The following is a 121,169-nucleotide window of genomic DNA, read 5'->3' on the forward strand; positions in this document are numbered from 1 at the left end:
CAAGACAAAATTTTATCACCTGATTAGCCATAATTTGAGAATAAACAAGTCATAATTGTATTGCATAAATGGTATACTAAATGCATTATTTTTAATTAATCTTTAATAAACTTACACAAACCTTTTTAAGAATATAAGTGTGACATGTAACACATTGTATTATATGCATTTCCTAGGCATGGGCACGCACCATGTTACAGAAGATATTACAACATGTAGCACGTATAGCAAGTAAGGTTCACATACGAATGCACAACACCTAACACATAAAAATGTGTTTTGTTATTATCATTATTTGTAACATGTTATTTTTATAAGACCACCAACGTTCATGAATAGACTCATGTATGTGATCACGCAACATCACGTGACATGCATATGCGTTTCCTAACGGAGTTACCAAAGATAACAGAGTTAACCTAAAAATTCTGGGCGTCACAATATACATAAAAGAATATTTATCTTAACTGAAATAATTCGAAACATTTACCGTTCATAACAGGCTTACTTATTCATTATCATACACGGCTAAAAGCCAAAACTATTATTCATTTTATTTGATTGTATTATGAATGCACACCTCCTCAAAACGTGCGGTAAAAAGGTGATCTGCAACTCACCTTGTAAATAAACTTCTTAATAATAGAGTGGTTACTTTCGGACTTAACACTTGAATAAATGTGCAAGGTTCATACGTAAACTATCAGCTTCAAACTATTGGATAACTTCAACTAATCGTTCCCTTAAGGGTTATCGCTCCTCCTTAGGTCTTGCTAACCTAAGTTATCGTATATTCCAAATTGTCCTATTAAGTGAGTTATAACTTGGTCAAGTTTTCTCTTGCTATAGTAATCGCCAAGCATAGTCCTCACTTACTGAGTTGTCGTGTAACCAATTTATCCCATGATCAAGTTATCGTTTACGAAATTTGGGGTAACTTACACTAGGAGCCAACTTCTTTTTGCGAGAACTATCGTAGGCAATAACTACGTTCTATGCCATATGTTTTTAACCAAAAACTATTTTAAGCAATTGCTACCTAGGCGATAACTAGGAACAAGAACAAACAAGGCGAGAAATACCCCAAGAGATAACCAAAAGTCGCGATCACTATAAGGCGATAACTTAGAAGCACATGGGAACTTACCAGCAGCGATACAACTCTATATATGATTCAATTGGCTTCCTTGAGCATTCTATCCTTGAAATGAATCATGATTCTTTATTAACAAACCTTTAAAGTCCCCTACAAATCTGATCACAAATCCGCAAATCCAGTCACAAGTACTCCATCTTTAATGCAAAAACTTACTAAAACTGAATTTTGTGATGCAGATCTGTGATGTTTGAGCTTGATTCAACAAGTTTCCACTAGTGAATACTCCCCAAATAGAGTTTTAATCTGATTGCCAATGAGTTGTAACATGAAAGATGAGATCTTGAAGTGTGCTCGGTTTCTCTCTCTACAAGCATACGCACACAAATACACACGCACTATATATATATATATATATATATATATATATATATATATATAACATGGCGAAGAAGGAATTGCGAATTAGAGTGATGACTAGATCCTTTGGATTCTATCAGTTTTCCCTTATTTTCATAATAGCACCGCTGACTTAAAAATAATCCATAACATTAAACAAGTTTATTTTCTTAAAAATTTGGGATTTTAAAAGTCTACACTCCTTACAAGTGATTTCATCCTTGAAACCTACTATAGATCAAATAAAAACATATAACACCTTTTCATTTCCTCTTCTAATGCAGTTTGTGAGACCTTCTTATGCTTCCATAAGAGATTAACTTAACCAATGACTTTCCAACGTAACTGTTTCTCTTTTCAGTAGATGATAGCCATGGATTCTTTGGCATAATTCAAATTTTTATCCACTTCAATGTCCTACAAAAGTTTAAAGGACGCATCGTTAGCAAGACATTCCAAAGATGTGATACACGAAAGGTAGGTTGAGTCCCACTTTAACTCATCAGGTAGGTCTACTAGTCGTTAAGCCACATATCCTACTGGTGTCAATATATTAAATGCTCTAATAAACTTTAAAACTTAACTTACCTCATTTGCTAAACCTAATGATTCCTTTCCTTGGTGACATCTTCAGCATAACTTTATCACCCACATTAAACTCAATTAGCCTATGTCACTTGTCGGCGCAATACTTTTGTCTATGTTGAGAAGCTTTCATACAATCTTTGACCTTATCAAACTTTTTTGGCATGTTCTAAAAACTTCTAGATCCCCAATTCTTCTACCCTATTTCGCCCCCGAAAAAAAGGAGTCCTATAACGTCTCCATGGAGCATTTCATAAGCTAGCTTTCTAATGCTCGTGTGATAGTTGTTGTGAGAGAACTCTTCTATATTTAATGAGTGCGTTTAAGTTCTATAAAATTACAAATATTGTTCTTTATGTTTGTAGAAAATTTCGTTGTTTGTCTTTATCTTCAAAATTTATATGTTGTCATTTACATTTCTAAATCCAACATTGTTTGTCCTTTGGCCTTAACTAAGTTAGTTCATCAAGTTAAGTCAGGTCGTACGCTTTGCACATAAGGGCCAATTAATCATTTTATCTATTTTTTTTAAATTACTTAAAAATATTTAATGACTTAAATTAACATTTTAATAGCACATGTCATGTATTAGTACTGTTAGGTTCTAGGTCTTAATCTAAACTAATGAACACAATTCACAATCAATGAAACAGTACGCAGCTGATCTAATTCTTTGTATGAATTAGTATCACTTTAATTAAAATCGTATTTGAACTATCATTCAATTAGTATATGAAATAAACAAGTTATGCAACGGAATTCATTTGAGCTAATTAACAGGTTTCATATGAAAGAACAATTATATATTAACTATAATCGAATGATTACAATATATTGCTCCCCCTCAACTTTAGCTTATCATTCACTCTGATTTTCTAGCACAAGAGTACACTGATAAGGTGAGTATTGTGATGTGAAAAGTGTTAATGAAGAAGAGACTTCTTCTTCATTATATAACAGTGATAAACTATTGATGAGCTAAAAGGTGATTTAACTAACTTACTTAACTTAACAAAACTAACGAAAAAACTTAACGAACTAACGGAGCTCTTGAATATGATGAAGAGGAACCACCTGGGTTAGGTATCCTAATGATGATCAACGAGCCTTGGATATTTATCGAACATGTATAACCGGGTTCTAAAAATAGGTAAACTAAGGGACGAAGGGCAACTAGATCTCCGGGTAGGTCTCACTAATGAACCTCTAAGCAATTTTAGAAAATACTTAACAAGTATCGGTGAGAGTTTAACGTATCCTAATGACAAACCTCCGGGTAGGTCTCAATGTCACCATTTCCTCAAAGACCCGTACTCATAACATATCTAGGGAAAAAGGGATAATTAAATTTAAATCATTTACTACTCGACTTACAATTCAACCTAGCCCAATAAAGACAAGCCGATCAATGTCTCGCAACGGTCAACCTAAACTGACTAAGCAAAAGGACAAATCGACTCTAATTATTCAAGGTAGACTAGAAAGAGGTGGACTATCGGGTTAGACAAACTTAATCAAATAAACCCTATGTTTAGCTAGACCACAAAACAACCGAAAACACTTAGTAAACGGTAAAACATGCAACCCAAAACGGACACAAAACTAATTCATGCAAGATGAGATCACACGGGGTTTAATATAAGACCAAAATATTATCATACAAAGTAGCATATCACGGAATTAAATAATAAAAGTCAGAACTTTATATTAAAAAAACTCAACACATGTTCATTAAATAAACCAAAAACTCGTCAAACAATCATAATTCAACCGTAACCTTGGTGGTTCTAACAAGTTTAGCCAATCATAGTCATAAAAACAAGAATAAAAGTCTTATTAATAGAGTTCATCATTTAAAGTGTAAAGCTTAAATTAATGTCAAAGAACATGAAAGACAAACTAAATAATGTTGCAACCTAAAGCTTGAACTCTTCTCTTCTTGTCGAACTCTTTCAAACAACCCTCAAAAGAAAAAAAACTTCCTTGTGCTTGATCTCTTGCGGCTGTCCTCCTTGCGGCCTTAGGGTTTTTTTCTTTCAGAATTGTAGGCACCACATAATAATAAATCTCGTATCCTTTTAATAGCCCATTCATTAATTACTTCTTTTTTTAGAAATCCCCAACCGATTTCGCATATTATTATTATTATTATTATTATTATTATTATTATTATTATTATTATTATATTTTTACTTCTTGAATGAACAATATTCCTAGTGGACTGTAAAGATTTTGTTCATGGGCTTGTGATTTAATGGCTAATCAAATTATGGCCTGCTCACAATTTATTCTCACTTCGATTTAGTATTTCCTTTAATGTGCATATCTCAAAGAAACCAAACAAATATATTAAATCATTATTAATTACATTAAAAGTTAATTTCAATGTCATGTTGTTATTTTTCTCTTTTTATACGTATACAATTTCAAAACCATCATTAATGACAATTAACCAGTATTAATTTTATTCTCCACTTGAACTCTTAATGTTTTAAATTTATCAAGCAAAGTGAAATAAAATACTTCATTTAGCCCGCCATCACTTGAAACCCTTAAACTTTAAATATAAAATATGAATGACTAAAATTTATTAAAAACAACCCCAAAGCTACTCAAAAGTGTAGAAAATATTTATATGAAAATATAAATATTTAAGACCACATTAAATGTCCCCACACTTAAAACATTTTTCGTCCATGAAAACTAAATCTACACAGGATCATAACCAAGTAAAAACAACTCTCGGATTATGAATTATTTTTATTATTATTTTAAAAGTAGCAGAACAAATAACTATGAACCCAGAAATTTTTGTCCGCTTATCAGCTTTCATTAGTAAGCCAGATCAGGCCGATTGTCGGTATTGCGATGCACTTAAACCCATGCCCCTAATACTTACCGAGACAGATAAGGTATGAAAACTATATTAGTTTGTATGACTAAGTGGAACCCACACTTAGAAGCCTTGTTGGCACACACCATGATTCATTATGTTTTTACCAAACTGAGCCACTCCAACTTGACTTAAACCTATTGCCACATGATCAAAATATTTTTGACATATACAACCTACGAACTCAAATTTGGTCCTTGAGTCCCCTCGTAGTGGCGATTCCTCTATTTCAAATTCACACATTTACTCAAATATCAAGATTGACCAACAATAGTTTCCTTCATGGTGGTTTTATTTGACTTTTTTTTTCGCACACCTTTTTTTTTTAAATTTTGACTATTGACAAGACTTCATTTTTTTTAAATTCCAACTTGTTGGACAATATTACAGACTGCATCCGGGCTAGGGTCGGCGCCACCATGCAACAAAGGGCCGAGCAATTCTGTCTTTTGTAAGCATCAACATTCAAGTCTGCGCCACCTCACAACAGACTACGGAGCTTCGCAGGAATATATACGTATAATAAGATTACGTATATAAGTATGTATACGAAAATTAGGTTTTTATATATTTTGTGACCATGTGACATGAGGCTTGAGTATGACCCGACCTTTCACCCCAGTCCTGTTACGGGCTTAGTTAAACAAGCAGAACCCTAAGATGTATCCCACTAAAGTCAGGCAATTTTAAAAGGTTCAATTAATTTAACAGCCAAACCGCCCTTTCATTTTCAAAAGCTGAGCATACCGACACACCGAATACTGAGTCTAAACCGTTCAGTTACAGTACCTTACGTGTGGGCCTATCAACACTGCTTTGATTATATATATATATATATATATATATATATATATATATATATATATATATATATCTATAAAACACCAAGAAGTTGTCAAATCACTCAGTAATAATATTATTTCCTGTTTAATAAAGAATTTCAAAACTTCTTTTTTATTTTTACTTTTTATATTTTTAATTTTTTTCCTACAACTAAGTAAAATAAACTCCCACCCCCACACTTGAAAGAAAACATCGTCCTCGATGAGAACAAGAAAAAGAAATAAAAGTAAAACTATTCTAGAAATTAAAAATACGAATGAAAAGAACTAATACTCCCCTGAAAAATAGCTGTGTCTTCTAATCTTGTAATCCTTGGGAGCAAGTTCCATAACGTCATTAGAGCTATCATACAAATAAATACCATCTGTACTAAACCACACTTGCTCGCATATAGCAACGTACCAAACAAAAAGAAAATATAAGAATAAACATATTTTTGTATTTTTTTCATTTTATGATTTTTATTTTATTTTTTTAATTTATAGAATACCCCTAAAATCGACCGACTCGAATGAAGATTGAGTACGAACGGTCGCTAATAGAGAGAAATCCTTAACAGGAAATAAAATAAACGAAATAACTACAAAACTCTAACTCTAGCTGCCCCCCGAGAGCACTGAGTCGAGGTACATCTCCGCATCTTCGGCTTCCATCGATTTCTCACATATATAATGCTTAAGATGATGATCATTTACCTTGAAACTTCCAGTAGAATCTTCTATCTCCACCGTACCATACAGGAATACGTCCTTGACCACGAATGATCCAACCCATCAGGACCTAAGCTTTCTCGGTAAAAATTTTAACCAGGAGTTACAAAGAAGTACGATGTCCCCAGACTTGATTTTTTTGTCACCTTGAAGCTTTCGGTCATGCAACTCCTTAGTCCTCTGTTTGTATTTATACGAATGCGCGTATGCATGATCAAGAAGCTCTTCCAACTCATGTAACTGATGAAAACGATGATCCCCTTCGGTCGTATGGTCGAGGTTAATTGTCGGAAGTGCCCACGAAGCACGATGCTCTAACTCGACAGGAAGATGACTGGATTTCCTATAAATCATCCGAAACAGTGTAGAACCAGTCAGAGTTTTATACGCTGGATGGTAAGCCCATAGAGCGTCATCTAGCTTGTTGGACCAATCCTTTCGGCCTAGCCCAACCGTCTTCTCAAGAATGTGTTTAACGCCCTGGTTACTCACTTCCACATGCACATTAGTCTGTGGGTGGTAGGAAGTCGCAAGCCGATGGGTGACCCCATAGAGTTGCAACGCCTTCTCCATCTGCACATTGCAGAAATGAATACCTCTTTCACTGATCAAGGATTTCGGGACACCAAACCGAGAGAAAAGAACCTTAATAAATCACATTACAACCCTGGCATCATTCGTGAACAGCCATGAGTATGTACTTGTTCCCACGAGATGACGGGAATGGGCCCATGAAATCAATACCCAAAATATCAAAGACCTCGCAAACCTGAATAAAATTTTGGCGCATCTCATTCGGGGATGAGATATTACCGATACGCTGACAACGATCACAAACTCTAATGAGTGTATATAAAATCCAGCGTCAAATACCTTCTTTGTGGTGAGGCTCGCACCGTGATGCCCTCTTGCCGGTCCGTCATGACAATGGCTTAAAATCTGCCATCCCTCTTTAGCATCCACACATCTCCTAACAAGCTCATCGGCACCGATACGAAACAAATACGGATCATCCCAGATGTAGAACTTAACGTCAGCAAAGAACTTCTTCTTTTGCTGGTGAGACATCTTTTCCAAGACGGACAAGTCGACAAGAAATTTCACAATGTTGGCGAACTAAGGGTAACCGGCATCCTGTGCCTTAATGAACATCAAGCAGTCAGTAGGAAAACTATCATCGAGCTCAACACATTCATCTGCAACTTCGGCTCTCTCCAGGCATGACAATGATCGGCCGCCACATTCTCGGCCCCTTTTTATCACAGATCTCTATATTAAACTCTTGTAGCAACAGAATCCAATGGATAAGATCAGGCTTAGCATCCTACTTGCTAAAGAGATATCGAATAGCAGCATGATCAGTGTAAACAATGGTCTTGGATAGAAAAAGATATGACCTAAACTTATCAAATGCGAACACGGCGGCTAATAGCTCATTCTTAGTGGTGGTGTAGTTCTCCTGAGCATCGTTTAAGGTCCGGCTCGTATAGTTGATCAGATGGAAGTGTCTCTCCTTCTGCTGTCCAAGAACAGCACCAACTGCATAATCGCTCACGTCACACATTAACTCGAATAGTAACGTCCAGCCGGGAGCAACCATGATCGGGGCATTAACGAGTTTGTCTTTAAAAGATCAAATGCCTAGATACACTGCTCAGAAAAAACAAATGGAGCATCTTTCTCAAGAAGCTTGGTCATGGGTCTCGCGATTTTGGAGAAATCTTTAATGAGACGGCGGTAGAATCCGACGTGACCCAAAAAGCTTTGATTAGATCTCCCAGAAGTATGTGGGGGAGTTTAGAGATTGTTTCGATTTTGGCTCGATCTACCTCAATTCCCGCACTAGAGATTCGATGCCCCAAGACAATTCCCTCGCGCACCATGAAATGACACTTCTCCTAGTTACGGACTAGGTTGGTTTCAATGCAAAGAGACATCATCCTTTCAAGATTGGAGAGACAATGATCAAAGGAACTCCCAAATACCGAAAAGTCATCCATGAAAATCTCCATGGAGTGCTCAGTCATGTCATGAAAGATAGCCACCATGCATCTCTAAAATGTGGCTGGAGCATTGCAAAGTCCAAAGGGCATACGTTTATAGGTTAGCGTGCCCTAAGGACAAGTGAATGTGATCTTCTCCTGATCATCGGGAGCGACCGGGATATGAAAATACCCAAAGAAACCATCAAGGAACCAGTAGTACTGCTGACCTGCCAAACGCTCCAGCATCTGGTCAATGAAGGGTAAAGGAAAACGGTCTTTCCTAGTGGCATCATTTAGTCTGCGATAGTCGATGCAGACTCTCCAACCAATCACAGTTCGAGTGGGAATGCGCTCGTTCCTCTCATTGGTTATGACAGTCATGCCACCTTTTTTAGGAACCACTTGAACTGGACTAACCCAAGCGCTATCAGAAATGGGAAAGATGATCCCTACATTATGGAGTTTAATAATCTTTCTTCACCACCTCTTGCATATTTGATTTAGCTTTCTCTAAGGCTAAACAACGGTTTTGAAATCATCCATGAGGATTTTATGAGTGCAGAATGAGGGGTTTATACCTTTGATGTCGATAATCTTCCAAGCAATGACCTCCTTGTGTGCCCTGGGCACCTTCAACAACTTTATCTTCTCGCCCTCTGTCAGTGTAGAAGCAATAATCACTGGAAACTTCTTCTCTTCATCCAGAAATGCGCACTCCAAATGAGTGGGTAGACCTTTAAGTTCTAAGGAAGAAGGAGGACTCTCAACAGAAGGTCAGTCCTTCGGATCAACTTGCACGATCTTAGTTGATATGTCAGAATCAAGGGAGGTCGACTCGGCGTCAGCATTAGAGGGATGTTCAGTCATGGTGATTGTCTCCACCTCTGGAATCTTCCTATCTAGAATCTCTGTGTCTGAGGCGGACCTTACGCAGATGTCACTGAAAAACTCCCCCCATGAGTCATGATCGTATCAATGAAGTATAGAGAGTCATCAGCCAATTTGGGATGCTTAAGTAACCGTCGAACGTCAAACATGACATTCTCATCCCCGACTCAGAGAATTAGTTTACCATCGCGGACGTCGATCAAAGTTTGTGCAGTGGCAAAAAATGGTCTTCCTAGAATGAGCCGAATGCTATCATCCTCGTTCATATCAAGAATAACGAAGTCCATTGGGAAAAAGAGCTTACCAAAGAGAATTAGCATATTTTCGACAACCCCACGTAGTATTTTACGGAATGATCTAGAAGCTGAATGCTCATCCTAGTTGGCCTTTGTTCGCCCAGACCCAGCTTATGGTATAAGATTGATAGTAGCCCCAAGGTCGGCCAACGCATGACTAACCGTATCATCGCCTAAGATGCAAGGTATCGTGAAACTCCCAGGATTGGCCGTATTTTCAAGCAATTTCTTGAGAATATCCTTAAGGAACTTGGCATATTTTGGCATTTGAGTCAGTGCCTCAAGGAACGGAACGTTTAGATGAAGCTGCTTAAGAAGTTCTAAGAATGTTGAGTCCTGCTCCTCATCTTTCTCCATCTGAAGTCTCTCGAGAAATGGCAGTTTAGGTTTATAAACTCTTAGTGGTGGTTTAGATTGTTTCTCGGCCTGTGTTGTACTCCATCTGAATCTCCTCGTCTACCTGCTCCTCTTTGTCAAGTGCATGCTCCTCGACGACTCCTTCTGTAGTCACTTCCTGAATCACAGGGCTCGTCACGTGTCTTTGCACCACTCCTAGTCATTACAGCTTTGGCGAATCCTCGTGGATCTGTTTATGTGTTGCTCGGCAGATTACCTGGCGCTCTCTCTGACAACTGAATGCGATCTCTCCAATGTGTCTCTCAAGGTTACCTAAAGTCGCTGTTTGTTTTTTCAACAACGCATCATGCTCTGTCATTTGTCGCTCGGCTACGCTCATCTTGCCACAGAATCTCCGCCATCATCTCTTCCAACGAAGATTTCTTCTCATCACTATCACCTTGCTCGACATTCCCCTGGCCTGACCTGCTCTATGCGAATAGGTTTTCTCTATGCTACTGCTGCTGATAACCACCGGTTTGGCCTCAAAGAATATTATTTTGATTTCTCCAGCCGATGTTTTCGCCGAAAGCGGGGTTTTGATATCGAAAGGCGTTGTTTGACGAGGTCAACCGCCTCTTGATTTTCATTAAGGGTTACTAGACAATCTATGGTATTGTGGCCGCTTCTACACATCTCAGACTTTGCAACACTCTTCACCATAAGATCATTCACCATTTTCTTTAGTGAGTCAACTTGAGCTTGGAGTGAGGTGTTTGAATCCACTTCATACAATCCTTTGGCTGCAGTAGTTGTTGCTCTGGTCTCTCACCCTTCATAGCTCGCGACAAGTTCCTTGAACCGATCAAAGCACTCGGTAGGAAGCTTGTTATTCAGCAGATTTCCATCGACGTTGCATCGCCCCATTATAGAATTTCTCTACAAGCATCCATGTCGCTAGGCCATGATGAGGACAACTAAGAAGCAGGTCCTTGAATTTCTCCCAAGCTTCACAAAAAGATTCATCCGACCTTATTCAAGATATCTTGTCTTTAGAAACTCTTGTTGATATACTCTTCCTGCTTCTTCATCAGACATTATCATGGCTGTTCTGCCTAGGATTTTGTTACATATTGTTCTCTATGAGAGATAAAGTCATCAACATTCTTTGGCTTAAATATTTTGGTAGGATTAGATGGTGGTGAATCTTCTTCTTTAGACAGAATCAGTTTTTCCTTTTGAAACTACTGCCAGAAGCCTTTGATTGACTGGGCTTTGACTTCAAGGTATCAACTACTTTTTGAATAGTAGTTGGTTCTAGTGTTACCATGGGTGCATCGCATCAACAGTCTCTGAAACTATTGTCAGTTCTTGTGGAGCACCACTAGTTTGTGCAACAGCAACATCAGCAGTTTTTGAAGCTACTTGTCTTGAATCAGTTGTTGGGTGTACAACTGCTTGATCATTAGCAGTTTGGTGAACCACTGGTATTTCTTTATTTCGTCAGTAGTTTGGGTAACTACTGGTCTTCATTTTGATTTTCCACCCTTTGAATTTGATTTTATTCTTTTTGACCTTGAGGAAGTAGTTTCATCAGGCTTCTCTCTCATTTGCCTGACTAAAGCTTTTTCTTTGGCCTCTCTCTATCTTTCCTTAACATCTCCTTTAATTTAACAGCCTTTTCTATGGCTTTGTTTGCTGATTCAGCAGGTTTCTTTTTGACTTATTTTCTTGAGACATCAAGAAGATTCTCCCCTTTTTTGGCATCAGTAGCAGCTTGAGCTTACTTTGGAAACCATGGTGCATGGGGGGGGGGGAATTCCTATGATTTCTGCTAGCTGATTTCTCTGATCCATCATTTGCTTTCTTAGTTCATTTTCAAGAGTGTTGAGTGAGTTTCTAAGCATGGTGATATCAGTGGTGACTTTTGATTGAAATATTTGGAATTGTGAGGAAATGAAGGATTTTAGCTTAGTAGTTTCTTGGTTAGAGGTGGTTATACCCTCTTAAGTGCTAGAGCTTTGAGTTGCTAGTGGCTTTTGAGTGACTAATTGTTGAATGCAGTTTTGGAATTCACTCCGGATGGAGGCCAACAATTGGGTATTATCATGGTGTTGTTGGACTTGAAGTTGAGCCATGTTTGAGATGAGCTTTTTGAGCTCCATGTAGGACGGCTGCCATGCTGATGTATACAACAATTAGGATCTCTAGATGTTACAGCTTGTATCTCAAAGTGCGGAATCCATTGAGAGTGAACAAAACAAGTAAACATTAAGCATCTTCTTCATTGATAACTTCAAAGATTACAAGATATGACTTTGTAGCAACTTTCTCTCTTTACTCTCTTACTCTAACATTCACCAAAAGTCTACCTAATAACGCATAAGTCCTCTATTATAGGACACATGAACAAGCTCATCAAGTCTGTATATGATATACGGAACATATCATATACGCCGCATATGATATGCGTTGACTTGAAGACTTACGCGTTGACTACTAAACATAAACTATACATTTGACATTTCAGTTCTACACAATCATATCTTATACATCAAAGACCCTAGCAATAGACGTTATGCACTAACAGACTCCCCCCTAGATGTTGCTAGGTCTTCGATCTTCAATCTTCAGTCTTTCTTCAAAAACTCTTCATTAACACATCATACACTATTCATGGATACCTGGTGTAGTCTTGACAGCACCTCTTTTTCATGAACTCCTACATTGTAATCTTGGAGGCACTCGGGTTACTAGTATCCATATAAGAAGGATATGATCAGATTATCACTTGTATCTGATCCATGATAATTTCATTCAATATATTATTTTGAAAAACATGATTTTTGAAAGTAACGACATATGAAAGTTTGATATTTGAAAGTAATGACTTTAACTCTCAATTATTTTCAACAGACTCTCATCTTCTTCATCCATCATCATTCTATAACCTACAAACACCAAAGTAAATTGTTATATGTAAGTAATCCTTGGATATAAAAGATACTACAGATAAGTTCATCCAAATACAAAACCAATTCATCAACATACTCAATATTCAAATCAGATTACCTGATTAGTATCAACAAGTAGATATGAAAACTTCAAACAAATGTTTAGGTTATGTTTTAATGATTTCCGAATGTACCAATTTATAACCAAAAGTAGTAATAATATCTTTCCACTGTATACTTCTGTGTACCTCGTGAACAGCCTGCAATTCTTGTCTCAGTATTTATGACACATTTGTCATTTTGTCAAACGGATAAGAATCTTATCATTCACGACGGATATGAAATCATATACGGCGTAAATCATTTTACATATACGGCGCATAACTTATGCGCGTATAAGTATCATACTTATACGTTGCATAAGTATGACCTATTTGGATTTCATGACTTGTTCTCACTGATGCAATGTCACAAGTACAAATTAATGTCCTTGTACATTAAAACAAAAACTTAAAAAGCTTATTTGTGAAAATCTACTGTTTACCAAGTTCAAATTAATGACCTTGCTCGAAACAGATAAACATTTTCATCTTTTTGATTTTGATTTGATAAACATAACAAGATTTGTTGTCCAATGAAAACATCCCAGAGAAATAGTTCACCCGCACATCAAGAGTCGAAAAACTAAATCAGAGAAAAAAAGTCTTTTTGGATTTTTCAATTTAGAAACAAATAACAAATGAAATAAAGAAATGAAATTACATATTTTTGTGAGTTTGAGCAGGGAATCATATTGACCAAATTGCCCTTCCATTACAGTTTTATTTTTAGCGTTTATTATGACTGGTGTTAAGTCAGTCATTGGTATTGTTGTCCACCGAAACCTTCCAAAACAAATGATTCAGGAATTTCTGTGATACATTTAATTTGATTCAATTAAGCACGAGTCTTATGTGGACCCCACCCATCAGACATAATTTGTATATCTTTATACAGTGAACTTTCACATGTATACTTTTTTTCACTTGCTTAAAATTGATTAGCTGTGACTCATGCAAAAATAACAAAACAAAACAACTCAGAACGTTAAAATTTTCCCTTAAGATCGGTATTAGTACACGCAGATAAGGTTCCACTTTAACAAAATAAAAAAATAAAATATGTACAGGCCTTAACCCCCAGTTCCATACATGACTTTCACACGTTTGTGCTTATAGTATACGCGAAGGAGATCCAAGGCTTGTACGAAACACCAAGAAAATAAAGCAGAATACTCAAATCTTAACCCTCAGGTTGGATAATCTTATTCCGTAGGAGAGGATCCAAGATTTGGATAAAAATAAAGAAAAAAATAAGTTGAATTTCTTTGCAAAATGAAAAGAAAAATAAATTGAATATTCTTCAAAAATGAAAGCATGCACACACAGCAATCTTTAAACTTTTTATTTTCTTTAAACCAGATACTAACTAAGCTTCAAGATGTTAATCCACTAGATTCGACTGTATTTAGGTTTATATCACTTACTTTCCCTTACTTGTTTGTTTTAAAGGCCTACTAATGCACCAATACATTTAAGCACTTAGCCTTTTACGCCTACTTTTTACTGGATTTGGGACCAGATGATCAATGTACTATCATTTCCCTTTTTGCTTCAAAAAAACTCATTTTCTGAGGAGCAATATTTTTTAACGTTTTTGGCTTTTTCAAATTTTTTCGATGTTTTTGGTTTAAATTTTTCCGATGTTTTGGTTTTTCATGAAATTTCTCCCCCTAAAATAAAAAACTATACAAAAAGTATTTACAAAAGAAAATTTGACTCTGATGTTGGGATTCAAAAGGTATCCAAAACATTTGTTATCTCGGTAACCCTTTTATCAACACCGCCCAAAACTTTTAAACCATTACTTTTTAATAAGTATTGAAATCTTGACTTATCAAAAGCTTTGGTGAAAAGATCTGCTTTTTGTTCATCGGTGTGAATTTTGTCTACAGTAATCAACTTATTTTCATAGAAATCACGAATGAAGTGATACCATATCTTAATATGCTTAGTTCTAGAGTGGTTTACCGGATTCTTAGTAATGGAAATAGCTGCATTATTATCTACGAAAATAGGGGTAGTAAGAAAATTCAAACCGTAGTCCCGCATCTGTTGTTGTATCCAAAGAACCTAAGAGCAGCAACTGGAAGCAGCTACATACTCAGCTTCACAAGTAGACAACGAAACCGTGGTTTGTTTCTTGCATTGCTAGGTGACAAGACGCTTGTCGAAGAACTGACACCCTGCCGTTGTAGATTTGGCATTTAACTTACAGCTTCCATAATCTGAATCGGAATATGCTTTCAACACAAACTCATCATCTTTAGGATGCCAGAGACCGACCCCTAGACATCCCTTGAGATAACGTAGAATTCTTTTAACAATCATGAGATGTGAGACCTTTGAATTCGATTAATATCGGGTGCACAAACACATAGCATACATGATGTCTGGCCGAGAAGCAGTAAGATACATTAATGAGCCTATCATGGATCAGTATAACGTTTGGTCAACCTTCTCCCTGTTGGGATCAGGACCAATACCATGATTCAATGGTAGAGGAGTACTGATAGCCGATGTATCATTCATGTTGAACTTCGCCAATACGTCATTTACATACATGGTCTGATGGATGAAGATACCATCTGACAACTGTTCTACTTGAAGTCCAGGAAAAAATTTCATCTCCCCCATTGCACTCATTTCAAATTTCTTCATTACTTCTTCAAACTGCTTGCACAGAGCATCGTTTGTCGACCCAAAGATGATATCATCGACATATATCTGCACGATCAGTAGATGTCCATCAACAAATTAGTGAAGATTGTATAGTCGACGGTTCCTCTGATAAACCTGTTGTCCAAAAGATGTTGGGACAACATCTCATACCAAGCTCTCGGGGCCTGATGGAGACCATAAAGAGCTTTATCAAGTAGATACACTTTGTCTTTGTGGATCAGATCGACAAACCCCGGTGGCTGCCCCACATAGACTTCTTCACTTATTTTTCCGTTAAGGAATGCAGACTTGACATCTAACTGGTAAACTTTGAAACCCTTCCAAGAAGTAAAAGCTAGAAAGATCCGAATTGCCTCTAGCGTTGCGACCGGTGCATACATTTCGTTGTAGTCGATACCTTCCCTCTGGTTAAAACCCAATACAACAAGTCTTGCTTTGTTTCTAACAATGATTCCATTCTCATCTCGTTTACACTTAAACACCCATTTGGTGTTGATCTGTTTCTTATCTTCAGGCAAATCAACCAATTTCCAGACCCGAGCTTCTCAAATTGCAATAGTTCCTCTTGCATAGCATTGACCCAGCTTTCCTCGGTCAGGGCTTCCTTGTACGTTTTAGGCTCGATCTGCGAAATAAAACACTTGAATGAGAATTGATTTTGTAAAGGAATTACCTTTGAGTAGAAACACTGGAGATTTTGATCGATTTGACGTCTCGTTTGAACTCCAGTATTCAAATCTCCTATGATATTATCTTCAGGATGATAGGATAAAGTTCTTGGCACCACTTCTGTAGAAACTGACACTTCAGATTGAAGATTATTCACATTCTCTTCAGTAGAAATAGATGAAGAAATAGCTTCGATAATCTCCTCATGAGATTCACTATTATCATCAAAAACAGAAGTAGTCTCTGGCATGTCATCAGATTGAACATGATCAAGTACCTCTTGAGAAACAGACACAGGAACTTCAGGTGTTGGTACACAATCTTCTGATAACTGTGGATTATATAACATCAATAAAAATTCATCAGAAAGAATTTCCTCAAGGAGTTTGAAACTCCCCCACATGCTTTCATAATCAAATAGCCTAGAATTCCCTGGTCGTTGAACAGTAGGAGTATATTTTTGACAATCAACATTTTGGACTTGAACAATTTTGTGGAGGCTAAGAATGTATACACGTCTTAGAGGACTAGCATACCCCACAAAGAAACCTTCAACAACTTTGGGACCAAACTTCCCACTTGGTTCAAGAACAGTGCACGTTGATCCAAATGGTTCAAGCCACTTCAAATTAGGTTTTCAACGATTAAGTAGCTCAAAACACGTATTGCCAAATTTCTTGACTGTAAGCACCCGGTTAAGTGTATAAAAAGCTGCAGCTACTGCTTCTGACCAAAAATTAATGGGTAATTTTGAATCTGAAAGCATAGTTCGAGCTGTTTCAATCAATGTACGATTCTTTCGTTCAGCGACCCCATTCTGTTGTGGAGTGTACGGTGCACTGAATTCATGAAGAATTCCCCGGTCATTACAGTACTCAAGCATTTTGTTGTTCTTGAACTCCGTCCCATTGTCATTTCTTATTCGACGGATCGGTAGATTATACAACGTCTCCAATTTCTTGAATAAAATCATGAGGGAATCATATGTTTCATCCTTTGATTCCAAAAACATTACCCACGAAAATCTCTAATAATCATCAGTAACCACAAGACAATAAAGTTCTCCTGTGATACTTTTGACATTCACCGGACCAAAGAGATCCATATGTAGACGTTCGAAAGGTAAATTGATGGAGTTAATGAGTTTCTTCGGATATGATTTCTTGGTCTGTTTTTCTTTCTTACAGTCCAAACACTCTTCATTCAACTGAAAATTTCTCACATTCACTCCTTCAACCAAGTTCTTATGAATCAGATGATTCATCTTCCTCACACTGATATGTCCCATTCTTCGATGCCATGAAACTGATTCTCGTTCTGATGCCCTAGAAATAAAGCATTGAGCAGATCCCGAAGATGTTGATGCGGTACTCATATTCATGACATATAGATCATTCTCACGAGGAGCACGCATAAGAATCCATTCTTCAGGTATTCTGAAACCCGGTTTCATAATTAAACATTCTTGATCATTGAAATGGGTAGAGAAAGTTTTATCACAAATTTGTGATATACTCAGCAAATTATTCTCCATCTCTGAAATGTAGTTAACATTCTCAAAAGTAACTTTTCCATTCGTCAATATACCTTCCCCAACAATTTAACCTCCTTGGTTTCTTGCAAAACCGACACCATGAATAGATTTTACATCTTTGAGAAGATGAAGAGTACCCGTCATGTTCCTAGAGGCTCCACTATCCATTATCCAACGAGAATCCTGAGATCTTGGAAGCCCCTGCACATATAGTAAACAGTTTTAGTGAAACAAGGAAACCCAAGCCTTTTTGGTCTTAGGTTGTTTGAATTTTTTGTATAAAAACCTAATATCATCAATATCTGAATCACAAAATAACAAGTCCTCACTAGTTACTTGTGAACCAGATTCAGTTTTTATTTTCTCAACAACCTCTGGTGGTTTAACAATAGTTTTAGCCACCTAATTTTGACCTATGGCTTGCTTCTTGTTGTAAAAAGATGTTTGAGTTTTTTTTGAAACCTTTAACTTTGAGACATCTACTTTAACACCCTTTTCATCATTAGTTTTAACAAGCTCATCATGTTTCAAAATATTTACATTTTCAAGAACTATCACCGGTTTCTTTTCACTCACATAACCTAGACCAGGTTTCTTGGTAATAGTATTTTGAGATGGAGCATGATCATTCTTAAATCAATTGGGACAAGCATATAAAACATGCCCAATTTCATTACAGCAAAAACAACGTCTCCGGTCAACAAACTTGTTAACCTGAGATGTCATTTCAGATTGTTCACGCTCTACCTTTTGTTGATAAAACACACGGTTAGATTGATTTCTAAAAATTGCTTCTTTTTCAGATTCCGAGGTCTTACCATGCACAAACACAATTTTATTAATTGGTTGACCTGATGAGATTGCTTTGAATAAAAACTGGTTTTAGCAAATCTCTTCAGATCAACATGATTTTCCTTTTCAACAACTTTTTCTTCAGTTAACACTGATTCTGCAACTTTGATTCCGATTGTCCTCTCACAATCAGAACTAGGAGTATCCAACTTTTCAGTTTCAACAAACTCATCATTATCAGACACATTTTTATCATGCAATGGAGTTTCAATTTCCACATTCAGTGCCTTTTTCAACCCCTTAGGTTTGTTTGGAAGATAAGCATTCCACATAGGTGGAGGCACAACATGATAATCACCACATGATGGTATATTCTTGTTCATGTCATCCTTAATTTTAGTTCCAGGCATAATGTGATCAAGAACATAAGATGAAGCAGCGTAACTCACTAATGTCAAGTTTACTCTTTCTGTGTCAATCTTGAGTGTTTGCAACTCAAGTTTGAGAGCTGCATTCTCATCAATGTGTCTGTTAATGGCAATTTGTTTATCTTCCACAGTATGTTTTAACATTGAAATTGTCTTTTGATTTTGTTGAATACTTGCCCACAGATTCTTTTCACATTTTCGCAATTTTATATAAGCCTCATTAACCCTCTTAAGATCTAACAAAACTTGATCACAATGTTTTTTCAACTCTTTAATTTCAAGAGTTTTAAACTCACACTCATTACATGGTAATTCGCACTTTTCACAAACATTTGAGTTTAGAGTTACCTGATGTGCCATGAGTGCCTATTCTGTTGGAGAACATTCTTCACTTGAAGTTTCAGAATCTTCATCTGTAACCACACTTTCAACAAACTCCTCTTTTAACTCAACTGATCCCTTCTTATCATCTGATCTTTTGACTTCTGAAATCACCTCGTCTTCTTCATCTCCAAAGTCAATCTTTCCATGAGGTACTTCTTCACCGTTAAACCAACCTACAAAACTTTCTATGATATCAGGTGGAAATAATGAAATCAAATAGTTAGAAGGAACTCATGAATTTTATCATATGTTCGCGGAAGTTTGTCAGATCAATCTTTTCACATTCATCATTCTTATTCATACTCTTTTCTTTTTCAACACAAACATTCCCTTTGTACTCAACCACTTTAATCACAGTCTCAACATTATCAATAACCTTTTCATCCACCATTTCTGCCACATTTGCTTGGAGCACCAAGTTCCAATCGAAACCCTCGTCCATCTGAGCTGTAGAAGCTTTTTGTTGTGAAGTTGATGTTTCTGTCGGTTTCTTGCTTTTTGATGATTCTGCCTCAGTTAGATGATAAATTGCCTGTTTGTAGTAATCCCTACCAAAGGGATTTGCAGTATTATCATCCACACTTCTGTTTGTACACTCCCTCTTGAAGTGTCCTTTTTCCTTGCACCTAAAGCATCTCACCTTAGATTTATCAAAACCCAACTTTGATGTTGATCCATCTAGCACATTTCTACCAGTTATCTCCTTGAACCTTTGAGCCCTTCTAATCACACTTGCCATGCACCACCGTATATCAATCATTTCCATTTCTACTGGATCAATCTGGTCGTAGTCTTCTTTTGTCATATTATAATTTCCAATACATCCTGCAACCAGACAGTCGTATGATTCTAAAACTGATCCAAGGAATGCCATATGTTCCTTTACAGTGTCAATGGTCAAGTTTCCTGTATTCTTCAGATTTACAGCAATGTTGCACTGTACAATATCAGGATCTTGTGTGATAGAAGCTTGAGATACTGGAATAGTTCCTGGAATCGTTCCAGAATAACTACTACTGAAATGTGGAGTATCCTTAACATTGGAAACACAAGCTTGTCCAGTTGACTCAGCACAAAAAGCTGTAGGAATTTTAGGATTTAAAGAAGCAACAGATTGTGAACCTTTGAAATACAACTCAACATCTTGTGAAACTGCTGTTGATTTCATCTTCTGCTTTTTCCTAAGCTCTAATTCATGTGCCTCAAGCTTTTCAATAAATCTAGCAAGGTTTAATCGGGCATATGCAACAGGATTTGACTGTTGGATCATTATGAAAGTGCCCCATTCTTCAAGAAGTGTGTTAGCCAGCTTATCAATGTACTCATAATCAGGCTTGTCAATGCCTAATCTTTTCATTTCATTTACCAAGTGGCAATATCTCTCAACCAATTGTGCAAAAGTTTCCCCTTTAACTTGAGTAATGTTGGGCCTAGTTATTTGGTTTGTACTTAGTTTGTTTGTTTTGTTTGGGCTGTGTATGTAAACCGAGATCTATTTGGATCTCGGTGGGCTTTTGGTTAGTATTGGGCTTGAGTGGTTAGTTCCCTATATATATAAATGTCTTTGTATAGGGTTAGGGGTTGTTCGTTCACTTGTGTTTTGGTCGTCTAGTATCATAGACGAGTATTGTATTAATAGTGCTTAAGCACCCGACGTTAATATTAACGTGTGTTTTGAAGCAAATTCTTGGTACTATGTTTGTGTTCTTGAATCATCCAGTGTTGGAATTCCGCACCAACACCTAGATTATTGATATCATAATTGTAGTGATCCAGATTCGGGACTTACAATTGGTATCAGAGCCTTAGACCTATTCAGGCTCGTTATTGTGATATCAAGGATTCAAGATTTTGATCTTTGGTGGTTGTGATTGATTTTCCGGTAATACTCTCGTCGGAGAAGGAAAAAGTTTTTTTTTTAAGTTGAAGATTGACCTAATCTTGATTAAAATTTAAATCCCATAGATTTCGGGATTTAATTTGTTACCAAAATTATCTGGTAAAAGCATCTTTGGGTTTCCTGGAAGTTCTCGGATAATTTTCATTGTTTTGGGCCAGCATTTGGTCGTTCTCGGTGAAATTTGTTAGTTCTCGGCCAAATCTGCCTTTTCTCAACCAAGTTTGTCAGTTCTCGGCTACATCCAAGAGTTCTCGGTTGACTAAGAGTGTTCTCTGTTGACTAAGAGTGTTCTCTGTTGACTTCCTAGCTCTCGGTCAATATTGTTCTCGGTATCTTTTCTCGGCTGCCATTAGTTCTTGGTCAATTTTTATTTGGACCTGACACTTGGACTAGGACTATAAAACTTCCTGGACTTAACTTAATCTTAAATTAAAATAAAATGGAACAGTTAACCAACAGCAATGTGTCATCAAATGCTATACTTCATCAAGAACCGGATTCCATAATGGGGACAGCAACTCGTGTACCTCGTCTATTGTAGACCATGAGGGGTTCAGTGACTGGAAATTTTGATTCGAGAAGTATGTTAAAATGAAAGAAGTTAAGATCTGGAGAAGCATTGTTAGAGGACCCCAAATCATCACGTATCAACGTGAGAATTCAACTGAGGTTGTTGTGAAGCCGGTTGCACAGTATGATGATGATGATTTTGCCAAAGTTGAAGAGGATGAAAAGGCCCTATCAACTTCAACCATGGCACATTCACCTGAGATTGCCCTTGGTTTTAGAGAACTTCAATCTGCTAAGGAACTATGGGAGGCATTAATCGAGGTGTATGAGGGAAACGAAGATATGAAAAGAAGTCGCCAAGACTTTCTGTGACAAAAGTTCAACATGTTTAACCATGTTCTGGGGGAGTCATTGGAAACTCAACTCCAAAGGTTTTAGCGACTGAAATGAGATCTGCGAGTATTTATCTAGCAACTTCAGAGATAAACAACAAACTGGTAAACTCATTGCCAAAGAGTTAGGATATGAATGTTGTTGTTATCAAGAAGACTAAAGATCTCAACAGAATGTCTATCTCTGAGATGATGGCTACTATCAAGGCATGTGATATGGACGGCAAGCAACGTGAAATAAACCATGCGAATTCTTACAGTGCAGCTAGTTAAAACGTTGCCTCCAACAATGCTCTTATTTCTCAAGATAGTTTCTCTATGTTCAAGGCCACTCAACAACCTCCAACCCAAGGAAACTTTCAGATGTTTAAGTCCACTCAAGGCCAGTCTTCCTCTACTCCGCCTCAACAAGCTCCAATTTTCTTCACCAAGTCTGCACAACCTTCATCTGTTGGCGCTGCTTAAGGTCAGAACTCAAGCCAGCTTCCCTCCATTCCGAAAGAGAATAAGGAGAACATAGCTCTAATGGCAGGGTTCATGAACTGCTATAATGCATTTCTAGCTGGAGACTTGGTTCAACCAGTTGTGGCTGCTGAACTCGATCAGATTCACCCTGATGATGTTGAGGAAATGGATATTGCTTGGCAAATCGCCATGGCAGTGTTTCGTGCCGAGAAATTCACTAAAAGGACTGGTAGAAACAATTGGAACATGCCTAATAATCAAAAGGTGGGTTTTAACAAGAAAACTCTGAGATGCTATAACTGTAACGAGTCGGGTCATTTTGCTCGTGAATGTACTAACCCAGCGAAGGAAGGAAACACAGAAAAGGCGCTGGTTCTAGTGGGTAATGCTAGGGGAGATGTTGGTGAGAGTTCGGGAAATGGTGAAAGGGGATTGATTGCTCAATAGTTCTCTTGGGAGGATCAGATGGCTGCTCTCAACATTGAAAATAAGACCGCAAATTTTGCAAATGTTGAAGACATTGAAGAGGAAAACGCTGCTAAGGAGCAAGTCAAGGAACTTCAATTCGCATTCATGGCGTTCACTCCCTCCAGCTCATCTGAGGTAAGCTTTCAACCATGTTCTCTAGATTGTGTTGATAAAATCAACTTATATAAACTTCATAATGATAACTTGATCAGAGACATGGAAAGAGTATATTTTTTTCTTTCTTTTATTTAATTTTTAGTTAAAACCACTATACCAAAGTGAAAGGGTGGTTAGTTAAAGATCACTGACACGAACGTGACGCTTTAGCATACACCATATGTTAAAATTACTACATATAAACTATGATGTTACTGCCACATTGTTTTTGTGTTATTTTATGCCAGCTACACGAGTGCTTTCTCTGCCAAACGAACTAATAGAGCCGGCTAAGGAGGTTGAGGAGGGCGACGAACACAGATCCATTCTCCCAATACGCCCATAATTATAATATATATAACTTGTTTTAAAACATCAGTGTACAAAATGACTCATTGTTGTAAGAGAAAGAATAGCAGTATATAGAATCAAAGATCATGAGTTCAATTCCCATTGGTGTTTTTTTTTGTTTTTATAGAAAAACTTTCTTTTGTGTTTTATATGAGTCATTTTAGTAACTTATTATTATTATTATATTATTATTGCTACTTTGGTCTGTATTGAGCTTTGAAATGCAACCATATTAGTAAAATTGTCAAATTATTTATCATATAATTTAAAACATGATTGCAGAGCCCCTATTTTACGCTCGTCATGAGCATCGAAATGTTAAGGGATTCTCGGATACGGCCCAACGAGTGCGATCTGATATGTCAACCTACAATTAGGTGTTTTTGAATTTGATAATTTCTAAAGTTGATAAATACTTTGTATGAAATTGGTTAACTTGACTATGTTGAGTTTTTTAGAATTTTCTGGAAACGGAATTTGACTCAATATGTATCTCACTTATAAGATAAAATTTTAGATTCCTCCATATGTATTTTTATTTTCGCTATCGCTCTACTTCAAATATGTTATCTTTGACTATGTACACGTATGTGTTTGCTAGCAGATTGTGTCAATTATGGATCTGTGAACATCAACAGGGAAGAATCAAGGGTTTATCTTATAAATGGACAATGCGACTAGATCCTTCGATGGCCAGGAAATCATACAAATCAAAGAACCCGTGTTGAGTAATAATGGGCCTGGTATAAGTCTATCTGCAGTTTCAGATGGATCATCGTTAAATGCAGCTTATAACGCGCCAGATGTTCGCGATGAAATAACAAGGAAGTTAGGCGAAGAGCCCTCACTCGTACCTGATCAAACCACACAAAGTAGGATTCCCATATTTCGAGGGTAGAGATTCAAATTTTAAGCCTGGTTATGTTATAACTATTTCAACAAAACTTTTGATTAAAACTTGATTATGCGATATTATTTTTTAGGCTTGTTGAGCGCGTTCGAACGAACAGTTCGTGGGTCGTCTGATGATATCGGATGGCTACAAACTGCTCCAGAGATGCCTCCCGTTGAAGATGGGACAGACCGTTTTAGTAATATTCTTGAAATTATCAGGTACCCAGAGATCATTTCTCAAACAAAATTGATTGAACGTTGAACAATTGAAGCTATAAATAGTGTATTTTTTTAGAGATTTCTCAATTTGATAGATACTACTAAAATTTTTGAAAATTAGAAACTATTAAATAAATTGTGAAATTAATGAAATAAATAAGCACGTAAATTAAGACAGTTGCGATTTATATTTTCTAGACCAAAAGAAAATAAATAAACATAGCTAAAATTTAGGGTATATTTGGTTGGAGGTAATGGAATAAAGAGGGAAAAAATTGAGAGAAAGAATCGAATGAACAAGTGAATGAAATGGATCATTACTATTCATTTGTCTTGTTTGGTTAACTTATGGGAAGAAAATGAATTACTACTTTATATTGTTTGGTATCAAAAAAAAATTTGTAGGAATGAAATATTTTCTTTTTACAAAAAAAAAATGCAATGGCGATGATGATGGTGGTAGCTCATGTGACGAAAATGATGGTGACGGTGGCGACGGTGGCGGTAGGGAGGTGGTTGTGGTGATGGGGGTGGCGGTGGTATCATTGGTAGTGACGGCGATGGTAGGGCGGCGGCAACGGTGGTGACGGTCAGGTGGTGGTGGTGGCGGCGGTGGTGGCGGAGGTTGTAGCAATGGTAGTGGTGGTTGTAGCAATGGTAATGGTGGTAGTCGATATTAGGTGGTGGTGGTGGTGTTGAGAAAGTAGGGTGAAGGAAGAATGGAATGAAAAAAAAAAGAAGGGGGTGAGAAGAAATGGTTTAGATGGAATGTGATTCCATTTATAATGGATGATTCCATTCCATTGAGCAACCAAACACCACTTTTTTCATTCTCACGTAATGAATCATTCCATTCCTCCTATCATTTCTGCATACCAAATGCTACCTTAGAGAAAATTTTCGATGATAACATTGGAGTCCTAATTGATGAAATTTGGGTTTGTAAACTCACTAACATCTTTTAGTCCGTCGAGTATCACTCGATAACTTCACTCGTAACACAAGTTAGGAAACTTTCAAAAATGAAAATTTTCTATCACGTTTTTCCCTTTGAACAACTTTTTCTCTTAGGTAGCATTACCTAAAGGGCTAACAATATATTGACCACATTGTAATCGCTATACTAGGCACGATGTTCACATGCTGCCAAATTCAATGGTTTATCTCTTGGTTCCTGGTAATAATATACATATACCTTGTAAATGTCAAGTTATTTTATAAAATGAGAAGAACGAAGAGAATTTGCAACAAAAAAAAACTCACAAAAAATATAAAAAATTTAATAAAAAAAAATCATAACTTAAAATTTAAAATAAAAACGAAAAAAATCAAAAAATTTCCTCAAATGATCCTTGTTCTAAAAAAAATGTTGAGAAAAAAAAATCATTGTGTTTTTGTTTTATTTTCACCATTGATTGTGTCATTTTTCATTGACATTATATCTTTTTTTCTTAATATATTGTGTTATTGTATTACTCAACATTGTGTTATATTTTGCTCCGCATTGTGCTATATTTTGCGATTTATTGTGTCTTTTTTTATCATTATGGTTTTTGTTTGTTTTCGTCATTGTGTCTTTTTCTGTTTATTTTTTTTTTTAATTTGAGCAAGGATGATGCGGGAAATATTTTAGTTTTTTTTAATGTTTTGAGTTATGATTTTTTAATTATTTTTCTGAATTTTTGAAGGGATCTTCTTGTGTCACAAATCCTTCTCTTCTGTTATGAGTTTAACTTTTTCCTACCTAGTAAATATCCTATTTTGACCGGTTATAATTAATCATCTTGGCTTCTTATCGTTATCTATTATGTTATGCTATGGTGGAAATGGAGGTCTCTTTAGCAACCACGGACCACTTTATTTTACTAGCACGAAGGCCACTTTTTTGAAAATGGGATTGACATGTCAGATTGCAAAGATTCATGGTGAGGTAACATTACTATTATTTTTATTCTTATTAGCGCTTACTGTTTGAGTAGAATAGTTATAGGCCGGCTTGGTTCATTTGCAAACCCATTTTGTGAGTTCATTTTATTATTTGGTTTTTATATTAATGCCTTAATACGATTAAAATGATAAACAATAATAATAATGATTTAAATCTTTGAATAATGAAAGTTGTATGTATTATAATGAAATCTGAGTAACTTCAAACCCGTTCGTCTATTCAACTTATTCATTTATTAGCTAAATATATTGATTAGATAACAATTATTACACTTGTGTATATGGCTTGGCGAAATTCTCGGTTTCAGTCCATTATTATTATTTTTTGTCTACCATATCATCTCAGTCCATGATGTTAGCTATAATTAATTCTATTGTTAACTTGTTTTGCATGATCAAAATACCCAAACTATTAAAACTGACAAAAAATTAAATCAGAATCATAAAATACCAATTATTTGATAAAGGAAAGTAGATTGTAAAACTAATATAATACCTTCGGGATTGGGGTTTGGTTTTGTTAAAATGGAAATTTGTGATTCGGTGGAAAGAGGATAGTACTATGACAGAAGGAGGCGGTCAACATATTTCAAGGATACAACATGGATTAAAATGATCTAAAAAAGAAAAAGAAACCGAAACCTAGAATTTCGTCAAACTTGTGAGACGAAAACACAAACTCAAGTCGGCATCTATAAGTAAATATATTGAAAGTTTATTGTCCTTAATTTATTTGTTACTTCTTTTGAAGTTACGTCATTAACATCAAATGTTTTAGGCATCAGTTGAAAGGAATGCTAGAGAAATAAAGGAGTACATTGAAGAGTTCCATTGGGGTTCCAAGAAGCGTGTTTTCTTACTTGGTCATACTAAAGGAGGAATAGATGCAGCAGCTGCATTATCAATGTATTGGCCCGATTTAAGAGACAAAGTTGCTGGTCTCGCTTTAGCCCAGAGCCCCTATGGAGGTAGTCCTATTGCTTCGGATATTTTGCGTGACGGGCAAATTGGGGATTATTTTAACATCCGCAAACTTATGGAAATCTTGATCGGTAAAGTGATAAAGGTACATTGTTTTTTGTTTTTCTGTTTCATATGTTGCTTTCTTTACTTCTTCTAGTTTAGTTGCATTTTATGTTTTTCTTTGTGCTCCTCTGCATTATCTACATGCTTGTTTGGTTCTAGTTTGTATATACTGTATAATTGTGTATAGTGGCGGATCCAGGATTTTTCTCCTGTTGATTCACCTTTTTTGGTGTTCAGATTTTGCACAACCAAACGTTAAATTTTTCGGGCTGATCGGGTTAAAGAATATTTTATAATACAATATCACAATGAAACAACACGCTAATTTAAATAAAATACGTAATAAAACTACAAGGTCATTAAAAATGGGAAAAAAACAAAAATAATTACAATCAATGGGTTGTGGAGGCGTGAAAGTAACCGGATGCGAAAACGTATTTTTTTAGCTATTTGAAACCCTAACTAATAACATATCTTAGATAGACTTGAACTTGACACCTTTCAAAATTAAGACGATTTTAGGGAGAATGAGTTTACCATTGCACTCCCGTGAACCCGCAGTGCACCCGTATTGAATATGCTTTTGATTGTGTATACAACTCATTCCTCAAACCTTATTAGAATGTGGCTTCTTTACCTCTAGGTTTCTACATACACATATACATATACATGTACATGTACATATACCATATACATATACATATACATACTCATATATATAAATGCCTATCAAAAAATCCAATGTGTCACTCTCTGGTTGCTCCCCACCCCTCTCAAACCACTAGATTGCTTGATTTGTGATTTGAGGCTTCTCATACGTTTGACATGAATTCGTGGGTATGGTCTCACCAAACCCGGATAGTACTTAAATGGTTTATAACATCTCATTTATTTGTGAAACCATTTCATCATCAAACAATAATTTTTGCGGTTCATGGATCTCAAAAAGCCCAAACCCGGATAGTCCTTAAATGGGTTATAGCATCTCATTTATTTGTGAAACCCTTTCATCATCAAACAATAATATTTGCGGTTCATGGAACTCACCAGACCCGGATAGCAACCCTTAAACGGGTTATAACATCTCATTTATTTGTAAAATAACTTCTTAACCATCAAACAATAATCCTTACGGGACATGAGTCTCATCAAATCAAGATAGCCCCTAAACGGGCTATAACATCTCATTTATTTGTGAAACCCTTTCATAATCAAACCCTAATTTAATTTCCGTCCTTTACATGTTTTCCGTTGTTGGTCTATCATCTCCATCACCGGTTAATTTTCGATTGCCACCCGCCAACATCAACCTCCCTTCTCATGCATCAACCACCACTGTCACTTATATCAACCCCACTTTATCATAAAACAAATATTTGTTTTCATGTTTGTTTATTTTAAAAATCAACATGCTCATGTTTGTTCGCTAAAAAACTAAAAAACCTACACATCTCAATTGAAAGAGCTCAAATGTTAGTACATATAATGAACGTAACAAACTAATATATATATATATATATATAGGGCAGAGTTATAAATAGAAGTTAACATTTCCTAAAAAGCGTAAGAAGTAATCTGGTGCGTTATATTTAGTGATCTGATGGTCTAAATGAAAAGTGTGTTTTGTAGGCAGTGTGTTTTATTTTAATATTTGTTTTATAACACTCCAATGGCATAATCATCCAGCTGTGTAGGCCGTGTGTTATATTATAGATGTAAACACTATCAATCTATGATTATCATATTTTTATCCAAAATTAAAACATAACACCAAGAATATCATAATATATATTACAGTGTGTTTTAAAACACAACACCTAATTTTAATCCAAATTTAGAACAATACATCAAGAACACCAAGAACAAATCCAAATTTAGAACAATTAATCAAAAACACCAAGAACAGAAACACACTAATAACAGAAACACACTATAAACACAAAGAACTAAAACAACTTGTTTACCATCTTGAACATCATAGGTGTGTTTTAACCAGTACTGATAATCACAACAATAATCAAACCATAAATCCCTAACACTCAGGCCATAAACACCGGCATAATCAACTTCATCATCAAAAACGAAAACCTAAACCTAATTAACCAATTGGTGGCGTCGGCTGGCTAAACGACAGATGAACGTCGGTGACTAGTAGGGTGTAGATCTGAACGGCAAAATGACAGCTGAAAGGCGGTTGTACGGTGGTGGCTGGTGGAAGTGGCTAAACGGCGGTTTGCGGTGGGGCGGCGGTGGGCTTAAGGCAGGGAGATTACCATCGGTGGGGCGGCGTTGAGGAGGTGGTAGGCTTGCGGTTGCAGATCTTAGCCATTGGGGGGCGGTGGATTATAAGCGGCCGTGGGATAACCAGTGCCCCGTGGGATGACCTGCGGTCATCGCGTGCAGTGGCGAAACTCTTACTGGTCGCCGGAAAATTTAACAAGTTCAGACATAGTCGCCGGAAAAGTTAACGTGCAGTGGTGAGCCGTCGTCCATGGTCGCCGGAATCTACTCGGCGTGGAGCCGTCTCCCAATGGCGGATTACTGTTTATGGTTGTTTTGGGGAAATGATTAGATAAAATATCTTTGTAGATATGAATATATTGGGGGTAGTAGTGGTGATGGAGAAAGAGATCTTGTGACCAAGAAAGAAAGATGATTAAGTTTATATAAATTATGATGTGTAAATTACATTAATACCAAAAATAATAAAAAAAATGTATGGACGAACCTTTGTGTGTTTTATCTAATCTAATGGTCCTTTCTACACCTACTAGGAAATGTTAACTTTTTATTCTAACCTTGTTATATATATATATATAGAGTTGGGTTAATTTAAAAACCTTCTTGAGTTTAAAAAACCCTGGAAACTCTTTATTGACCATTGATGGTTTCAGTGAATGGTTGAGATTACACCCTACATAAGAGGTTTAGAAGAATCCTATTACATGTTATTATATTAGTTTTTAGTACAAACGAGGACAAAATAGGAATTTTAAGTATTTATTTTCTCTCACCCCAGGTACAATACATGCAGACATGCAAACATCCATCATTGTGTCTAATCAATTAATAATAAATAATAATTACAAAAGTATAACTCAAGTTTATAGTCTTATATTTTAATATTAAAAATTTCTGTTTTTTAATCTACAAATCTCACACTTTTTTTATTTTGTCTCAGGCTACTTATGAGATGTATAATATCTTAATTCAAAAAAATATATATATTTAATTTCTATAAGATTGTCCTACTTAGTACTTAATTATTAAAAAAAATGAGCTGTACAAACTAGTTATTTAAATTATCACAAGATATTGAGTTATTTGTTGAAATATGCATTTGAGTTGGTGTTAAAAAGAATAATTAAAAAAGGTTACTTGTATAAATTACATATAAATTTGCACTTTTAAATTACATAATATATATAAGTTACTTAAAAAGGTTACAAATGTTACTCATATAAATTACATAATATATAAAATATTTATATAAATTTGCATTTGTAGAATAAAAGGTTACAGATGCTACTTATATAAGTTACATATTATATAAATTTACATTTGTAAAATAAATGTTACAAAAGTCTATATAAATTACATGTTATACAAATTACTTGTATAAATTTCATTTGTAAAATAAAAGTTAAAAAATGTTACTTATATAATTTACAAAATGTTACTTATACAAATTACATGTTACAACTTTATATTTATAAAATAAAGGTTACAAATTACTTGTATAAATTACATATTATATAAATTACTTATATAAATTTACATTTGTAAAATAAAGGTTACAAATGTTAATTGTATAAATTACATATTATATTAATTACTTATATAAATAAAACACGAGCGTTGTGACGGCGATTCAACACTAATTAGATTGTTATCGGTTAGGTTCTTCACGGTTCTGAAACTAAACTCAAGAATAATTTCATCAAATTAACATACTTAACAAAACCTACCTAAAAAAAGTCTATGCTTTTCCAAATGTTGGTCCTATAAATGTAAAAAATGTATAATTTAGATTGTTGGTATATGAGTTATCGTTCTAATAATAAAATAACTAAAGTATTTTATTTTCCAACAAAATGCCAAATGTTTTTAAAGTGCTATTAAGTTCTCCTCTAAGCTGCCGTTTATTTATTAACACATTTTAATTTGTAATAAGTCATAAATTTATTAAGTTAAACATACATAATTGTGTTTGCTTTAGACTGAGGGGTGTGGGGCTTCAACGGGGCGCGAGCGGAGGCGCTAACACCACACCACCAGGGCGCTAGCGGGGGCGCTAACGGGGCGCTAACGCGAAAAACAATGCAGGCGTGAGCCGGTTAGCGGGAGAAGAGAGAGGGCTGCACAACTTTTGATGGTTTTTTAACCGTTGGGAGCCGAACAAACAAAAAAAAAAAATATTTTTCCTATATAATTATACCCCATTTCACCCATTTTTATACCAAAACTTCAAACCTTCACCCAAAATCAATTCATCCTCTCAACTTTTTTTAAAAAAAAATGGCTGGAAATTGGTTCACAAACCTTGATTCAGATTATCTTGACGATGATTTATGGTCGTCACCGCACCAACCGATGTTTTATTCGGAGCCGCAAGAATCATCCGGCTTTCAACCATCCAACACACAACCGTCTCCTAACTTTGTTGTTCCGGAGACACAAGAATCACACGGTGAAGCTACGGGACCAAAAAGACGCGTCCACCGGAAAAAACAAGTTGCAACGGACGGGTCGGGACCGGCTTCGACTCCGAGAACGAAACGGAAAGCCACTCAGTGGTCATCGGATGAGAAGGAAGCCTTGTGTCGGGCTTGGATAGTCATTTCTGAGGATCGGCGTTGCGGTAATTGTTTTAACCTTTTTAAAAATGATTTTTAATAAAAAGGTTAAATAAAAAAGTTAAATGGAAATCTAATTTATTTAGTCATTTTGCAGCCGACTACCAAAAGAGCAAGATTTTTTGGACAAAGGTTAGGGAGACGTTCTACATGCTCATTGGGAGTACAGAGCGGAACGCCGATATGATTTCGGGTCGGTGGTCCGAAATCAGAAAATTTGTCGGCTTGTTTACTAATCTTTTCAACAGGAACAGCGGTCGTATGAGACCAAGTGGCAGTGATGATTTGACGGTTTACAATTTCACGGTCGAAGATTGGAAGCAGGAGTGTTTGCGGAGGTATGGGATGGTGAAGACGTGGGACGATTTAAAGTTGTGGGAGAGGTTGAAAAGGTGTTCCAAGTGGGTTGAGCTGGTTGCGCCGGACTTTGATGCGGAAGTAAGGTCGAAACGGACTAAAACTAGTTCGTCTGGAGCGTATAGCACTTCAACCGGGTCGGATTGCCGCGTTGGATTCGACCTAAACATTGCGGAGGAGGAAACGTCTTCACCGCCGAGGAGATGGCCATTGGGAAGGGACGCCAAGAAGAAAAAACCGGCTGAGGGGGAAGCCGTAAACATCGTCAATCTTGTTGAATCCCTCAATAAATTCAACAAAACCATGGAGGTGGTCTCTTATGACAAAAAGGAAAAAAGTCGAATGTGAGATTTGGACTTTCTTACTAGAGACTTTAGTAACATAAATCCGGTCGATCAAATGCTAATGGAAAATCAAAAGGAACGTATCCGAAACAGGTTGATCGAAGAAGACCAAGCCGAAGAATAAGAAGAATGTTTTTTTTAGTACTTTAATTTTAATTTTATTTTTAGATATTAATGTGATTTTTTATTAATGTGTGTTTTTTTTAATAATTTATGAGTTTTTTTTAATAATACGTTGTTTGAATATATTTATAAAAAAATAAAAAAAAAAATTCGCTGGAGCCCCTGCTGGAGCCCCTCCACACCAGGGCCAGAGACTCCAACGGGGGCTCCAACACCCCCCTTATCCAGTTTCTCTCTCTGCCACACGTCATAATATTATTGGTTGGAGCCCCCATTAAAGCCCCCCACACCACTCAGCCTTAATTTTTTAACTTGAGAATAAGTGGCAATAATAATTAGTAAAACATTATATTAAAAGAACTTGGCATTGGGTATTGGAGACAGATTAGGCGGCAAACAGGTTATGAATTATTAAGGGTTTTAGTTTTCTTTGGTTTGAAACTAAATATTAGAATAATCAATAAAGACAAAAGAGAAGACAAAAGAATAGGTTACCTGACATTATTTGTAAGAAAGGAAAGAATGAAAATTGTTAAATGACCTAAATAACTTTCAAGAAAAAAAGAAAGGGTTGATGTAGTATGAAGACGTGGACACTTATTAACCACTTGATGGGTTTCTAAGGTTTTTTGAAGTCATGGGTTTTCATTATATACATGGCCTATATATATATATGTGTGTTAAATCAAAACAAAAGCATGTTAAAAGAAAATAAAACGAATTATTACAAAAAATAGCGAAATGATTAAAAATAAAAACCTAAATAAACCCCTGTAACACAGATGACTCAAACTAGTATGTATGTAGAAAGTGGTTAAAATAAAAATACATAGTTTTCTAGGAAAATTAGGAAAGACATAAAAATTTGAAGTTAGGAAACTATGTTATGTGAGCCAATATATGGAATTATGTAGCCTAAATCATATATCTTAGAAAACTATTTGGTATTTTGGAAACTACTAATATCAACTACTAGATCCTAGATCCAAAGGCCTAGATCTATTTTTCATAGAAAACTATCTTTCTTACTTTAACCCACCCATATATATATATAAACAAAACCTTTAAAAGCTTTCTGGTTACTCCCTAAATACTCTCAAGCTACCAAATTGGTTTATTTGTAAATGAAGACTTCTTATGCATTTGACCCGAATTCACGGGTATGGGTTTCACCAAAAACATAAATAGCTCTTAAACGGGTTATAACATCTCATTTAATTAAAAATTAATCTTACCAAATATTTGATATGAAAATCCTATAAAATAAGGGTATACTAAAAATTAATAAATTGATTTTTTTTAAAAAAAGATCTTATTTATAACTAAGAAACAATTTTATGGTAAAAAAAATAAGCGGGTCGTGGGTCACAAAATCCAGATAGCTTTTAAACGAGTTATAATATATCAATTATTTATGAAATCTTTTCATCATCAAATTCTTAGTATATTATTAAATTTTTTACTATAAAGAAAAATAAAATCAAAAACATAAATATTAAAAAACGAAAAATGTAAAACAACCCACGTAATACGAGGGGTTAAAACCTAGTGTGTGTGTGTGTGATTGAGCTCATGTGAGAACCATTTGAAAATTTAGGGATTTAAGAACCATTTTAGACCACTCCAAAAACCCCGCAAAAAAATAAAAAATAAAATAAAATAAAATAAAAATTATATAACAAAAAAAAACACAAAATAAAAAAAGTATGAAAACCAAAACGTTTATCTTGCATCCTAGTTAAAAAAACAAATAAAAGGTTCTTGGTTTAGCGTTTGGGTTCTTTTAACATGCATACATATTTATATTAGCATTCAATCTACAGTTACATCATGTACACACATATATACATTATCATTTTCTCATAATTGCACATATATGTACATCATACTAATGTATGTTATCATTTTCTTCTCCATTTTGCATAACTTGTTAATTTATATTCATACATAAATTATCATTTTTCACACCTACTCACATAATTTGTTACTTTTATTAATTTATACACATATGTATTACTTATTTTTCAATATTAAACACATATGTACACACATTTTATTCTTTATACACATACATACATTATCATTCTCTTCACAATTTACATAATTTATTAATTTGTATACATACATAATCATTTCTGTGTACAATCACATAATTTTGTTACTTTTTTTTCATTTGTATATATACGTATAATACTTTTTTTTCAATTCTAAACAAATATATATATATAACAAATTATGTAAATTGAGAGGAAATAATAATGTACATATATGTACAATTAAGATAAACGATAATGTGCATATTATGAACTAGGAGATTAAATGATAACATACATATATGTATATGCTTATAATAACTTTTGATTAAAATAATTAAGAAGGGCTAAGCAAAATGAAAAAACAACTTTTATATAAGAATGAGTTGATACTATACTTGCTTTTCTCTCTCCAATTTCAATTCTAAAATACAAATTTTCATATGGAAAAGTGAAGAAACACTAAGTGACCTAGGGCAGATTACGGATAATCTGTGGATTAAGTAATGTTTCCCACGAGGATGAGGTCCAGCAGAGAAGGTTGTTCTTCAGATGACCTGCAAAACAGACACCGTAAGCTCGTCACTGAGAAGGGGGGGGGGGTTCCTCCTTGTGACCACCCTTCGGCGTGAGAATCAGACTAGATTGCTCTGAATATAAGTGTATATTAAGAGATTGCTAGATAAGATAAGATAATGAGATATCAGATGATGTCCTTACCATTCCAAGGTGTTGGAGTATTTATAGCCGAAGGTAGGTTTCCTAGAAGGTGCAGCCGGCTGAATAGTATTCCTGTTCTACCAACAGTGGGCTACGCACAAGCCATGTTGGTTGGTGGATAGGCTGCGGTCGACAGTGACAAGGTCGGCTGTATACTGTTCCTTTACTGCCGGCTATGCACTGTTCCACCAACTGTAGGCTGCGCACGTCCCACAGTAAGGGTTGGTGAGTAGGCAGCGGCTAATAGTGACAAACAGTACTAGAGGGTGCACCTCCTCGTACTGTTGTCGGTGAGCTGTCACCCTGTGATTGGTTCATGGGTGTCTCTGGTCAGATCGTCTGTTTTGCCCATACCATGGTAGGTATAGTACAAAAGATCTTCCAGAAGCATACGGACTGGCTCATTTGGGCGGGAGTATTCCCGCCTTGCTCATTCCTTCAGGTGACTACTGAAGTAGCAAGAGTTAGTGCCTTGTGCGTGTAGCCTTGCTATCAGTGCGGGTAGCCTTCCCTGATGGCTTGTATCCGCAACTGCGGAAACAAGCGGGGTACTTCACCATTGGGAGGCTTTCCCTGCGGGTACAGCTGGCGTACTGCGCGTAAGGTGTAAGGCCCCGTTACCGGTAACCCTACTTTCGTGTTGGATTTACTCATAAACACAGTTCTAAATATCAGAGTTAATTAAAAACTTTACGCGGAATATAAAACTTTCATAAAACATTACATATCGATTCATAACCATGTCTTAAAACATTCCTCTTGTCTTTCAAAATCAAAACATAACTTATAAAACATATCAGATCTTCAGATGCCAGGCTTTAGTCTTCTGCCATGTGTCCTCCACTCAAGCCAGCTGTCTCAACCTACTCACCTGCGTGCATACTAAAAGTCAGCTACGCTGAGTGAGTTCTAGTTAATCATACAATACCATACAATACCTTATTACATACATACGTACTTAACCTCATAACTTTCTTTCATACACACATAAGTACTCATACCTTCATTCTTACTTACATACTTTCTTTCTTACTTACATACTTTCTTTACATCATAATCATACGTTTTAAAGAGCCTTTCGCCCTATAACCTCACAGATATTATAAGGGTCTGGTCCCTAACATCACAGATATTATAAGGGTCTGGTCCCTAACATCACAGATATTATAAGGGTCTGGTCCCTAACATCACAGATATTATGAGGGTCTGGTCCCTAACATCACAGATATTATTAGGGTCTGGTCCCTAACCTCACAGATATTATTAGGGTCTGGTCCCTAACATCACAGATATTATTAGGGTCTGGTCCCTTGTTTTCGAATATTAGTAGGGTTCGATTCCCTCTTCGTTACCATACAACCATACATCATACCTCGAGTATTATTAGGGCTCGGTACCCTTTTCGTAACCATACAACCATACAACCGTCATTTCCTTCTTTTATTAACTTTATTACGTTCATACACATAAACATACATATCATACTTGCCATATTTATAACGTTACAACCTGACAGTACGTGCAATATCCGAAGATCGTTCACGAACCATCAAGCAATCATTCATACATGTCACATATATCACATATGGCTTTATAACGTTACAACCTGACAGTACGTGCAATATCCGAAGATCGTTCACGAACCATCAAGCAATCATTCATACATATCACATATATCACATATGGCATACACTTATCACTTAGGATAAATGTATTAACAACACATCAAGTATGCACACAGCCCCGAAAATATAACAAGGAATGGGGCTAGAAACTCACCTGGATCCTGTTACGCTCGCCGTTGATCGTAATTCCTTTCTTTAACTGGGCTCGGCTAACTGTATAATATTTACACATATCAATTAACTACTACTTCTCGTTGTATTTCTATCTATATATGACCCACAACGAACGGGGGTCCGGGGGCAGCGCCCCTGGCAGCGGGGTTCTAGGGGCGGCAGCCCCTAGCGGGGTCCAAGGGGCAGAGCCCCTGGCTGGGGTTAAGCTGCCAGGTCAGCTTGGAAAAATTTTATTTTCGATAACTGCCTTAACACATTTTCCATTAGGTTTTTAATTTATTTTATAAACGAACTTCACTTTAGGCGAAGTTAAACCTTAGGCGAACTTGGCTTCAGGCGAAGTTAAACCTTAGGCGAACTTGGCTTCAGGCGAAGTTAAACCTTAGGCGAACTTGGCTTTTAGGCGAAGTTAAACCTTAGGCGAACTTGGCTTCAGGCGAAGTTAAACCTTAGGCGAACTTGGCTTCAGGCGAAGTTAAACCTTAGGCGAACTTGGCTTTTAGGCGAAGTTAAACCTTAGGCGAACTTGGCTTTTAGGCGAAGTTAAACCTCAGGCGAACTTGGCTTTTAGGCGAAGTTACCATTTAGGCGAAGTTGCCATCAGGCGAACTTGGCTGCAGGCGAACTTATCAGGTGAACTTGGCTTGCAGGCGAAGTTCATCAGGCGAACTTAGCTTGCAGGCGAAGTTCATCGCTTGAAGGCGAAGTTGCCCAGATGAAGGCGAAGTTGTCGCGCTGCAGATCTGTTTGCCCATATCTCCTTCGTTTCTTAGCCAAATAACTCGATTTTGGTACCCACGGAATCGTATGATCGGCGCCTACAAATCCCAACCATCAAATCGGCCTAAAATCGACGTTTTAGGGGTCCGATTTGGGCAGTTGTGTTTCGGGTCCGATTAACCCGTCAAATCCTAACCATTTTCAGTAATATTAGCTTTGCGGGATTAGTTCTTACCTTTCCAACTCAGATCTACCAGCACAATCTCGGGTCTCGACTTCGGATCTCGGTCGGTTATGTGTGTGTTTTTGAGTGTGTAAAAGAGAAAGATGGAAATAAAATGATATCTTGGGCTTGGGATGGGTATTTATATCTCTCAAGCCCACGGGCCCAAGGCCCATTCTCATTTAACCCATCTTACGTAATCTAAGCCCATGACCCGTTCCTTACTCGACATTAAATAACTAAAACGTGAAATCACTAAACATAACTTTCTTTTATTTAACATTATAAAAATTTTAGGATGTTACATAAGGTCTTCTCTGAGCATGGTGGGTCCTGCGGAAGCAGTTGGTCGTTGCGCAGACGTCCCTGTTCAAGGTGAGTCTTGCGGGTCCAACTGGGCTCTGCTGGGACCTACCTCTTCAAGTCCTCCCAGTCCAGTGTTCTTCTCATGAATTATTAATAAGTGAGGTGAACTTTTGGACTAGCAAGGGGTTTTGAAAAGGGTTTTTAGTTTTAAGGTTTTCCGTGGGGATTCTTCCCGCGGTTTTCCTAATGTCACGCAGAAATTCCCGACTTTTCTGCTTGATCTTTGGGTATGAAGCGGGTAGGTCTGTAACCTCCTCGCAAGTCAGGAGCGTTGAGTCCCACTTGTGTGGATTCTCCATGGGGTTTTGGTAGTTTTCAACATAGTGATCAATTATGTTAAAACCACCAATTCCATCTTGGAGTTTCAAACAATATAGTTCTCGACGTTCCCGCCATGCGGGGATGTTATTCCCGTTTCCGCAAGCATGGCCCAGAAGATCCTTCCTGGTTTGAATTCCCTGCGGAGTGCTAAGTATGTGAAGGGTTTTGCCTTGACACTGTACCCGTACTCGTCTTACGGTTACTTTACTTCCAAGGTATTCCTGGCGTCAATTCCCTGCGGGTGCTAAGTATGTGAAGGGTTTTGCCTTAACACTTTACTCGCACCTGTCTTATAGTTACTTGGTTGCCAAGGTAAGGGGTATTTTCCCGCTTTTGAATCTTTTTGAAATTTTGAAATTCGAAGAGTTGGTGAAAGGATAAGAACAGTCCAAACTATTGAAACGTCATCCGACGGTTTCTTCTGACAGTGTCAGGACGTGCAGGAAGTTATGGCGACGTGACAGTATATGGTCATTCCAGGCGCTTTTTCAGGCGCGTAGGCGCGAATTTTCGGGCGCGTGGCCGCGAAATTACTGGCACGCGTCCTTTCAACAACTGTTGCTAGCTTGCTTTTTGCCACGTGTCATAGTTTCATTACACCTGCGATTTCTCTCTCTTCCGCATTAAATTCACCGCATTAATTGCGATTAGTATATAAAGGGGGAGAGGGTCCTTTGTAATCCACACTTTCACTTCTCTTCATCTTCAAAACGATTTCCGGCGAATACTCACTTTTTCAGTCGAGCATTCTCTTGAAATCGTTCTCTTTTTCATATCTGCAAGATGTCTTCTGCTTACGATCTTGAGGGTACAGCCCAGGAGGCTGGGGTGCACGCCGAGCACCCGTCATCCACGTCCGACAAGGATGACAAGAGTACTGCTGGCGAGTGCCAGTGTGCTCTGCCTGTCGATCTATATCAGTACATCGTCAGGAAGTTCATGCTTGAGTCTCTCGAGCCTAAGTTTCCTGAACCTCATCAGACGGTGTATGATGCCCCCAGAGGCAAGATCGGGGTATATGCCGCATTCTTTGTCTATGTGAATCTTAGGTTCCCATTGACAAAGTTTGTGTACCGTGTCCTAGAGAGGCACGGTGTACACCTGACCGAGGTGCACCCGATGGCGATCGCGAAGATTCGCCACTTCGAGTGGGTGTGCCGGATTCTGGGCATTGAGCCCTTCGTCGACCGCCTGATGACCTTCTACTCTTGGAGGTGCATCCAGGGGTGGTATACTCTGATAACCCGTATAAAGGGTTTGAAGATTTGCGCAACCGAGCGCAGTCTTCGTTCGTGGAAGCGGGAGTTCTTTTTTATCTCCGCTCGCGCCATCCCCCTTGCCATGAAGTTCAAGAATGGGCAAGCACTCCCCAGCCTTCACGCCTCCAACTATCAGGAGGCGGAATGGTTCTCGAAGATATCCCGAGTCCAATCTCCGGTTTACCGCTTTGCGGAGTCCGGGATGGTGATGCTCGGGATGAGCCGGGTATGGAAGGATGCGGATGCGCAAAAGATCCCGATCGTCCTCGAATACGGTTTGAACTCTGTTCCTTACGGTACGGTCTGTCTTCTTTGTTTATATTTGTTTGTCTTCTAACTGTTTTCTTTTATTTCAGAGGGGAACGACTTGCAGTCGCTCCTGTATCCGCGGGAGGCTGATAGTCCCGCTCGGATGGGTACTCGTGCTCTAGATGAGAACGAGTTGCCCATCCTTGCTCAGACGGCGGATCGCTTCATGGAGGTCTACCCGCCAGGCCACGAGATCTTGAGCGCCAGGCGGCCAGGTAAGGCGTTATTCAACCCTCGACCCCTCAATGTTGAAACCTCTGCTGGAATTCCTCTAATCCTGTGTTCTGATGAGGAATCCGCAGATGGTCCTTCGTTGGTGCGGAAGAAGAAGGCTGCCGGCGGGAAGGGGAAGGCGAAGGTGGCCTCCACTGCCGATCCGGTGCCTCGGTCTGACTCAGAGACCGAGAGCGAGGAAGTGGCGGGGAACCCCGGTGGTGATAAGACCACTGCTCCGGAGGCTGCGACTGTCACCTCCGGAGAGCTCAGGATGACGACGGTGAGCGGCGCAAAGAGGCCGGCTCCATCGGGTTCGTCCCCGCCTGTCCGCACTTTTAGGCTCAAGAAAACCCGTAAGTACAAACTTCCTTTATTTTTAACTTCATAGCTTTCCATCATTAATACTTATTTTCCTTGTGCAGGCGTGGATGCTACCGCATTCCAGGGTGGAGCGGGGAGGAGTACCTCCCCGCCCATGACGGTAGGCTTGGTCAGCCTACCTGAGGCGACGACCCAGGCGGCTGCGCCTACGCCTGCTTCCGCTGGTTCAGTTGCTCACTCCGTTGAGCCAACTGTTCCAGCTGTGATGACATCACCGCCGGCCGTCAGTGCCATATTTACCGCATCTTTCACTGAGCCGGCGGTTACTTTTGCTGCGGACTCCGCAGCGGCGACCGCGGCGGCCTTCACCATGCCTCCTCCGTCATCGGCAACGACGGCCGATCCTTCAGGTATGCATGGGGCTTCTCGCCAACCTCTGCCTCCTTCCCATCTACCTGACCTCTTGGACGGATTTCCCTTGGGTTCAGGTGATGGGTTTGGCGGCTATCGGCCTGTTATTGACCCTACAGGTGCGTAGAGTTCTTTTGGCCTATTTTTTTTTTATATATCATCTTTTCCTAACTGCTTTTTGTTTTTTGCAGTGTCGGATTCCAATGAAGTGTATGTTCCACGATGGAACATCCGCCGAGGAACAACCCTTCGCACACCTGTGAAGTGCGTGGAGTGGGCTCGTCACGCAGCTCCCAGTGGTGCGTTGGGGGAAGCCATGGCTAGCTACCAGGAGGGTAGGCTAACCAATGAGCTTCGGGTTCTCCTGGCCCGGATGCAGCCGCGCGTCGAGCTGCTTTGTCATGAAAACGACAAGTTAAAAGCAGCTCGCATTCAAGAAGTAGCTTAGGCGCGGGCTGTCCGGGAGGAGAATAGGAGGATCTCCGCCGCGGCTGCGGAGAAGGAGAAGGCGTTCAAGGCCCTTGAAGTTGAGGTTCAGGCCCGTCTCGAGGCCCGTTCCAAGGCTGCCCAAGCTGTTAACGAACAGCTTCTGCTGGCTAAGGAAACTGCTAGGAACGCAACTGAAAGGGCCACCAAGGCTGAAGCTGTTGCTGAGCCTCTACGCCTCGAGAATGAGGAACTTAAAGCTAAATTAGAGGCGCTCCAACAGGCTCATGATGCCTTGGCGATGGAGGACGCGAAGAAGCTCCAAGAGATCCTGGACCAGAGGGGCGTGCTTGACCACACTGAGCGGAAGCTAAAGGGCGTCGAAGAGGCTGCTGCAAAGGAAGTGTTGCTTGCCAACCTCAATAAAAGTGAAGCCGAACGCGCCTGTAACCAAGCTCAAGCCGCCCTCCAAGACGCTCTGGTTGCCAAGGAATGGCTTCTTCGAGAAGCGTTGTCTCAGGTAAGCTTTTCATGTCTTTACGCTTTTCTTTGTAAATAGAAAAGGTTTTGATACTTGTACTTTTTTTTTTTTAGGTTGTGCATCGGGTCTTCACGGAGACGTCTTATGACGATGCTATGAGCACAGCCCTCAACGCTTCTCATGAGGATGGGGAAAAGGCCGGCTTCCTGCTTGGTCTAGGGTTTGTTGAGAAAGGCATCCCGCCTTCCAACTTCCCTTTGTATGATGTGGATACTGAAGCTGTTTATGACCAAGCAGTGAATCAGTATGCCGCCTTCCCGCATCCGGTGGTGGAGAAGGTAAACGAAGTCGCTGCTGCTGATGATGGGCTAGCTATTCTTAAAGCTTTCCTTGAACCGCCACGCTCTACTGATGGTGCGGGTCCAAGTGGAAGTGGTCCTGAAGCATGATCCTGAAGATCCCTTTCCACCATTAGCGTAGATTTTTGTTTTTGTATAGCTTCTTTTGTATGCGGGTATGCACCCAGCAATCTTTGTAATATTTGAATTTGATGGAATAAAGATTGTGTTAATTCCTTGCCTTGTTTATTTTACGCATGTTTTGATCTAACTTAGCAATTTCTTTAGTACTTAGATAAGTTAACTTTTTAACGTGGCAAATTATAAGTTTGTTTCGCTTCCACTTTCATGATTGTGCGGGTATGACCGTCACTTACACGTAGTAGGATGGCTTAACTTTACTTATATCTGACCTGCGTGGATGTTTTCCTCATCTTTTCCTTTGAAATTTTCTAAGTGTTCAGAATAAGTTAACCTTTGGACGTGGTAGATAATAGGTTGAAGTTTTGCCTCCTTGTTCGTGATTGTGCGGGTAAGACCGTCACTTGCACTTACAAGGATGGCTAAACTTTACTTACATCTGACCTGCGTGGAGGTTTTCCTTAAAACTTGAAATTTTTACCGTTGTTTATGCGGGTTTTGCCGCCTTCCACACGTAACGACTTACTTCTTCCCCTATTTATGCGGTGAATACCGGCACATCAGTGTGGGAAGTTCATAAGTATAAAGGTAAGGCTATCAACACATTGTGAAAGGAGAATCATTTCCATTAGAAGTGGCTCTAGGCATTTTCTTTACAAGTTTGGAATTGATCTACATATAACATTTGCGTAATTGAGCTCCATTCCATGTTCTTGGGATGGGAGTGCCATCGAGCCTTTCGAGCCGGTATGCGCCCTTTCCCAGAACTTCTTTGATAATGTATGGCCCTTCCCAGACCGGGGCCAGCTTTCCTGGGCGTTCTTGGTTCGAAGCCTCGTTGTTACGCAGTATGTAGTCTCATACATTGAAGTTGCAGAGTTTTACCCGCGTGTTGTAGTACTTTTGCATTTGTCGCTTGTAGTTCTCTTCACGCACTGCGGCTAAGTCTCTGCGTTCCTCGGTTAGCATAAGGTCTAACCGTCTTTCCGCATCATTGTCTTCTGGCTGAATCAAGACCCTTGGTGAGGGTAAACCAATTTCGACCGGGACCATGGCTTCAGTGCCATAAGTGAGACTGAACGGGGTTTCTCCCGTACTGGCCTTCTTCAGCGTTCTGTTTGCCCAAAGGACGTGCGGAAGCTCGTCCACCCAGCCGGATCTGTGTTCCAAGAGTCTTTTCTTTATGCCTTCGACGATGCTCTTATTTGCTCTCTCCACCTCACCATTACCTTGCGGGTGTGCCACTGAGGTAAAGGTGTGGGTGATTTGAAGTTCTTTCAGCCACTGTTGTAGCTTCTTGTCAGCAAAGTTGGTGCCGTTATCGCACACCAAATTCTGGGGAATGCCGGTGATCATCGCTACACCCTCAGCTGTTGGCCATCCCATCATGCCGTGGACTGAAGATACCACGGCGTTGAATCTTGCCATCCCGTCTCTTCCGAAGAGAATGTCGTATGTGTGGTGTGGCTTCCTCATTACGACAAAATCCACGTCTTCTGTGCGTGAGTGATTCCCGTCCATAAGAGTGACGGGGAAAGATAGGATACCCAGGGGGTGTTTGTGCTGCCGTCGAACCCTTCCATCGAGGCGTAGATCGTTTCCAGGCGTTCCTTGTCTTCGTCATCTAGCTTGTCGAAGAACTGCCTGTACATCACCGTTGACGAGGCGCCGTTGTCAGCAAGAGTGCGAGAAGTGATGTAGTGCCCCAGCTGGCTTTTGATGACGATAGGGCCTTCTTTGCTGGGTCCTCCTGGCACTCGCGGGAAGCGCACCTCAGCTTCCTTCCACGCGCATGGTTCTGTCGCTCGCCTTTTTCTTCCCCTGATCTTACCATGAACCATGTTGATGCTGATGTCAACGGGCTTTCGTCCGTTGCCTCTGTACCGGTTATCATTCCTTCCTCCCTTCTTGATTGATGCCACAAGGTGTGCAAGTCTTCCATCCTTGACGAATGTTTCAACAATATCCTTCAAGGATGTACACTCTTCCGTACTATGACCTTTTGTCCCGTGGAATTCACAGGATTTGCTCTGATCCGCATTAGGTCGCTGCCGGATCATTGGAGCTTTTGGCCATGGTAGTTTTTCGGTGGCAAATATCTCCGTGACGCTTTTGGTGAGTGGCGTCCACCGGTGTTTTCGGCTTGAAGGGTGTGTGTTATCTCTTCCTCCAACAAGAGGGTGAGAGCTGGATGAGGTGTCAAAGTTTACCCTTGACTGCCAAATACCTAGCTTCCTCTTTTTGTTCTGCCGGGCGATCCGAACATTGTTTTCTCTAGTCCTTTGCGTGTAGAGGTGTGTACTCTGGGGAAGATCCCTTCCCAGTTGCTTCTCCGTCTCGGCAAAGCGCTTGGCCACCGTCATGATGGCATCCCATGTGGATGGCATGCCGTCCTTACCCGTCAATGTGCGGATAAGCTCTGGGTATTCGGCGCCCTGGATGAAAGCGGCGCGAACAAGATCTTCACTTATGTTGCCCAGACTTAGCTTTTTGGAGTTGAAGCGAGTGATGAAGTCTAGTAAAGATTCATCCTCCTCTCTAACGCAATTGAGGATCGTCCACTGTTCTTCAGTATATTTCCTTTGTTGGCTGAAGTGTTGGCTGAACTTGTTCTGAAAGTCCGCCCAATCATAGATGTGGTGGACCGGTAAACGATCGAACCATGCCCTGGCCGCTCCAACCAGAGTCATCTGGAACATATAACACCACGTGGGTTCCGTCCAGTTACTGACTGTTGCCCCCGCAATGAATCTGTTCAAGTGGTCGTCTGGGTCGGATAGACCATCATAAGTGCCGATGTTGGACATTTGTTTGGCACTTCTCGGGGCGATTGCTTCCGCAATGTCCCTTGCAAACTTTGACTTTCCTGCATTTGCAGCAGTTGGTCTAAAGGTTTTAGAGAAGTCACGCGGGTTTCTCTCCGCATTCGTTGGTTTAAAGGCTTCTCCAAAATTCCTTGTCGGTTGGAAGTCCGTTTCCTTACGCTTCCCTTTTGCCTTATGGCGAGGGTTTGCGTCGGTATCGGATTCTTCCCGCTCATCGTCTGAGTACTCGCACTCACTGTTCATATTGAGATGTTGGCGAGTACTGCCGAATTCGTCAGCCTGTTGAAGTGAACGCAAGCGTTCATCCAACTCAGCTTGGAACTCTTTCTGACGTGCTTCGGCCCACGCCTTAACTTGATCTAGTGTTTGGCGAGGGACCCTCGTCCGTTTCTCCAACTGGGCATCAGTGAACCCCAGTGAAATATTGTTTACTGCACTTGTCCCGGCTTGGGTAACCGGGGTAGTGTTCGTAAAATTTGTATAACCGCCGGTGTTCCCAGTTGCTGGGGTTGTGGTCACCGGGGTTTCTTGGTCACTTACTGGCCTTGGGACCGGAGTAACGTTAACCATTTCTTCAGAAATTTTGAAAAAACTAAGAATTAGTTCTAGCTTTTATGCACGGATGGCGCCAATGAAGAAACACTAAGTGACCCAGGGCAGATTACGGATAATCTGTGGATTAAGTAATGTTTCCCACGAGGATGAGGTCCAGCAGAGAAGGTTGTTCTTCAGATGACCTGCAAAACAGACACCGTAAGCTCGTCACTGAGAAGGGGGGGGTTCCTCCTTGTGACCACCCTCCGGCGTGAGAATCAGACTAGATTGCTCTGAATATAAGTGTATATTAAGAGATTGCTAGATAAGATAAGATAATGAGATATCAGATGATGTTCTTACCATTCCAAGGTGTTGGAGTATTTATAGCCGAATGTAGGTTTCCTAGAAGGTGCAGCCGGCTGAATAGTATTCCTGTTCTACCAACAGTGGGCTACGCACAAGCCATGTTGGTTGGTGGATAGGCTGCGGCCGATAGTGACAAGGTCGGCTGTATACTGTTCCTTTACTGCCGGCTATGCACTGTTCCACCAACTGTAGGCTGCGCACGTCCCACAGTAAGGGTTGGTGAGTAGCCAGCGGCTAATAGTGACAAACAGTACTAGAGGGTGCACATCCTCGTACTGTTGTCGGTGAGCTGTCACCCTGTGATTGGTTCATGGGTGTCTCTGGTCAGATCGTCTGTTTTGCCCATTCCTTGGTAGGTATAGTACAAAAGATCTTCCAGAAGCATACGGACTGGCTCATTTGGGCGGGAGTATTCCCGCCTTGCTCATTCCTTCAGGTGACTACTGAAGTAGCAAGAGTTAGTGCCTTGTGCGTGTGGCCTTGCTATCAGTGCGGGTAGCCTTCCCTGATGGCTTGTATCCGCAACTGCGGGAACAAGCGGGGTACTTCACCATTGGGAGGCTTTCCCTGCGGGTACACCTGGCGTACTGCGCGTAAGGTCTTCTCTGAGCATGGTGGGTCCTGCTGAAGCAGTTGGTCGTTGCGCAGACGTCCCTGTTCAAGGTGAGTCTTGCGGGTCCAACTGGGCTCTGCTGGGACCTACCTCTTCAAAAAGAAAAAGATTATCCCGTTACTCTCATCAAGAACACCAAGAGGCTTTCATCCCCCAAAAAATCATAGTAGTTTGTGATAAACTTTAGAGATGTGAGGCACGTAAATGAGGAAAATGTAATAGATGTAAGCAACATAAGTTAATATCCATCAAACTTCTGTCAGGAAAAAAACCAATAGAAGTAATGAACATGTAAGTTATAATTGTAAGACATGTAAACGTAACTTGAGTGATAAGGGACAAAATTACAATGTACCAAACATAACTCGAGTAAATGTAAGGGATTGCTCATCTACAAACTCTATAATGCCAAATAAATATATGTAAGGTAACAAATGTTAGACTTGTAAATTGTAATTATAAATGCGTGTATGAACGTGAACATAGGGATAAAAAAATGAGAATCCATATGTAACTAGTAATTTTTTTTTACATATTTTATAAAAGTAGCATTGGAATGCGTGCATGGTTTTCTCTCCCTAGCTTCATTTAATTAGGTATGTTTCATATGCTACATCACTTACATCTTTTACATGCTTTACATTCAGCCATATTTTACATATGTTTACATATTTTACGTACTTACGTATTTTACATATAAAAGCTATTGAATTATTTCAAATGTTTTACATATGTCTACATGTTCCAAATGTGTTACATTCAGACATGTTTTACATCATTACATCTTTTACATATATCACATCCTTTATATAGTTTTGTATCAAGCAAAAAAGCAACTATAACTTTGAACAACAACCAACTAATAAAACAAATGTAACTAATAAAATTGAACATAACCAACTTTAAAACTGAATAATGAATATGTTTACATAAGTTACTTATTTTACCTATTTCACAAAAAAAATCACCAACAATACAACAACCAACGAATGTAAGAAATGTAACTGGCTTGGTTCAAAAATGCCCTTGAATCCTACAAAATAAAAAATGTAAGACGTATATACATTATTAACAAAATAAATGTAACAAATGTAAAATTAATGGTCTATTAAGAGATTCATAACCTAAAAAATGTTAAAAATAAGTTTAAACCTAGGAAGGTTTGAAATCAACAAAATCCAAGAAACAGGTACTTTGGTTTAAATCCATTTAAAAAAAAAAGAATACAAATCATAAAACTAAAGAACCCAAATAATGTGAATTTCATCCAAAAAGTTTTATTTATTAATTTATTCAAATGTTTTGCATATGGACCATCGAGGTTTCTCATTTCTTACCAATTACGTCCAAATCTATAACTTTGTTACTTTTCATTGTTAACTCAAGGGTATGTTTGACATTTCACATATTAGTTTGTTTTAATAAATAAAATTAGAAAATTATATTAACTTATTGTGGGCCCCATTAATCAATTAAACTCACCCTTACCCAAAAAACCCAGTTATATTCTTCATCACCTTACCACCATCTACAACCACCTCTCCAGCCACCATACCATCTCTCATTCTTTATATCGCCACTACCCCACTTAGATTTTTCAGTCTTTTAATCTGCCCCTATCCTCTGCCTTTACTTAATCTCTAAGCGTTAATGGTTCGTTTTATTGTTCTGGGCCCTAGTTTTTGGAGTTAGGTGTTGATGGCGAGCTTTGTATTTTTAAATCATTTGGGATAATCTTCACCAACACAGTCCCAAATCATAGCTTTCTCTTTCTCGCCACAATAAGATTTGTTTTTTATGATATCGGATCTGCAAATCATTATTGCTTGCTAAGTCGCCGGAAAAACGATTTTCTTGGATCTGTAGTTGAACGAGGATGTCATGCTACTAGGGCTATGGCCGGATTCGGGTACGGTGCAGGGAATACAGGTGCAATTCCATGAAAAAAATAGGTATTTGCAGGTTTGAAATTGAAGTTAATTTGTGTTAGTTTTTTTTTTTTAAAGATTTAGGGCAAGATTGTAGCTAGAGAAGTTATCTGGAACAAAAGACTTATGTTTGTCGGACAGATTGGAGTGGAGATGGTGACAGGCGGTAGTCTAACGGCTGGAAAAGAAGAAGTGGGTAGTGATTTCGCCAGGAAAAAGGAAGAAGAAACGTGGTTTCACCATGGTGGTGGGGTTGGAAGAACCTTCCAGGCCACCATTAGTAATATAATATTCTTTTTTTATTTAAAAAAACTAATAAGTTAATAGCCATTTTCGTCCCTGTGGTTTGCTACTTTCGCCACTTCAGTCCAAAATTTGTATTTTTGTCAATTTAGTCCTCATAGTTTTAAATATTAGCCAATTACGTCCTATCCGTCTAACGGCATCCAGCTATGCCGTTAGTTCAAGGGTATTTTTGTCTTTCTCCTTTTTATTTTGAGTTATTGGTCATTTTCGTCCCTGTGGTTTGATACTTTTGCCAATTCAGTCCAAAGTTTGAAATTTTTCAATTTAAGTCAGTTTTTTTTCTATAACCCTAGAGTGCATTATCCAAGCCCAAAACAAGTCTGCATTTACTCTGTCGACAATAGTAATCATACCCTCTCCTCTCGTATTTAGTTTCTAGACGGTTCCTAAACTCTCCCCCATGGTGGAATTCAATGGTAAAGTGGTTAAAGCAATTCTGTGAAACCGAATTGTACGGAAAAAACTAAAAATCGTTTCTTTGATGAATGCATAATATTTAGGGTTTAGGGATTAACATATCATAACGAAAATCTGGGTCGTAATCAACTATTATACATTAATCAACAAAACAATTTTTAGTTTTTTCTGTATAATTCGGTTTCAGGGAATTACCTTAACCACTTTACCATTGAATTCCACCATGGAGAAGATTTTAGGAAATGTCTAGAAACTAAATATAAGGGGGGGTATGATTACTGTTGTCAACAGAGTAAATGCATACCATTATTTGAGGTTGCTCGATAGTTTTGGGCTTGAATTATGCTCTTCAGGGTTATAAACATAAAAAATAAAAAAAACTGAATTAAACTGAACATTAAATTGACAAATTTTTAAACTTTGGACTGAATTGGCAAAGATATCAAACCACAGGGACTAAAATGACCATTAACTCAAAATTAAAAGGAGAAAGACAAAAATACCCTTAAACTAACGGCATAGCTGGATGCCGTTAGACGGATGGGACGTAATTGGCTAATATTTAAAACTATGAGGACTAAATTGACAAAATTAAAAATTTTGGACTGAAGTGGCGAAAGTAGTAAACCACAGGGACGAAAATGGCCATTAACTCAAAACTAATAGTTGAAATGTTCAACATATCCCTAACTTAACGTTAATAATTTAACAGAGTTAATGATATGGATGTAATTGGCAAAAAGTGGGAACCTCGATGATCCAGTTGCATAAAAAATATTTTTGGACGAAAGTCACATATTTAACCAAACCTCAAGGACGATTTTGGCACTTTTCTCTTCTTAGTTATGCATCATCATCATCATCATCATTTATATTTGGTGTACTGGTTTTTGTTAATGCCAGCTATCATCTTTTTTCGTTGTTAGTCCCATCGTGCTTTTAAAGTATTTGTTCCCAAAGGTCCACGACTAACAGAATCATAACGCCATTAGTTGCAGATCGCCGGGAAAACCCTTTTTTGGGGGAAAACTCACATTGTTTATGGAAAACTCAAAATTTTCGTCCCAAACATATTTGTAACCTTGGATAAGACCTTTAGGAACCTTTTCTAGTAAAATCCCCAATTATTGAGGTTGCTGGAACCCTGGAACCACCATTAAAATCGGTTGGTGATGCTCAAGTGGTGGTAATTGGTTGGTGATGAGTCAATTGGTGGCAGCAGCGTTGTTCAGGTGTTGTTTTCCGGCAAAAAATGTGAAGTTTTGGGCCAAAAACCTTTTCCAACCACCTGCAAGTTACGTTGTTAGGATTATATTAGTCGCAGATCGTTGAGAACCAATATGTTGAAAGACGGGACCGTCACCAGCAGACTCGTTTTCTGGGAACGACAGCAACCAAAAGATAATAGTTAGGATTAATAAAAACCAATATACCTTTATATTTACATGTTTATGGTTGATTCATTAAATTATCTATGCAAATTCAAGTAGTCTTATATGTCGATTTGCCATAATTTTCTACAAGTACGGTATATATCAAAATTAGAGCTGTTATTATATAGATCATGTTTTTTTAATCCACATCACATTTTTTTAATTATCTAAATCAGTGTTTTATCCAAATCATGTTTTTGTACTTTATTTTAATTAATTTTTAATCAATCTTTTATTCAAAAGTTACAAATCATTTTTTTTATATTTTAAATATCTTTTAATCAATCTTGCATGTGTGAGCAAATATGAGTTATGTGTAAGTGAAATAAAACGAACTAAGAATCTGTGTATGCGAATATGAGTTATGTGTATGTCAATATTAGTTACATGTTAGTGAAATTGAAAAGAACTAGCAATATGTTTAGGCAATTTGTAAACCTACACAAACTAACAATCTATGTAGACAATTTGTAAACATACACAATACATGTATAAAACTATACATAACAAAATAAACTATTTTTTTATTTTACACATAAAACTAATATAATATACAAAACATTTCCATATACACATCCGTAATACCACCAACACAGTACATGAATTTGTGTAGGCAATGCACGAATCTGTGTAATCTATACGTAGATCTGGTATCTGACGCAATTGACGAATTGTGAGTGATGATTCAAAAAAAATTAATTTGTAACTTTGAATTAATTGGTAATAAATACCATTTAAATGCTATTAATTACTCCATATTGACTTTAATAAATTTACAAGACCAAATTATTCTTTACATTAAAATCCTGGTCAATTGTATTCTTGTTAATTATTAGTAATATTTCCAGGTCAATTGTATTATTTTAATTATTAGATATTTTTATTTTAGACAATTTATTACACTTAATTAATAACTAAGAACCACTTCTCGCACTAATATCACTTCTCGCGTGAACATCCCTTACACACACACACACATGAATCTTAACGCGAGGAGCGTACAAATAAATAGAATCACTGTTACTATTCTACTTTATTTATTGTAATGTAATTAATGTAGTCTAAAACTGTAAGATAATAGTAATTACTATATTTATTTGTATGTTTATTAAATAGTGAATATTTAGGAGTTACAAAATAATATTTATGAAATAAGATAAGATTAAAAATGAGTCGGCGTTTTGGAAATCAATTCTCCTTTCAAACCAATTTTATTTTTCAAATTAAAAATTATTTCTTTACAATATTTTCTAAGTTATAAATTTATATATTGCAAATTGGTGAAAATGATATATGAGAAGCGCCAAAATTAAGTTGGGCTCACATAATTGTGATAACTGGCAGCGGATAGTTATTTATTTATTAGATGCACACATAAAACTAGTAGCGTTAGAGCCATGCTTTCGATTTATTAGGACAAGGAAAATGTTTGTACTCACCTCACTCTGCGCATACCCTATGTTTGTTGATACTACTTATTGCCCAATCTTTCATTTTCTTCTTATCGTAGTTTAAAATGTGGCAATTTCGAATTGTTTAATTTGGAATAAGTTGATATAGTTATGTTACTTAACTTTTAACATGTCAGATGGGTAACATTGAAACAAATGAAACTAATAAGAATTGTTCTAGTTGATTTTAAAAAAATATCAAAGCACATATAAGCTCCTAATTGATTCTATTCATATAGCCATTATCGAAATTTTAAGATTTTATTTATGATCAACAAAACTTAATTATCACATTCACAATGATTACGAACACACTTCCCTACTGTACCTTGGCCCGTACATTTACACCAGTTGGAGCATATACTATCGACCCTACATCTAGGGACAGGTGCACAATCGATCTTATTGTCGTCAATTTTGGTAGATAGTGCTTGATTTGTCGCTAGCAAGGCTTGATCAGTGAGACCTAATGATATTTCCAAAGCTGCAACATATGATTCGTTAGCATTTATGTCAAAACATGTTAAAATTTGAAAAGAAAATATATACGAAGAGTACCATAGTTTGAAAGCAATAACGAGAACAATAGCATCTTTAACGGAGTTTGAGTCATGTTTTAACAGATTAGAATACAATAAAGAGGAGGGTAGCGTATTATATTTGTACATCTGAAAAGAAGTCTTGTTATTGATTATAAAGGCTAACAAAATGCTCATAATTATAATAACTGCATTACATTAAATTATATAATAGTGTAGCAAAACATACGTCAAATTACATATGTTACATTGAATTACATATATTGCATTAAATTACATTTATTACATTAATAAGTGTAAAAAGTCTATGAAGCCATACTAGACTTTCATGTGGCATTTTATAATTTTTAGCCAGAAGGGTAATAGAACTATATTAATGGGTGGTTATTATTATTATTATTTGTCTTTATCATGAGATTGTGATTATAATGCCCCAAACTCGAATAGTTTATTCGTTGGATTTACTCACAAGGCATTGTTCACAAACCAAATAATTTCATTAATATAGGTAGTGGAAACATAAACGAGTCTTAATACATTCTTACATAGCACAATGTCATTAATAAAAAAAACATAATCCCAACAAAAAAATTCTAAATGGATGTCAGTCTCTAACTTGGATAGCACGTCAATGCACTCCTAGCTAACATAACATACCTGCACTAAATTTGATGTGGATAATAAAAGTCAGCTTCACTAAGTGTGTTTTAGATTTAAGGTCACAGCCAACACAACTTAAAAACATTATATCATATCATATCAAGTTATCTCATAACTATTTTCGTCACCATGATGTTGTAATAACATGGTATAAGTAATACTTATTCATTATTCACGTATCATACATATGCAGGTAAGGTAAGCACAAATCTAGGCTGAAGGCCTTTCCTATGTTTACCCTAGAAAAGTTAACACTTATCCGGTCCGCTGGTCTTTCCTACTTTCACTTCATACATTCACATCTCCTGTATGACCATACAGACCCATCGGGCTATGATTATCAACACCATCATTCCAAGTGTCTTGTAAGACCAATTGTTGGTTATGAGATTTGAGGTTTGCGATTGATATTTTCAATTAACTGATCCATAGAGTTTGCAGCGGATTGAAGATTTCGAAGGTAAAGATTTGAAAAATCCATGAAGTTTCATGAAGTATCGCAAGAACTAGTTAGTTTCTAAGAACTTCCCTGCGAAACTATGAATGTTCTAATTAGCAAAATTATCAATAAAGTCTGCGAATCTTCATGATGGAGTATGCGAATTTGGTCAAGTTACTCTATGCGATTGCTGATGATAACATGTACGAACCTCCATGGATCTCAGCGAAAGTACACATGCTCAGTCAAGAGTGGCGCCTAGGAGAATCGAACCGCCTCAAGGGCCTATATATAAGGAACTATGCCTTTTTGTTAAGGTCAGTCAATTATGTATCTAAGCCACCACCACTGGTCAAGCTCACCCTGGGTGAGAGAAAGTGACTTAATGGCTTGATTAATGGAACTCGTTTACTGAATCATCGCTTTGTATCATTTATGTTTATCATTTATATCTGTGTTTGATCATTTGGCTCACCCCGAGTCATCTCTGTCGTTTGCCAACAAAAACAAGTCATAAACCTAGATATAGGAACCTATAGTTTGGTATAAGATCCATAGTGCTCTAATTTAGGTTGTTTTCGGTCGTATCTTCATCAAAAACTCATCAGAGACGTTAAAGGAGTACATATCTAGAGATTTTAGGGATACTTTTCGCTGTTTTGGGAATTTTTTCTCATGAGTAGTTCCTCCTATGACACTTCCAGTTCTTGCAAACTTGGGGAATCTTCGTCTTGCGAATCTTCATCTTCATCCTATGAAATCTGGTTCATCATTCTGCCGACCTACCTTGTTCTCGCAGTTTTCAAAACTCAAACGAAAGTTCAACTTTCGCATACAATAGCGAAGGTTTCGATATACGAATGTTTATGGCATCTTGTGAAACCATATATTTTCCTTTGGGAGCTTTTGCTTGTTGCAAAACTTCATTTATGCTGCGAAACGGGAGGGTATGAAAGTGCAAATCTTCTTTTGCGTACCTGCTTGTGAAGGTACCCATATATTTCCTAAAAGGGGGTATGTTGGGGAAATATTAAAAGGAGGGTTTTAAGAAACATTGTGAAGACCAGGGACTACAATGTTTCAAATGAACTTATCAATAGTGATTTTGGAAATCTTATGTCTTCTTCTATGGGGATGTGTGCAGATAAGTGATGTATAGTTCCAGCTTTGCTATCATAATCCTCGAATAACTGAAGATCAAGTTTTCAAATTGATGACATCACTCACTCTATTTAATTTGGTTCAAATTTTCATCTTATGTCGTCAAAAAAGGGGCTTACAGGGAATGAGAATCGAGTTGAAGATTGTCGGTGGCATTGACATCACTAACGTGATAGTTGACGATAGCGGAAAGGCTAAGTGTGTCATCATAAACAAACAACTATTTGTGGATTGTGAACCTTAGGCTTTGTTTGAAGATACCTTGTATTCTTCAACCACTATGCATTATCCAGCTAGGCTGATACATGAAAGTGTGAAGAGCATGATGTTTTGTTGCTGAAGTTAAAGTCTCTCACTAGAAGTTGACGCCTTATTCATTGCTATGGCATATTATCCTCAACTGAGAGATACGGGGTGTTGACCCATCAAACACAGGAGGGGCTACATCTAAGGGCGACAGTAACAAATGAATACTTTAAAGATTACATTGGAATTATGCTCTACATGATCTGTTATGGCTTACTATAGAATTTCAAAAGCTTACTTAGGAAGATGATCAGCGGGCTGTCATTGAAGACTGTGATGAATTGATAATATCATCATATGGGGAAAACTGTTAGTTCTAGTATTTTAGGATTATATTGTCAATTAGTCGATCCTTATAGTTTTCAGTGGATTGAAGATTGCGAAGATAAACATTTGAAGAATCATGAATTTCATGAACATTCCTAGGACTTCACTAGTTTCACATAGTTTCCCTGTGAAATTACGAATGTTTTAATTAGGGAAAGTATCAAGAAAGCATGTGAATCTTCATGATGGAGCATGCAAATTTGTCACATTCTATTATACAAAACTTGACTAATGCATATGCGAATCTCCATGGATTTATGCTATAGTACACGTGTTCAGTCATGATTGATGGCTCGTTGAACCGAAGCAACTCAATGATTTATAAATAGAGAACTAGTCCTTATTTGTTAGTCTCTGGGGTGGTATCTTACATACAAAATAGACCGACATTAAAAATGAGGCATAGTTCCTAATTTGTAGATCCTTGAGTCGGTTCGATTCAACGATTTGTCACTGGTGACCGAACATACTTTCATAGAAATCCATGGAGATTAGCATATACAATCGCCAAGTTTGCATAATGGATTGTGAATGATTCACATACTCCATCATGAAGATTCACATGCTTTCTTGATACTTTTTCTAATTAGAACATTCATAGTTTCGCAGGAAAGCTTTGCAAAACTAGTGAATTCCTGCGAATGTTCATCAAAATTCATGGATTCTTTAGATGTTTATCTTCACAATGTTTGATCCGATGCAAACTTTAAGGATCGTTTAATTGATAATATCATCCTCATATCCTAGAACCAACACCAGTTACATAATATACACACATATTAGGGCCAAAAGCATGTCCTATGTTTGCATTATTCCTTCCATTTAGCATACAACAATGTAAACACGTATCAGGATTGCAGGCCTTCTTTTGTTTACATTATGCATCATACATACTTATTATATAACCGTTAAGATAAATGTCACACCCTCAATTTTTGATAGACAGAGTTTTGCCGCGAAGTGTGTGACATATTCCAAACAAGATTAACCATTTAGTCATAATAACTCCTAAGTGTCAAAACATGTTCCAATCATCAATCTAGTCAAGTAATGAAAAAATAACCACACATCTTATCAAATCACATACAAACCAATTCTGAATTTACATGGAAAATTTTAACTTTTTGAAACGTATCTGTATAACCCATCAAACCACTGAGTTAAATTCTGAAATTTTTACCGCATTGAACTAAAATACTTAGGTTCACCAGACTACTTTTTATTTGTATTTTTCCAATACACGCATAAATCATGAAAATTCATAAAATACAGCAATATATGTGCAGCTATTTCAGTGCGCACCATAAAGTTTTAATTTGGTTAAAATTCTATACTCAACCAAATCATGCAAGGCCAATTGGGTTAGAATATTAATTCAATTTATCATCTTTCAGAAATGGAACCAACCCTATTGGCTTTGTCAAACTCAAAATATGTGGTCGGGAATCTAGACTAGAATGCAAGTTCCCGAAATAGCCTAGACATGCTAATATGATAAATCATAGAAACTATTCAAAACTAATACAAAAATTACCAGCGATCAATCTTTATAGTTTAGGGTCTTTGTACAAACTTAAAACTAATAAAAAACTCAAAATCAGCATGATCAATCTTTATATTTTAGTGTGATTAGTTTACCAATTATTTTCATACTAGGTTACCATAACCCAAAATTATAAAAACATAAATCAATTCATCATATAATAATCACGTACTTGATTATATGTAGAGAAAGAAATCAAATAATCTTCTAACCAAGTGTTCTTGATCCAAAAACCAACAAAATTTATGTAGTGTGGGTTATGATCAAAAGAGATAGGAAAAGGAGAGGTGCAAGACAAAATTTTATCACCTGATTAGCCATAATTTGAGAATAAACAAGTCATAATTGTATTGCATAAATGGTATACTAAATGCATTATTTTTAATTAATCTTTAATAAACTTACACAAACCTTTTTAAGAATATAAGTGTGACATGTAACACATTGTATTATATGCATTTCCTAGGCATGGGCACGCACCATGTTACAGAAGATATTACAACATGTAGCACGTATAGCAAGTAAGGTTCACATACGAATGCACAACACCTAACACATAAAAATGTGTTTTGTTATTATCATTATTTGTAACATGTTATTTTTATAAGACCACCAACGTTCATGAATAGACTCATGTATGTGATCACGCAACATCACGTGACATGCATATGCGTTTCCTAACGGAGTTACCAAAGATAACAGAGTTAACCTAAAAATTCTGGGCGTCACAATATACATAAAAGAATATTTATCTTAACTGAAATAATTCGAAACATTTACCGTTCATAACAGGCTTACTTATTCATTATCATACACGGCTAAAAGCCAAAACTATTATTCATTTTATTTGATTGTATTATGAATGCACACCTCCTCAAAACGTGCGGTAAAAAGGTGATCTGCAACTCACCTTGTAAATAAACTTCTTAATAATAGAGTGGTTACTTTCGGACTTAACACTTGAATAAATGTGCAAGGTTCATACGTAAACTATCAGCTTCAAACTATTGGATAACTTCAACTAATCGTTCCCTTAAGGGTTATCGCTCCTCCTTAGGTCTTGCTAACCTAAGTTATCGTATATTCCAAATTGTCCTATTAAGTGAGTTATAACTTGGTCAAGTTTTCTCTTGCTATAGTAATCGCCAAGCATAGTCCTCACTTACTGAGTTGTCGTGTAACCAATTTATCCCATGATCAAGTTATCGTTTACGAAATTTGGGGTAACTTACACTAGGAGCCAACTTCTTTTTGCGAGAACTATCGTAGGCAATAACTACGTTCTATGCCATATGTTTTTAACCAAAAACTATTTTAAGCAATTGCTACCTAGGCGATAACTAGGAACAAGAACAAACAAGGCGAGAAATACCCCAAGAGATAACCAAAAGTCGCGATCACTATAAGGCGATAACTTAGAAGCACATGGGAACTTACCAGCAGCGATACAACTCTATATATGATTCAATTGGCTTCCTTGAGCATTCTATCCTTGAAATGAATCATGATTCTTTATTAACAAACCTTTAAAGTCCCCTACAAATCTGATCACAAATCCGCAAATCCAGTCACAAGTACTCCATCTTTAATGCAAAAACTTACTAAAACTGAATTTTGTGATGCAGATCTGTGATGTTTGAGCTTGATTCAACAAGTTTCCACTAGTGAATACTCCCCAAATAGAGTTTTAATCTGATTGCCAATGAGTTGTAACATGAAAGATGAGATCTTGAAGTGTGCTCGGTTTCTCTCTCTACAAGCATACGCACACAAATACACACGCACTATATATATATATATATATATATATATATATATATATATATATATATATATATATATATATATATATATAACATGGCGAAGAAGGAATTGCGAATTAGAGTGATGACTAGATCCTTTGGATTCTATCAGTTTTCCCTTATTTTCATAATAGCACCGCTGACTTAAAAATAATCCATAACATTAAACAAGTTTATTTTCTTAAAAATTTGGGATTTTAAAAGTCTACACTCCTTACAAGTGATTTCATCCTTGAAACCTACTATAGATCAAATAAAAACATATAACACCTTTTCATTTCCTCTTCTAATGCAGTTTGTGAGACCTTCTTATGCTTCCATAAGAGATTAACTTAACCAATGACTTTCCAACGTAACTGTTTCTCTTTTCAGTAGATGATAGCCATGGATTCTTTGGCATAATTCAAATTTTTATCCACTTCAATGTCCTACAAAAGTTTAAAGGACGCATCGTTAGCAAGACATTCCCAAAGATGTGATACACGAAAGGTAGGTTGAGTCCCACTTTAACTCATCAGGTAGGTCTACTAGTCGTTAAGCCACATATCCTACTGGTGTCAATATATTAAATGCTCTAATAAACTTTAAAACTTAACTTACCTCATTTGCTAAACCTAATGATTCCTTTCCTTGGTGACATCTTCAGCATAACTTTATCACCCACATTAAACTCAATTAGCCTATGTCACTTGTCGGCGCAATACTTTTGTCTATGTTGAGAAGCTTTCATACAATCTTTGACCTTATCAAACTTTTTTGGCATGTTCTAAAAACTTCTAGATCCCCAATTCTTCTACCCTATTTCGCCCCCGAAAAAAAGGAGTCCTATAACGTCTCCATGGAGCATTTCATAAGCTAGCTTTCTAATGCTCGTGTGATAGTTGTTGTGAGAGAACTCTTCTATATTTAATGAGTGCGTTTAAGTTCTACAAAATTACAAATATTGTTCTTTATGTTTGTAGAAAATTTCGTTGTTTGTCTTTATCTTCAAAATTTATATGTTGTCATTTACATTTCTAAATCCAACATTGTTTGTCCTTTGGCCTTAACTAAGTTAGTTCATCAAGTTAAGTCAGGTCGTACGCTTTGCACATAAGGGCCAATTAATCATTTTATCTATTTTTTTTAAATTACTTAAAAATATTTAATGACTTAAATTAACATTTTAATAGCACATGTCATGTATTAGTACTGTTAGGTTCTAGGTCTTAATCTAAACTAATGAACACAATTCACAATCAATGAAACAGTACGCAGCTGATCTAATTCTTTGTATGAATTAGTATCACTTTAATTAAAATCGTATTTGAACTATCATTCAATTAGTATATGAAATAAACAAGTTATGCAACGGAATTCATTTGAGCTAATTAACAGGTTTCATATGAAAGAACAATTATATATTAACTATAATCGAATGATTACAATATATTGCTCCCCCTCAACTTTAGCTTATCATTCACTCTGATTTTCTAGCACAAGAGTACACTGATAAGGTGAGTATTGTGATGTGAAAAGTGTTAATGAAGAAGAGACTTCTTCTTCATTATATAACAGTGATAAACTATTGATGAGCTAAAAGGTGATTTAACTAACTTACTTAACTTAACAAAACTAACGAAAAAACTTAACGAACTAACGGAGCTCTTGAATATGATGAAGAGGAACCACCTGGGTTAGGTATCCTAATGATGATCAACGAGCCTTGGATATTTATCGAACATGTATAACCGGGTTCTAAAAATAGGTAAACTAAGGGACGAAGGGCAACTAGATCTCCGGGTAGGTCTCACTAATGAACCTCTAAGCAATTTTAGAAAATACTTAACAAGTATCGGTGAGAGTTTAACGTATCCTAATGACAAACCTCCGGGTAGGTCTCAATGTCACCATTTCCTCAAAGACCCGTACTCATAACATATCTAGGGAAAAAGGGATAATTAAATTTAAATCATTTACTACTCGACTTACAATTCAACCTAGCCCAATAAAGACAAGCCGATCAATGTCTCGCAACGGTCAACCTAAACTGACTAAGCAAAAGGACAAATCGACTCTAATTATTCAAGGTAGACTAGAAAGAGGTGGACTATCGGGTTAGACAAACTTAATCAAATAAACCCTATGTTTAGCTAGACCACAAAACAACCGAAAACACTTAGTAAACGGTAAAACATGCAACCCAAAACGGACACAAAACTAATTCATGCAAGATGAGATCACACGGGGTTTAATATAAGACCAAAATATTATCATACAAAGTAGCATATCACGGAACTAAATAATAAAAGTCAGAACTTTATATTAAAAAAACTCAACACATGTTCATTAAATAAACCAAAAACTCGTCAAACAATCATAATTCAACCGTAACCTTGGTGGTTCTAACAAGTTTAGCCAATCATAGTCATAAAAACAAGAATAAAAGTCTTATTAATAGAGTTCATCATTTAAAGTGTAAAGCTTAAATTAATGTCAAAGAACATGAAAGACAAACTAAATAATGTTGCAACCTAAAGCTTGAACTCTTCTCTTCTTGTCGAACTCTTTCAAACAACCCTCAAAAGAAAAAAAACTTCCTTGTGCTTGATCTCTTGCGGCTGTCCTCCTTGCGGCCTTAGGGTTTTTTTCTTTCAGAATTGTAGGCACCACATAATAATAAATCTCGTATCCTTTTAATAGCCCATTCATTAATTACTTCTTTTTTTAGAAATCCCCAACCGATTTCGCATATTATTATTATTATTATTATTATTATTATTATTATTATTATTATATTTTTACTTCTTGAATGAACAATATTCCTAGTGGACTGTAAAGATTTTGTTCATGGGCTTGTGATTTAATGGCTAATCAAATTATGGCCTGCTCACAATTTATTCTCACTTCGATTTAGTATTTCCTTTAATGTGCATATCTCAAAGAAACCAAACAAATATATTAAATCATTATTAATTACATTAAAAGTTAATTTCAATGTCATGTTGTTATTTTTCTCTTTTTATACGTATACAATTTCAAAACCATCATTAATGACAATTAACCAGTATTAATTTTATTCTCCACTTGAACTCTTAATGTTTTAAATTTATCAAGCAAAGTGAAATAAAATACTTCATTTAGCCCGCCATCACTTGAAACCCTTAAACTTTAAATATAAAATATGAATGACTAAAATTTATTAAAAACAACCCCAAAGCTACTCAAAAGTGTAGAAAATATTTATATGAAAATATAAATATTTAAGACCACATTAAATGTCCCCACACTTAAAACATTTTTCGTCCATGAAAACTAAATCTACACAGGATCATAACCAAGTAAAAACAACTCTCGGATTATGAATTATTTTTATTATTATTTTAAAAGTAGCAGAACAAATAACTATGAACCCAGAAATTTTTGTCCGCTTATCAGCTTTCATTAGTAAGCCAGATCAGGCCGATTGTCGGTATTGCGATGCACTTAAACCCATGCCCCTAATACTTACCGAGACAGATAAGGTATGAAAACTATATTAGTTTGTATGACTAAGTGGAACCCACACTTAGAAGCCTTGTTGGCACACACCATGATTCATTATGTTTTTACCAAACTGAGCCACTCCAACTTGACTTAAACCTATTGCCACATGATCAAAATATTTTTGACATATACAACCTACGAACTCAAATTTGGTCCTTGAGTCCCCTCGTAGTGGCGATTCCTCTATTTCAAATTCACACATTTACTCAAATATCAAGATTGACCAACAATAGTTTCCTTCATGGTGGTTTTATTTGACTTTTTTTTTCGCACACCTTTTTTTTTTAAATTTTGACTATTGACAAGACTTCATTTTTTTTAAATTCCAACTTGTTGGACAATATTACAGACTGCATCCGGGCTAGGGTCGGCGCCACCATGCAACAAAGGGCCGAGCAATTCTGTCTTTTGTAAGCATCAACATTCAAGTCTGCGCCACCTCACAACAGACTACGGAGCTTCGCAGGAATATATACGTATAATAAGATTACGTATATAAGTATGTATACGAAAATTAGGTTTTTATATATTTTGTGACCATGTGACATGAGGCTTGAGTATGACCCGACCTTTCACCCCAGTCCTGTTACGGGCTTAGTTAAACAAGCAGAACCCTAAGATGTATCCCACTAAAGTCAGGCAATTTTAAAAGGTTCAATTAATTTAACAGCCAAACCGCCCTTTCATTTTCAAAAGCTGAGCATACCGACACACCGAATACTGAGTCTAAACCGTTCAGTTACAGTACCTTACGTGTGGGCCTATCAACACTGCTTTGATTATATATATATATATATATATATATATATATATATATATATATATATCTATAAAACACCAAGAAGTTGTCAAATCACTCAGTAATAATATTATTTCCTGTTTAATAAAGAATTTCAAAACTTCTTTTTTATTTTTACTTTTTATATTTTTAATTTTTTTCCTACAACTAAGTAAAATAAACTCCCACCCCCACACTTGAAAGAAAACATCGTCCTCGATGAGAACAAGAAAAAGAAATAAAAGTAAAACTATTCTAGAAATTAAAAATACGAATGAAAAGAACTAATACTCCCCTGAAAAATAGCTGTGTCTTCTAATCTTGTAATCCTTGGGAGCAAGTTCCATAACGTCATTAGAGCTATCATACAAATAAATACCATCTGTACTAAACCACACTTGCTCGCATATAGCAACGTACCAAACAAAAAGAAAATATAAGAATAAACATATTTTTGTATTTTTTTCATTTTATGATTTTTATTTTATTTTTTTAATTTATAGAATACCCCTAAAATCGACCGACTCGAATGAAGATTGAGTACGAACGGTCGCTAATAGAGAGAAATCCTTAACAGGAAATAAAATAAACGAAATAACTACAAAACTCTAACTCTAGCTGCCCCCCGAGAGCACTGAGTCGAGGTACATCTCCGCATCTTCGGCTTCCATCGATTTCTCACATATATAATGCTTAAGATGATGATCATTTACCTTGAAACTTCCAGTAGAATCTTCTATCTCCACCGTACCATACAGGAATACGTCCTTGACCACGAATGATCCAACCCATCAGGACCTAAGCTTTCTCGGTAAAAATTTTAACCAGGAGTTACAAAGAAGTACGATGTCCCCAGACTTGATTTTTTTGTCACCTTGAAGCTTTCGGTCATGCAACTCCTTAGTCCTCTGTTTGTATTTATACGAATGCGCGTATGCATGATCAAGAAGCTCTTCCAACTCATGTAACTGATGAAAACGATGATCCCCTTCGGTCGTATGGTCGAGGTTAATTGTCGGAAGTGCCCACGAAGCACGATGCTCTAACTCGACAGGAAGATGACTGGATTTCCTATAAATCATCCGAAACAGTGTAGAACCAGTCAGAGTTTTATACGCTGGATGGTAAGCCCATAGAGCGTCATCTAGCTTGTTGGACCAATCCTTTCGGCCTAGCCCAACCGTCTTCTCAAGAATGTGTTTAACGCCCTGGTTACTCACTTCCACATGCACATTAGTCTGTGGGTGGTAGGAAGTCGCAAGCCGATGGGTGACCCCATAGAGTTGCAACGCCTTCTCCATCTGCACATTGCAGAAATGAATACCTCTTTCACTGATCAAGGATTTCGGGACACCAAACCGAGAGAAAAGAACCTTAATAAATCACATTACAACCCTGGCATCATTCGTGAACAGCCATGAGTATGTACTTGTTCCCACGAGATGACGGGAATGGGCCCATGAAATCAATACCCAAAATATCAAAGACCTCGCAAACCTGAATAAAATTTTGGCGCATCTCATTCGGGGATGAGATATTACCGATACGCTGACAACGATCACAAACTCTAATGAGTGTATATAAAATCCAGCGTCAAATACCTTCTTTGTGGTGAGGCTCGCACCGTGATGCCCTCTTGCCGGTCCGTCATGACAATGGCTTAAAATCTGCCATCCCTCTTTAGCATCCACACATCTCCTAACAAGCTCATCGGCACCGATACGAAACAAATACGGATCATCCCAGATGTAGAACTTAACGTCAGCAAAGAACTTCTTCTTTTGCTGGTGAGACATCTTTTCCAGGACGGACAAGTCGACAAGAAATTTCACAATGTTGGCGAACTAAGGGTAACCGGCATCCTGTGCCTTAATGAACATCAAGCAGTCAGTAGGAAAACTATCATCGAGCTCAACACATTCATCTGCAACTTCGGCTCTCTCCAGGCATGACAATGATCGGCCGCCACATTCTCGGCCCCTTTTTATCACAGATCTCTATATTAAACTCTTGTAGCAACAGAATCCAATGGATAAGATCAGGCTTAGCATCCTACTTGCTAAAGAGATATCGAATAGCAGCATGATCAGTGTAAACAATGGTCTTGGATAGAAAAAGATATGACCTAAACTTATCAAATGCGAACACGGCGGCTAATAGCTCATTCTTAGTGGTGGTGTAGTTCTCCTGAGCATCGTTTAAGGTCCGGCTCGTATAGTTGATCAGATGGAAGTGTCTCTCCTTCTGCTGTCCAAGAACAGCACCAACTGCATAATCGCTCACGTCACACATTAACTCGAATAGTAACGTCCAGCCGGGAGCAACCATGATCGGGGCATTAACGAGTTTGTCTTTAAAAGATCAAATGCCTAGATACACTGCTCAGAAAAAACAAATGGAGCATCTTTCTCAAGAAGCTTGGTCATGGGTCTCGCGATTTTGGAGAAATCTTTAATGAGACGGCGGTAGAATCCGACGTGACCCAAAAAGCTTTGATTAGATCTCCCAGAAGTATGTGGGGGAGTTTAGAGATTGTTTCGATTTTGGCTCGATCTACCTCAATTCCCGCACTAGAGATTCGATGCCCCAAGACAATTCCCTCGCGCACCATGAAATGACACTTCTCCTAGTTACGGACTAGGTTGGTTTCAATGCAAAGAGACATCATCCTTTCAAGATTGGAGAGACAATGATCAAAGGAACTCCCAAATACCGAAAAGTCATCCATGAAAATCTCCATGGAGTGCTCAGTCATGTCATGAAAGATAGCCACCATGCATCTCTAAAATGTGGCTGGAGCATTGCAAAGTCCAAAGGGCATACGTTTATAGGTTAGCGTGCCCTAAGGACAAGTGAATGTGATCTTCTCCTGATCATCGGGAGCGACCGGGATATGAAAATACCCAAAGAAACCATCAAGGAACCAGTAGTACTGCTGACCTGCCAAACGCTCCAGCATCTGGTCAATGAAGGGTAAAGGAAAACGGTCTTTCCTAGTGGCATCATTTAGTCTGCGATAGTCGATGCAGACTCTCCAACCAATCACAGTTCGAGTGGGAATGCGCTCGTTCCTCTCATTGGTTATGACAGTCATGCCACCTTTTTTAGGAACCACTTGAACTGGACTAACCCAAGCGCTATCAGAAATGGGAAAGATGATCCCTACATTATGGAGTTTAATAATCTTTCTTCACCACCTCTTGCATATTTGATTTAGCTTTCTCTAAGGCTAAACAACGGTTTTGAAATCATCCATGAGGATTTTATGAGTGCAGAATGAGGGGTTTATACCTTTGATGTCGATAATCTTCCAAGCAATGACCTCCTTGTGTGCCCTGGGCACCTTCAACAACTTTATCTTCTCGCCCTCTGTCAGTGTAGAAGCAATAATCACTGGAAACTTCTTCTCTTCATCCAGAAATGCGCACTCCAAATGAGTGGGTAGACCTTTAAGTTCTAAGGAAGAAGGAGGACTCTCAACAGAAGGTCAGTCCTTCGGATCAACTTGCACGATCTTAGTTGATATGTCAGAATCAAGGGAGGTCGACTCGGCGTCAGCATTAGAGGGATGTTCAGTCATGGTGATTGTCTCCACCTCTGGAATCTTCCTATCTAGAATCTCTGTGTCTGAGGCGGACCTTACGCAGATGTCACTGAAAAACTCCCCCCATGAGTCATGATCGTATCAATGAAGTATAGAGAGTCATCAGCCAATTTGGGATGCTTAAGTAACCGTCGAACGTCAAACATGACATTCTCATCCCCGACTCAGAGAATTAGTTTACCATCGCGGACGTCGATCAAAGTTTGTGCAGTGGCAAAAAATGGTCTTCCTAGAATGAGCCGAATGCTATCATCCTCGTTCATATCAAGAATAACGAAGTCCATTGGGAAAAAGAGCTTACCAAAGAGAATTAGCATATTTTCGACAACCCCACGTAGTATTTTACGGAATGATCTAGAAGCTGAATGCTCATCCTAGTTGGCCTTTGTTCGCCCAGACCCAGCTTATGGTATAAGATTGATAGTAGCCCCAAGGTCGGCCAACGCATGACTAACCGTATCATCGCCTAAGATGCAAGGTATCGTGAAACTCCCAGGATTGGCCGTATTTTCAAGCAATTTCTTGAGAATATCCTTAAGGAACTTGGCATATTTTGGCATTTGAGTCAGTGCCTCAAGGAACGGAACGTTTAGATGAAGCTGCTTAAGAAGTTCTAAGAATGTTGAGTCCTGCTCCTCATCTTTCTCCATCTGAAGTCTCTCGAGAAATGGCAGTTTAGGTTTATAAACTCTTAGTGGTGGTTTAGATTGTTTCTCGGCCTGTGTTGTACTCCATCTGAATCTCCTCGTCTACCTGCTCCTCTTTGTCAAGTGCATGCTCCTCGACGACTCCTTCTGTAGTCACTTCCTGAATCACAGGGCTCGTCACGTGTCTTTGCACCACTCCTAGTCATTACAGCTTTGGCGAATCCTCGTGGATCTGTTTATGTGTTGCTCGGCAGATTACCTGGCGCTCTCTCTGACAACTGAATGCGATCTCTCCAATGTGTCTCTCAAGGTTACCTAAAGTCGCTGTTTGTTTTTTCAACAACGCATCATGCTCTGTCATTTGTCGCTCGGCTACGCTCATCTTGCCACAGAATCTCCGCCATCATCTCTTCCAACGAAGATTTCTTCTCATCACTATCACCTTGCTCGACATTCCCCTGGCCTGACCTGCTCTATGCGAATAGGTTTTCTCTATGCTACTGCTGCTGATAACCACCGGTTTGGCCTCAAAGAATATTATTTTGATTTCTCCAGCCGATGTTTTCGCCGAAAGCGGGGTTTTGATATCGAAAGGCGTTGTTTGACGAGGTCAACCGCCTCTTGATTTTCATTAAGGGTTACTAGACAATCTATGGTATTGTGGCCGCTTCTACACATCTCAGACTTTGCAACACTCTTCACCATAAGATCATTCACCATTTTCTTTAGTGAGTCAACTTGAGCTTGGAGTGAGGTGTTTGAATCCACTTCATACAATCCTTTGGCTGCAGTAGTTGTTGCTCTGGTCTCTCACCCTTCATAGCTCGCGACAAGTTCCTTGAACCGATCAAAGCACTCGGTAGGAAGCTTGTTATTCAGCAGATTTCCATCGACGTTGCATCGCCCCATTATAGAATTTCTCTACAAGCATCCATGTCGCTAGGCCATGATGAGGACAACTAAGAAGCAGGTCCTTGAATTTCTCCCAAGCTTCACAAAAAGATTCATCCGACCTTATTCAAGATATCTTGTCTTTAGAAACTCTTGTTGATATACTCTTCCTGCTTCTTCATCAGACATTATCATGGCTGTTCTGCCTAGGATTTTGTTACATATTGTTCTCTATGAGAGATAAAGTCATCAACATTCTTTGGCTTAAATATTTTGGTAGGATTAGATGGTGGTGAATCTTCTTCTTTAGACAGAATCAGTTTTTCCTTTTGAAACTACTGCCAGAAGCCTTTGATTGACTGGGCTTTGACTTCAAGGTATCAACTACTTTTTGAATAGTAGTTGGTTCTAGTGTTACCATGGGTGCATCGCATCAACAGTCTCTGAAACTATTGTCAGTTCTTGTGGAGCACCACTAGTTTGTGCAACAGCAACATCAGCAGTTTTTGAAGCTACTTGTCTTGAATCAGTTGTTGGGTGTACAACTGCTTGATCATTAGCAGTTTGGTGAACCACTGGTATTTCTTTATTTCGTCAGTAGTTTGGGTAACTACTGGTCTTCATTTTGATTTTCCACCCTTTGAATTTGATTTTATTCTTTTTGACCTTGAGGAAGTAGTTTCATCAGGCTTCTCTCTCATTTGCCTGACTAAAGCTTTTTCTTTGGCCTCTCTCTATCTTTCCTTAACATCTCCTTTAATTTAACAGCCTTTTCTATGGCTTTGTTTGCTGATTCAGCAGGTTTCTTTTTGACTTATTTTCTTGAGACATCAAGAAGATTCTCCCCTTTTTTGGCATCAGTAGCAGCTTGAGCTTACTTTGGAAACCATGGTGCATGGGGGGGGGGGGGATTCCTATGATTTCTGCTAGCTGATTTCTCTGATCCATCATTTGCTTTCTTAGTTCATTTTCAAGAGTGTTGAGTGAGTTTCTAAGCATGGTGATATCAGTGGTGACTTTTGATTGAAATATTTGGAATTGTGAGGAAATGAAGGATTTTAGCTTAGTAGTTTCTTGGTTAGAGGTGGTTATACCCTCTTAAGTGCTAGAGCTTTGAGTTGCTAGTGGCTTTTGAGTGACTAATTGTTGAATGCAGTTTTGGAATTCACTCCGGATGGAGGCCAACAATTGGGTATTATCATGGTGTTGTTGGACTTGAAGTTGAGCCATGTTTGAGATGAGCTTTTTGAGCTCCATGTAGGACGGCTGCCATGCTGATGTATACAACAATTAGGATCTCTAGATGTTACAGCTTGTATCTCAAAGTGCGGAATCCATTGAGAGTGAACAAAACAAGTAAACATTAAGCATATTCTTCATTGATAACTTCAAAGATTACAAGATATGACTTTGTAGCAACTTTCTCTCTTTACTCTCTTACTCTAACATTCACCAAAAGTCTACCTAATAACGCATAAGTCCTCTATTATAGGACACATGAACAAGCTCATCAAGTCTGTATATGATATACGGAACATATCATATACGCCGCATATGATATGCGTTGACTTGAAGACTTACGCGTTGACTACTAAACATAAACTATACATTTGACATTTCAGTTCTACACAATCATATCTTATACATCAAAGACCCTAGCAATAGACGTTATGCACTAACAGACTCCCCCCTAGATGTTGCTAGGTCTTCGATCTTCAATCTTCAGTCTTTCTTCAAAAACTCTTCATTAACACATCATACACTATTCATGGATACCTGGTGTAGTCTTGACAGCACCTCTTTTTCATGAACTCCTACATTGTAATCTTGGAGGCACTCGGGTTACTAGTATCCATATAAGAAGGATATGATCAGATTATCACTTGTATCTGATCCATGATAATTTCATTCAATATATTATTTTGAAAAACATGATTTTTGAAAGTAACGACATATGAAAGTTTGATATTTGAAAGTAATGACTTTAACTCTCAATTATTTTCAACAGACTCTCATCTTCTTCATCCATCATCATTCTATAACCTACAAACACCAAAGTAAATTGTTATATGTAAGTAATCCTTGGATATAAAAGATACTACAGATAAGTTCATCCAAATACAAAACCAATTCATCAACATACTCAATATTCAAATCAGATTACCTGATTAGTATCAACAAGTAGATATGAAAACTTCAAACAAATGTTTAGGTTATGTTTTAATGATTTCCGAATGTACCAATTTATAACCAAAAGTAGTAATAATATCTTTCCACTGTATACTTCTGTGTACCTCGTGAACAGCCTGCAATTCTTGTCTCAGTATTTATGACACATTTGTCATTTTGTCAAACGGATAAGAATCTTATCATTCACGACGGATATGAAATCATATACGGCGTAAATCATTTTACATATACGGCGCATAACTTATGCGCGTATAAGTATCATACTTATACGTTGCATAAGTATGACCTATTTGGATTTCATGACTTGTTCTCACTGATGCAATGTCACAAGTACAAATTAATGTCCTTGTACATTAAAACAAAAACTTAAAAAGCTTATTTGTGAAAATCTACTGTTTACCAAGTTCAAATTAATGACCTTGCTCGAAACAGATAAACATTTTCATCTTTTTGATTTTGATTTGATAAACATAACAAGATTTGTTGTCCAATGAAAACATCCCAGAGAAATAGTTCACCCGCACATCAAGAGTCGAAAAACTAAATCAGAGAAAAAAAGTCTTTTTGGATTTTTCAATTTAGAAACAAATAACAAATGAAATAAAGAAATGAAATTACATATTTTTGTGAGTTTGAGCAGGGAATCATATTGACCAAATTGCCCTTCCATTACAGTTTTATTTTTAGCGTTTATTATGACTGGTGTTAAGTCAGTCATTGGTATTGTTGTCCACCGAAACCTTCCAAAACAAATGATTCAGGAATTTCTGTGATACATTTAATTTGATTCAATTAAGCACGAGTCTTATGTGGACCCCACCCATCAGACATAATTTGTATATCTTTATACAGTGAACTTTCACATGTATACTTTTTTTCACTTGCTTAAAATTGATTAGCTGTGACTCATGCAAAAATAACAAAACAAAACAACTCAGAACGTTAAAATTTTCCCTTAAGATCGGTATTAGTACACGCAGATAAGGTTCCACTTTAACAAAATAAAAAAATAAAATATGTACAGGCCTTAACCCCCAGTTCCATACATGACTTTCACACGTTTGTGCTTATAGTATACGCGAAGGAGATCCAAGGCTTGTACGAAACACCAAGAAAATAAAGCAGAATACTCAAATCTTAACCCTCAGGTTGGATAATCTTATTCCGTAGGAGAGGATCCAAGATTTGGATAAAAATAAAGAAAAAAATAAGTTGAATTTCTTTGCAAAATGAAAAGAAAAATAAATTGAATATTCTTCAAAAATGAAAGCATGCACACACAGCAATCTTTAAACTTTTTATTTTCTTTAAACCAGATACTAACTAAGCTTCAAGATGTTAATCCACTAGATTCGACTGTATTTAGGTTTATATCACTTACTTTCCCTTACTTGTTTGTTTTAAAGGCCTACTAATGCACCAATACATTTAAGCACTTAGCCTTTTACGCCTACTTTTTACTGGATTTGGGACCAGATGATCAATGTACTATCATTTCCCTTTTTGCTTCAAAAAAACTCATTTTCTGAGGAGCAATATTTTTTAACGTTTTTGGCTTTTTCAAATTTTTTCGATGTTTTTGGTTTAAATTTTTCCGATGTTTTGGTTTTTCATGAAATTTCTCCCCCTAAAATAAAAAACTATACAAAAAGTATTTACAAAAGAAAATTTGACTCTGATGTTGGGATTCAAAAGGTATCCAAAACATTTGTTATCTCGGTAACCCTTTTATCAACACCGCCCAAAACTTTTAAACCATTACTTTTTAATAAGTATTGAAATCTTGACTTATCAAAAGCTTTGGTGAAAAGATCTGCTTTTTGTTCATCGGTGTGAATTTTGTCTACAGTAATCAACTTATTTTCATAGAAATCACGAATGAAGTGATACCATATCTTAATATGCTTAGTTCTAGAGTGGTTTACCGGATTCTTAGTAATGGAAATAGCTGCATTATTATCTACGAAAATAGGGGTAGTAAGAAAATTCAAACCGTAGTCCCGCATCTGTTGTTGTATCCAAAGAACCTAAGAGCAGCAACTGGAAGCAGCTACATACTCAGCTTCACAAGTAGACAACGAAACCGTGGTTTGTTTCTTGCATTGCTAGGTGACAAGACGCTTGTCGAAGAACTGACACCCTGCCGTTGTAGATTTGGCATTTAACTTACAGCTTCCATAATCTGAATCGGAATATGCTTTCAACACAAACTCATCATCTTTAGGATGCCAGAGACCGACCCCTAGACATCCCTTGAGATAACGTAGAATTCTTTTAACAATCATGAGATGTGAGACCTTTGAATTCGATTAATATCGGGTGCACAAACACATAGCATACATGATGTCTGGCCGAGAAGCAGTAAGATACATTAATGAGCCTATCATGGATCAGTATAACGTTTGGTCAACCTTCTCCCTGTTGGGATCAGGACCAATACCATGATTCAATGGTAGAGGAGTACTGATAGCCGATGTATCATTCATGTTGAACTTCGCCAATACGTCATTTACATACATGGTCTGATGGATGAAGATACCATCTGACAACTGTTCTACTTGAAGTCCAGGAAAAAATTTCATCTCCCCCATTGCACTCATTTCAAATTTCTTCATTACTTCTTCAAACTGCTTGCACAGAGCATCGTTTGTCGACCCAAAGATGATATCATCGACATATATCTGCACGATCAGTAGATGTCCATCAACAAATTAGTGAAGATTGTATAGTCGACGGTTCCTCTGATAAACCTGTTGTCCAAAAGATGTTGGGACAACATCTCATACCAAGCTCTCGGGGCCTGATGGAGACCATAAAGAGCTTTATCAAGTAGATACACTTTGTCTTTGTGGATCAGATCGACAAACCCCGGTGGCTGCCCCACATAGACTTCTTCACTTATTTTTCCGTTAAGGAATGCAGACTTGACATCTAACTGGTAAACTTTGAAACCCTTCCAAGAAGTAAAAGCTAGAAAGATCCGAATTGCCTCTAGCGTTGCGACCGGTGCATACATTTCGTTGTAGTCGATACCTTCCCTCTGGTTAAAACCCAATACAACAAGTCTTGCTTTGTTTCTAACAATGATTCCATTCTCATCTCGTTTACACTTAAACACCCATTTGGTGTTGATCTGTTTCTTATCTTCAGGCAAATCAACCAATTTCCAGACCCGAGCTTCTCAAATTGCAATAGTTCCTCTTGCATAGCATTGACCCAGCTTTCCTCGGTCAGGGCTTCCTTGTACGTTTTAGGCTCGATCTGCGAAATAAAACACTTGAATGAGAATTGATTTTGTAAAGGAATTACCTTTGAGTAGAAACACTGGAGATTTTGATCGATTTGACGTCTCGTTTGAACTCCAGTATTCAAATCTCCTATGATATTATCTTCAGGATGATAGGATAAAGTTCTTGGCACCACTTCTGTAGAAACTGACACTTCAGATTGAAGATTATTCACATTCTCTTCAGTAGAAATAGATGAAGAAATAGCTTCGATAATCTCCTCATGAGATTCACTATTATCATCAAAAACAGAAGTAGTCTCTGGCATGTCATCAGATTGAACATGATCAAGTACCTCTTGAGAAACAGACACAGGAACTTCAGGTGTTGGTACACAATCTTCTGATAACTGTGGATTATATAACATCAATAAAAATTCATCAGAAAGAATTTCCTCAAGGAGTTTGAAACTCCCCCACATGCTTTCGTAATCAAATAGCCTAGAATTCCCTGGTCGTTGAACAGTAGGAGTATATTTTTGACAATCAACATTTTGGACTTGAACAATTTTGTGGAGGCTAAGAATGTATACACGTCTTAGAGGACTAGCATACCCCACAAAGAAACCTTCAACAACTTTGGGACCAAACTTCCCACTTGGTTCAAGAACAGTGCACGTTGATCCAAATGGTTCAAGCCACTTCAAATTAGGTTTTCAACGATTAAGTAGCTCAAAACACGTATTGCCAAATTTCTTGACTGTAAGCACCCGGTTAAGTGTATAAAAAGCTGCAGCTACTGCTTCTGACCAAAAATTAATGGGTAATTTTGAATCTGAAAGCATAGTTCGAGCTGTTTCAATCAATGTACGATTCTTTCGTTCAGCGACCCCATTCTGTTGTGGAGTGTACGGTGCACTGAATTCATGAAGAATTCCCCGGTCATTACAGTACTCAAGCATTTTGTTGTTCTTGAACTCCGTCCCATTGTCATTTCTTATTCGACGGATCGGTAGATTATACAACGTCTCCAATTTCTTGAATAAAATCATGAGGGAATCATATGTTTCATCCTTTGATTCCAAAAACATTACCCACGAAAATCTCTAATAATCATCAGTAACCACAAGACAATAAAGTTCTCCTGTGATACTTTTGACATTCACCGGACCAAAGAGATCCATATGTAGACGTTCGAAAGGTAAATTGATGGAGTTAATGAGTTTCTTCGGATATGATTTCTTGGTCTGTTTTTCTTTCTTACAGTCCAAACACTCTTCATTCAACTGAAAATTTCTCACATTCACTCCTTCAACCAAGTTCTTATGAATCAGATGATTCATCTTCCTCACACTGATATGTCCCATTCTTCGATGCCATGAAACTGATTCTCGTTCTGATGCCCTAGAAATAAAGCATTGAGCAGATCCCGAAGATGTTGATGCGGTACTCATATTCATGACATATAGATCATTCTCACGAGGAGCACGCATAAGAATCCATTCTTCAGGTATTCTGAAACCCGGTTTCATAATTAAACATTCTTGATCATTGAAATGGGTAGAGAAAGTTTTATCACAAATTTGTGATATACTCAGCAAATTATTCTCCATCTCTGAAATGTAGTTAACATTCTCAAAAGTAACTTTTCCATTCGTCAATATACCTTCCCCAACAATTTAACCTCCTTGGTTTCTTGCAAAACCGACACCATGAATAGATTTTACATCTTTGAGAAGATGAAGAGTACCCGTCATGTTCCTAGAGGCTCCACTATCCATTATCCAACGAGAATCCTGAGATCTTGGAAGCCCCTGCACATATAGTAAACAGTTTTAGTGAAACAAGGAAACCCAAGCCTTTTTGGTCTTAGGTTGTTTGAATTTTTTGTATAAAAACCTAATATCATCAATATCTGAATCACAAAATAACAAGTCCTCACTAGTTACTTGTGAACCAGATTCAGTTTTTATTTTCTCAACAACCTCTGGTGGTTTAACAATAGTTTTAGCCACCTAATTTTGACCTATGGCTTGCTTCTTGTTGTAAAAAGATGTTTGAGTTTTTTTTGAAACCTTTAACTTTGAGACATCTACTTTAACACCCTTTTCATCATTAGTTTTAACAAGCTCATCATGTTTCAAAATATTTACATTTTCAAGAACTATCACCGGTTTCTTTTCACTCACATAACCTAGACCAGGTTTCTTGGTAATAGTATTTTGAGATGGAGCATGATCATTCTTAAATCAATTGGGACAAGCATATAAAACATGCCCAATTTCATTACAGCAAAAACAACGTCTCCGGTCAACAAACTTGTTAACCTGAGATGTCATTTCAGATTGTTCACGCTCTACCTTTTGTTGATAAAACACACGGTTAGATTGATTTCTAAAAATTGCTTCTTTTTCAGATTCCGAGGTCTTACCATGCACAAACACAATTTTATTAATTGGTTGACCTGATGAGATTGCTTTGAATAAAAACTGGTTTTAGCAAATCTCTTCAGATCAACATGATTTTCCTTTTCAACAACTTTTTCTTCAGTTAACACTGATTCTGCAACTTTGATTCCGATTGTCCTCTCACAATCAGAACTAGGAGTATCCAACTTTTCAGTTTCAACAAACTCATCATTATCAGACACATTTTTATCATGCAATGGAGTTTCAATTTCCACATTCAGTGCCTTTTTCAACCCCTTAGGTTTGTTTGGAAGATAAGCATTCCACATAGGTGGAGGCACAACATGATAATCACCACATGATGGTATATTCTTGTTCATGTCATCCTTAATTTTAGTTCCAGGCATAATGTGATCAAGAACATAAGATGAAGCAGCGTAACTCACTAATGTCAAGTTTACTCTTTCTGTGTCAATCTTGAGTGTTTGCAACTCAAGTTTGAGAGCTGCATTCTCATCAATGTGTCTGTTAATGGCAATTTGTTTATCTTCCACAGTATGTTTTAACATTGAAATTGTCTTTTGATTTTGTTGAATACTTGCCCACAGATTCTTTTCACATTTTCGCAATTTTATATAAGCCTCATTAACCCTCTTAAGATCTAACAAAACTTGATCACAATGTTTTTTCAACTCTTTAATTTCAAGAGTTTTAAACTCACACTCATTACATGGTAATTCGCACTTTTCACAAACATTTGAGTTTAGAGTTACCTGATGTGCCATGAGTGCCTATTCTGTTGGAGAACATTCTTCACTTGAAGTTTCAGAATCTTCATCTGTAACCACACTTTCAACAAACTCCTCTTTTAACTCAACTGATCCCTTCTTATCATCTGATCTTTTGACTTCTGAAATCACCTCGTCTTCTTCATCTCCAAAGTCAATCTTTCCATGAGGTACTTCTTCACCGTTAAACCAACCTACAAAACTTTCTATGATATCAGGTGGAAATAATGAAATCAAATAGTTAGAAGGAACCTCATGAATTTTATCATATGTTCGCGGAAGTTTGTCAGATCAATCTTTTCACATTCATCATTCTTATTCATACTCTTTTCTTTTTCAACACAAACATTCCCTTTGTACTCAACCACTTTAATCACAGTCTCAACATTATCAATAACCTTTTCATCCACCATTTCTGCCACATTTGCTTGGAGCACCAAGTTCCAATCGAAACCCTCGTCCATCTGAGCTGTAGAAGCTTTTTGTTGTGAAGTTGATGTTTCTGTCGGTTTCTTGCTTTTTGATGATTCTGCCTCAGTTAGATGATAAATTGCCTGTTTGTAGTAATCCCTACCAAAGGGATTTGCAGTATTATCATCCACACTTCTGTTTGTACACTCCCTCTTGAAGTGTCCTTTTTCCTTGCACCTAAAGCATCTCACCTTAGATTTATCAAAACCCAACTTTGATGTTGATCCATCTAGCACATTTCTACCAGTTATCTCCTTGAACCTTTGAGCCCTTCTAATCACACTTGCCATGCACCACCGTATATCAATCATTTCCATTTCTACTGGATCAATCTGGTCGTAGTCTTCTTTTGTCATATTATAATTTCCAATACATCCTGCAACCAGACAGTCGTATGATTCTAAAACTGATCCAAGGAATGCCATATGTTCCTTTACAGTGTCAATGGTCAAGTTTCCTGTATTCTTCAGATTTACAGCAATGTTGCACTGTACAATATCAGGATCTTGTGTGATAGAAGCTTGAGATACTGGAATAGTTCCTGGAATCGTTCCAGAATAACTACTACTGAAATGTGGAGTATCCTTAACATTGGAAACACAAGCTTGTCCAGTTGACTCAGCACAAAAAGCTGTAGGAATTTTAGGATTTAAAGAAGCAACAGATTGTGAACCTTTGAAATACAACTCAACATCTTGTGAAACTGCTGTTGATTTCATCTTCTGCTTTTTCCTAAGCTCTAATTCATGTGCCTCAAGCTTTTCAATAAATCTAGCAAGGTTTAATCGGGCATATGCAACAGGATTTGACTGTTGGATCATTATGAAAGTGCCCCATTCTTCAAGAAGTGTGTTAGCCAGCTTATCAATGTACTCATAATCAGGCTTGTCAATGCCTAATCTTTTCATTTCATTTACCAAGTGGCAATATCTCTCAACCAATTGTGCAAAAGTTTCCCCTTTAACTTGAGTAATGTTGGGCCTAGTTATTTGGTTTGTACTTAGTTTGTTTGTTTTGTTTGGGCTGTGTATGTAAACCGAGATCTATTTGGATCTCGGTGGGCTTTTGGTTAGTATTGGGCTTGAGTGGTTAGTTCCCTATATATATAAATGTCTTTGTATAGGGTTAGGGGTTGTTCGTTCACTTGTGTTTTGGTCGTCTAGTATCATAGACGAGTATTGTATTAATAGTGCTTAAGCACCCGACGTTAATATTAACGTGTGTTTTGAAGCAAATTCTTGGTACTATGTTTGTGTTCTTGAATCATCCAGTGTTGGAATTCCGCACCAACACCTAGATTATTGATATCATAATTGTAGTGATCCAGATTCGGGACTTACAATTGGTATCAGAGCCTTAGACCTATTCAGGCTCGTTATTGTGATATCAAGGATTCAAGATTTTGATCTTTGGTGGTTGTGATTGATTTTCCGGTAATACTCTCGTCGGAGAAGGAAAAAGTTTTTTTTTTAAGTTGAAGATTGACCTAATCTTGATTAAAATTTAAATCCCATAGATTTCGGGATTTAATTTGTTACCAAAATTATCTGGTAAAAGCATCTTTGGGTTTCCTGGAAGTTCTCGGATAATTTTCATTGTTTTGGGCCAGCATTTGGTCGTTCTCGGTGAAATTTGTTAGTTCTCGGCCAAATCTGCCTTTTCTCAACCAAGTTTGTCAGTTCTCGGCTACATCCAAGAGTTCTCGGTTGACTAAGAGTGTTCTCTGTTGACTAAGAGTGTTCTCTGTTGACTTCCTAGCTCTCGGTCAATATTGTTCTCGGTATCTTTTCTCGGCTGCCATTAGTTCTTGGTCAATTTTTATTTGGACCTGACACTTGGACTAGGACTATAAAACTTCCTGGACTTAACTTAATCTTAAATTAAAATAAAATGGAACAGTTAACCAACAGCAATGTGTCATCAAATGCTATACTTCATCAAGAACCGGATTCCATAATGGGGACAGCAACTCGTGTACCTCGTCTATTGTAGACCATGAGGGGTTCAGTGACTGGAAATTTTGATTCGAGAAGTATGTTAAAATGAAAGAAGTTAAGATCTGGAGAAGCATTGTTAGAGGACCCCAAATCATCACGTATCAACGTGAGAATTCAACTGAGGTTGTTGTGAAGCCGGTTGCACAGTATGATGATGATGATTTTGCCAAAGTTGAAGAGGATGAAAAGGCCCTATCAACTTCAACCATGGCACATTCACCTGAGATTGCCCTTGGTTTTAGAGAACTTCAATCTGCTAAGGAACTATGGGAGGCATTAATCGAGGTGTATGAGGGAAACGAAGATATGAAAAGAAGTCGCCAAGACTTTCTGTGACAAAAGTTCAACATGTTTAACCATGTTCTGGGGGAGTCATTGGAAACTCAACTCCAAAGGTTTTAGCGACTGAAATGAGATCTGCGAGTATTTATCTAGCAACTTCAGAGATAAACAACAAACTGGTAAACTCATTGCCAAAGAGTTAGGATATGAATGTTGTTGTTATCAAGAAGACTAAAGATCTCAACAGAATGTCTATCTCTGAGATGATGGCTACTATCAAGGCATGTGATATGGACGGCAAGCAACGTGAAATAAACCATGCGAATTCTTACAGTGCAGCTAGTTAAAACGTTGCCTCCAACAATGCTCTTATTTCTCAAGATAGTTTCTCTATGTTCAAGGCCACTCAACAACCTCCAACCCAAGGAAACTTTCAGATGTTTAAGTCCACTCAAGGCCAGTCTTCCTCTACTCCGCCTCAACAAGCTCCAATTTTCTTCACCAAGTCTGCACAACCTTCATCTGTTGGCGCTGCTTAAGGTCAGAACTCAAGCCAGCTTCCCTCCATTCCGAAAGAGAATAAGGAGAACATAGCTCTAATGGCAGGGTTCATGAACTGCTATAATGCATTTCTAGCTGGAGACTTGGTTCAACCAGTTGTGGCTGCTGAACTCGATCAGATTCACCCTGATGATGTTGAGGAAATGGATATTGCTTGGCAAATCGCCATGGCAGTGTTTCGTGCCGAGAAATTCACTAAAAGGACTGGTAGAAACAATTGGAACATGCCTAATAATCAAAAGGTGGGTTTTAACAAGAAAACTCTGAGATGCTATAACTGTAACGAGTCGGGTCATTTTGCTCGTGAATGTACTAACCCAGCGAAGGAAGGAAACACAGAAAAGGCGCTGGTTCTAGTGGGTAATGCTAGGGGAGATGTTGGTGAGAGTTCGGGAAATGGTGAAAGGGGATTGATTGCTCAATAGTTCTCTTGGGAGGATCAGATGGCTGCTCTCAACATTGAAAATAAGACCGCAAATTTTGCAAATGTTGAAGACATTGAAGAGGAAAACGCTGCTAAGGAGCAAGTCAAGGAACTTCAATTCGCATTCATGGCGTTCACTCCCTCCAGCTCATCTGAGGTAAGCTTTCAACCATGTTCTCTAGATTGTGTTGATAAAATCAACTTATATAAACTTCATAATGATAACTTGATCAGAGACATGGAAAGAGTAAAATCATAAAAATTTTAACTTAAGAAAAATGAAAAATCCTTCTTAGATAAAATAGAAGCATATAAAAAGGATCTCTCTAAGCTTAAGTCTGAATTCAGCATAAAGTGTTGTCACCACCTAGATGCCAAGCAGGAAATTGCTGAATTAACTGCTAAACTGGAAGCCTCCAAATTGGAAATTTTGAACTTAAATGCTAAGTTTGAAAGAGTTGAACTTGATTTTAAAAAATTCGAGGATTCCAGTAAAGTAGTAAATTCAATGATTGATAATCAATTATGGTGGAAGGAAAAGGAAGGTGAGGGATTAGGGTACAGCCAGGTACCCCCACCTTACAATGACAACTATGTTCAACTTCCTGTCACCAAAGAACAGGAAGAAAAGGTACAGAACATGAAGTACGGTATACATGATAAGAATGACAAATCTGAACATGTGAATGCATCCACTTCAGGAGTGAACGATTCTAACGTGTTTGCTTCATGTGCAGAAAAAGTAACTGTCAGGGAATGGACTGATGAGGATGACGACCCTTGTTTTGAATTTAATAATGACACTATTTCTGATGTTCCTTTAAAACTGCCTGGTTTAAATTCTGTTATTCCGACTGTTTGTGTGGGCTCTATTTTAAAGAGCAAGGATTTTTGTGTGGTTGATTCGGTTAATAGTTTGAATTCTGACAATGTGGTATCAAATAAAATTCAAAATTCAAAATCCAACAAATACTTACCACCTAAATTTGTTAAAGAGGGATGCTCTAATGAAAAACAAGGTGATAAGCTGAATAATGTGAATAATGAAAAAGGGGGCCATCGCAATTTTCAACAAACTAGTCCACACAACTAGTTTAGACGAGGAATTGCCCAAAGTGATTTCTACATAAAACGTCAAACTTGTTTTAATTGTGGCACTCCTGGTCATATTGCCAGAAATTGTCCACATCGTCCATATGTTCCATATTATGGATTTTATCAGAGGAATATGCCCTATATGCCTCACAATTCACACAGGCAAAGATTCAGGCATTATCCGGCTAATTCCTCTAACGATGATTGGAACCGAAACAAATCTGGCAGGTTTAGTTCTCATCAGACCAAGCCTAACATGTTTCGAAAAAAGGTTAGAAAAGGTGCTTCGGTTTTAAAAGCAAACACAAATTCTAAGCCAAAACGGGTGGAAAAGGCAACCTCGTCTTCTTCCAACCCCAAAACAACGGAGGTTACGACAACCATTCGTACATATAATGCCAAATCATACAATGGTAGACACAAATGGTTGCCTAAATCTCCGGCAAAGGAATCTGAAAAATCCACGTTTGATGATAAAAGGGACATGTCGTGGCAACCCGTGACAACCTTAAATACATCAGGGTCACCCAGTGTAACTATGGACTAGGTACCAAAATCTAACTAATCCCGCGCTTTGTGCAGGGATAACTATGGAGGAATATCATTAGACCTTGGTATGTTGATAGTGGCTGTTCCAGGCACATGACAGGAGATATTTCCCAACTACACGACATTCAAACCTTTAACGGTGGGTATGTGTCCTTTGCAGGAGGAGAAAAGGAAAAGATCACACAGAAGGGTACCGTAAGTAATGGTGTTCTAAAATTTGAAAATGTTAACTTCGTTCCTGAATTGAAGCATAGTTTGCTGAGCGTGTCACAAATCTGTGACAAAGGGTTTTCAACTCACTTTACTAAGAAAGAATGTTTGGTTTTAAAACCTGGTATCATTATACCAGAAGACTGGATTCTTGTTCGATTACAACGAAAAGATAATGCTTATGTGATCGACATGAACAAAAATGTTCCTGATGAAATAACATGCTTGTTTTCAAAAGTGTTGGAACACAATGCTATGCTTTGGCATCGTCGTCTTGGTCATGCTAATACGAAAATTTTAAATCGTCTTGCTAAAAATGATTTGGTCCGTGGATTACCCATTAAAGATTTTGTTACTATTGAAAAATGTGTGGCTTGTGCCTTGGGTAAACATCATCGAAAAACTCATAAACCAAAATTGATCAACACTATCCCATCAGTTTTTCAATTGCTACATATGGATCTCTTTGGTCCGGTGCATGTTTTGAGTCTTTCATGCAGCTCTTATTGTCTTGTTATTACTGATGACTACTCACGTTTACTTGGGTGATTTTCTTGTCGAATAAGAGTGAAACTGCAGATTTGATCAAATGGATTATAGTGCTCATGGAGAACCAACTAAACTTGAAGCTGAAGGGAATACGCTGTGATAATGGTACAAAATTCAAGAATGCATCATTAAGTTATTTCTGTTCAGAGATGGGAGTGCTTCGTCAATATAGTTCAGACGGACACCACAACAAAATGGCGTAGCTGAAAGAAGAAACCAAACTCTTATTGAAGCGGCAAGGATGATGTTGTGTGATTCTAAGCTGCCATTATTTTTCTGGGCAGAAGCTATTAATACGGCCTGTTATGTTCAGAATCGGGTGATAATCAACAAATCACAAATGAAGACTCCTTATGAGATTGTCTATGGACATAAGCCTACTGTCGCGCACTTCAAGGCTTTTGATTGCCCATGCACTCTACTGAACCTCGAGTCTACTCTGAAATTTGGGGCCAAAGCTGATGATTGCTACTTTGTTGGGTATGCAGGCCATACTGCTTACAGGGTCTACAACAAGTCTACCAAAAATATTCTAGAATCTTATGATGTTCGTTGGTTGGAAGAAAACGAGACTGATGCTCGTGTTGGTCCGGACTGGCAATTCGATTATAATGAACTCTTCAAACCGTTCAATGTGTTTCCGGTCATCAACACAGACCCTTCAGGCAGCACTACAGTGGATGCTGAGAAAGATGATTCACATGCAGTATCCCACATCTCTCCACTCCTGGATGATGATGTCCCAGAACCAGTCAATGACGACAAACCCACATCTGTTTCTCAGCCGAAAGCAGTTCCAAAAAATGAATATTCGCAAAGTTCGTCTGAAGATACCGCGACAGTTTAGGGGGAGAGTCCTATTCGTCAAATTTTTGGGAGCACACTATTTCCCGATGTCATTCCAAATGAATATGTCGCCAGCACTTCATACTCACATAGTACAGCGACCTCCGGATGGAAGAACCCCCTTGCTGACATTGACGTGAATTTATCAAACCTGAAATCTACCAGTGATGTTTCCGATCAATTACTTCCTTCAAGAATTCAGAAAGATCATCCAATTGAGAACGTCATAGGTCCTCTTGAAACGGGCGTGTCCACCAGAGTTCAGACTAGAAATATAAACAGTTGTTTGTTTTCCTGTTTCATATCTCAGATAGAGCCAAAGACTGTAGACATGGCCCTCCAGGAACCCAGTTGGGTAGACGCTATGCATGAAGAGTTAAATCAGTTTGATAAGTTGAAATTTTGGAGATTGGTTGAGTTACCGGAGGGAAAGAAAGCACTTGATACGAGATGGGTGTTCCGAAATAAGCAAGATGACACCGGGGTTATTGTTCGAAACAAGGCTCGATTAGTAGTTCGTGGGTTTCATCAAGTTGAAGGGTTGGATTACACTGAGGTTTATGCTCCAGTGGCTAGACTTGAAGCCATCAGAATTTATTTGGCCTACGCTTCATTTATAGGGTTCACAGTGTTTCAAATGGACGTTAAGACTGCATTTCTGTATGGCGAGGTCAAGGAAGAGATATATGTGGAACAGCCACCGGGTTTTACTGATATCAAGAAGCCAAATCATGTTTACAAGTTAGACAAGGCATTGTATGGGCTTCATCAGGCTCCTCGAGCATGGTATGCTACATTGACAGCACATCTTCTAGATCATGGCTACAAGTGAGGAACCATTGATCAAACCTTAGTTTGCTTGTTTTGTTTGGGCTGTGTATGTAAACCGAGATCCAAATTTTGGTTAGTATTGGGCTTGAGTGGTTAGTTCCCTATATATATAGATGTCTTTGTATAGGGTTAGGGGTTGTTCGTTCACTTGTGTTTTGGCCGTCTAGTATCATAGACGAGTATTGTATTAATAGTGCTTAAGCACCCGACGTTAATATTAGCGTGTGTTTTGAAGCAAATTCTTGGTACTGTGTTTGTGTTCTTGAATCATCCAGTGTTGGAATTCCACACCAACACCTAGATTGTTGATATCATAATTGTAGTGATCCAGATTCGGGACTTACAAGTAAAAATATCAGACTCTTTCTTCAGCAGTGCAATCTTGCTTTTCCTCATATCAGGGTTTCCTCTGTCCTTGTTTAATAGAGCTTGCCAAATTGAGTAGCACGAGCCATTGTGTTGTAGTAATTGAAAATTTTCAGCTTTAATGGCTTGTTGAAACAAATTCAACATCTTCTTTTCTCTTAAGAACTGATCTTTGTCACCTTCAGCAATTTGTGACAACCTGTAATTGCTCCCATTCTCATTCTTTGGGATAATGTATTCTTCCTCAACAGCCGTCCACGTTTCATAGTTCAAAGCTTATACGTATGTTTCAAACTTGTCAGCCCAAGATGGATAATCTTCCATACGAAGAAGCTTAGGTGGCTTGTTTGAAGTTCCCATTTCGTTTTCGAGATTAATACTCTAAAGCAATGCAGAAGGCTGTGACACAAACGCACTAAAGTTTTCCATTTTAGTCAAAGAAGGTCAACATATAAGTTCTGCTCTTGGTCCACGGATATGTAAGAAAGTCAACGTATAAGTATGGAATGTAAATGTTTGTTAACAGATAAGTGTAGGTCAACGTATAAGATGTGGTCAACGTATATGTATACAAACGTATATGTTTTTCACCTTATTACATATACGACGTACATGTTAAACGCCGGATATGTTATACGTGAATAACATATGCGTTGATATGACATATCCGCTAAAAGACATCTTTTCGGAATTTTGACAATTTGGAGGTTCAAATGATGTTACAGCTTGTATCTCAAAGTGCGGAATCCATTGAGAGTGAACAAAACAAGTAAACATTAAGCATATTCTTCATTGATAACTTCAAAGATTACAAGATATGACTTTGTAGCAACTTTCTCTCTCTACTCTCTCACTCTAACATTCACCAAAAGTCTACATAATAACGCATAAGTCCTCTATTTATAGAACACATGAACAAGCTCATCAAGTTCGTATATGATATACGGCGCATATCATATACACCGCATATGATATGCGTTGACTTGAAGACTTATGCGTTGACTACCAAACATAAACTATACATTTGACATTTCATTTCTACACAATCATATCTTATACATCAAAGACCCTAGCAATAGACATTATGCACTAACACTCCATGACCTCAGAGTTCAATTTGTGAACTTGATCCGTCAATTATTGAATAATTGTAGCATCAACTAACTTAATACTCTCATCTACTGTCATGCTATCAGTAGTTTTACCTACATCAGTAGTTTTATCTGCAAAAAAATCAGGATATTCATCAAGAGATTGTACAGATGCCCCTTTGCCTTTGTACTGGGGACCTCCAACTGTTGTTGATATAAAAATATCATCAGTTGTTGCCAGGATAGGAGTCTTATTGCCTAAACTACTGTCCAACTGTGAACAATTGTTTCAACAATTCTATTAGTTAAGTTGCTCCTAATCCCATATACAATTCACATGTAATGAAAAGAATATCAGCCTCCTCTTGTGCTGGGTTAGTGATACCTATCTCAACATTAGCAGTTTGAAGAGTGGTTTCCCTTTCAATTGACGTGGTAAAGAAAGGACCGCGTTCAGTGATTTTGGATACTTTGATAATTACTTGGGCAACTTCTTTTGTGGTGATGATATGATGATCCAAAGGAGGTGAATGAGAAGTAGCCTTGGGAGAGGAGCTTAGAGTTGGAGTGCTGATTAGTTCTTCAACTTCTTGATGTGGGTCCCCTATGCTTACAACAGTTTCCTTTTGTGAGAAAGACTGAGGGGTTGGTTTGGGTGGAGGTGTGACATATTGTGAGGAAGTAACAACAATCAATTGTTTTTGTGGACTTTGTGATGCCATAGGTGATTCAGGCACCTCATCATCTAGTACGACCTTTTTGTTCTCTTTTTGAATTTAGGTTTTTTGGATTTCCTCGAAGTTTTATTTTTGGTGGTAGGTGTGGGATTCAAGGTACTAGCTTGAGTATCTTGATCATCTAGAGCAATGGGCTCATCTGTAACTGCTAGTGCCGAAGCATCAGTAGTTTGGACAATCATCAACCAAACAATCATCAACCAAAGCTGATGATTTGGAATCCTTCATTCTCGCAAAGATCTCATTGCTGAGACTTTGACTTTGAACAGAAGTTCTTTGAAAAAAAAAGATTTAGACAATATCTTCATGTGATATGTCATTAAAATTCTGGGAGACATTAAAAAGGGTTTTCCTTTTGTTGCAGTCATTGCTTTCATATTTGAAACTAAATCATTAAAAAGTGATTGTGAAAAGTAGCAATTCTCACTAGTTAGAATAGAATATGCTAAATATTAAACATTTGAAGGTAATTCATTCCAACCAGTGGTTTTGCAAGACATACATTGAAGTAGAGTATGAAAAAGGAACTTCATTAGAGAGGGAAAATGATTTTTAAAAAGTGTAGCCTTTAGAGTGGAACCCAATTACCCTCTCTCAATGAGTTCAAACTTTAGTACCTGTTCAGCAATTTTAGTAGGAAAATCATCATCATTCAACTCCAAATGTTATGAAATGAGTGAAGATGATACAAATAACTCTGTCTGTCCTACCTTTGTTTTGATAAACAATGGAGTCTTTTCATCCTCAGCATATTGAATGTAAGCATTCTTCCAAAAATCGTTACGGGTTTGTGGATAGAGAGCAGGAGAAATTGTTAAGAGGTTAGGGAATCTGCTTCCAGTGATTGTCCCAACCATGTTGTCATACTCATTGTGGTTAGGGCTGGTGTGCAGGTATGTAACATGTTATGCGGATACTTGAATTGAAGGTTTCTAGGGTTTTGAGCCATGTTTGCAGAGTATGTGAGAACGATGATGGTAGAAAGTGAGTGATTCAACTGTATGATGACGATGTGTAATATAGGTAAAAGCTTTCTTTAGGGTTAAGAAATATGATTATGGAAGATAATCATTTGATTGGCGGAGGATTAGGTGGATTTAGAAAGTGGGTAATCAGAAGTTACCGTTGGAACCACTGTTCCATTGAAACAACGATAATTAAACCCATACAGTATAAATGAAACAACTGTTGCTTGTCTTTGATCAGTTGTTTTGAATAAAACTAATCAGTATTTTTGGAATTACTGATTCTCATCAGTAGTTTGAAAACAAATGTTTTAAACAGTTTTTTTCATTATTTTTCTCAACAGTAGTTTAACAAAATAGTATTTTTGAAAACATTGAGCAATAGTAAAAATAAAAATTGATCAATACTTTTGAAAACAATAGTTTTCCATTGTATTAAACATCAAAAGATGTTCATATAGTGGTTTTAAAAGTTGAATGCATTTTATTATCAAGAGTCAGTTGTAAACAACTAACATGATTTTGCAAAAATGTTGATTCAAAGATTTAACATTCCTAATATGAAAAGCAGGTTTTGAAAACTAGTTGAATAAAGTCCATTGGTAAACGCATCAGCAAACTGATTTTCAGATGAGACATGTTCAATTGAAATCAAACCTTTTTCATAGCAATCTCTTATGAAGTGATGTCTGATCTCAATATGCTTGGTCTTTGAATGCTAAACTGGAATTTTGATGATGTTCAAAGCAGCTTCACTGTCCAATTTCAATAGAGTTTCTAAAGCAGTTATCCCATAAACTAGCAACTGCTTTTGTGGCCAAAGTAGTTGAGTTGTGTAGCTTGCAGCAGCAATATACTCTTCTTTAGTACTTAAGTTTGAAACGGTACTTTGCTTCTTGCTTTGCCAAGACACCAGTGCATCACCAAAGAATTGACATCCTCCAGATGTTGATTTTCTTATCATTTGACTACCTGCATAATCACTATCTGCAAATCCAACAAGATGGGTTTTTGTGATGGATGAATACTAGATACCTAAGGTACATGAACCTTTGATATATCTAAATATCCCTTTAACAGCACTTACATGAGATTCCATTGGTGAAGCTTGATATCTTGCACAAACACATGTAGCATATATTATATCAGGCCTAGATACTGTTAGATACATTAAAGATCCAATCATACATCTATACAAGGTTTGATCCACATACTCACCAGTTTCATCTGGTGATAATGGATCAATTTTACTCATTGGTGTTGAACTTGCTTTGCAATCAGTCAATTTAATCTTTTCTATATTTTGATTGATGTAGAAAAATTCCAGTTTTAGTTTGTTTGACTTGCAAGCCTAAGAAGTATTGTAACTCACCCATGTTACTGATTTAAAATTCAGATTTCATGAGTTTTGTAAAATCATCACACAACTTTGGATTTGTGGATCCAAATATGATGTCGTCAACATAAATCTAAACAAGAAATAAATCTTTTTCCTCCCTTTTGAGAAACAAAGTTTTATTGATATGACCTCTTTGAAATTGATTTGAGATAAAAAAAAATGAGGAAAGTCTATCATACCAGGCTCTTGAAGCTTGTTTGAGTCCATAGAGTGCTTTCTTTAGCTTGTAGATATAGTCTAGATTGAAAGCATCTTCAAACCCTAGTGGTTGTGTGATATGCACCTCTTCTTGAATGTCACCTTAAAGGAAGGCTCCTTTGACATCCATTTGAAACACCTTGATGTTGTGAATGGTTGCATATGCAAGAAACAACCAGATTGCTTCAAGTCTTGCAACATGTGCAAAGTTTTCTTCATAGTCAATTCATTGTCCTTGAATATATCCTTGAAGTACTAACCTAGCCTTGTGTTTTTATCACAATTCCTCTTTCATTAGTCGTGTTCCTGAAGACCCATTTTGTGCCAATAGGTGTTACCCCTTATTGTCTTGGGCATAACTCCCAAACATACATCTTTGTGAACTGCATGATTTCCTTTTGCATGGATTCAACCCAACTATTTTCTCTTAAAGAAATTTGATACTTTGTAGGTTCAAGTTGAGATAGAAAGCCAGCAAATAAGCAAAAATTTTCTTGTTGACTTATGGTGAGAACACCATGTTGAATGTCAAAAATTATTTGCTCTTGAGGATGGGCAGGATGAAAAATATAAGGAACAATGTCCCTTATAGTGCTTGAAGAGGTTGTTGGTGAAACTACTGATGGAGAGTCAGTTATTAAAGGTGGAGGTATTGGGGGTAAACAATTGTTTTGAGAAAGAACCGATGAACGTTCAAAATTTGGATGAGGAAGATCATTTTGAACACCAGTTGATTAATCATCAGCAGTTACACAACCTTGAATCCCTTGATCAATAGTTAACTAATGATCGGTAGTTTGAATGAAAGTGTTGTTATTCTCTACACTCGAATCTTCAAAGAAGTATTGCTCTTCAAATTGATTACCTGCATCAGCAAATTCATCAGTTTTCCGGCTCATATCTTAAGATATCAGGATTAAAGAAATCATCAGGATCATTAGTAATTTTTAAATTAGGCATTTTATTAAATTTAACATTTAATGTTTCTTCTTTAGCTTTTGTTCTAGAATTAAAAACTCTATAAGCTTTAGAAGTTGAGGAATAGCCTAGAAAATAACCACAATCCACTTTGGCTACAAATTTTGAAATTGAATCTTTCAAGTTCAATATAAAACATGGGCAACCAAAGGCTTTGAAAAAGGAGATTAATGGTTTTATTTTTTAAATAATTTCATATGTTGTTTTCTCATGTCTTTGATTTATTAAAATCCTATTTTGAACATATCCTGTAGTGTTAACTGCTTCCCAAACATATAAAGGTAGCCCTGAATTAGCAAGCATGGATCTAGCAACTTCAATTAATGTTCTGTTTTTCCTCTGTACAACTCCATTTTGTTGAGGTTGATAATGCTGAATTGTCTGATAATGCCTTTGGAGATATAAAAAGTATCTAGCACTTCATTCTTGAATTCAGTTCCATTGTCACTTTTTAGGATTTTAACTGGTAGATTAAATTGTTTCTCCACTTGTGCAATGAAGTTCTTGATCTTTTCAGTTGTTTCATCCTTTGAATGTAAGAAGAATGCCCAAGTGAATCTTGAATAATCATTTACAATTACACGACAATACCTTTTCTTTTCAAGACTCAGTATTCAAACTGGTCCAAAAATGTCCATGTGTAAAAGAATAAAACAAGTAGTAGTTTTGGATTCTTCTAAGGATTCGTATGACACATTGTTTGTTTACCTTGAAAACATGCAACACAGTTTTATCATAGACATATTCTTTGACATGTAGACTTCTAACCAGCTGTTTCTTGGTTAGATTGTTAATTATTTTCAAATTAGCATGTCTCCATCTCTTGTACCATAAGTCTGTTTACTTAGTTGATGCTCTACTAAGAAAACATGTTGCAATAGGAATTTTTTTATCCCTACGCATGTCTACAGCATAGGCATTGCCACTCCTGCTTGAAGTTAAAAAAATGTTCTCTGCAACCAGTTTCTCAATCTGTTTTGCACAGTCATAGTTGCACCATACCCTTTCTCACACATTTCTGACACACTTAATAAATTGAATTTCAATTTAGCAATCAAATTAACATTATAAATTGTTAACTTATCTGCTTCTATGTTTCCTGAGCCCAAAACATTTCCTTTTTCATTAGTTCCAAAGGATACAGCTCCCCTCCATGTTTCTTAAATTCAGAGAGAATATATATGCTTACTATCATGTGCCTAGAGCATCCATTATCCACATACCATAAACTTTTCATACATGTGAAAGCTCTCTGGACATATAGAGGAAATTAGTTAGAAGGATTAACCTAAGCCTTGTTGGTCTTGGGTTGCCCATCAGAAGAAGATAACTCAATTTTTTGTTGAAGATTCCTAACAAGATTCATCAAATGTTTTTGATTTTCCGCTAAAAATTTGATCTTAGCACTTTGTGAAACTACTGATGAATCTTTTGAGCAACATTTTCCGTGGTAAGATCCTTGATGGTGGAGCATCTGTTACTTGAACATTTCTTGAACTTGGAATGTTCTTTAATGCCATAGTCGCTGGTGTTTCAACACATTCAAATTGAACTTTCTTTTTGGGTGTAGAACTTTGAGTTTTAATGAAAACATCTGGAGTTACTACAGTTTTTGTGTGATGAACAAATTTCAAGAATTTACAATCCTCAGTTAAGTGATTGTTTTCTTACATACGTCACATGGATTTGGAAACAATGGGTTTTTTTTTACCATTTTTAGATTTCTTTTTATTGGTTGCACCCAATCTATCAACGTCTACTATTCCTGGTGATTTGTATCCAGGTACAGAAGTTGAATGAAGTTCAGCTTGATTAACCTCTGAAACATCTCTCTTAACTTGATTAACAACTGATCTAGGAATAAATGCAGGTGCGATTGCAACTAGTCTATTGGATTCAAATCACTTTGAAACTGCTAAATTTTTTGGAACATCAGCAGTTCGAGAGGAAACAACTATTGTAAAGTTTACTTCAGTTGTTTTGATTGAATCATTAGTTGTTTTTGAAACTTTAGAAGGGTTGAGATCAACATTTGTCTTTTGACCATCCAAAGATGTGATAGTAGTAATATCTTTGACTCCATTGAGTGAATTAGTTGTTTGATGCCAATTCCCAATTTCATCTTGAAATAAGAATTTTGTTAACTCTTTCATGTTTTGAGAAACTTTAGAAGAGTTTTGATCAACAACTGATATATGGCCTCCTGATGCAACAAGCGAAATTGATTTGAACCCTTGTGATGCTTGAGTTGTTTGATACCAGTTTCCCATCTTATCTTTATTAGCAAGTTTTAGGGAACAACATTTGGTAAAACAACTGATGGAACTTGTTTTTGAAATATTACTTTTTCCTCAAGTTCATTAACACAGTTGTAAGAGGTAATGAGAGTATAATTTTGAGGTGGCTCGGTATGATTATATCAAATACCAAATTTTACATTGTTGTTGGATTGCTTGCTCAACAACATTTGAAATCCCTTACTTGATTCAATCCATTTTCCACAGTTTACTTGAGTTCGTACTAATGTTTTGTTACATTCGTCGTACTTTTTCAACAAATTTTCTGCATAAGATTTTTATCTAACAAAACATGTTTCAATTTCAAAATCTCTTTTTCTTTTTCATTCAATTTTTCTTTTAACTCATCTTTGGATTTTGAAACTTTTGATTCAAGTTCAGCAACTTGTTTTATCAGTTTTATGTTTCCGAGTTTAATATTTGCAAATGCAATGATGCAATCATTGGAACATAACTTTTGACAAATATCAGGTGTTACCTCATCAGCAATAGTTTGGAGTGCCTTTTCATCAGCAGATTATGTATCTACTAAAAGATCACTTGTCATCAGCACTTGAATAATTTCATTGTTGAAATCATTCTCCATCTCCTTTTCTTCACATGATTCCACATCTATAACCACAAGAGCTAGACCTTTAGTACTCATCTATTCAGGCAGACTAGTCCAGTTAACAAATTCTTGTGTGAAGAAACTTGTTTTAGTGTTTTCATGGGTGGAAGAAGATGATCCATGTGTGGAAACTATGGAAGGCTAGACTTGTTTATTGATAGGTGGCATGAAATGAGGTTGAACAAATTATATCTACTGCATGGCTTGATGTATAGATGCATACTGATACTAATATTGAGTACCAGTATTAGGCATTGTTGAGGTTTGAGCAAAATGAGCTGTGTAGTGGTTATTGAAAGATTGTTGTTGTGAATGAGGATGGAGAGGTGAACTTGGATAGGTTATTAAAGGCTGAACATGATTGGGACTAGGCAATGTCTGAGTTCTGCATTCCTGTTCTAAGTGTCCTAGTCTATCACATTTGTGACATGTCATTTTCGCCTTGTCATAACCCACTTTTGTCATATTATTAATTCTAGGGAATTTCCTTCATGTCCTTTTGTAGAATTTGCTTGTCTTGATAGTCAATAATGCCAAGGAGTTCAGAATTTCCATTTCCTTCAGGTCGACTGGATCTATGTGTTGCAAATCTTCCATAGTAAATGATAGATTGTCAAACACATGTGGAGAACTCTCTTGAACAACAAATTCCTTGGTATTCAACTGCTGAACCAATACTAGTTATTATTTCTATGTGATGATTCTAGATCTTAATCTAAGCTAATAAACACAATTCACAAATCAATGAAATAGTAAACAGCTGATCTAATTCTTTGTATGAATTAGTATCACTTTAATTGAAATCATATTTGAACTATAATTCAATTAGTATACGAAATAGACAAGCTATGAAGTGGAATTCATTTGAGCTAATTAGCAGGTTTCATATGGAAGAACAATTATATCGAATGATTACAATCTATTGCTCCCCCTCAACCTTAGCTTATCATTCACTCTGATTTTCTAGTACAAGAATACACTGATCAGGTGAGTATTATGATGTGAAAAGTGTTAATGAAGTAGAGACTTTCTTTTTCATTATATAAAAGTGATAAACTACAGATGAGCTAAAAGGTGAGAGTGACACCTAACAAAAATGGTTACAAACTACTGATGAATAAGTTATGAACAACTGACTAAAAAGAATCCTATGCTAACTACTGATATTTTCTTGAAATAGCTAATGTTTGACGCATCAGTTGCTAGTCTTCAATTGTTAGGATCTTCAAAAGTTTTGATCAGCTACTTTGTCTTCAGTTCTTTCATAACAATAGTTTGCATGGTAAGACGTTTGGAGCAGTAGTTTACCAAAACCTCATAGTGGAGAACAACTGATGTTTGTACCATAAGTTGTTTAGTGTTTGATCATTAGTTCTTTTCAAGGTTCAACAATCTTTCGCTGAATCAATGATGCCAAAACCATTTATTCTTTTTACTCCACTGTATTATATTGAGAGTCTTCTATGGGCTGAGTCTTTGATAAATTTTATAAACTTAATGCCCAAACTGTCATCCTCTTCCGTCAGCAATGGAAGGTTTATTAAGCTTCTTAACGGCTTTCATGCAGCATAGGTACATCTTGAAGATCTACGCTTTGAGAAGTACCGGAATCAAACACTAAAGTTACATAGGAGATATTTTTAAGCTTACTCCATTTAATAACTTTGGAACATAACTGGCTTTTATCTACAGCTGAACCAATAGCCAATGTAGATAAAAGATAATAGATTAAAATCATATTCAAACCCCATCTTGGCATCTTTGTGAATGCTCTTGATGGCTTGAAGTTCTTCTTCTTTTATAAGTTGTCTTTTTTGGCATATAGAGCCAAGTTTCTTGCTTTAGTCCCTTCTTGTGCAGAACTTGGCATTAGAGCGGTAGTTTGAGCAGCTCTTTGCTTTTTAGGATCTTGATTGTAGATAAAGTTTTTGGTTTAGAAAACTTTCTTGGGTTCTTCTTTCTTTATTGTACAAGATCCTTGTAAAACCACCAGGACTACCACCATACCACCTACCATCACTCACCCCACAAAACCTCCTTACCACCCCCACACAACCACCACACCACCAATTGAAACATCTTTAGGTGATTAAATCCTAAACAACATATCAGCTGGTAATATATTTAAGCACCTCATTTTTTTTCTTTTCTCTCTTTCTTTTTTTCTTTTTTACTTCTGCATTGGATTACAAATATAGCGGATGTGGTTTTCTTCTTGGTTGATAACCACAAAATGATTAATTCCCAAGATATCACAAGAAACGAAGTACATCAAAATATGTGTGGGTGATTAATGCCCAAAGTCCAACTTCGAACCTCAAAAAGGAATTCCACATATCCATTGTGAGTCACAATATCCCTAAAAATAGGGTTTTTTTGATGTGTGAATTTAGAGGAAATAGATGGAGATGATAAACAACGGAAAACAACACATTCTCTGGATTTGGGTGAGGTTACCAGGTTGATATGTCGGTTAGTCAAAAAAAAACCTTAAATCAAAGAATCCGAGTTAGAACCATTCAAACTCACCTCAAAATCAGCAACATATCTAGATCTGACGTTAGATCTTGTTAACACCTAGATCTAGTGGTTTCAAGCTTTGTTTCTTCTTGTTTCTAGCCATGATCGAAAACCACAACCGTAATGAATGATGGATTAATGGTAGACGAAGTTATAGGGTGGTTGTGGGTGGTAATTGAAGGTTGTCGGATGGAGGTTTATGGTGGCGGACGACTGGAAATTGTAAAAGGAACGGTGAGATGGCAGATTTGATATTGGCAGGCGGTGGTGTGGGGGTGGGTGGTTGATGGTGATTGATGAATTGAAAACGAAAGAAAGAGAAAGAGAGCTTGAGTTTGAGAGAGAGAGAGAGAGAGAGAGAGAGAGTTTTAATTGTATATATTCCTATTTTTTTTATTTATTATCATGTTTTTTTAATATAAATAGGTGAAATGACCAATTTGCTATCACGTGACCTCCACATAACCTGACTTAACGATAATATATAACGGGATTAAGGTCAAAGGACAAACGATGTTGGATTTGAAAACGCAATGGATAAAACAGGTCAATTTTGAAGATAAAGAACAAGCAATGAAATTTGCGGCAAACATAAAAGACAAAATCTGTAAGGAAAATTGGTTTAAATAATTCCAACTATAACCCATTGGTAAAATAAAAGTCCCAACTTCACTCTTGGCTGGTGACGGTCCCAACTAAAGGTGTATTTTTTTCCAACAGCCCGCAACTAACAGATAATTAATTCTGTTATTTTGTTGTTTACGTGGCATGCGTACCTAGTGGATCGTTGACAAAAATACACCTTTAGTTTGGACTGTTATTTGATAATAGAGGATAGTTGGGATTACTTGAAACCAATTTTCTTAAAAAGAAACAGATGATTATTGCCACGTAATGCTACCACATAGATGTTTATTGACAACTAGGCGTACCACGCAAGTATCAGACTAACGAATAGTTAACTACGTTAGTCGTGAACCATTAGTACGAAATACACCTTTAGTTGATATACATTGAACTTGTTACCCCATAACAATTTTTTACTGAATTAAAGGTGAAATACACAATAGAAAATAAACTAATCCAAATAAACCAACAATAAAAAAAATTATAAGTAAAACCCGACTATGTGCTTCTTTTGTTACCAATATCATTATTAAATATTCTATATTTTTTATTTTAAAAATCAAATTTGAAAACACAAAGAGAAAAGGTCAAATGTGACAGCCTGTTTAGCGAGTTGTTTTAGAAGACCCTAAAGAGAACCTCGTCTTCTTCCCGACGTCTCGCTGGCTGGAAGAGAACCTCGGCTTTTTAGTGACTAGTTTTAAAACAAATCTATGTGTGAAAAACTTAATATACACATCTATATATGTTTAGCTCAAAGTTTATAATATATATGATTTCTTATATTATCCTAAATATGAGTACATGTAACCCGTACAAATAATTAAAATACACGTTACAAAATTAAATCCATGCTTTTGAGTATCGGTAAAAGAACAAATTAAATCCTGCTATAACCTATGTTATAAACTTATTGATAAGTTTGTTCATAAATCAACTTCGCCTCATTCACCCATTTGCTACAAATAGTTCTAAACATGATACTGTTGATTTAGAAGGGTGACATGCAGGCACTCGAAGATTTAACATACGCAAAGCGAAAGGAATTCTTGAAAACACACCACTTACCTAAGGAACTCCCAGTTGTCTCATTTCATACCGAAGCCAAAATTTCTCCGGTAGCTTTAGCAACTCTTACTTGTATTGCACAAGCAGAAATACCAAGATTTGCTCATGTATCAATGCCGGTTGTGGTGCCTCTTGGGGCCACACTGGCTGCTTCTGCCCAACTTCTGCAAACCATATATGGTGAAAAAAGTGACGGACTCGTTACATGTCGTGATGCAGAGGTCCCAGGCTCCGTGGTGGTACGACCTAAGAGGAAGTTGGACCATGCGTGGATGGTTTACTCTTCAACTAATGATGACCCTCTAGAGGCCGATGCTTCTCAGGTGTGTGAGGCTCTTCTAACTTTGGTCATGGAAGTTGGACTCAGAAAGAATCATCTTTGTAGCCTTAGACCGGAATAAGTCTCATGTTAAAGATGGTGAAGGGTTGGATAACGGGTTATAAAGTTATGGTTAAAACCCTAAAATATATTGTAAAATTTAACTATACATATGCATGAATATGTTGCAAACTGTGGACATGTTATTCTTATTATGTATTTTATTTATATGTACTGGTTTCAGTCTTTTAATTATAACAATATATGCTCTGTATAAAATAATATAGTGTGTGTATATATATATAGGATTAGGTTTATTTCAGAAATAATCTTGTTGCGAGAAGCCAATTTGACCAATCAAAAATTTTCTTTCAACTTTTTAATTTATTTATTGATAGGGGTATATTAGTAAAAATTAGTTTGTGTTATATATGGCAGGAATAAGTTAGGGAGCGTTAAATATTAATTATATTAACTTGTCTTTTCTTTTTATTTATTTATCATCTTTTCAAAAGAAACAAGAAGATAATATACAATCTACACAAATTATTTTGGATCTATCGGATATTCCCATTGCAACCGATTGAATCTAATTCTCACATGTGCATTATCATCAACTCAAGCTAAATTGATTTTTTTTTTTGTGTTTACATTTTTTTTAACCACAACTTTATATGTTATATAGTTAAATAGAGTGAGACTATATATCAACAGTTAATGCATCAAGACATCGCAGGTTTGATGGACTGGCCCATCGATTACCCAATTCAGTTCTGTTAGCTATACTTAAATCAATTTGCGTCAAATTTTGATCGATCTTAAGATCAGTTTCATATTATATTTATATTCAATCGTTTCAGTTTGATATTATCCTTATATAAAGGTATTGCAAATTCGCCTTGATATATTCATTATATTCAATTGATTATGTTTTGGTATACTGGATCAACTAAATTAATTATATAATTTTCAGTTGCAACGTATAATTTTGCACTACCATATTAATCATTTGAAGTACACTCATAATTTCTTAATCTCAAACATCTTTCTCATTTTCTTCATACTTTTTTACAAATCACTTTTGTCCATATTGTTTTATACCTCAATTCATATTTCTTTACTCCATCTGGCTTCAAACTTATAATTTCCTTAAACATGTGTGGTGAATTGAGCATCACCTACATTCTTCCGAAGTTCCGATCTTGTGGTACTTGGCATCTTCAAAATAGATACTTCGAAATCTTTGGTTATTCCAAACTGAAAGAAGGCTGAACAAACATTGCTTTACCTTTCCCTGCATTTTCTTTGATAAATGTTGCCTCAATTTGTCTGCACTATCAACAATTTTATTGACGTTGCGTGGATTTTTCTACATTTGTGAACCACCACCGTATGGGTCAATACATCCTACACATCATACAACATACACTACACACTAAACAATACATACTACACATCATTAAACATATCATACACATTAACCAACATAACCTAAAAATCATTTAACATACCTACACATCATACAACATACCCTACACGTTAAACAACACATCCTTAACACCATACAACATACCCTACACATTATATCCTATGCATGAAATAATACATCCTACACATTATACAAGATTTCCTACATATTAACCAAATATTTCCCACATATCAAACATAATATACTAAACAAAATTTATATTGTATCATAAGTTGAAAAAAGAAAACATAACCCAAACCGCAAATCATATGAAACTCATACATACGTCATACACTTTATGGATGTACGTACGTAGGTACGTCCGCACGTAGGGACTTACGCACGTAGGAACATAGGTACGTACATACATGCATACGTAGGGACGTATGGACGTACGTATACATGTACGTACATACCTGCCCTGCACAATATGTGCCAACTACCCTGCATAACATTTATTTAACAGCTCTACATTGTTATAGTTAGACATAAGCATGCGACTTACCAGCGCACAATGGTACCAAGAAACAATCGATGTGGTGACGAACTACACCTTTCTAGCTCTGCATCATTTAATACACTGACAAACATGTAGATCTTCATGGATGGCTGCAAGCTTTCAAAAGATCCATGCATCCCGAACCGCCTTCCTTTGTCCAAAAGAGAACCTCCCTGCATTCATAGTGAACTTATTATGTTTTATCAACCACCGGTTAACAGTCAACATAACAGTCAACTTACTACGGGACAATACAATGTGAAAGAACGCATTTTGTGAATTTGACCTGCAAATATATATCAAAATCAATGATTAAATTTTTGTGTGTAACCACAAAATCTACGTAATTTAATGAAAATAACAGTCTGGAGACAAAAGTGTATGTGTTCAAACAAATATGCCACTCCCTGAAGTTCAATTAATTACTATTTACTATTAACTTCACACCCAACAACCACATGAAAACTACATAACAACCACTTCCCTTACACATGAATTTTCTTTAATAGTTAAGCATCCACAATATATTATAATTGCTACACAACACAATCATACCTTTTCAATCTTTTTAAAACAATAGATGAACATAATATCGAAAATGTCTTCACTTTCTTCTTTATCAAAAATAATTCCATATTTAACAAACACAACAAAATTAAACCTAATTACTAGGTTTAGGGCAATACGATGAACTGAAACTAAATTAAGTCGAAGTATATGCATAATTTCATTTATATGCTACCTGGAATAAAAAAAACACCCACAAATTATACTACATACCTTCAATTTGGTGTGTAGGGTTCGCCACTTGAATTTACAAAAAAAAACCCAATTATGCTTCTAAACACACCAATAAACATCAAGCATGAACAATTGTTTCTTATACCCAACCAAACACAATCAATCGGCTTTAAAGTAGTCGATTTTGTGTATCAATATTATATGAAAAGACAGATTTCGAGATAAGAGTGTATGTTGACGGTTTGGGAGTGAAAGCAGGATACCATATGTTACTACTTGTAATCCTAACCAATATAGACAAATCTACCATTTGAAGCATAAAACATCTTATATAATTTTCATAGTATTTACAAAAATGCCATCGTGTAATTATAACCATTGATTTGTATAATGAATGGTTGAGATTCACTTTTCGCACTTCTCACTCTAAAAGCACTTCTCGCATGATCCATCCCCTACATATATATATACATATATATATAGTATGTATATATATATACTATATAAACACCTATATACATATATATATATATATATTATTCATATGTACTGGTTTCAATCTTTTAATCATAACAATCTATGCTCTGTATAAAATAATACAGTGTGTGTGTGTGTAAGGATCCTAAGAAAACCATTGACAAATTGAGAACTTTGAGAACCATTTTGGACCATTATAAAAACCCTTTAAAAAAATATTAAAAAAATTATAAAACAAACAAAACCGAAAATTTTTAAAAAGTAAAAAAAACCAAAATTCTTATATTTCATTCCGGTTTCAATAAAAAATAAAATAAATAAGAAAACCAAAATTTTTTTCTTTTTAATTCGTATTATACCTATACGCATATTTATACTTTCATTTAATCTCTAGTTACGTAATACACACATATGTACATTATCATTTACCTTAAATTATACATATGTGTATAGGAAAAAACATGTGTGTACATATTATACATATATGTATAATAAAAAAAACAATTTTTTTTCTTTTTAATTCGTATTATACCTATACACATATGTATACTTTCATTTAATCTCTAGTTATGTAATGTACACATATGTACATTATCATTTACCTTAAATTATACATATGTGTATAGAAAAAAAAACATGTGTGTACATATATGTACATATTATACATATGTGTATATGTATAATTTAGCTAAACCGGGAATTTTTTTTTTCCGTTTTTTTTAGAAATCGGGATGATAAATAAGAACTTTGGTTTTTTTACTTTTTTTATGTTTGGGTTTTTTTTGTTTTATGATTTTTTTTTTGGTTTTTTTGTGGTCCAAAATGGTTCTCATAGTTCTCAATTCCCAAAAAATTCTCACATGATCCTGATCCTATATATATATATATATAGGGTAAGGTTAAAATGAAAACTCATTTGAGTTATGAAAACCCGCGAAAACCCTATGTAACATCATTTTTTTTTTGTTACATATAATATATGTTGTAACATTTAATACAAAACATCGAAACATCAAAAAAAAATGTTTTGCTATTTTTAAACATTTTTTTACTAATTTTTATATATGTTTTCAGGAGAGAGAAAAAGTTATATTTATATTTACATTTTTTATTCACTTTAATTATGGACCACAAGATTTAAACATTAATTAAAAACATATGGTTGAAAATGGGTTTCTAGAGTTTTCACAACTCAAGTGGGTTTTCATTTTATACTTAGCCTAATATATATATATATATATATATATATATATATATATATATATATATATATATATAAGGAGAGCATCAAGAAAAAACTCATCTTTAGGGAGAAAACTTAAAAACTACTAAAGAATTAGTTTTTAATTAAATATAAAAAAATATTTTCAAATTTCCGTTTTTGCCATTATTCTTATATTTTGGTCCCCTTCACGCGAAAAAAATAAAAAAAAATTAAAAAAAACCGTTGTAATGCACATACGTATTATTGTTCGAAACCTTGTATTACACATGTGTATTACTATGTATTTTTAAGTTCAATAGTGTTTAGTTGTATATATTTAATATTTGTGTATTGTATATGTGTAGTAGTGTTGTATTATATGGAAAAAAATAATAAAATAAAAGTCAATGTAGTGCACATGTGCGTTAATGTTGTATTACACATACATACTAATGTGTAATCGATGTGCGTATTAGTCTTATATTGCATATATATAATAGTGTGTATTAAATATGTGCAATAGTGTTGTATACTATGCAATACAAACACTTTTGCATACATGCAATGCACACCATTACACATGTGCACTACATCGACAAGATTACCGACAAGGGTTTTTTTTTTTTTGAACCAATAACAAAATATAAGAATAATAGAGAAAACATAAACTTCAAAAAAAATTAAAAAAAAAAGTTAAAAATAGTTTTTAGGTGTTTTTAGAAGTTTTTAAGTTTTCTCTTTAAGAGGAGTTTTCACTAGATCCCACCCCTATATATATATATATATACACACACACACTAGTTTTAGAGCTCGTGTTACACACGGGATAATTCAAATTATAAAATTATAAGTAAAACAAATAATTACATAGCGTATATGATAAAAAATGTATTACATCTATGCTTGTATTTATACAACGTGTACATGAATTGATTTTATTTATATCACAAAATGGTTTTTTAAATGAACTGATATAACGCTAAATATATATTAATCCCTTGTATATTTTAATTAATATTTTAATCGTTTATGTTCGGCTTTTATTAGAATTTGTATATTACTAACTTATTTGAATAATGTAGGTTTCGGGTTTTAATTCTGGTGAAAAGAGGGCGAAAAAACAAGCAAAAACAAGCTGAACCGGAGAACCGACGCGTCAAGAAACGAACCGGACCGAACTAAGAAGTGAACCGGACCAGCAGAACGAACCAGCCCCCCCCCCCCCCCCGGACCAGTGCGCCGCGCGACGGGGGAGGGGAAGCCCGCCGCGGCGCGGCATGGTGGTGGCGTGCTCAACTTCCAGAATCTTCCATGCTTAAATCGTCTTAACCTATTTTTAGACTCCTGTTGCCTATATAAAGACCCTTAAACTCACCATTAATCATACCTTGAAGTCCAGACGAATTTGGTGAGTTCCGAGGCGTCCGAGGCGTCCGAGGCGAGTTTCCGGCAGCTTTGGAGTCGAGGAATAAGCCGGCGAAGTGCTTATCATTCAAGGATGAAGACTCCGGGTTTTATCGCCTTTATTCTTCCGTTCTTATTTATTGTCGCCATGATTTCGTCTATTATTGTTTTGTTTATTTTTAAGATGCTAGGCTAAACGTTATAGACTACCTAGGGTTATGATGAACCTACTTTGACGTTTTGTTTTGATTTGGGATTTATTTGCGTTATAGTTTTTATGGTTTAGTAAAAGGTTTACTTATATTAAATTGATGCGTTTGGATATTTAGGATTGTTTGATTAATTGTTATTATTTCATAGTTGCCTTGATTATTGTTTGTCATTATGATATGTTGCTATTTGGTCAATTACTTTGTGTTTTTGATTATTTTGTGATTGATTTCGAATAAGATCATAGGAATAATACTATTTAATCAAATAAACCTAAGTGTGTTGCTAACCTAAAGAGCTGTAAGGTGCTAGGTTATCAATAGATCTTTATTATTTGATTTTGCTAGATTTAGTTCTTCGTAAGGAGTCCGTCTAGGTTTGATTATTTAATTATTGTCTATTGAATCAATTCGATATATTAAACTGCCTTTGATTTCCGCGTTGTAAGGTAGGATTTCGTATAAAGGAACTAAATTGTAACAGTTGGGTGACCGTAAGCGAACTTAATAAAAAAATGTCCGTATAAAATTGTACCCGAGAATGCTTCTTATTATTGAAAAATTCATTCTCGGTGTCATATATGTATAATTGAAAAAATTTTGGTTATGAACCAATTTCGAAAATAAAACTTCTCATATGATAGTAGTTATAACCACTCAGCCTAAATACAAAAGAGGCGTTACCTTTATTGATATATTTATCAATTTACCACCCATCAAAGGAAAGTAGGATATTAAATTGTAACAAATGGATGTTCTTCAAGAACTATGTTTTTCTGAGCTACACCATAAAAAAGATGTTGATAAGTTTCAGAGTGCTTCTCGACTTTGTCATAATGACAACATAAAAAGTAATATGTTAACCCATTTAATTTTGTGAATATTTTGTTTCATTTGACATGCTTCCCATACAACGTTCTGATCACAATTGAAGGAAAAATTAATGTTGACATATATAAATATTTGAGATAAAAGTTAGAAGCATTGATAGGTATGGGGGTGGCATGTCAAAAGTGTCGCAATATTTTCTTAAGTTTTAATAGTTGGGGAAAATAGTCAATTTACCAAATCTCGAACCTTTTGATTATTTAAAAAATGTCCTTAAAAATAAACTTGAAACCCGAATCATGTTTAAAATTCTAATTTTCATACTTTTGACATTTTAAAGTCAACACTTTGAACCCATGACAAATTTTACGATAAATCTATTTTTCATTCTCAAACTTTTAAAAATACTCAAATTTTTCATTTTTTGACCCATAACAAATTTTGACCTAAATGTAGTTAAATTGTACCAAACAATCTATTTACCAAATTTTGACCCATAAAATCATATTTAACTTCCACAAAAAACCCAAAAAAAATTTCATTTGAAAAACATGATTTGTTGTTGATTTTTGAAATTCACCAAGTATTTTGAAATATATAGTAAAATAATATGTTAATATTTATATTTAGAAAAATATATAGATATTATATAAATATAGTGTAAAAGGAAAGTGAATAATTATTAATTTATTACATATATTAGGGTATATTAGTTTCGGAAGGAAACAATTGTTAAAATTAACCAAAACATGATAAGTGTCTCCATTTATTTTACTTTATTAATTAGAATAGGTAGATATCTATAATATATAAAAACGAAAGCTTTAAAATCCTATGTGTCACGATGTAGTCGCCCCCTCTTTTATGAAAGTCACCAGATTGCTTGATTTTTAAAGGGGCATTTACATATTTTCCCTTCCTAAGTTTTAAAATTACATATTTTCCCAAACCATGTTTAAAGAGCATTGTATATTTTGCATTAAAAACTTGTATTTTGGGGAAATATGTAATTTCAAATGTTAGGAAGGAAAAATATGTAAAAATCCCATTTTTAAATGGAGGTTTCTCATGCATTTGACCCGAATTCATAGGTATAGGTCCCACCAAACCCAGATAGCTCTTAAACGGGTTATAACATCTCATTAAATTAAAAATTAATCTTACCAAATATTTGCTATGAAAATCCTATAAAACAGGGATATACTAAACATTAATATCCGATTTTTTTTAAAAGATATTATTTATAATTAACAAACAATTTTATAGTAAAAAAATTAAGCGGGTCATGGGTCACCAAACCCAGATAACGTTTAAACGGGTTATAACATATTATTTATTTGTAAAACCCTTTCATCATTAAACCCTAAGCATATTATTAACTATCTTATAATAAATAAAATTAAAATCCAAAAAATAAATATTAAAAAATGAAAAATATAAAATAACCCCCGTAATACGGGGAATAAAACCTAATGTGTGTGTGTGTATCTATAATATATATAAACGAAGACCCTAAAATCCTACGTGTCGCGATGTGGGCGCTCCCTCCTTTTATGGAAGCCACCAGATTGTTTCATTTGTAAACGGTGAACTCTCCTTGATTTAGCCCGTTTTTAACCCGTTTAAGATTTAAAATTCGCAGGTCTTGGGTCTTCGGATGGGTTTGGATCGGGTCAAACTATATCCTCTCAAAACCTAACTCTTCCATTCCTTCACCACCGCCCTCATTCGGATACAGAACCCTAAATCGATTCACCTCATCATCGCATCAGAGTCTCTCTCTCTCTCTCATCGGTAGGTAAGCTTCTTCGAATTCTTCATCAGAATCCATCTTAGAATAGGAATTTGCAAGCTTTCAATTTCAAGTAGATTGTGAGTTCAGTTCATGTTGTTAATTATTTAGTTTGAAGTTTCCAAACTTTAATGTTCATGTAATTGAGTTTCTAACTTCTTTCTATGAGTTAAACTTCCAAGTAATTTCACATGGATTGGTGCCTAACTCTGGAGATGACTGAAATCCATATTAAAACTGCTTCAATTTCTTATATGAAACCTTGAATTGACCGTGAACAGCCCTAAACAAAAGAAATATACAATCTAATCAATCAATATATACAAAAAGTAGTTATTAGTAATTTGTGACACAAATTTATTTGGATCCATGATTTTCTAAACTGTTTAAAGAACGATAAAATCCTGAATCATATGATTCAGTAATATTGACTTTCAAGTAGTCAAAGTTAGATATTTTTGTAAACATGAAATTAAAGTTTCCCTTGCAATGGTAACAGATTTTCTACGGTATCTTTAACACTCATGCTTTAGAGTTTTTCCATAACTTATTTCTCTTCCAAGCAGATGCGCACTGTGAAAATGTCCCCATCAATAAAGTTTTATACCCATGGCCATGGGGAGTTGACAATGAAGATGTTGGAAGAAAAGTGATTGTAATTGGTTCATGTTTGTTTGAAAATTGGACTCTGTGGAAAGATGACCATAGTGGTGAGCAAATTAAACAACATGTTTAGTTGGTCTTTTGTTTCATTCAATTGTGTATGCTGAATTACTTCTTTACATGATGCAGCAAAAAAATGTATTTCAGTGGACTTTATATTTTTTTTGCAACCGGCGAGTAGTGTTAGTGTTCTTTAAGAAATTATCAGCAACTTTGTTAAGACTTTATTTAGCGGAGACAGTGGCTCATGAACCTATTGATTTGGGTGAGTTTTTATTGCATTAGAATTAGTTTATCTACTTTATTTATATATAAAATCATCTCAAAATAATGGCAATTTTGCATACTTTTGTTTATTGATTTGTAAAATACATTCACCAAGTATATGGCTCGGTTACATTTGTTCAATCATGACAGACTTAAAAAGGAAATTAAGGAATAGTGCACTGAAACTGATATTGACAATGATTGCTGAAGAATGCGTGGACATTCTCGCAGGTATGTTCTTACTGCTTAACCATTTCATTTTTCAGACGCAATCCTTCTCTTACAAGGTATCAATTCACACAATTTTTAATGTTTAATTGTGATTCATGTAAAATTCATAAATTGGCATATTGATCGGATCTGTTATTGTGTAGCAACTCGGGCAATGTAAGGGTGGAAGAAGCGAAGCCTAAAGCACGGGGACGGATAATTGTTTCCGGCGGCTTGATTTGTGTCACCGACGGAGTTGCTTTAAGTGCACTGGATGACTTTTTAATTTAACACGATTGTAGCAGGTATTATTGTTGTTGTTGTTGTTATTATTATTATTATTAACATTTTGATTGTTAGATGTATAGCTCTTGTTTTAAAACAAAAGCGCGCATCGACAGTGCATAACAACTCATGTTTGTGAATGTGATCTTATTTTGTGTGATGATTTAACTGGAAAAAGGGCACACCTTTTGTATTATATATTATTTTTACTTGATGTATAGAAGATGTGTGAAAAGAGTATTTTTCAGTAGCCAAGATTGATAGCTCATGTATTGCATTTTCATACTTCTAAGTGTGGTTTAATGTTTAGTGCAACTTTTTTGGTTTATGGTTATGCATAATAATCAATCTGCGTTGCATATTTTAATAACAACCATACAAGTAGTTACTTTAAGTTGATCAACTGCATATGTTTATAAAGGCTGCAATTAAGCCTGTAAACGAACACGAAATGGGGCATGTTTGTGTTCGTTAACGAACAACTAAATATTTTTTTTATAAATATACCTACTTCTGTATTTATAAAATTTAAACGAACATAAACAAATGTAAATAAATGGCATAAATAAAAGAAAATAAACAGACGTTTACAAACATAAATGGATGAACAAACTTGTGTTCATGTCCGTTCGTTCGTTTCAGCAACTGAACAAACAAAAATTGTATGTTCGTTAATTTATTAAATAAACAAACATAAACGAATTTGCCGCTGAATAGTCATCACTTTCAGTTTGTTTACCGGCCTAGCTGCAATGACAAGCAAGGAAGGTGAACTCAATGTTATTATTTCATAATTGGAAACTAAGGCTTTCTCTATGAAAAAAAGTTTGGTAAAGGAAGAATCTGGATCAAAGTTGCTTCTCCATCTACCTAATATTTAAGTAGGGTATGTAGCAAAATGGTAACTTTTGTAATGGTCAAAATGTGTTTAGTTGACCTGAAAGTTTGATTTATCCATTATCCCGTTGACATGTTCACTGTATTTTTTGGGTCAAAAAATGTAATATACAGATTATATTGCATTGAACTTACTCTGGGTACTACATTGAACTTATGACCCGGGATGGGAAAAAGACTTTTTCCTACGGCGAGCATTCTTATATTGAATATAAAATCCATTTTTAACATAAAAATGTATTCATCACTACTCACTAGCGAGTAAGGTTCTTTTTCCAGATCAAAAGAAGAAAAGTGGGCAACCCAGCCCAACTAGCAACTTTTGTGTGTAGCTATGCACTTATCTAGCTTTAATTACCGCCTCTAGAGGTACGCATTTTAAATAATTTCCGTCTTAAAACCGTAAAATTAGGGTTTAGATGATTAAATTGGGCCTCTATAAGTAACCACATGATCATCGGCATTTTTTTGTACTTATTTATTGGCAATTTTATATGTATTTGAACAGTGAGCACCGTGCGGCAAGACGGGCTACCCGGCCCAAGACGCTTACATGCCGCCATTGGTGATATGTAGCATCACACCAGTTAATTATGTCATATCTATATGCTTAGTTTAGTGTTAAAATTTGTAAATGTGATGTTTGATGATCTGAAGGCTATGATGGTCGCTTGAAGTTGTTTCAATGTAATCTACATTCTTTTATAATATTTATGTTGCCCTTCAATGTTTTGTCTTATTCCACATCTTTTATTTCATTTAGTGTAATTGAAATGGTACTTTTACCTTTTAAATTTATGGCTTCATACTTTTATGGTCTTTTATGGCTTTAGTGTTTTAATTTTTAAAAATGCTTGATCTGCCATGCGTTGGCTCTATGATATTGCAACTTCTGCTAGAGTATTGAATTTTTTCTTATTAATTTGCAGGTTGTTCCTGGAGTCAGCCTACCCATCATCACATCGTATACTGAGAGTCGATGACAATCTGGGCTGGTTGATAACTGATTACATTAATAATTTGTTTCATTTGAATTTGATTAGTTGGTAAATATAATTGAAACTGAACCGAAATTAAAAACCAATAACCTGAAAACCTAAACGAAACCGAAATCAACTGAAACCTAAAACCGAATAAACTCAAACCAAACCAATAAAAACCTTGACAAGCGTTTATAATTAGTTTTATATCTCCTTCTAATAAAATACAAGAAAAAAACAAATCACATCTTTTATATATATATATATATATATATGTGCTAAGTATAAAATGAAAACCCACTTGAGTTGTGAAAACTCTAGAAACTCATTCTCAACCACATGTTTTTAATTAATGTTTAAATCATGTGGTCCACAATTAAAATGAATAAAAAATATAAATATAAATATAACTTTTTCTCTCTTTTGAAAACATATATAAAAATTAGTAAAAAAATGTTAAAAAATAGCAAAACATTTTTTTTTTGATGTTTCGATATTTTGTATTAAATGTTACAACATATATTACATGTAACAAAAAAAAAAACGATGTTACATAGGGTTTTCGCGGGTTTTCACAACTCAAATGGGTTTTCATTTTAACCTTACCTATAAATATATATATATAAACGAAACATTTATAAGCTCTCTGGTTGTTCCTACATTCTCTCAAGTCACCAGATTGCTTATTTGGAAATGGAGGCTTCTCATTTATTTTGCCCGAATTTACGGGTATGTGTCTCACCAAAACCCATATAATCCTTAAACGGGTTATAGCATCTCATTAAATTAAATATTAATTTCACCAAATATTTGATATGAAAATCATATAAAATAGAGATATACTAAAAATTAATATCATATTAGAAAAAGATATTATTTATATTAAGAAACAATTTTATAGTAAAAAAAATAGGCGGGTCATGGGTCTCACCAAACCCAGATAACTTTTAAACCTGGTTATAACATCTCATTTATTTGTGAAGCTCTTTCATCATCAAACCCTAAATATATTATTAACTTTCTTACAATAAATAAAATTAAAATCCAAAAAAATATATAAATATTAAAAACGAATAATGTAAAACAACCTTATATGGAATCACGAAAATATTCTAATTATAAAGAAAAATAGATTTCATGCATTTGCTATTAAACCTATTTATATATTTCTTTTCATGGCAATAAAAGGTTCTAAGACTTAATCGGATTCGTATGTGCTAAGATCTTGCCTTTCATTGAAGACAATCCAAAGGAGGGTCCCGTGGTTGTTGTTACAGTTTGCTGTTTACAAGCCGTATAAAGGATTGCCAAAACCGTATTTACTTACAAGAAAGGGCAATACTTGTGCATCAACAAATGAGGTAGTCCATGAGATTAACGATTGTTTGCGTGAATGCTTCCTTGGTGATGCGGTTGAGTACTTAAGCTCAAACAACATATTAAGGTTTGATATGCCTGATTCGATTGAATAAGAAGACAGGGTTTGTAATTGGATTACGAACGGACTGAATAAAGAATGAAGAAAATAAGACGGTTTCTTAAAGAACTAATAAAATCAGTATACACACATTTTTCAAACAGACGGCTTCTCATAATCACCCTTATGCTCAAAATTTAAAAATTAAAAATAAATATTTAAATCTTAAAAAAAATAAATGTAAAACAAACATATATTGAAAATATTATTCATATAAAAATTATTGATAATAAAACAAATTTAAAAACTTAGTTTTAACATATGATCAGAAAACTTTCATTAACAAAATTCAAAATATAATATAACTTATCTTATGTTTCATGCATATTACGTTAACATATTAAACTTCATAAAAGTAAAAAAGATATAATAATTCACGACAAAATGAAATTAAACAGTAAACGAGAACAAAACCAAATGTTAAACTTACATGTTTGATAACAAAACTGAAGTATTGAAGATTAAGTTACTGCATGGTAATGATGTTAGTGAAGGCCAAACTATTAATGAAGTCTTTCTAGGGTTATATGTGGTTAAAGAACTACAAACTAAGCTTCATATAAATAAGAAAAATATATATAATAACTCTCCACAAAATGAAATGAATACACATATGACAAGAAAACAAAATATTCGACTTGCCCGTTTGAGATCTGTGTGAAAGTGAAATTAAGCTTGAGAAATACAATTCTATCAATCGAATAAAAGCCCAATGCAATATCAAGCCCAAAATTCAAATCTAAAACAACAGTATGTTGGGCCACATTAATAGATGGACTATTATGATGTGAGTCTATTTGAGGTGATCCATTAAATAGCATATACATCATTCCACATATTATAAACATATTATAAATGAAAAATAGACATTCATAATAACTTTTTTAGAAAATAATATAGGTAACCCGCGTAACACGCGGGCGAAAAGCTAGTGTGTGTGTGTATATATATATAGAGAGAGAGTCATCAGATTGCTTCGTTTATAAATAATGCGCTCTCATTGATTTAACCCAGTTTGAACCGCATTGCTCCACGGGTCATAACATCTCACATACCTATTTGTGAAACCCCTAAAATCAAATACCCCATCTTTTTCAGACTCCCTATCAATCCACGCTCATCCCAAATCGTCTTCAATAAAGATCTCCATTCGAAGAGTTTTATGTTGGATTTCAATTTGTGGTTGTTTATTGGATTACATCGAAACAGAAGGCAAGCGGGCAACAAGCTGCGCTGCTACCCCTTTTTGAATCGCAAAACCCAATCTTTTAAAAACTATATTTGCTGATCTTGAAGTCATAACATTACTATGCATGACCTGCTGAACACGGATAAGTAGCTCCACAGCTTCAGACGCGAGGAAACCAAAAGAATGTGGTTAGTTACGGTGGCTTGAGTTCTAGGGTTTGTGTGCAATCTACGGCGTATTAGTAATACTCATGGTATAAACGGTCGCCACCACCTATTGCAATCACCGCTTACTCCTTAACTGATTCATCTTCTTCGCTATAATAAACCCGACTTGGTGACTGCAAATTAGAAACCCTAGACCATGTCCGATTCTAACCATAAAATCTATGCATTCAAGACTGAAGAGGTAGGTCCCAGCAGGGCTCAGTTGGTCCCGCATGACTCACCTTGAACAGGGATGTCTGCGCAAAGACCATCTACTCCCGCAGGACCCACCATGCTCAGAGAAGCCTACGCGCAGTATGCAAGCTGCATACGCAGGGAAAAGCCTCCCAATGGTAAAGTAACCCGCCTGTTCCCGCAGTTGCGGATACAAGCCATCAGGGAAGGCTACCCGCACAGCATAGCTACACGCATAAGGCTTAACACTTGCAAATATTCAGTGTCACCTGAAAGAATGAGCAGAGGCGGGAGGGGGAAAACTCCCGCCAAAATGGGCCAGTCTGTATGATGGAGGATCTTTTGCGTGATACCTGACGAGGTAAAGACAAAAGATCTGACCAAGAATGCGACAGCTCACTGACAGCAGCGTGGCAGACAGCACGCCACAGCACTGTGACCAATAGCCGCCGCCTGCCCACCAACTCCTGCCAGACCACGTGCCTAGCCTGCAGTGGGTAGAAGACGAAGAGTGCACGGCACGCCTGCTCTGTGTCAGCCGCTACCTATCCACCACTCACAGGTAGGGCACGTGCATAGGTTACAGTTGGTAGCGTGTTGGGCCGGCTAAACCCCTTGGAAACCCACCTTCGGCTATAAAAGACAGCAAATGGTATTATCATTTCATCATCTACTATCTCGTATAACTTACTTGATAATTGCTCTAATAGTATTCATATACTTTTATATTTAAAGAGCAATATAGACTGATTCTCACGCCGGAGGGTGGTCACAAGGAGGAACCCCCCCCTTCTCAGTGACGAGCTTACGGTGTCTGTTTTGCAGGTTCCTTGAAGTACAACTTACTCTGCTGGACCTAACCTTCGTGGGAAACATTACTTAGCCCCCAGATTACCCATAATCTGCCAGGGGCCACTTAGTGTTTCTTCATTGGCGCCATCCGTGCATAAAGCTAGAACTACATCTTTCTCCAGTTTTTCAAAACTTCCAAGATGACTAGAGAAATTCCGGTAACCACAACCCCAGCCACTGGGGTAAACACCGGCAACACAATGTTTACAAACACTACCCCAGCCACCCAAGCTGGGGCAAGTGAAGTACATTTTACGAACACTACCCCAGTCACTCATGTAGGGGCAAGTGGAGTAAATATTCCACTGGGATTCACTGATGCCCAGCTGGAAAAACGAACTCGAGCCCCTCGCCAAACACTTGATCAAGTGAAGGCATGGGCCGAGGCACGTCAAAAAGAATTTCAGGCTGAGTTGGACGAACGCTTGCGTTCAGTCCAACAAGCTGAGGAATTCGGTAGTACTCGCCAGCACCTCAACATGAGTAGTGAGTACGAGTACTCAGACGCCGAGAGGGAAGACTCCGACACCGACGCGAACCCTCGCCATAGGGCGAAAGGGAAGCGTAAGGAAACGGATCCCCAGCCAAAAAGGAATTTTGGGGAAGCATTCCAACCAGTCACGGAAAAAAGCTCGCGTGACTTCTCCAAGGCCTTTAGACCTACTGCCACAAACGCAGGAAGGTCAAAATTTGCAAGGGACATTGCAGAAGCAATCGCCCCGAGGAGTGCCAAACAAATGTCCAATATTGGCACATACGATGGTATATCCGACCCAGATGACCATCTGAACAGGTTCATTGCGGGGGCAACCGTCAGTAACTGGACGGAACCCACGTGGTGCTACATGTTCCAGATGACTCTGGTAGGAGCAGCCAGAGCATGGTTCGACCGTTTACCGGTCCACCACATTTATGACTGGGCAGACTTCCAGAACAAGTTCAGTCAACAGTTTAGTCAACAGAGGAAGCACACTGAGGAGCAGTGGACGATCCTCAACTGTGTGAGAGAAGAGGATGAATCCTTACTGGACTTCATCACCCGCTTCAACTCCAAGAAGCTGAGTCTGGGCAACATCAGTGAAGACCTCGTTCGCGCCGCTTTCATTCAGGGCGCTGAATACCCAGAACTCATCCGCACTCTGACGGGTAAAGACGGCATGCCATCCACGTGGGATGCCATAATGACGGCAGCCAAACGCTTTGCCGAAACGGAGAAACAGCTGGGAAGAGATCTCCCCCAGAATACAAACCTCTACACGCAGAGGACAAGGGAGAACAATGTGAGAACCGCCCGGCTAAACAAAAAGAGGCGGCAAGGTATTTGGCAGTCAAGGATAAACTTTGACACCCCCTCAAGCTCTCGCCCTCTGGTTGGCGGAAGGGACAACACGCACCCTTCGAACCGGAAAAAACCGTTGGACGCCACTCACCAAGAGCGTCACGGAGATATTTGCCACGGAAAAACTGCCATGGCCAAAAGCCCCAGCGATCCGACAGAAACCCAATGCGGATCAAAGCAAGTCTTGTGACTTCCATGGGACAAAGGGCCATAGCACTGAGGAGTGCACATCCTTGAGGGACATCGTCGAGACATTTGTCAAGGATGGGAGGCTCGCACACCTCGTGGCATCTATCAAGAAGGGAGGAAGGAACGACAACAGGTACAGGGGTAACGGACGAAAGCCCGTCGACATTAGCATCAACATGGTCCAGGGTAAGGTCAGAGGAAGAAAGAGACCGATAACCGAACCATGCGCATGGAAGGAAGCAGAAGTGCGCTTCCCGCGAGTGCCGGGAGGCCCAAACAAAGAAGGCCCCATTGTCATTAAAAGCCAGCTGGGGCACTACATCACCTCCCGCACCCTCGTTGACAATGGCGCATCGTCGACAGTGATGTACAGGCAGTTCTTCGACAAGCTCGACGATGAAGACAAGGAACGCCTGGAGACGGTCTACGCTTCAATGGAAGGGTTTGACGGCAGCATGAACACTCCCTTGGGCATCCTATCTTTCCCCGTCACTCTCACCGATGGGAATTATTCACGCACGGAGGATGTGGATTTTGTTGTAATGAAAAAACCACATCATACGTATGACATCCTATTCGGGAGAGACGGGATGGCAAGATTCAACGCCGTGGTATCCTCAGTCCACGGCATGATGGGATGGCCAACAACTGAAGGCGTAGCGATGATCACGGGCATTCCCCAGGTATGCATCGCATCTGTCTCCTCTAAACCCAAACCGAAGATGGCCAAACAAACCATCACTGAACCTGAACAGTGGGCATTCAATGGGAAATATCCCGATCAGGCCGTTACCATTGGCCCGACAATTGTTGATCCAACACGCACCTTACTCAAGCGCTTACTGCAGCGAAACGCAGACATCTTCGCGTGGACACCAGCCGACATGACTGGTGTACCCCGGGGTAAGGCAGAGCATAAGCTCAAATGCGATCCGGCCGTTACGCCGATCGTACAAAAGCGCAGAGTAATGGGGCCCGAGCAAACCAACGCGTGCAGAACCCAAGTCAAGGAACTCCTTGATGCGGGCATCGTGCGCGTTAGCAAATATCAAACGTGGGTTGCAAATCCCGTAATGGTACCGAAGAATAACAAACAATGGCGCATGTGCATAGATTTCAAAGATTTGAATAAAGCATGCCCCAAAGATTGTTATCCGTTGCCAGAAATTGATCTCAAGGTGGATTCGGTGGCACCATTTCGCCTTAAATGCTTCTTGGATGCGTATAAGGGGTACCATCAAATCCACATGGCTGTAGATGACCAGGACAAAACCGCCTTTCGGACGCCCGATGGCACATTTTGTTATAAAATGATGCCATTCGGACTTAAGAACGCGGGATCCACGTACCAACGACTAATGGACAAAGAGTTTCACGCCCAAATTGGGAGAAACTTGGAAGTCTATATGGATGATTTGGTCATCAAAAGCCCCGAGCCAGAGGCGATGTTGAAAGACATTGAGGAAACTTTCAACACACTTAGAAAGATAAACATGAAGCTCAACCCGAGCAAGTGTTCATTTGGGGTGGAAGAAGGGAAGTTCTTGGGAGTCATTATTACTAAAGATGGCTTCAGAGCGAACCCTGAAAAGGTCGAAGCCATTGTCAAAATGGAATCACCTACCACCATAAAACAGGCTCAAACACTGAATGGACGACTAGTCGCGCTTAACCGCTTTTTGGCAAACCATGCGGATAGGTCGTTCCCATTTGTGTCAACGCTAAGAAATTGTTTAAAGAAAACGCACTTCCGCTGGACACCAGAAGCGGAAGCAGCTTTTCAGGAGATTCGATCACGCCTGATCGAACTCCCAACACTCACAGCACCACAAGCGGGGGAGGAGTTAATCCTATACCTCTCCGCAACAGATAGAGCAACCGGGGCAGTCCTGCTTGTAGAACGAAAAGGCATCCAGATGCCAATCTATTATGTTAGCCGCGTGCTGGCAGACGCGGAAACCCGGTACTCTACCCTGGAAAAACTGGTCTTGGCACTTATTCACGCTTCACGCAGGTTGAGACGATATTTCCAGGGTCACCCAATCACTATTCTCACCAACTTCAAACTCTCAAATGTTCTAGGCAAACCCGAGTTATCGGGACGTCTAGCCAAGTGGGCAATTGAATTGGGAGAATATGCGATTCAATACAAGCCGAGACCAGCCATTAAAGGCAGGTCCTGGCTGATTTTATTGCAGAAGTCCCCGCTTCACGGGAGAAAGAGTGCCAGGAGGAGGTTCAACCCTCCCCAGCACACGAAATCAATGAGGTCTGGCGACTCTACACTGATGGAGCAGCTAGTAACGAGGGTTCAGGCGCAGGGTTAAAATTAACAAATCCAGCAGGCCAGGAATATACTTATGCTATTCGGCTGGATTTTCCAAGTACGAATAACGAGGCTGAATATGAAGCATTCCTGGCCGGATTGAGGATTGCGCGTAAAATGGGTGTAAAAAATTTGGAAGCCCATGTAGATTCCATGCTAGTGGCAAACCAAATAAACGGGACGTACACGGCTGTGAACGACACAATGGCCCTGTACCTTGCCCAGGCCAAAGCCATCATGCGCGATTTTAATGATTGTAAAGTGATACACGTCAAGCGCAGCGAAAACAAATCTGCGGATGCGTTAAGCAAGCTTGCATCACTGGCCTTCACCCACTTGGGAAAGGACATCCGCGTGGAACTCCTCAAAACACCATCAGTCCCGCACAAGGAAATCTGTGTCATCCAAACCGGTACAGAAACATGGATGACCCCAATAATAAAATACCTTGAAGCAGGAACGTTACCAGAATCGAAGTCACAGGCAAGAAAACTACGCTGTAAAGCACTGAATTATCAGCTGGTCAATGACATCCTTTACAGACGTAACTTTCTTGGCCCATTGTTAAGATGCGTGGACAACCAAGATGCCGACTACCTCCTAAGGGAGGTTCACGAAGGCATCTGTGGAGTACACGCAGGCCCCCGCGCTGTGGTAGCCAAGCTAAACAACGCGGGATACTTCTGGCCGGGGATGCATATGGACGCGTTGGCATACATCAGAAAATGCAGATCTTGCCAGCTTTACGCACCCAACACGCATCGCCCGAAAAATGAACTTGTTCCTGTCACTTCCTCGTGGCCATTTCAGAAGTGGGCCATTGACGTGACAGGCCCATTTCCTACAGCAGCTGGGAATGTTCAGTTCCTAGTGGTAGCCATTGACTACTTCACCAAATGGATAGAAGCGAAACCTTTAGCCTAAACAACCGCAAAGCATATCAAAAAATTTATTTGGGAATTTATTATTTGTCGTTTTGGACTTCCACAGAATTTGGTAAGCGATAATGGCACCAACTTTGCTGACAAGAAGCTACAGCAGTGGCTGAAAGAACTTCAAATCACCCACACCTTTACCTCAGTGGCACACCCGCAAGGTAACGGTGAGGTGGAAAGAGCAAATAAGAGCATCGTCGAAGGCATAAAGAGAAGACTCTTGGAACATAGATCCGGTTGGGTGGACGAGCTTCCACACGTCCTTTGGGCAAACAGAACGCTGAAGAAGACCAGTACGGGAGAAACCCCGTTCAGTCTCACTTATGGCACTGAAGCCATGATCCCAGTCGAAATCGGTTTACCCTCACCAAGGGTCTTAATCCAACCAGAAGACAATGATGCGGAAAGACGGTTAGACCTTATGCTAACCGAAGAGCGCAGAGACTTAGCCGCCGTGCGTGAAGAAAACTACAAACGACAAATGCAAAAATACAACACGCGGGTAAAACTCTGCAATTTCAATAAAGGAGACTACATACTGCGTAACAACGAGGCTTCGAACCAACAACGCCCAGGAAAGTTGGCCCCCGATTTGGGAAGGGCCATACGTTATCAAAGAAGTTCTGGGAAAGGGCGCATACCGGCTCGAAAGGCTCGATGGCACTCCCATCCCTAGAACATGGAATGGAGCTCAATTACGCAAATGTTATATGTAGATCAATTCCAACTTGTAAAGAAAAGGCCTAGAGCCACTTCTAATGGAAATGATTCTCCTTTCATGATGTATTGATAGCTTGTAACCTATGAACTTCCCTTACGGGAAGAAGTAGTTGCGTGTGGAAGGCGGCAATACCCGCATAAACACAACGCCAAAATGTTAAAAAGTTCTAAGGAAAACCTACACGCAGGTCAGATGTAGGTAAAGTTTAGCCATCCTTGTAAGTGCAAGTGACGGTCTTACCCGCACAATCACAAACAAGGAAGCCAAACTTAACTTACCATCTACCACGTTAAAAGGTTAACTTATGAACACTTAGAAAAGGATAAGAAAAACCTACACGCAGGTCAGATATAGGTCTAAAGTTAAAGCCATCCTACTAAGTGCAAGTGACGGTTGCACCCGCACAATCACGAAAGAGGAAGCGAAAACTTTAGTCCATTATCAACCACGTT

At 37.0% G+C, this 121,169-nt stretch overlaps 3 pseudogenes; all 3 read left to right on the forward strand.

Moving 5' to 3' along the window:
- The first annotated feature begins 10,990 nt into the window (after window positions 1-10,990).
- On the forward strand, window positions 10,991-11,118 carry LOC143599142 (small nucleolar RNA R71; annotated as a pseudogene).
- A 13,360-nt stretch (window positions 11,119-24,478) lies between these two features.
- LOC143599141 (uncharacterized) lies at window positions 24,479-99,478 on the forward strand (annotated as a pseudogene).
- LOC143599143 (small nucleolar RNA R71) lies at window positions 69,813-69,940 on the forward strand (annotated as a pseudogene).
- Window positions 99,479-121,169: the final 21,691 nt, after the last annotated feature.

This window comes from Bidens hawaiensis, unplaced genomic scaffold (genome assembly GCF_021521415.1).
Source record: "Bidens hawaiensis isolate Kalapana, Puna unplaced genomic scaffold, B.hawaiensis_p1.1 tig00051558_1, whole genome shotgun sequence".
In the NCBI taxonomy this organism is placed as follows: Eukaryota; Viridiplantae; Streptophyta; class Magnoliopsida; order Asterales; family Asteraceae; genus Bidens; species Bidens hawaiensis.